Here is a 112,998-nt window from a genome sequence, read left to right as displayed (position 1 = left end):
TTATCATCCTTGAATTGTAGTTTGTGGACTGTTTCAATTCTGAAGTCCAGAAATTTTGTAAAGACAATGGCATTCCTTTCAAGATCCTACTTATTTTGGAGAATGCCCCATCTGGATGACTTTAATGAAAATGCAGAAGTGGTCTACCTTCCCGCTGACACTACTTCATTACGACAACCTGTGCATCAGAGAGTGATTGTGAATTCATTGTTTACTGTACTTCATTTACCCAGGCAACAGCAGCTTGGAATGCAGATGAAGACTTAACATTGAGAGACCTTTGAAAGTCCTATAATGTTACCGTGCAGTCCAAATATTGCTGAGGATGGGAAGGTGTAACAGAAATGTGTGTGCATGAAGTTGGGATGAAAGCGTGCCCTCAGTTCATTCTGAACTTTGTAGATTTGATAAAGATGAAACATTAGAAGAAGTAACAAGATTCTAAACTGAGCACAAGAATTAGAGCTATAAGTGATAAGGATGAGGTTGAACAGGTGAGTCCCATGGAGAAAAACTGTCAAAGGAAGATCTGATTGAGTTCCTGGCTACAAAGTTTGCAGAAGAAAAGGAACCTTCAGAATCTGAGCTCAAACTAAAAAGGTTCACAACAGAAGAGTTGGCAGAAACTGTTTATCATATGAGTGAATTTTTTTCTTGTATTGAAAAAATGAATCCAAATACTTCAAGATTTTTGAAAGTTCAAAGACTAGTTGTGGATAATTTTGCTTGCTATTGTCAGACATATGAAGAAAAAAGGAGAGCCACTGTCCAAACATCACTTGATAGCTTCATTAAAAAAAAAGTTGTGTAGCGAACCACCAGTGATAAAGGCTAGGTAGAGTGGGTGGGACAGGGGAAGCATACTGCACACCTCTGGTAATTTTTTTGTTATAAATTTATGTATTTTAAGTTTTCAACATTCATTTCCACAAAATTTTGAGTTCCAAATTTTCTCCCCACCTCTCCCCTCCTCCCACTCCAAAATGCTGAGCATTCTAATTACCCCTACCACTAATCTACCCTCCCTTCTAACATCCCTCCCTTCCCTTATCCCCATCTTCTCTTTTGTCCTATAAGGCAAGATAAAGTTCTATACCCCATTACTTGTATTTCTTATTTCCCTGTTGTATACAAGAACAATACTCAACAGTTTTTCCTAAAACTTTGAGTTCTAAAGTCTCTTCCTTCCTCCCTCCCCACGCATCCCCATTGGGAAGGCAAACAATTCAATATAGGCTATATATGTGTAGTTTTTCAAATGACTTCCATAATAGTCATGTTGTGTAAGACTAACTATATTTCCCTGCATTCTATCCTGCCCCCCACTTCTGCTCTCTCTTTTGATCTTGTCCCTCCCCAAGAGTGTTGACTTCTAATTCCTCCCTCCTCCCATTGCCTTCCCTTCCATCATCCCCCTCCCACCCTGCTTATCCCCTTCTCCCCCACTTTCCTGTATTGTAAGATAGGTTTTCTTACCAAAATGAGTGTGCATTTTGTTCCTTCCTTTAGTCAAATGTGATGAGAGTAAGCTTCATGTTTTCCCTCTCACCTCCCCCCTTTTCCCCTCCATTGAAAAGTCTTTTTCTTGCCTCTTTTGTGAGATAATTTGCCCCATTCCATTTCTCCCTTTCTCTTCCCAATATATTCCTCTCTCACCCTTTAATTTCATTTTTTTAGATATGATCCCTTCCTATTCAACTCACCCTTATATATGTATGTGTGTGTGTGTGTGTGTGTGTGTGTGTGTGTGTGTGTGTGTGTAATCCCACCCACTACCCAGATACTGAAAAGTTTCAAGAGTTACAAATATTGTCTTTCCATGTAGGAATGTAAACAGTTCAACTTTAGTAAGTCCCTTATGACTTCTCTTTGCTGTTTATCTTTTCATGCTTTTCTTCATTCTTGTGTTTGAAAGTCAAATTTTCTTTTCAGCTCTGGTCTTTTCATCAAGAATGCTTGAAAGTCCTCTATTTCATTGAAAGACCACTTTTTCCCCTGAAATATTATACTCAGTTTTGCTGGGTAGGTGATTCTTGGTTTTAATCCTAGTTCCTCTGACTTCTGGAATATCATATTTCATACCCTTCAATCTCTTAATGAAGAAGCCACTAGATCTTGTGTTGTCCTGATTGTGTTTCCACAATACTTGAAGTGTTTCTTTCTAGCTGCTTGCAATATTTTATCCTTGACCTGGGAACTCTGGAATTTGGCCACAATGTTCCTAGGAGTTTCTCTTTTTGGATCTCTTTCAGGTGGTGTTCTGTGGATTCCTTGAATACTTATTTTGCCCTCTGGTTCTAGAATCTCAGGGCAGTTTTCCTTGATAATTTCATGAAAGATGATGTCTAAGCTCTTTTTTTGATCATGGCTTTCAGGTAGTCCCATAATTTTTAAATTGTCTCTCCTGGATCTATTTTCCAGGTCTGTTGTTTTTCCAATGAGATATTTCACATTATCTTCCATTTTTTCATTCTTTTGGTTTTGTTTTGTGATTTCTTGGTTTCTCATAAAGTTATTAGCTTCTATCTGTTCCATTCTGATTTTTAAAGAACTATTTTCTTCAGTGAGCTTTTGAATCTCCTTTTCCATTTGGCTAATTCTGCTTTTGAAAGCATTCTTCTCCTCATTGGCTTTTTGAATCTCTTTTGCCAATGGAGTTAGCCTATTTTTCAAGGTGATACTTTCTTCGGCATTTTTTTGGGTCTCCTTTAGCAAGGTGTTGACCTGCTTTTCATGCTTTTCTTGAATCTCTCTAATTTCTCTTCCCAATTTTTCCCCCACCTTTCTTACTTGATTTTCAAAATCCTTTTTGAGCTCTTCCATGGCTTGAGCCCATTGATTATTTATTTTGGATGTTTGGGATATAGAAGCCTTGACTTTTATGTCTTTCCCTGATGGTAAGTGTTGTTCTTCCTCATCCAAAAGGATGGGAGAAGATATCTGTTCACCAAGAAAGTAACCTTCTCTAGTCTTATTTTTTTTCCCCTTTTTGGGGCATTTTCCCCAACCAGTTACTTGATTTTTGGGTCTTTTGTCAAGAGTAGGATATACTCTGGGAATCTGTGAGATCTCAGTTCCTCCAAGGTGGCTCGATCAAGCGTGTACTGGTCTGGATACAGGAAGGGATTTTTGTGCCTAGAATCTTAGCAGTTACCTCTCCACAGCCTCCTGGCCTCCAGTTTCTCCAAGTCAGCCCTGGAGGCTAATTTTCAGATAAGCTGGATGGGCAGGGTCACCATTTAGTGTGAGACAAAGACCAGCTGGGCCAGGGCCTCCACACAGGGCTGAGGTAAGACTCAGCTCTTCAGTGCCCCCAGGGGTTTTTATGCTCCAACAATGGAGAGGTCAGTACAAGCTGCTGTGCAGCCTTTGTGGCCGCTGCTTGCTGCCAGAGTTATGGGAAGGCCCTTCTCCCTTTCCAGCCAGTTGAAAATACCCCGTTACTGACCTTTGGTGCCTGTGGGTTTAGGGATCTGGGAACCTGTTGCTGTTGGGGCTGGGGATTCCGCGACTGGAGATTCCGCCCCCAAGGGCTGTTTGTGAGCTGCGCCACAGGGCCAAGGCTGGGCTGGGCTCTGTGCTCTGTCTCCGCCTCCGCCTCTGGTGCAACTGACAACATTTCCCATGTGTCTTTCAGGTCACCCTGGGCTGGAAATCTCCTCACTCTGTTGTTCTCCACTTCTGCTGCTCCAGAATTTGTTGAGAGTCCCTCTCTACAGGTATTTTATGGGCTGTGTGGGGAGACCCTGCATATGTGTGTCTTTCTACTCCGCCATCTTGGCTCTGCCCCCGTAAAAAAATTTTTAAAAAGGAAAATTCATGGTAAATGAGGAGGAAATGAAAACCATCAGAAACAGATTCTCTTAAGTGACATCATGAACAAATTGGAGAAGTGAGGAATTATCTTTTGGATCCATGCATAAGTTCATGACCAAAAAAGGAATTGAAATGATCACAGAAAAGAAAATGGACAATTTTGATTGCATAAATTTTAAAATTTTTTGCATAAACAAAACTAATATAGTTAAAATGAGAAGGGAAATGTATAAATTAGGAAAAAATCTTTGAAGCAAGCTTAAGTTTTCACATTGTATGGGTATGCATGTGTGTGTGTGTGTGTGTGTGTGTGTGTGTGTGTGTGTGTGTGTGTAAAGAAACTGATTCAAATTTATAAAAACAACAGCCATTCATTGATAGACAAATGGTCAAAGGCTATAAACAGTTTTCAAAGAAATATATAAGATATTAACAAACTTGTGAAAAAATGCTCCAGATAATTCATAATTAGATATATGCAAATTAAAGCAACTCTGACATTCTACTTCGCAACCATCAGATTGGTAAAGATGTCAAAAAAGGAAAATGACAAAAGTTGGAGGAGCTATGGGAAAATAAGCACGCACTCTTGGTAGAGCTGCAAATTGGTCTAACCACTGTGGAAAGCATTTTGGAACTATATACAAAAAGAACTCATTAAGCTAGACATACTTTTTTTACTTAGTGATATCTACTAGACCTATCCCGCAAAGAGATCAAAGAAAGAGGGCAAAGGACACATATGTACAAAAATATTTATAGCAGCTCTTTTGCTGTAGTAGGAAACAACTGAAAACTAAGAAGGTGCCAATATACTGTGGAATGGCATTTTTTTTTTATCCACGTTCATAGAACACCTAAAATCCACCTATAGACACTTTTATGGGGCTTCTGAGGGTCTGGGGCCCCCAGATTAAGAACCTCTAGTTTAGAGAGACAAAGGGAACCTGAGAGCAGGACAGAAGGAGACAAAAGAGGACAATTGACAGTGCAGAGCTGGGACTCAAAGTCTGAGGGGAGTCTCCCTAGATCCTTATTATTCCCTGAAGGCTTCAAGAAACCTGATGGAAGTTAGAGCACCATGGTGATTGACTACTGGGGCTTGGAAAATGTTCAGGCATTGCTGAGGGGCAGTGTGTTTCAGGGGAGCCGGGAGAAAACCTTCCCTTCAGGCCTGAAAGATTCTCAGTGAGGCCTCACTCCTTCATGAAGAAGGTCTGGCATGACAGCTCTGGCATCCTCTCCTTGCCATTGGGAACTCTGCAAAGCCCAGTCCTCTTTCTGAGTCAGGAATTACAGGGACCAAAACCTGGGAGAGGGACAAGCTTTATCTATACAACTTCTCTTCAACATCCCTAACCCCTGGGGACGCCACCCAGCCACAGGGCCTCCCTGTTTGGCAGGCTGCAGGAGGAAAGACCAGATAGACAGAGACTCTGCCTGCTCTTCCTGGGAATGGCAGCCTCTAAAACCATCTGAGATCCCCACAGGCTATGGAGAGAAAGAGTGGGGACCTTCCTGATTCTCAATCTGATCCCTTATGCCAAGAATCATAGACTGCAAGCAAGGGCAAAGGGAAGGCAGGGGGCAGGGAATGGAAAACTCAGCTCATGAACTAGGCACTAGTGAGTCCTGCTTTGGGAAAACCTAGACTCTTATTAACTCTTGAGAGTCAAAGGATACCAGAGCTCACCTATTCATCTATTTCTAGATTTAGAAACAGAAGGGACCTTAGAGGCCATTAAATTCAAATCCCTCATTTTTTCAAATGGTGAAACTGAGACCGAAAAGGGGTAATGACTTGCCTACATGCATCACACAGCCTACCCCGTATATTGGGGAAGGGCAGTAAAAGAGAGAAATACACACAGGACTTGTCCCTAGGAAAAAGGGACAAGGAGGGGAAAGTGAGGGGGGGGGTGCTATAGGCCCCAGTTCTTAGGGTCAGGTGGTTGTGCCAGGAAGAGGGAGAGAATCACTGAGAGGATGAAGAGGAAGCCAGAAAGTCTTGGGCCTGAATTCCCTGCCTGGTTGATCTCACACTGACAGTTGGAGGGAGACTTGGAAGGTCTTGGGGCCCGAGGACCAGGGGCAGAAGGAGAACAGTCCAACCAGTCAGGCCCCACAGGGTGGGGAGAGCCAGACTCTGCTACCACACTGCCTGGAGCAAATCGCCAGTACTCAGTACCCTTGAAGAAGTAGGTGTCTCCTGTCCAATGAGAATGAGGGGAAAGGTCAGGGTACTTCTTAGAAGACCATTCTACTCTCAGCTCATTCCTCCCCAGACCCAGGCATCCTGAGGCTCAGTTCCACTTTTTCCACCAAGTCAACCCACATCCTAGCCCCCTGCCCCCCACACACCTTTGTTGCCAACAGTTACATCATCAGGTGCTGAAGGTGCTCCCTCCCACAGGATCAGATTTTTGGGGTAGCCTGGGTCAACGCTGTGGACAGCCTCATCAAAACGCCAGTATTGTTCACCTCGAATCAGGTATGTCTTTCCATTCTGGGGCCAAGAGAAGACAGCATCCACAGCCTCCCCAGGAGGAAGCCCCAGTTCAGTAAGCAACTTTGGGGAACCAGCCTCCAACTGCCGGTCCTGAAACACCCAGAACTGGTGTCCTGAGGATGGGAGAATACAGTCAGTCAAATACAAAGGCCCTTCAGTGTTGTCTCCTTCCTCCACAGCAGCAAGATCTCCATCTTGTTCTTGTCTATGCCTAACTCCTCCTCTGAAGCCTCCTAGTCTATCTCTCCCACTGTCTCTTCTTTCTTGTCTCCTTCCCCTACCCAGTTCTCTTTCCACATCTGCCTCTCCCTATCAACAATGTTCTGCCCCCTGCAATTCTCTTTTCTCTACATCTCTTCCCAGTCTCCCCTGGGTTCTCTTCCCCGACTCCCACTGTCTTCACTCTGTCCCCCATTCCATTCACCACTGAAAAGCAGGATGCGTCCATCTGAGGGCCGAGAATAGGCTGCATCCACAGCCACCACATGCTCAGGCAGACCCTCCCAGAATCGGTGCAGCTTGGCAGGTCGAGGGGACACCAGCTGGCCTGAGGGCTGAAGACGCCAGAACCAGGGTCCTAGAGTATAGGGGCATCATCAACATATCAGCCCTAAAGTCACTCACCCCCAAATCCTAGGGTAGAGTGGACCAGGCTGTAGGTGTTAGAGTATTAGATTAATTCTCTACCCCACTTTGGCCATACTCCTGGCACACATGATGTGACTGGGCTCTTGGCCTTGAACAGGACATCAGAATATAAGAGGTTAAAAGAGTTGCAAGTTATTACTATGGGAGGGTCAGAAGCAAAGGAAAATAGCAACTTCAGGTCCTAGGGGATATGGTAAGGGCGTCAACATTTCAGAGTAACATTAATAGGAGTCAAAGGTCACTCACCTTTAAAGAAGAAGACCTCACCACGGATATTGGCGATAGCATCAAAGTTACCTGAACATCGGTCAGGAACTGGAGCTGAAGGACTGAAAGAAGGTGTAGGAGTAGGAAGGCAAAGATAGATGGGAGTGAGGTGGAGAACTGGAGGGGTCATTATGGACAGAGGGGAATGGTAGGGAGGGGAGAGGGAGGCCAAAGAGGGGAGGACTAGGGAGGAATTGGGGATTTATCAGGAAAGAAATGGAATACTTACCTGTCTGGGGGCTGCCCAGGGGGCTGGGGTGGAGGAAGCAGAGGTTTCTGAGTTGACTCTGGGTGGGGATTATTTGGACCTTTTCCTGGAGGGAGGTAGAGGTAGAAGTGGGGTGAAATAGAGAGGCTGAAAGGAGACAGCTCTAGGGAGGGTTCTCTTCCCCATTAACAAGATGGAGAATGATGGAAAAGACAAAAAGGAGTTAGAGGTCCTGGGTTGCAGTCTTGGGTTTGCCACTTATTAGCTGTGTGACCTTTGATAAAACATCTCTGAGCTTTAGTTTTCTCATCTGTAAAATGGGGATAATAACACCTGCTCTTCTAGGATAAAATGTTTAGAACCAATGTTGCAGGGGTGAACAGAAGGAGGGAGAGAGAACAGAGAAGGAATTTTGATGTTTGGTTTTGTTCCCATAACCCTTAGCCTAGATCTGGGAAAGGGAAAAATAGAGGGTCCCAGGGCTCACCATAAAGTTGCTGGATGCCTTCTCGGTCATCAGGTGAGAGCCGGTACTTCAAAGGGTCCCCAGCTGGACCCTGGTAGAAAGGTCGCATGATGGAGTTGGGGGCTGAAGAGTGGGCCAGGCCCAAAGCGTGGCCAAACTCATGGACAGCCACAGCAAACAGGTCTGTCCCACCGCTATCTATGTGTTGGGAAGAGGCAGAATTCAAATGGTGAGAAAAGGGACCTTGGTCCAATCCGTTCTTTACATAGTTGCTAAAAATGCTTTTCCTACAAAGCAGATCTAACATGTCTCCCTCCTACTCTATAAAGTTCTGTGACTCCCTATGGCCTCCAAGACAAAATACCAACTCTTCTCTTTGGCTTTTAAAACTGTTCACAACTTGTCACCAACCTACCTTTCCAACTTTGTTGTACATTATTCCCCTTCCCAGTCTAGCCAAGTTCCTTACTCATAGTATTGTACTCCTCTTGTGTCCAGAAGTAGTGATCTATCCCACATGCCTAGAATGCTTTTCTTGATCTCTTTCCCCACCAAAGTGTCTTCTATCTTTTCTACATATATTTCTATGGTATCTCTTATAAAATGTAATCTACTTGAGACTAGTGATAATAACTTGTTTTGTATTTATATCTCCATAGCCCAAGACAGTACCTGACAGTAGCAGGCACTTCATAAATGCTTCCTGATCAATTGATTGGTGTATCCCTCTCCCTATCTCATGATGGTCCTAAACTACAGCCCTCTAAGCAAAGAAGGACTCATGTTAGCACTTGGCTGGCTCTAGAAAGGAGAAGCCCTACACCAAAAAAAGCACAATTTGCACAAAAGAGTAGCCCTGGCCAAGATGAATCTTCTTGCAACATTGCTTGGCTTGCCTGTTCCAAAATTCACAATGGCTCCATATTTCCTCTGATCTCAAATCTAAATTCACCAGAGCCTCCCCAGTATCTGCCCTACCCAACTGCAACTTGCTTTATTTTCTCTAGCCAACCTGGCCCCCTTATCTTTGCCTTGCCTAGAACACCCTCCTCCTTCCTCTCATCTTCTCCATATCCCACTCATCTTTCAAGGTCCAACTCAGGTCCCACGTTTCTGGAAAGCCTTTGGGATCCTCATCCCAGCCTAGGGAGGTGCGTCAGAGAAACAATCTTTAGGATTTATATCCATAGTTTATATCCATATTTATTCAATAGTCACAAACGCAGTCTTTTCCTATTCTCTTATTGTTTCTTGTGCATTTCCTCTGTTTCTCCCCAACCTGGCTGAACTCCTCCTGAAACCAGAGGCCTGGCCTTCTGCTTCTTCTGAATCAGCCTCCTTCCTCTCTTTCCCTCTCAGCTTTCACCCAGGTGGCCCATGCAGAATTGTATGAGGAGCAGGAACTCAGTAAACCCTTGTTTAATGTAATAGAGAATGAGGTGCTCAGGGAAGGGAAATATCTCTGTGGAGGGGATTGGTCTCTAAGGAATAGGGTTTGTCTGAGGAATAAAGAGGGGGAATCCAGGGAGACCATACCGCTTTCCCCAAAGGTCCAGATTTCTTCATCATCAAAGTGGGTATCCCCAGAGATAGGGTGGTCCCCAGGGAAGAAGGCATGGGCTAACGTGCCCCCAGGCCCATCAAAGGGGTAGCTGTCCTTGTGATAGGCCCGAGCAAAGTCGATGAGGATCTCCGGCTCTATTCCTACCATGGACTCAGCCTCCTGGAATGTCATCCCCACCTCAGTTCCCCAGGCAGTCAGGGCATAGTACATCAAGTTCCGAACAGTGTCCTGGCTGAGGGCAGAGCCCTGTGGGAAGGAACGGACCCTGGTGTCCAGAGAAGAGAGTTCAGTGTTAAGGGGAGGAGTATATGGCAGTCAATGAAAACAGAGACTTGCAGGTGACTTGGAGGAGTAATGAAGGAGGAGCCCAATCAGTTGGCTACTCAAAAAACATTTCTTAAGCACCTACTATGGGCCAGGCACTGTGCTAATCACAGGAGATATGTAAAAAGTAAAATACAGTTCCTGACCTTAAGAATCTCAGAGGAGACATCACACAAATAATTATACACAAATAAGCTCTGTCCAGGACAAGTAGGAAATCATCTGCAGTAGGAGGGCACTAGAATTAAGAGAGTTTGGGAAAGGTTTCCTGTAGAAGGTGGGATTTCAGCTGGAACTTGAAGGTAGCCAGGAATGTAAGAGGCAGATATGGGGAGGAACAAAATTCCATGCATGGGGACAGCCAGTGAAAATGCTCAGAGTGGGGAGACAGAAGGTCTTGTTTGAGGAACACACTGAATTGAAGAGTATGTGGTTGGACATAAGGTGTAAGAAGGTGGGGCAGAAGGAGGAAGGTAATGAAGGTCTTTGCATACCAACCAGAGAGGAGACAGAGAACCACTGGAGTGGAGTGGAGAGTGACATGGTCAAACCTAGGCTTTAGGAAGATCACTTTGAGAACAGAGTGGATGATGGACTGGAGTAGGGAAAGACTTATACCCTCAACAGTCATAGAGAAGTATAGAAGGGGAGAGGGTTTGGGGTGAAAGATAAAGAATTCAACTTTGGATATGTTAAATTTAAGATGTCTTCCAGTTGGGACTTGAAGATTCAAAACTAGTGGTTAACCTTGGGACCTGAGCAGATCACCAAGGGAAACAGTAAAGAGGATAAAGATAACGGGGCCCAGGACAGAGTCATCTGGGACACCCAAAGTTAGCAGGTATGATCTGGATGATGTTCCAGCAAAGTAACCTGAGGAGTGGTCAGATAATCAGGAGAGAGTGTAGTGTCCTGAAAACCTAGAGAGAAGGGAGTATCAAAGAGAAGAGGGTGATCAACAGTGTCCAAAGTGTCAAGGGGTCATGAAGGAGGAGGATTGAGAAAAAGTTATTGAACTTGGCAATTCAGAGATCATTAGCAACTTTGGAAAGAGTGGTTTCAGTTGAATGATGAGGTTGGAGGCAGACCACAGAGAGTTAGAAAGAGAATAAGGGAGAAGAAGTGGAAGTATCTGTAGTAAACAACCTTCACAAGGAGTTAAGCCACAGAAGGCAGGAGGGATGTGGAACAATAGTTAGCAGGGATGGATAGATCAAATAAGAGGTTTTTTGAAGACGGTGGAAACAAAAATATGAAGCATCCAGTAGACAAGCAGGAATTGAAGACAAGAGAGGAAGTGAGGGTGATAAATGAAGCAATCTCTTGGAAAAGACAGGATGAAAGGGAAGCACTTGTGTATAGAGGGGGTTTAGCTTTGGCAAACTTCACATGAGATGGGGGTATAGGAGGAGGAGATAGTGATACTGTGAGATGAGAAAGAAGGAAGGAAAGCGATGTCTCTGGCAACAAGTTCTCAGCTGAATAAGGAGGGGAAGAAGGAGTCATGGGAGTTTTGAAAAGGAATAAAAAAGTTTGGAAAAGGGGTGGTAGATGGGATAATGAGGAGTTAATTAGGGATTACCTTGCAGCAATGAGGACCCAACTGAGGTTATCTAACAAACAGGCAGTGGATTTTGTGAGCAAGGTTTTGTGACCTTAGTTCAGCACCATTGTGCTTGGGAACAAAAGGTGGTGAAATACAAGGCTGAAGTTTGGTGGGAAAGATAATGATATAATGAAGGTAAGGGAATTAATAGGAGATGACAATGTAGTACTGAACTAGATCACCAAGGGGGAAAGACAGGGAAAGGATTAGAGTGTAACTGGTGCAGGGGTGATGCCTGAGAAAGGGATTGGAGGTCATGATATTGACAAACAGGGCTTGGTTTTGGAAGGCACAGAGATAGGCAGAATACCAAAGATTTGCATCAAATAAGAGAATTTCAGTGTTCACAAACATGGAATTGATGTGTTTGTGGCTAATGGCAAGATCTTTGACTATCTTTGTACGTGAGGTGGGGTAGAGGAATAATTTGTGGGAAATAAGTCAATTGAGGAATGGTAGGGAATTTGATAGAAAATCACTATGTATGCTGAACTGCCCTAGTATGAGGACAGGAATTAAGAAGGAGAAAAACATTTTGAGCCAAGCACTGAACTCATTGAATCTAATAGTAAGGCTTTGGGGAGGAAGACAGGTGAATTAAATGCCAACTCACAGGCATTACAGAACCTTTCAGGGGACATATGACAGATCAAACAGCCTAGTTAGCTTCTGAGAAATCAAGGAATAGATTCTAGAACCCACCTCCAGAACAGCTGCTTCTTCTTCCAGAAACTGCCTGTAAGGGCATACCGCCTCCTTCTTACCAACCCAGCCACTCCCAGGACATCAGGCAGAGAACATCGTGGCTTCTTCATGGTGGCCAAAGTGGCCTCATCTGGAAAGGAGATGGGACATGAAAAGTCAAAGGGATGGGTGGGTGCCTAGCCCTACCCCTAGGAGTTGGTAAAAGGAGAGTATAAAGAGGAAAAGCAGCCCCTGGGATTGGGAGCTCTGTTATCAGTACTGACAACTGTCTGGGAACAGAAGGGCAGAGTAGGAGAGAATGGTAGGTGATATTGGGGCAAGACTGGCAGGATTGGTGTTGTCCTTCTCCTCCATTCCATTCTAGGGACCTCTCAACAACCAATAACTCCAGTCACCTAGTAAGAGCTACCTCTAATTTGGATTCTTCAGTCCTATCCCTGAGTCCCTGAAGGCCTAGGAACTTTGTAGCAGCCCTGAAATTTGGGGCCCAGAAGGAACAAAGGGACTAGGAGCTTGATAGACCTTCTTTCTGCTCCTTCTCCTTTCCCTTATATCTAGGCACCAAATCTGAAGATGGCTGGAAGGGCTGGATCTAGAGGGAGGTAAGAGATCACAGCCTGTTTTGAGAAGGGAGAATAGGATCTGTTGAATATTACTTGAACAAGGCCTCTAGTTTTAGGGGAGGGGCATTCTGGGACACTTACTAGTTGTGTGACCAAAATCAAATCACTTAACCTCTCCCTGTCTGCCTCAGTTTCCTCAATCATAAAATAATTAATTATACTACCTACCACGCAGAGTTGTGAGATTTAAGTGAGACATTATATGGAAAGCACTTAGCCCAGGGCCTGGTACAGACTAGCACTTAATAAATGCTTGTTCCCCTTCCCCTTGGATAGTGTATTTCCTTCCCATGGTATAGGGAGCTGGGGAAGGAGTGGGGCAAGGAGTGTTTGGGAGGAAGGGATTGGCCATTCATTACCCATGAGGCCGGTCTCCTTCAACCCAGCAAACCTCTGCATGACTTTAATTGCGTTCCGGAGCTGTTCTGGGCTCTGTAGCTGAGCCTGAGCAGGGTGGGGCGGGGGCAGGTAGCCATAGCGAGTGAGCCAGTCCTGGACCACAAAAAAGAAAGGGTTAACCCGGAAGGGAGGGTCGGGGTGCGGCAAGAAGAGCCGGTAGGTAGAGAAGTCTGAGCGTCTAGAGTCTTGCACTAGCAAGCCAATAGTCGGGAGACTGTTGATCACCGTCTTGGGGGATCCCAGCAAGTATAGAATTGACCGCAACCCCCACTTGTCTCACCTACTAAAGCAAGGATCAGAGACCCTGAGGATCCTGACGTGGCATGTGTTTGTTTCACGCGTGTCTGCTGATTGTAGCCCTCACTTTCCTGACCGTGATCGCCCTATCCCTTCTTAACCCCGCTCATCTCCTGGAATACTGTGCCAACCTCAGATGCTCCCAGACTCCAGGAATCTCAGTTCACCTCTCTTCACCTGGCCCCTCAAACTTCGCTCTTTCCCTTCCATGGCCCTGGTGTCCCTCTCCTCCTTCCTGAATCTAGACGTCCAGCCCCGCCAACACCCCACTTCCCTCTCTCCCCTCCAGGTCCTAACTTTTATCTCTCCGCTCGCCGGGGTCCTAGACCTTAGCTCACTTTTAATATCCTCTTCAACACCGGGTCCCAGAACTCTCTCTCCCCTCCCTGACCCTGGCCTCCAGAATCTCAGCTTCTCTCTCTCCCCTTCTTCCTGCCCCAGATGTCCGAGGCCCCTGCTCCTCTCTGCCTTTCCACACCTCAAGGTTCCAGCTTCCAGCCCACTACTGCACACTTCAGGACCTCGGCCACCCTCCGGACTCCCCCTAAGATCTACAGAAAGCACCCGTGCTTTCCTCTGCGCATCCTACACGACCACTCCGCTGCCTCCTAGCCCCTCACGTCTGAGGACCTCAGTTTCCGTTTGTCCTCACTCCGGACCTCGATGAACCAGGCCCCCGTCTTCCTCTTCCCAGACCCCCGGACCTGGTGTCTTGTCCTCTGGTCGGTCGGCACTCACCACGCCCAGACTGACATCCTGGGCGGAGGGCTCCGGGGGTCGGGCTGGGGCTGGGTCCGGCAGCAGCAGGAGCAGGGTAAGGACTGAACACTCTCGCAGCCACATGATTCCGGCTCAGGCCAGGCTCTTGGAGTTAGAAGAAGGGAAGGAGTGATGGAGGAGAGGGGGGCAGCCTAGAAGCAGAAGAGGGGTTTTCAGAGAGGGAGCCACCCCGACCAGCCAAGCCCTGCCCTGCCCTTTTGGGGAGGCAACCCGGGTTGATTCTTGGGTACCAGCTTGATGATGTTTCTGGGGCACCAAAGGATCAAGGCTGATGAGTCTGAAAAGCCTTGGACACCCAAGGGGTCCACGGACTGGCACTGGCGTGCGGAGGGGCGGAGCGAGGCAAGGCATTGAAGTGTGGGGGAAATGGCCCGATTTCCCCTGCTTGTGTAAGCGGTGATTTGGAAACTTCAAAGGTGAGGCTGAGGATGAATCTGGCTGGGGGTTGGCGGGGGAGAGATTGGGAATGGGGAGCGATAGACTGAGACCTTGGAGGGAGAGGCATGGCTGAAGAGGGAACAGGGACTGGGGCCAGGGCTGGGAAAGGGAATTGGGGGAATAGGGCTCGGAATACCCGAGAAATACACCTCAGGTGAGGGAGAAAAGGCACTAGGAATCAGGAGGGCCAGGTCACAGAATCTGGGATTTGAAAGGGACCTTGGCATGCTGGTACTCTTGGAGAGAAGGGGGAGGAGATGAGGGCATCCTGGGCAGGAAAAGGTAGGCTCCTGGAGGGAGGAGGGGAGGCCATTAGCAGGGGAGGAGAGTGTCTGAAGATGTCAGTTACTAGGAGAGGGAGACACCAGGGAGGAGGAGGTAGAGACCAAGTCTAAGGAAAGGACACTAAGAGAGGAAGTGGTCCTAAGAGGGGAGCAGTATTCCCTAGTGCCTGCACGGCTCCTCATACACCCCACTCACCCTCCCCTGGAAATGGGGCATCTAGGAAAACATGGAAAAGAACCATTCATCTCTTTCCCCGCTTTGGTTTCCTATCTTAGAACTGCCTTAAAAGGTACCTCCTTTGAGTGTTCATTCTCCAGACCACATGCTGAGCTTAGCCCTGCAGCCCCTTCATGTCCTGTGTCTGTGGTCCATTCTCCAGCTGTGATCTGGCAGCATCAGTTTGCACTTTCCATACAAATGGTTCAAATGCGACAAGCAGAGTGGCAGTGGAGCACCAAAAGAAAGAGGGAGAAAATGCACTTCCTCCTAGGATCCAGCTGTTGAAATCCTTCCCTAGCTTCCTTCTAGACCTCCCCCAAGTGCTGCCCCCAGCGGTCTCTGCCACTCCCCCAGCCTCCAGCCTCACATTTATCTGAAAGTGCTCTCTTCCTCTTCCAGTATCTCATAGCTCTTCTATCTCCTTGCCTGGCCCTCATTACATTCTATCTCATATCATAATTAGTCATGTCAAGATGGTTCTTGGGGTTGTTGGGTAGAATTGAGGAAGGGGTGAAGTGGAAACAACAGAGTTGGAGAAACTGAAATTGAATACAGAGACAATGAGACAGACAGAGAGAGAAGCAGGACCTAGACATAGTGGAGAGGAGGAGGAGGGCAGAGACAGAGGGACAGGGACAGAAAGAAACTGAATGAAGGGACCACAGACATAGTCAACGTGACAGAAATGACAGGCATATGTATACAAGAGCCAGGGAAGGCCCAGGGCTGGGCTGAGGGGAGATTTCTGTTCTCTCTCACCAAGGCAGACCCCTCACAGTTTCTCCCCTAGACATACTCAATAAACAAATTAAGAGGAATTCTCTCTTCCAAGGCTCTGAGAAGTATCCTTCCCCACCCTGCTGAGGGGTAGTTGTTATTTGTGGCTACCTCCCCATTTGAGCATCCTACATTGTCTTACCTGCAACCCTTGTCCCAAGGTACAGGGAAGAGACCTGTACCAATGGAGGTTGGGACAGGGGTGGCATAATTCCACAGGTATATGTCCCAACCCCTTTCCCCCAACCTGGCTGTGAGCTTGCTTTAGAAAGAGGCCAAGTTGCAGTGGGTTCTGGCTGCCTCTCAGCACCCACCACAGGACCTCATGTGCACAGAAACACATGCAGCCCCACTTAAGGAATTTTGAGAGGTAGGTGGCCTTTTAAAAAAAATCATCTGATCCATGGCTCATTTCCCTATTTTACAGAAGAAAACAGAAACAGAAGTAGTGGCAGAGACAGGACTAATAACTCATCTTTAATTGAATCTGCCCATCTGGATAACTGTCTCATTCACTATTAGAACCTACCACATATAAACCATAGGAGTCTTGCAGCTTTTGTCTCATAACAGTCCTATGAGGCAGGTAGGCAGGACAAAGCTTATCCTCATTTTTGCAGAGATGAAAACTGAGGCCCAGAAAGAGAAAGTGACTTGCTCAGGGCTGATCGTACTCATCCAGTAGCTGCATAGGCTGGACTGCAAATATATTTTCTGATGGCTAAACCAGAGTTGCTAGGCTAACCAGATACTAGGCTGCTACTGTCCTCCAACCAGTACGAAGCCCAGTCCTGTTACAGAGAAGTAGTAAGGTTTTTTTCTGAGAGCTATTTACCTCCGTGACAACTCTGGGTATGGCTCTGCTCATCCTTCTGGGGATATCTCTGCCTTCAATCTCTTCTCTGGCCTGGGTCCCCCAATAGGTACACCCCTCTCTCTCCCACCAACCTCTCCCTATCCCTGATGACCCAGATTTCTTGAGTCCTCTTAGTTTCCCTTCCTCAAGGGAAACTTTCAGTGGGAATCTCCATTCCAGGGCTTAGTTCTGCTTTACAAAAACAGAGAGGAGAGGGGGAAAATGAAATGGGACAGGAATGGAGAAGAAGAAAGGGGAAGAGAGAAAGAGAAGAGGAGACATTTTGTCCTTTGCACCATCCCTCTCTCTCAGGTAGCCAGTGTTGAATAGGGCCACCAACTCCCAGTTTCCTCCAGGAAGCCAGGCATCACGGTTCCCTAAGCCCTCCTCAATAAATGGGGCCCCAGCTCTCCTGCCAGTTGGCTATTCCAGATCAATATTGACAAGCTGAGTGTTTCTGGGAAGGAGGTGGGAGGAAGGGCCAAACCATGACCACTAATGGGAATGAGGTTAGTCAGAGAAGAAGTTGAAAGAAGTGAAAGAGGAAAGTGCAGGGAGGATGAGACAGCCCTATTCCCCAGCTACCATCCTTCCCATTCTCTCTTCTCTTTTACTGACAAAATTCTGAAGACAGTCTACACTTGCTGCCTGTGCTTCTCCATTCATTAGACCTCAGCTCCTTAATAAAGTAAATACTCTGATCCTTAAATAGAAAAAGGAATTTAAAAAGCTTTCCATTCATTAGTACAGACACTGGGGTTGAGCTTTTTTCCCACTGAAAATGATTGCATACATAGGTCAGGGGTCAGGGACTCACAAACTGACCATATTTGCCATGTTTCAAAGCTCTAGAGTATGACTTCCTGTTAATCTTCCAAAGTATATTTACTAAGGCAGTTCACTGCATTGGGCAGAGTGTTGGAGATGGAATGGGTGACCTGGGTTGGGGTCTATCTCTGTCACAATGTGTCTGTGGCCAAATCACTTCCCCTCTAAAAGTTCTCAATGAACTCCTCTATAATAATCCCTGCCCTATTTCCATGAATTAATTAGGGATAATTAATCCTAGAATGGAAGATGCCTTTAAAATATCAGAGCTGAAAGGTGACTTAGATATAATCTAATCCAACCCACCATTTGACCCAGTAGGAAGCACACTCAGAAAAGAAGTGATCTGCCCAAGGCTGGTTACACTCTGACTCAGTGGCTGTGTTAAATCAGAACCAGTCTCCTTTCCCCAACAAAAAAGGCTGCTTCCTAGACAAAGGGAATAATGTAATTCTGAGGTGCTTTTCCCCCTCACAACTCCGGCAATATGGGGTTTGGTCAATTTTGTTTGTTTGGCTGATTTCCTAGGTACAAAACACACCTCACATTTAAATGGTTTGATTTGAAAATGTCTTCTCTTGATGGTGAGAAGATTCTAAGATGCCAAAATAGAAGCTAGAAAAGGCAAAATGGAGACAGAGACAAAAAGAGAAAGAGAAAAATAGGAGAGAAGAGAAGAGAGGGAAAAAGAGGGTAGAGAGACAGGAAGAGAGAGAGAAAGGAGGGTAAGGGCCATGGGGGCTCAGAAGAAAAAGACATCTGTGTGAGGGTCCTGAAGGTGTTTCTAGAAGAGATTAGTACTTGAGCAAGGCCAGGAATGACTACAGAATTGGAACTGGCCAAGAAGAGGAAATAAAAGGACTTCTAGGAAGGGAGTGGGGGTGGGGTTAGGTTTAGAGTGGCTGAAAATGAATGATGGTGCTCAGGTTGGGAGAGCCTTCTGCTTTGACAGATCTGGGCTCCCAGAGGTAGCCTGAAATGAGGCTGGAAAGGGAGATTGGAGCTAGACTCTGAATAGCCCTGAATGCCAGGACAGAAGAGTTTGGAATTTATTTGGGGAACTATCTTGAAGTATTTGAGCAGGGGAGTGGTCTGTTAAGATCTATGCATAAGGAAGGCAGAGAGAACAATTAGAAGGCTATCAGTGTGGTCCAGTAGACTGGTGATGAGGAGTTGACCTAAGATGATGGAATAAGCATTATTGTGTAAGGATCATAGATGAACTGGAAGTAACTTCCAGAGATACCCAGTACAACTACCTTGTTTTATAGACAAGGAAATCGAGGTTCAGTTAAGTTGTGACTTGTCCGAGATCACTGAGGTAGGGTTTGAACTCAGGTCCTCTGACTCCAGAATCTGTGTTCTTTCAACTGTAACTACATTGATTGAATTTGAGATTTTCTGTGGGGCGGGGGAAGACGAAAAGGAGTGGAGCAAAAAACAAAGAGTAAAAGATGATTCTGAGGTTTGAGGCTTGGATGACTAGGAGGATGGTGATATCATAGGATAGAAACAGAAGAATCAGGGGGAAGGACAGGTTTGGGGTCAGGGGTTAAGATGATCAGGTCAGTTTTGGAGATAGTGTTGATGTGAATTCTAGGAGGTTGGTTGTTTTCCTTCATTCTCAAAGAGGACCAAAATGACATCACCACAACAAAGTAAAATTTTAGTGTGTCCAACTGTGGCTGATCAGACCAATATGAGCTTGGAATGCTCTACCACAGGTTGGGCACAGATAGTCCATGTGAATTTTTGGGTTGGATACTCCAAATTTGCGCATCCTACATTTTACTTTGTGCTGTCTCAATTCTCCTTTGCTCATAGAGCACAGCACCCTTTCTGATGTGGGCACACCATGCTGAGCAGTCCTGTGCCAGTGTCTCCCATGTTGCACAGTCAAATCCAAAGATCTTGAGAGAAACCTTGAGAGTGTCCTTGTATCACTTCTTATGACCACCATGTGATCGCCTGCCCCATGTGAGTTCTCCATAAAATAGTCTTTTTGGCAAGTGTACATTTTGCATTCGAACAATGAGGCCAGCCCATCGGAGTTGTGCTCTCTGAAGCATAGTTTGAATACTTGGCAGTTCAGCTCAAGCAAGGACTTCAGTAATGTGAATTCCAGGTGTAGACATCCAGTAAACATATAGGTCTGTATTTAGGGAAAGATGAGGGTTAGAGGCTTAAATCTGGGAATTATCTGCAGAGACTACTCAAAGTAGATAGACTTTGGAAATCATTTTTATGGTCACTTGGTACCTAATCATTGAACTCTATTGATATTTAATTATTTGAAAGAAGATGAGCACCTTCTCCCCCAAGAGCAGGGATGCGCTTCTGACTTGCTTCGGGCTGAGCACGTAGGGGCATTAATGATTAAATGGGAATTGTCTGCCAAAGCCTCCCCACAGCCTGAGACCATGGTTATGTCCAGACGCTTTGGGGTCTGTGGGACTGACTTTAAGTCTGAAGATGTTTGCATTGAACTGAACCACAAGAGGGCCACCCAGCTCCTCCCAAGGCCACCACCCCTCTCACCTGTGTTCCAGTATACCTGGCCCCACCCCCCGGAAGAGAAGTGACGGAGGCCAGGAGAGAGACCGAGAGAGATCTGAGAATGGGAAGCCAGGTCCAATAGGGGGCCTCACCCCCCACCCTCCCAGCGATACAGGTGGGACTATGGATGGGACTATGGAACTGACTACATGGGTCATGTCTGTAGAGGGAGGCTGAGGCTAGGAACCCAGACACCTGTGTTAATGGAAGAGAATTAGCTCTGGGAGAAAGAGACTGAAAGGGCCAGGTATCCTGGTTCCAGAAGGCAGACTAAGCCTAACAGCCAAGGTTTCAAGGTCTGGGAAAGTCAGAGAACAAGGGCAAGGAGCCTTGAATTCGGGGGAGAAGATTGATCCTGAAGGCTTAGACTCCCATGTTCTCGGAGGGTAGGGGAGCCTGCTGGAAAGGATGCTTCAGGAGAACCTGGTCAGTGGTAGCAGGAGCAGGGACTGAGACCACAATATCTTTTCTGGGGAACTCTGGGGCAGGGTGAGCACTTTGGAAGCAGGGTTTATGGTTCTAGGACCTGAGAGGTAGGAAAGGCAGAATAAACTGGGCTGACAGGTCCAAGATTAAGGAAGAGGAGAGGTCAAGAGATATATCTTGGGAGGGAAGGAGGGAAGGGGTCTCATAGAGGGTGCTATCCCTTCCTATCCCCTCTATTCCTTACCAAAGGGGAAACTGGGAGCAAGGGCATAAAGAATAAGGGAAGAAGGTGAAAGGTGGGGGAGGTAGGATCTGGGAACTGGAAGCCAAGAACAGGTTCAAGATATGGTCTCCAGGGGTGGGGCCCAGGAAGTAAACAGAAACCGAGAGCCATAGCCCAACACAACCAGTTAGCCTGCTTAGGAGTTAAGTAAAGGGAGAAAACAGGTCTAGGAGTCCAGATGCCTAGATCCTGGGAGATAGAAAAGGGAAGGAAAACTAGGGGTGAAGACAATTGAATGCTGGAATGGGAAAGCAGTCTAAGGTGGCTAGGATATCTGGGTCCTAGAAGAGGGCTAGAGAGCAGAATGCTTGTTCCTGGGAGAGAATGGGCTTGGGGAGTGTGTGGAACAGAGTACTTGAATCTTGGGATCAAGCAGAGCTGAAGGGATCAGGACATGTAGGTCCAAGAGGTAAGAGAGGGCTGGGGGACGTATGCAGCCTCAAACAAAGCAGGGCTGGAACAATGAGGACAGTTAAGTCCACAGAAGGAAGATCCTAAAAACTGGGATTGACTCAATGCTTGGGCACTAGGAAGCTTTCACAGTGATAGATGTTATTTGGTTCCCTCCATGCCTCAGTTACCCTTTGGGTCAGTAACGGGAACTAGGCAAACATACATATCATTAACCTTTTATAGCACAAGGATTATTTGACTACAGAATTAGAAAGGAAGGAAGTCTGGGATGGAAAGTTTCCACTATGTTGAGGGTGGTTCTGGGGTTTGACCTTGGGATAACTTGAGGGTTCAGAGAAAGGAGTGAGGGAAGGAATGCTAGGAATCAGGAAGCAGGTGGGTCAGGAGCTGAGAAGCCAGAATGCCTGAATGGAAAGAGTTGGGGACCAGGATGTCTGGGACCAAGGAGAGGGAAGAGTTGAAAACTGGGAGCTAGGACACTGGTTCTAGAGTTGAGCTAGACATTACTGGGAGTGGAGGAAATTGGGGATGAGCATGCCCATGTCTTAAGTAGGACAGTAATCTGGGGACCAGGATACCTAGGTTCTGAGGTAGTCACCTAGAGGCTGGGAGAGCTCTCATTAGCCTCTTTCTCTAGCTGGCCTCTCCCTTCCTCCCTGTAGATGCTTGGGGAAGCATGAACTCCCCCAGTAGTCCCCAGTTCCCTTCGGGGCTGCTCTCAGGAAGTACCTCCCCAAGTGGGGATGATGGCTTCTTCCCCTTTGTGCTGGAGAGGCGAGATTCCTTCTTGGGGGGGCCAGGGCCTGGGGATGAAAAGCCAGAGGATGAGCCTGAGGACCTGGCTGTGCTGCTTCAGCGAAAGGAGAAGGACTTACTACTGGCAGCTGAGCTGGGCAAGATGCTTTTAGAACGGAATGAGGAGCTAAGCAGAAGCTTGGAAGTTCTCAAGGCTCAACATGCTGAACGGGAGGAAGTAAGTATGATTGATGCCCATCCCTCCCCCCGCCCCAGCAAAGAGCCCATCCAGGTACGTAGGGATCCTTTGCTAGGAAGCAGATGACTTGCCCCTAGGCCTGGCCCTGCCTCATATGACCCTGGTAGTCACTGTCCTTCACTGAAGATCCGGTCACCCATCTGTAAAATGGAGAAAGGGATTGGACTAATGTTTTCTAAGATCACTCCTTGCTATAAACTTCAGTATTCCATAATTCTAAACTCTCTCCAATATGTGGTAAGTTTCTCACTCCTCCACAGACACACACATACCTCCCTTTCTACCTCTAGATTGGCCATCTGGAATGCCCTTAATTTCTGCCTCCTGGCTTCCTCCAAGTCCCAATTAAAATCTCACCTTCTACAGGAACCTTTCCGCAGTCCCTCCTAAGTCCTTCCACTGCGCCTTCCCTCTGTTGAGCATTTCCAGTTTCTCCTGCGTGCATCTTGTTTGCATGTAATCGCTGGTATGCTGTTTTTCTTTTTAGATTGTAAGTTCCTTGATTTCAGGGACTGTGTTTTTTACCTTTCTCTGTATCACCAGCATTTAGCCTAGTGCCTGGCTCATAGGAGTCACTCCATAAATGCTTATTTACCAATTGTCCCTGCCCCCTAACCCCTCCAAAACCAGAATGGTGTAGTAGAACATTGAACAGATTCTAAGAAGCAGCTCTGGCCCTAACTGGCTGCGTGACTGTTCTCCTTTTGTCTGCATCTAGAAAATGAGGGAGGCATGACAGAACCACACATATGGTCCTTAAGGTCCCTTCTAGGCAGAGGTGTGCTATAAAGTCTGCTCCTAGGACCTGACTGTTAAATTTTCATTGTAAGCATTTATACCTTGGATATTTACAAAAGCTACTCATCAGGGCTTAGTTTATTTTATTGATTGTCTAGATTTGTGATGGTGAAAATGTTAATAATTCAAGGTAAGCTGAAAAGTGTGTGGTGCATACATATTAATTTTCCCCCAGAGAGCCAGTTGTTAAATACTTAACAGTACACTCCTGCATCTAATTCTAAGATTTTAGACAATATAAATCCCATAGGGATCATTTCTCCACAACTCATACCTGAGCTCTGCCTAGACAGAATTTGTTTAGTTAGACTAGATGTGAGCTTAGCCCTGTGTTGCCCTCTAATTTGAGGGGTGAAAGGGAAGGGGTGGTAAGGAGCCTAGGTTTCAAGAAACAAGATTGCTTGCCATCTTGGATAGGAGAAGGATAGAAAGAATTTGGAACTCCAAACTTTAAAAATATATGTTAAAAAAAAAAGTAAGAAGCAAGATTACTAGCCTGGTGTGGTGGGAACTGATCAAGTCTGAGGGCAAGAGATCTGGTTCTAGCTCTAGCTTGCTACTAACTTGCTGTTACTGTGGGTGAGTCATTTCCTCTCTAAGCCTCAGTTTCCCCCTCTGTAAAATGGGGAGTTGGACCTGGTCTTCAAGGTCCTATCCACTTTTGATGATGATGATTTGTGACTCCTTGAAGAAGATCAGACTAGTAGTGCCCTGGGAGTTCACAGGCAGATGGGAGCAGACCAAGCAGCCCCAGGCTCCACCTTTCCCCCTTCAAACAGCACAAAGGTATACAGGTTCCCTTCTTCCTTTCCCAGATCAACCCACAAGGAGTCTGGGTGGGGCAGAGAGCGTCCCCCCACCAGTCAGACAGGTTTGGAGGAGAGACTGAGGCGTGGGGTATAGGGTGGGGCGGGGGCAAAGGAGTAATTAGAAGGAGCCAAAGAAGCTGGGAGAGGGGAACCAAAGACCAAGGGAGACTAGAAGGACAGGGGTTAGATGCAATGGGCAGGGGTATGAGCTCAGGGGGATTGAGGCGGCGCAGGAGGAGGCTCCGAACCAAGAGTAAAAAGCCCAAGCAGAAGCAGCAGGTGAAGGCCACTGCCTCCTTTCCCCTTTCCCAGCCCCCCACAAAGTCCCAGGATCCTGAGTCTTAGCTAAGCCATCTATCTGTCTCTGTCTCCCCATTTTCACTTTTTCTCTCTCTGCTTTGGTGTCTCAGCGGCTACAACAGCAGAACCATGAGCTTCGCCAGGGGCTGGCTGCCCGTGGAGCCGAGTGGGAGGCTCGGGCAGGGGAGCTGGAGGTCGATGTGGCTGCACTTCGAGCTGAACTTGGGGAACGCCGTTCAGAGCAGCAGAGCAGTGGGCGCCAACGAGTCCAAGCACTTACAGAACTCAGTGAGCAGAACCTCAGGCTCAGTGAGCAGCTGGCACAGGTTAATCTAAGGGGATGGGGCTAGCAGGCTGGACATTTGGATCCTGGGAGGGGAACAGGAACCAGAACTGTGGGGTGCCAGATTCCTGGGTTACCAGAGAGGAGGCTGGGGGCCTAGATGCTTGGGTCTCTGAAGGAGAGAAGCTGGATGACTGGGTCCTGGGAAAAATGCATGAAGAGTTGAATGAATTCACCTCCTTCCTCTCCCTGCCTTCTCCCCCAATCCTAACCACATATGTATCAGGCCTCCCACACAGAGCAAGAACTGCAAAAGGAACTGAGTGCCCTTCGAGGAGAGTACCAGGCCCAGCTGCTGGTGGGGACCGAAATGAGGGCCAGACTGGAAAGCATTCAGGGAGAGGTAAGGAGCTAGGCCTGACCATGCAGCTGGGGGAGAGGGAGTCCTGAAGCCCTTCCATCTCCACACCAGCTCTCTGGCTCCTCCCCAGAACCAGATGCTCCAGAGTCGGAGACAGGACCTGGAAGGGCAGATCAAGAGCCTGCAGGAGGAGGCAGACCAGGGTCAGCACCGAGTCCAAGCCCTGCATGAAGAGCTGTTGCTGCTCAGAAGGGAGAGAAGGGAACACAGCCTAGAGGTGATGGGTCAGAGCTGGCATGGGGAGGGGGGGCAGGGCAGGACACCCAGGGCCTGGGACGAGAACAAAGTCTGCAGTGATGGAGTGGGGTGAGTGGCATGCCAGCCCCTCTGTGCAGTGCACTGCCAGCCCCTGATGTTGTTTACTACTGCCAATGAGAAGACAAGGCATTGGGTCACTGATGGATATAACATATAAGGAAATTGAGGCCCAGAGATTTCCCAAGGCACATCCAGCCTAAGAACCAGGGCAAGAAACCTAACTTCACATCCTTTGTACCTGCCCTCCTCCAAAGGAAGGGAGTCTTGATGAGAACAGGAATCTGAGAGCAGAATCCCAACGCGCCACAATATCAGCCTACATCGTGAGCCCAGGATCCTGCAGTCATTCACTTTCTTTGCGCATCTGTCCATGGTGCTTTTGGTGCCACCTGGTGGACTAACATCCCCACTTCTGGGCCAATGAGAAGGAAGAGGCTGAATGTACTTTAGTCATTCAACCACCTATTATGTGTAGTCCACAAGGATTCATTAAGGCCTGATTTGTGCCAGGCATTATGCTAAGTGCTGGGGTTGCACAGAAAGGCAAAAACAGTGTTTGCCCTCATGGAGCTAACAGGCTAAGGTGGGAAACAATATGCAAACAACTGTGGACAAACAAGAAATATACAGGATCAGAAATAACCTAGGGAAGGTACCAGTGTTAAGGAGTATTGGGAAAGGCTTCTTGTAGAAGGGTGGGGGAAGGAGGGAGGAAGTCAGGAAAGCTGGGAGGCATAAAGACAATTCCAGGCATAGCAAATACCCAGTGAATGAAGTCTCCTGTGAAAAGCAGCAAGGAGGCCAGCCTCACCAGATCGGAGAGTCCATGAAGCGTAATGAGGTTCAAGAATCCTGGAAATGTAGCAAAGGGCCAGGCTATAAAAGGTTCTGAAAGCTAAAAAGAGAATTTGTATTTGATCCCGCAAGTGATAGGGAGTCACTGGAGTTTACTGGTGAAGCGTGTCATAACCTGCATGGTCAGACCTATGCTTCAGAAAGATTACTTTGATACCAAAGTGAAGCATGGACTGGAGTGGAGAAAAAAGCTTGAGGGAGGAAGCCTAAGCAGCAAAGGTCCAGACATCAGAAATGGGTATATGAGAGAGATTTTGACTTGGCAATAGAGTGAATATGGGGTCTGAGAAAGGGAGACAAGTCCAAGATGACACCTGCATTGGGAGCTTGCCTCACTGGGAGGATTATGGTGCCCTCAGCAGTAAAAAGATGTTCAGAAGCAGGAAGAGTTGGGGAGAGGGGAAGATTATGACTTCAGTTTTCGACATGGTGAATCTAGCATGGCTTTGGGACATCCAGTTTGATATCCAATAAGACAGTTGGAGATGCAAGACTGGAGCTCAGGAGAGAAGTGAGGGATGCATGGATAACTAGATCTGAGAATGATCTGAGGAAAGACAATAATCCACAGAAGCCAAGATCATCAAACAAACAAGTATAGGGGGAAAAGAAAAGAGGACCTAGGGCAGAGCCTTGGGGAATGCCCACAGTTTGTAGGCAACTGTATTAAGATCCAGCAAAGGAGACAGAGATGGAACAAATAGGTAGGAGGAGAACCAGGAGATAATAGTGTCACCTAGAGAGTAAATAATACCAAAGACAAGATAGTGGTCATGAATGTCAAAGGCTGCAGAAGTTAAGAAGAATGTGGACAGAAAAAAGGGCCATTAGACACAGTAACTGTGATCAGGTATAACCTTAGAGAGGTGATGTGCTCAAGGTCACACAGCTAGTGTCTGAGGTAGGAAACATGATGTAAGATTCTCAGCTGGGGGAGGGAGGGGGAAGGAAGTACTTTCAAAAGGTTTGGAAAAGCTACTAGAATGAGTGATCTAGTGAAACAATTGGGCAAGTGTAAAAGGACTGGGTAGGACCCTATGCTAGATTTTGGGGAAAGATGCTAAAACAATTAAGACTTGGTTGCTGAAGGGCTGAATAGTCCCTTTGCTCTGTCATCAGCTAGAACGAGCCCGCTCAGAAGCCAGGGAAGCACTTGCATCACTCAGACGTCTCCAGCACCAGGTCTCTGAACTTGAGGAGGAATCCCGGCTCCAGGATTCGGAAGTCTCTGGGGCTTCCCTGCAATCTGAGATTGCCCACAGCCTAGATGAGGAAGTAGACCCCCAACTTCCAGTGGCACCCCAGGTAAGCTCTGATCAGGACTTACCCCTTGTAACAATTCCCCAGACCACAAGGTAGGAACAATTAATACTGAAGAGAAACCAGTACCACTGAACTGGTTTGGGGTAGGATCTTACTGAATTAGGTATTGAGGACTCACTTTATCTATGCCTAGCCCTCTGAAACTGCAGGCTACATTCACTGTTATTCAGTCACTTCAGTTGTGTCTGACTCCTCATGACCCTTTTTGGGGTTTCCTGGCAAAGATAATGGAGTGGTTTGCCATTTCCTTCTCCAGTTCATTTTAAAGATGAGGAAACTGAGGCAAACAGGGTTAAATGACTTGCCTAGGGTCACACAGCTAGTAAGTATTTGAGGTAAGATTTCAACTCAGGAGGATGAGTCTGACTCCAGGCCTGACACTCTACTCACTGAGCCACTTAGTTGCCCTAGGTGCCCACCCAGCTGCCCCATTCAGTTAATGCTCATATTTCTCTTCTAGAATCAGTCGCCTCTTTGAGGAGGGGCATACTACTAGAAGTGGTTCTTTCAAGATTTTTGGCAATAATCCAGATCTCACTTTAGTCAAGGACCCTACCCCGATAAAGAAAATTAATCTTCTCTTTCTTACTAGAGGTTCTGGTAGACTAATGAAAAATCAGCTAGCCTAAAAGAAGAAAAGCTCATGGGCCCAGAGAGGCTGAGCTAGCTGCCTTTCTTAGGCCCAGGGCCATTCTTTTTTCTTGGTTCTTAGGGGATCCACAACCCCAATCTCCTCCACAATTCATCAGAAACCCAGTCTCCTCTAGAAGAGGGCTTGGAGCCACCTAGGAAGAGGGCCTCCATGAGTCCTAGAGAAATGCTGGAAGAGAAGGAGGTGGAAATGGAACGGCTACAAAATGAGGTGAGCTGAATTAGGCTCAGGGCTCAGAATGCTGGGGAATACGAGGAAGTGAGAAGACCAGACAATCTTTGAGGATCAGAATGAGAACCACCTAGATCTCAGCATACAATCAGCTGTGGGTTCTGGAACATTATCTCTCCTGCCCTCTCCCCCAGTTGTCTTTGCGAGTGGAAGAGTTGCAGTCCCTCCGAGAAGAACTGCAGAGACAAAAGGAGCTGAGGGAAGACAAAGACCCCGAGTCAGCACTGAATAAGGCATTCTCTGACCGGGATGAAGCTGTGAACAAGTAAGTCCACCCGTCCTTTTGCCTCTGCTCTCATGATAGCTTGGTGTCAGAAAGACCCCAAACTCGGTCAGAAACCCTAGGTTCTAGTCCTACATGTCAATAAACTGACTGTAGAATTTTGCTCCCCAAACCTTCACTTTGTTCCCATAGCTGCCACACCCTTTTCTGTCTGTTTTTATCCAGAACCAAATAGGGAGAGCTCTGTGTGATTCCCCATCTATTTCCCACCTAGGTCTTTGGCCCTCTCCTTGGAACTGACCCGGGTCTCCCTGGAAAGGGACTCTCTTTCACGGGAACTGCTCCGAACCATCCACCAGAAGGTGGCATTGTCTCAGGAATTGGAGGCCTGGCAGGTAAGAGGGACAGAGCCCTGCTGGGGGATGGGGGGTGGTAAATCTGTTAGTCCTCCCCCATCTGACCCCTTTCCTACTCTTCTTCATCCAGGATGATATGCAGGTAGTAATTGGACAGCAGCTTCATTCTCAGCGACTAAAGGAGCTTAATTCCCAGCCAGCAGTCCCCCACAATGATGCTACAAAATTCTCCTTGGGAAGAGGGACAGGGGCTGGTAGCTTCTTCACCAACCTTTTCAAAAGGACCTGAGGGGGTGCTTGGACTGCATATGCGATTGGTGGCCTGGAGGTGACTTTTCTGGAAAAGGTTCAGGGTGCTAGGGCTAAAGGGAGCCAATGATATGGGGATATGGGTTGGCAAAAGGTAGTTAAGACTCTAAATCCTGAAGCAGCAGAAGTGGGGACAGAAAAGGCTTCCAAATCAAGGCAGGACTTGGAAGGCCAAACCTCCCTCCCTCCAAAAGAGCTTTCAGAAATGTCTATTTTGCATATTCATAGGCTTATCTTTTCTAAACCACAATAAACTTGCCCTAGTCAGGGCTGGGGGGAGTCTACAGAGGGTATTTATGTAACAAGATCTAACAGAGTAATATATAAATGGATATGAAATCTTGGGCTTTAGATTCTGAGAGACTGTGTGGATGGAAAAGTTCACCAAACTGGACTAAATGGCTTCCTTTTTTTTTTTTTATTAACAAAGTAGATTCTAACAAGTGGGAAGGGGAAGACTGGAGAGGAGGGTCAGGAGAAAGAAAGGGAGAAAGCTCGGTATCCAAGGTTAGTGAAGACATCAACCCTACAGCTATTTCCTGCAGCTGTCAGAACCTGGGGGAGAGGAAGGCATATAATAAGGACCAGATACCTGAAGTTCCCCCATGGCCTCCCAGATCCCTCCTCCTCCGAGACTTATGGGATCTTACCTTGCATTCTGGTGCAGCAGGCTGCTGGTTGAGGCTGAGACTAAGCAGGCTGGGAGAGGAGCCAGGTACCTGTGCCTTCAGCTCTCCACTCAGCTGCCACTGATTCACACAGGGTCCTTGCCCTGCTGAGAGGATCTGAGGAGAAGAAATGATGGGAAACCTAAACTTAGCAAACAAAAGCCTGAAGACAAAGGGATCAAGTGCCAGCTGGGCAAGAACAAAGGAAGAAAGCTCACCAGGTCTTGGTAGAAGGTGACATGCTTCTGTGGGGCCCTAAGTGGAAACACTGTGGTGGGCGTGGCAGATCGAAGGTGCCAAAGAGTAAGAGCAGGGCCACCTCCACATACCTGGAGAGAATGGTGTCCATCATCACCCATCTCTAATTGTAGTTCCCCTGCTTACTTCCAACCCTGCAGAGTATTTAACTTGAGCACAAATTCTTTTTCCCAAAGCGCCTAGCTGCTCACCATCCAATCTGAGTCAGTTGCTAAACATCCAATCCACTTCCCATTCTGGGGTCGAGCACACTCCTGGAAAGGAAGAACAGGGAAAGGGAGGTGAGAGAGGAGGGAAGAAGTATTTATTAAGTGCTTACTATATGCCAGGCACTGTACTAAGCAATTTGCAAATATTATCTCATTTGATCCTTGCAACCACCCTGGGAGGTAGGTGCTACTATCGTCACCTCCATTTCACAGTTGAGGACACGAGGGAAACAAAGACTAGGTGACTTGCTCAGGGTTATAAAGCTAATACGTGTCTGAGGCCAAATTTGAACTCAAATCTTCCTGATTCCAGCATTCCATCTACTTTATCACTTAGCTAATCTAGCTAACCCCCTTTTTAAGGAAAGGGGGGAGGGACAGACAGAACAGTGAAAGCCTCACCTCATGCTTGTAAACTTCAATGATCTGAACCTCCTCACCTGTACGAAGATCTGAGAAGAGACACAGTGAGAACCTTAGGATATGTCTTATTTCTTTCTTATACTTTTTGTTCCTCCTGACCCCAGCCCTCCATATCCCTCCCTGCCAAATTCTTCTATCTGTAGTCCCAACCCTCCAGACAACCGTTCCCTTACCCCAGAGACGAACAGTGCCATCCTCACTCCCAGAAAGCACTTCAGGACTCCTTTCCCGAAGAGCCAAGCAATGAATGTAATCAGTGTGACCTCGAAGTGCACGCTAGGCAAAGATAGTAAAGATGAGTCAGCTCAGACTTATCCTAAAAGCTGTCTCCTTCCACCTCAGAGGGCAAGGGTATATGCCTCAAAATGTCTGACAAACATGGGTGGCAATGGAGAAGGGAGAAGTGGTAAAAAGGCAAGACAGAGTAGCATTACAACAGCATGGACTTGGTTTCCTAGGAATTTGCCCAGGCAGATATACAGAAATTATCCACCTATTTTCCATGTCCACAACTTTGGTCCTTCTCCATACCTGACCAGGCACCCTAGCCCCAACTCACTGTGAATGTCCCTGTCTCTAGATCCATAGTATGAAGCTGGCAGTCACCTCCTGCCAAGAGGAGAGAATTTTCCTGTAGGGGAACGAAAACAAGGAAGATGTCAGACAGTACAGGGAGACAGAAGGGACTGAAATCAAGTCAGGAGCACGGTTTGGACAAAGGGACACAGGTCAGAAAAGAGCCCAGAGCAGGCTAGGTTGAAAGCTGGCTGAAAGAGAATCCTACCTTAGGGTTAAGCAGCAAAGCATTGATTTCAGGAACTTCCAAGCTGCTCCTGTTTAGAAGGGCAAATGGGGTCAGCCTGAGAGGAGGAAACAGTACTAGCAGGGCCCCAACCCAACGAGCCTGCTCACCTGTATGGGGGGTGACGGCTCCACACTTCCTTACAGCCCTTTGGAGGAGAGAGCACAAAGAGATATCCAGACTCCCTGCCTGGCACGAAGCATCCTGCTCCTCAGCCCTCCCAGGAGGCACTCTTTCCCTCTCCATAGTCCCCACTCACCTTCTTTACGATCTCCCCCCAAAGCCAGGCTTTCACCTCACCATCCCCTGCGCTGAGCAGGTGTCGGTCTGTGGAGACCAGGCTGTACACGGGGCCATCGTGGGCTGAAAGAAAACGTGCGGCCCCAGACGAATGCTGATTCCCGCATTCTGCCCCTCCCCCACTCCCCACGGCCCCCTAACTCCTGCTCCCCAATCCAGGCGGCCCCATGACCTCACCCACCTGCAAAGGTCACCACCGGCTTCTTACTCTCCTCTTTGGCCTCCGAGCTCAAGGCGGCTGACAAACTGAAGGGGGAGAGAAGACTCAGCATCGCAGAACGGAAGCCCCTGAGGGGCGGCGGTGAGGTCCAGGCCGGGGCCGCCCCACTTTACTCGGGTGGGGGTCCCCCCGTACCTGAAGACGGCAATCTGCCCGTAGTTGTTCCCGGCCGCCAAGAACTTGCCACAGGGGGAAACGCTCTGGGAGAAGATGGTCATGTGCAGCCGCTCCAAGGCCCGCTGGACCTCCATCTGCGGAGCAGCAGACACTGACGTCACCCCAGAACCTGAGCCCCCCGGAGCCGGGCCAACCGCTACCCCCCCCAGGGACCCCTGCCCAGTGACCCCACCCCCACCCCCACCCCAGGAGGGCAGTTAGGGACGCAGGAAGCGGCATTCCCAGGGAGGCAGGTTTTTGATTTACACCACAACTCATATCCCTCCGAGTCAGGAAGTTTTTCCTGACATCTAATCTCCTTCCCTCTGGCTGCCATTTTTGTTTGGCCTGTTTCCGCGGCCTGGACGCCGGCCCGCACCCCACCATGCCGGCGAGACCCCTCCCACGGGAAGACGTTGGAGCGAATGGTGCCCCACCCCCTCGGGGTGGGACTACAGCTCCCAGAAGGGCCTTCGACGCCGACGAGTGACGTAATCCGAAGGCGCGAGGCGCAGCTCCGCCCTCACGCCCTCCCCTCCCCCCCACGACGGGCGTGGATGGAGCCCCCGGCTTCCGTAAGACCTCGCGAGCCCCGGGCCCACTGCGGTGAGTGCTCCCCAGGCCCGCAGCGGGCCCCGCAATGCCCCACGCCCAACTCCTCGCCGTGCGCGCGCACGACTGGCCCCTCTCGCCCGCCGGGCTCGGACCCACCGTCCCGACGCACGCCGCTCTCCGCGCCTGCGCGAAGCCTCCGCCCTCGCGCGCTTGGCCCGGCAGCACTGCGCGCTTGCGTAGTAGCGACCGCCTAACCACCGGTATCCCGTGGGGCCCGCCTTCCTCTGCACTGTGTCCCCGCCCCGCGGAGGTGCAGACCCGCCCGCCGGGGGCCCAGCCGTGGGAGTCTGGAGGCTCCCTATGCCCCCGCTCCGGGGCAGCGGGATCTGAGCCTCTCTTACCCGCAGGTCCCCGGAGCTCTCTGATCCTTCAGCCGCCCATGGAGCTGGGCCGTCCAGCTGGGGCCCAGAAAGACCCCAGGGAAGCACAGGGGCCAGACCGGACCCTGGATGTCTGGTGTGTGGCCCTGGGGGCAGGCGGGATCCCGGACACCCCGGATGCCTGGGTTAGGGGGGCAGAGGTGGGGGCCCAGGGGCAGCAGGGCACAGAGCTGTCCACGGGGGACCAGGGCCGCCTGCAGCGTGTATAGCTCAGCAGGAGATTGGCACTGCAGAGGGGGAGAGTGCTCGACGTCCTGGGCACAGATGCCAGTTATGAACCATAGAGCAGAGAAATTAGGGGCCAAGATAGCAGCTCACAGGACAGAGAGCTGGGCCCTGGAGGCCAGTACACAGGAGATGGTGTAATCCTGATTAAAGGGCACCCTGGGGAGGACTGAGAGCCCGGCCCCTATTGCTGGCACTGTGTATCCCCGAGTATCAGGAGAGAGTGGGCATCAGGATCCTGGTGTTATAAAAATAATCTCTAAGGCTGAGGATCGGTACCTCCAATGTCCGGCTCCCGTCCCAAGCTCGAACAGAGGGCCACTTGCTGGTTTTAAAATGTAATATCATCTATGGCCTATTGTATTTTTATGTTGTTAAATATTTCTCAATTACATTTGAAGGTGATTCAGGCAGCACAGGTTTGATACCTCCGAATTGGAGAACTCAGAACTAGAGCCCCGAGTTACATGGCAAAATTTGGGGATGAAAGATCTGTATGCCTGGGTTGTATATTGGAATAAAGAGTAGGATACCTGGATTTTACAGACCCATGAGCACACATATGTATAGGATACAGAACTGGAGATTGGAGGGGCTTAACCCCCAGGGTTAGATGATACAGAGTTGAGGACGGATCATCAGCATCCCTGTGATACAGAATGCAGGATATGCTTGCATGACTAGCATGCCTGGGTTATAGGGCATAGGGTTGGAGGCAAGGGCCAGGGTACCTGGATTATGTGATACAGGTCTAGGAAAGAGGCATGTGATACAGTTAATGAAGGGAAGAGAGGGAGGGGTGTAGCCTGGATTGGAGAGCCAGACCTAAAGTTTAGATATCTGTATTAAAGGGCAAAGGTCTTAGGCCCAGGAACCCTAATATGTTTGTTCCAGGGAAGAAGAAAAAAGGATTTAGGCTTTAACTTTTTCTCTTCCACAGCTCCCTTCCCGGAGGAATTCAGCCCCAGAGCACCAGTCAATTGCTGGAGGAGGATCAGTGAGTTTAGGGGAAAAGAAGTGGTACCCCATACTCCCCCCCCTTCACCAGAACTCCCATCCTTAGGAACCTACTAATACCATCTCTCCCCAGGCCCAGAATTTTCCTCCCCAGGTTCTACCCCCCACCTCCTAGTACTCCCCTCCACCTCCCCCTAGGCCTAAGAGACAGCATGGTACAATGAGAGGTGCTAGATTTGGAATCAAAGAACCTAAGTCCCTTAACCTCTGTAGAACTCTTGTTTCCTCTTTTGCAAAATTAACTAGATGACATCTGCAGGGCCTTCTAGCTTTTAATCTGTGATCCTTCCTGAAAGCCTTCTCTTCCAGTCCATTTCCTTGACTTCTTTTTCCAGGGATTCTCTCCAGAAGCATTTCCTGTCTGAGGAGAACATGGTTTCCCATTTTTCCCACCTCAGCCTGGAAAATGATTACCCCTACTGTGGTCCTTCAGTAGCTTTCTCCACGGGCACTCCAGCCCCACTTGTGACCAGGTAATGTCATTATGCATTACATCTCTTCAGTGTCACTCATATATTCAGCTGCTAACTTTGAACAAGCTCTCGTCTTCATCTCTTTCCTCCCCCTCAGGCCTCACTCAACTGAGGATCTTGGGGTCCTCTTCCCCAGCCTCCTGCTGGCCCTGTAAGTATTGGAGAAGGGGAAAGGGAAAGTACCAAGACTTGTAACAGGACTGAGTCCCTCTGACTGCAATTTTTGCTTCTAGGAATCCCCACTCAGAGCTACTCCTCTGGCAATATCCAGGAAATCAAATCCCAGAAACCCTTCGGCTGCTGAGACTGGGGGGCTCCCAGGTATACCAGAACCCCCATAGTGGAGAGGCAATGGAGCTCTGAACTTCAAGCAACTGCCCCTGTCCCTCAGGAACTCAAGCCTCTCAGTGCCCCCAACCTCAACTCCATGAGTAGAAAATGGGCAGAATCTGGTCTTCTCTGGAAACCATAGACTCAAAAGACCAAAGAGGGTCTAGAAACCCGTATGTTGTACACAGAAAGAGAAGAGCACCCTCAGGTTTGAGATAGGTCTGTTACACATACACACACACATTCAAGAGGTGGTGGAGGAAACAAGCACAGACTGTCCACTGTGAGAAACAGAGGGTAAGAAACATCTTAGGGAATGGGGTGGTGGCCCTAACAGGGGGTCTTTGTGAAAGCAAAATAAAGATTGGTGGGCAATAAAAAGCAAGTAGCTTTATTGGAGGAGGGGGCTGTCTGGGGAGTTGGGGCCCGAGGGGAGAGATGCCAGGGTTCCTTTCAGTCTTCCCTGGAAAGCGAGTCAGGGCTAGACCCGCCCAGACATTGAGAATGTGTGAGTCAGGGCCCCGCCCCCACCCCCGGCTGACTCACACAAACTCTTCCCTGCTCCAGCTAGAGAAACAGTTGGGGAGCAGGCCAAAAAGGGGGATGGAGATGCCCAGCTCTGTTAGAGGCAGACTGAGTTCAGACTCATGTCCTCAGGAGGAGATGGGAGTCTTACCTCTCCATTCAAATTAAGTTAAGGATCAAACTTGAAATCAAAATAACTTTTATTTATATATGTTCTATTCCCTCCCTCCCTCCCTGCTCCCCCAAATAAATATCTCCCCTACCTTGTGGGCTGGCCAAAGGGAGAAGAACCCAGGCCAGCTCCCCTAGAGGACCAGCCCCTACTCTAGGGGGATACAGCACTGTACCTGCCCCCCAACAAGATACAGCTGCCTTGTCCCAGCACATTTCAGAGGACTGGAAGTCAAGGTCCTGAGTGTTCTATCTGTCCTCCTGTACTTAAGGCATATTTCCTTGGCTCAGAGCCCCTCCTGCTGCCAGGGGAGGGAGGTGGCAGTGTAATTGTTGGGGGAGGGGAAACACCCTCCCCACCCCTCAGTTGTGCAAATATTGCATTCTTCAGCCAGTGAGCAGTCCTAGGATAAGACCCCAGGTTTGAGTCCCTACTTCTCTCCTGAGTATATGAAGAGAAATGTAGAGTCCGAGAAGAATGTATGTGTGAGAGGGGAGTCTCATTGGAGAACAGGAACGCCAAGGTCAGATCCCCTCAATATTAAACAAAGTTGGAAACAGGCCAAATCTGTCAGAAAGAAAGTAAGATTATAAGCTTTTTGAGGGCAGGGACATTTCTGTGCAAATATACCTTATGCTTCCCCTCCCACCCCTGTCCCCAAGTGAATTAGAAAATGTAGGTGCTAAATCATGGTAGAGAGAGATCCTATTCCCATTTATCCTTTCCCTCCACCCAAGGCCCAGGAAAGGAAATGAGCTTTATGTAGCAGTGTTAGTCTAGGCTAAGGTAGAGTTAAGTGTGCTGGACTTTGGGTCAATGCCAAGGCTGGTAAAGATAAAAGAGCTCACCGTTACTGGATCAAAGCTGTGCCTGGGCACCCTTCTCCTCCTGTCTCTTCAATGGGAGCTATAGGTCAAGTAGATGGGAATATTAGGACCCTTTCAGGTAACAATATTTATAAAGCTGAAGGGGACAAGGGAGGTTGTATACTTACTGGTGAACTTCTCTTTCCGCCGGCACTGTCTCCAGACCAGAAGGCCAGAAAGGACCCCTAAAATAAGCATCAGTCCTAGTGTACCCCCCAAGACTGGCCACAGCAGAGGAAAAGGGGGTGGAGGTGCTGTGGTGCCTGGGGGAAAGGAAGAAGAAAGTCACTGAAGGTCCCAAGCCCACAATTCTGCTAGTAGCTTCCAAAATATCCACCTTCCCCCCACCAAAAAATAATAGCTACCCTAGTTCCCCAGCCTACTTGTGCCCAAAATCTGGTCTACACACCCTAAATGTTATTACCCTTCTCCCAAACCTTGTCCTGCTCCCCTCCCTCAAAAAATTGATCTGTCTCCAGCCTCTTTTCACTTACAACCAGGGCAAAAGTCACTGTAGGGTCGAGCTGGACAGGAGGAACAGTCCATGCACTTGTCCAGGTCTGGGCTCCAAGAACTTCCCTGGGGACAGGGTGAGGGTGCTGGGATGAAAAAGAAGGGGAGAAAGTTGAGGGAAGGAACCTCCTACGCTCTCTTCCACAGGATGGTTGTGGGGGGGGACGGTAAGGAGAGAGAGGTCAGGGCTATTCCGGGGGTTGAGGTCAGGGCTAGAGCTCTAGTTTCTGGTGAGTCAGACCAGCCAGACATCAGAGCCCCCAACCCCCCCCCCCCCTCCCAGACATTCCAGACAGGTGACCGCAGGCCTAGGGGGCAGGACTCTCGGGTTCTGAAAGAGCTAGATTTGGAAGGGCTGAGGAAGCAGGATGCCTGGGTCCTTAAAGCCCGGTGGAAAGGCTTCTGCGGAGACACCACAGTTTGGGGAGAGGTGGACAGCACGGGAAAGGGAAAGGAGACTGGGTCGGGGGGGGGGGGGGGGGGCGGGCCGGCGGTGTTAAAGGAGATGTCCAACTCTTCTTTCCCCCACCCTCCTTCCAGCAGCCTGTGACTCAGTCCCGGGAGCGGGGCCGACAAACCCCCCCTTTCACCCCTCCCCCTCACATTACTGGGACGTGAAGTCATTGTGAGGCGGGGTGTTCACCGGTCCGGGTCTGAGATGCCCACGTGGAGTGGCCCCCTCCATCCCACGCTCAGTCAAGTAGGGCAGAGTCCGGGGGTCTCCTTTCACCTCCAGCACCCCAGCTTCGTAAGTGCGCTGGGGGAGGCGTGCCCCAGAGTCATCCTCATCCACCCTGACTTTCCCCCTTCACCCAAAGCGGACAGCCTGGGGTACCCTCCCACCCCTGGACACTTCCTGGACAGGTGTCAGTGTCCCCTGGCCAGGAGACCCCATTACCTGAGGCTGGCTCCCCCCAAGTCAATCTCAGCACCGTCAGCGCCAGTAGTACTACTAGCGGTCCGAGAGCCATGGTGTACCTCCCGAGGCCGGTCCCGTTCTGAGCCGGGACGCGGATTCAGGGAGGCACGCCCGCCGCCCACCCTATCCGGGGCGGTCCTAGTCCGGACCCCGCCTCCAGAAGTGGCGACCAGTTCCCCAACTGCCTGTCCACCGTGCTCCAGCTCTCGACCCCCAAACTGAACCCAGGTATCTTGGGTGCCCAGTGTCATTCAGGAGTCTCTTCTCAGACTCTTACGCCTGCAGCTCAGCCATTCTAGCTGCCCGGTGCCCCTTCCCCCAAAGCTTCGACTCCCCTGCCAAACCCCTTCGTCTCCCAGAACCCAGGCATCCTGGTCCACCCAATTACTGGTTGCATCTTTTTCCAAACCCCAGTTCATACATAGCCTGAAGCTAAGTGGTTCCTCAACTCAGGGAAGGGCGAAGTTCTAGTTTCCCATCTCCAGGATCTCTCAGGAAGCCCAGCTGCTTGAGTACTGGGCAGGGGTCTCTGCCCCTCCCTGGGGAGGCGGGTCTCCAGTGACGTCACGGGAGCATTCTCGGCCTCTTTAAGACCCCCGCCTCCGCCCCCTTTCCCAATACTCTACCTGATCTCTGACTGCACTCGTTCTTTTCCTAGGCAGGTGAGTTTTGGGACGCTGGCTCTTTTCCCACCAGAAAGGGGGCTTCTCCCCCCGCCCTGGCTAGGAACTGGACACTGAGGGTTAAGCATTAGAGGAGTTACTTTATTTGAGTCCAATGGAGGAGCCCCCGGGTCTGGAGTCCAAGACTTGATCCTAGGTTGGAATATAGCCAAATGTTTGGGGTTGGGTCCTAGTGAAGTCATTATGGATCTTTAAGGGCAGGAGAATATTAGTTGCCTATCCATTGAAGAAGAGCTAGACGGTTCGGACCCGGGTCTCGAAGGGACAGAAGCAAGACCGGACTTCCCCAGTTCCTTCTGGTTCCTAGAATGGGAGTGGAGGTGTTCATCTTTGCTCTAAATTTCCAGAAAATCAACCTTCCCCTCCCCCTCTCGGGACAAAAGGCCCAAACCCATCCCCACCCCCACCCCCACCCCCTACCCTTCGGACTGGTCACTTCCACTGCAGAAGATCCTTGGGCTCTGACCTGGGGCCCGCCCCTTCCGACCCCTGTAAAGTGGGAGGACCCAAGAGCTCCCCTTCCCCTTACTTGTCCCCCCCTGCACACCTGACCCCGTAAAACCACCTGATGATTGAACCCCGTGTTAATCTCTTTCTGTCGGGGGATGTGGGGGGGGAAGAGAAATTTCCTGGAAATGAGGCTCAGGTCTCCAAAGTCTACCCCAAGACCAGGACCAAACCAGGAATGTCTATAGAGCCGGACCCTTACTATCCTGGAATTAGAATTTGTTGAATTGAACTGGTGATCAGTTCAATTGCCTAGCACAATTGCCTCGTTTTACAGATAAGGAAACTGAGGCCCAAATGGAACAAGTAACTTGTTCAAGGCCCGGCATCTAGGGAGTCTTCTGGGTAAAAAATAACTCAAAAAGAATTGATTAAGTTTATCAAATGTGCCAGGCATTGCGGGTGCAAAGACAAAAAAGGAAACAGTTCCTCCCCTCTGGGAGCTTTTTAGTTCTATCAGACAGATGGTGCAGGTATGCAGTAAATTCCCGTTAGCTTTAGAGAGGCGATAGCAGCTGGGATAATCACCAAAAATACCTTTTACAGTTCATTTAAAGAACCTAGGAGCTTCACAGGAGACCCACAGCTGGAGCTATGGGGCTGAATCTTTTCGTTTTTAAGTAGTGTACAGTGGAAAGAACCCTGGTCCTGGGATCAAGAAGACCTAGACTCCAATTCTGACTCTAATGGGTTTTCTTCATTATAAAAGTGGGAAGATTTGTGCAACTCGCCTTGGGATCAATTAAGCTGATGTCTAAATGTGCCTTCCATGCTATAACTCCAGGTCTGGGGAAACTGGGAGAAAAGGAAGATTGTTGAGTTTCTATTCAACAAGCGTAACGATCCCTACCACGTGTAAGGGCTATGGTAGGTGCTGGGGATACTTTAAAAAGGGAAGGATCAGTAATTTCAACTAATCTTTGAATTGTTTCTGTCCCTTTCTCTTCATCTGAGTCCCTGCTCTTAAGGTCTGGATATTCTTTACAAGGAATTCAACTGTTTTCTAAGTAAAGCCTAGAAAATTTGAGCCTAGACAATTGCTAGACAATTAGCAGAACTAATAATTAAGAAGAACCAGAAAAACGTTTCCTCTAAGAGGTCCCCTCCTCCCAAGCATTTTACTGTTATTGAAAGAAACTAAGGATTCTGAGAGTTGGAAGAAAGTGCATTCCAGGCATGGGAGCTAGTCAGTCAGTGGAAAGTGGAAACTTGTTTAGTGGGGAAATACTTTTAATGGCAGACTTGTTTGACAATGTAAGAAGCCATGGTGAGCCATTGAAGATTTTTGAAGGAAGTGGTATTATCAAATATTAGTTTGGCAGGAAGGGTTGGAGAAGGAAGAGATCAGATAAAAAAGACCCAAATCATTGTTACAAGATAGCATGAAGTGATATAACTGGGAATGAAGTTTCAGGAGAAAAGGGAAGGCTCACTTTTGGGGATCAAAGATGACTTCTTGGCAGAGGAGTTAGCACCTGAAGTTGCCTGAAAGAGATCTCATATAATATCCTGAGATTTCAAGCTGAAAGGGGATCATACAATTCAACTAGGTATCCTACTGCCCCTATTTTACAAGAAACTGAAGGGATCAAGAGAGAAAAAAATGTCTAAGGAACTTGTTGAGATCATTTGACTACAAATCCATGGGGTTTTTTTCCTACTACCTTATTACTGTGTCTCTGCAGGTAGAATTGGGGGAGGGGAGTGACACATTCCTGGCCCTGGGAATCTTAGGGAAATAAGAACAGATTTAAAACTCCCTGGAGGGCTGAAACCAAGTATTTAATCTCTGTATCCCCTGCCTTTCGAGGGAGATTTGGCACATAGTAGGGACTTAGTAAATAGATGAACAAATAGGGCTGGTAGGGGAGGAGCTAGTGTTGATGTGGTAGCCCTTGAATATGGGAATCTAAGACTAAGGCATTTGAGCTTTATCCTGGAGGCTGTAGGGAGCCTTTGAAGTTATTGAGTAGAGAAGTGATTTGATCCGAAACTTCTTTAGGATTGGGGTGGGGGAGGAGGTACTTGTGTGAAAGGAGAAACTTGATGGGGGGGAGGGGGACTTTGAGGGAGGTCTTTCTGAGTAGATAAAGTCAATTAAGCTGCCGACCTGGGAGTGTCCAAGTCCTGCCCTGGGGTGAGTGCAGTGGGAGATTCCGTGTACGTATGTTTTTTAACTTAACTCAAAGTAAAAGAAAAAAAATCCATTCTCTGTGTAAGAGGGATTGAAACGCTTAGGATCAATGAGAAACCTGCTGGGGAAATGCCAACTACAGCCTAGGTCCAAAACTAAAATAATGAATATTTACAAAGATAACTGTTAAGTCCTGCACTTAAATAACAACAATAGCAGAATGGGGGAAATTGAACCAGACTGTAATTCATGTGGAAAATTGCCTGAGCCTGGGGTATTAGTGGACTCCAAACTCAATATATATCATAATCTATGACTCTGGTAGATAGAATTAGGACAGATGGGTAGAAATTACAATGAGGCAAATAAATCTCAAACATTTAGATTGAGGAAGAGTCTGGGAAGCAGCAGCAGCCTTGTGATTTAGCAATACTGGAGATACCCACAAAGAAGCTGGCTGACTGTCAGGACAATTGTGGAGGGGATTCCTGCATGGGGCGGGAGTTGAACAAGATGACCTCTGAGGTCCTTTCCAACTGTGAGAATCTATTTTAGGAAGGGATATAGAGGACAATAGGTAGAATTTGATTTTTCCTTCTCTACCAGCCATCCCTATTCTAGATCTATTTTGGCTCAGAAAAATCTTGGTGCAACACTTATTGTTGGATGTGTAAGGCAAATTAATTAATTCTGAGTCTCTTGTCAGGGAAGGGAATAGTAGTGACCAAATCTGAGAGTGAGGGAGGTACAAGTAAAATAAAATTTGAGCATAGCACTTCAAAAGAAGAAGAGATTTGGGACATTCTTCAAAGGAGAAGACTCAGTCCCAGAAAGTGACTAGCCCAAGGGTAAAATTGGAACTAGAACCCAGATTTCACTGGCTCTTTCCACAATGGAGACTAGGAAAATAACTAGTTGATTTGATGAGCACAGTTTTGGGATTATGCAATGGAAATGCAGATTGTACATAGATATATTTCTTCATTGTTTGGAGTCAAATTTGAGGTGAGACACTTGAGGCTGAAATGAGGGGTTTCTCAAAGAGCAAAATTCATTGATGTGGTGAGGCTAATTTGATTTGTTTAAAAGAAATTCAGAGATGGACCTGCCTTGGTTGTCCTCCGATCTTCGTGCTTAAATTTCCAAGGTTTTAAGCTTCAAACTTTGAAAGTTGCAAGTAATTCTCTGCTATTCTCTCCTCCCCCCTCCCTCAGTTTTCAAATGTCTAAAAGAGGTATACTTTGAAGATCTTACAACCCACCTAAAAATCAGAGATTCAAAATGCTTATTTGCCTAAGGTCACATAGCTAGTTAATTCATGGTAGGTGGAGGACTAAAATCCAAGCATCCTAACATCTAATCCTATGTTCTTTCCATCATTCTTATAGCTTTTTGCTGTTGAACTGTATAATAGAAAGCTATATCCAATAGATGGGATTACCTATTAAGGACTCCTTATTTAATGGACTGAGTGGTAGTGAGGTAGATTAGCTTAATCCAATCTTATGCTCTTTCCACCATATTCTTACAGCTTTTTGCTACTACTCTGTATAATAGGAGGTAATATCCAATAGATGGGATTATTTATTAAGGGCTCCTTATTTAATGGACTGAATAGGAGAGGTAGGTTAGCCTAAATGTGAACTATTTAGGACTGGTTCAGAATTAGGCCAATGAGGATGAAGCTGCTAGTCCAAAATCTGTTTCTTCACTCTTGCAGGTTTTCTCTAAGCCTCCAACCATGGCTTCTGCTGGTCTCCAGATCCTGGGCATCATCCTTTCAGTACTGGGGTGGATATCAGGCCTAGTATCCTGTGCCATGCCTATGTGGAAAGTCACAGCCTTCATTGGCAATAACATTGTAGTGGCCCAGGTGGTGTGGGAAGGCCTCTGGATGGCTTGTGTGGTCCAGAGCACTGGCCAGATGCAGTGCAAGGTACATGATTCTATGCTGGCTCTGCCTCATGACGTCCAAGCATCTAGAGCCCTCATGGTCATTGCTCTGCTTCTGGGCCTGGTGGGCCTGCTGATCTACCTTGCTGGAGCCAAGTGTACCACGTGTGTAGAAGATGAGGAACCAAAAGCTCGACTAGTACTGACTTCAGGGGTCATTTTCCTCATCTCAGCAGTCTTGGTCCTGATCCCTGTGTGCTGGACGGCCAACGTCATCATCAGGAATTTCTACAACCCCCTGGTGGCTGATGCTCAGAAAAGGGAGTTGGGGCATAGCCTCTATGTTGGCTGGGCATCTGCGAGCCTTTTTATACTAGGTGGGGCATTACTGTGCTGTACTTGCCCCTCAGGTAGCTCAAGGGGCACCAGCCATTACGTAGCCCGATACTCTGCTTCTGCCCCTCCCCCAGGGGGCTCCCGAGGTCCTTCTGAATACCCAACCAAGAATTATGTGTGAATCCAGAAAGCAGGGAGGGAAGCATCAAATGACTCCTTAAAGTGAGGGAGGGCCTCTTTTCCCTCCTCTGTCAAGGTGAAGTTACAGGTCAGTCTTGAGAGTTTTGGTTTCCTTTTTTTTTTTAAACCCCTTGGATGACTGAGCCAAGATGACCCCACATCCCTTCCGGTCTTTACTGCTGCTACTGATGCAAAGTCTTCCAGACATCTTGGATAAGGAGCTACAGAAGTGCTGCCCAAGAGCTCCAGCATCTTTTCCTGGATACCTCAAAGATCTATGTTATTTCTCTGGAAATGCTAGAATCCTTGGTTGTGGGACTGAATTTTAACCCTGCCAAGTGCAAAATTCTTCAATGAGCTCTATCCTTGCCATCCCCAACTCCCAGGAAAAGAGGACCACCAAGATTCCACTAGCCTTTCTTGGTTTCCATGGGAACTGTGATAGCTACTATGATTTTCCTGGACTCCCAGAAGGCAGGAAGTGATCTCCCTGCTGGCTCTTGTATGCTGCTTTCAACATACTCTTTCTAATCTGGAATTCAGCAAACACCTCCCCCACCCTCCCACCATGCCTTCCCTCCCTGTCTCTTTTTGTGGAGTTTCCATGGTTGGAGATTTTTAGAAAATAAAATGTGTCTTGCTAAATGATGATGGGTCTCTATTTGTGGGAGACTGCTTGAGTATGGGGTTGCTAAAGTGGGCATGGAGGCCTCAGACTGTGGAGGAACATTCCACAGGAATGTAGTCCAAAGGCCAATGTCCTGACATTAGAAATAAAACAGATTACCCTCAGGTAGTATTCTGGGGTTAGAGTATCAGATCTGTCTGCCTGTGCAAACAGTATGTTGTGTCCCCTACCCTCCCACCAAAACCCCACATATAGATCAGATGGAGGCCAGTTACAAAAGACTTCCTTTATTCCTGTTTGTAGGTAGAGTTGGAAGCTGATGCTGCTGGGTTCAAAGAACTAGGTGGCTGAATAGCTGGGCTCCTAGCCATGGAGGTGAAATTGAAGTCTTTGGGCAAGGTACCAAAGCTGATAGCTGGTGGTGGATCTGGGAGTGTATCCTGGGCAGAAGTGAGAACCAGGGCATACTTTTGATATCCAAGACTTTGTTCTAAGGAGAGGTTAGGTGCTTTTTCTACTTTCCATGGGGACTGTGGCTAGAAGTTCTGGATCCACTGTCAGAACCTGACATAGGAGAGTGGAATGGGAATATACTATTAGCGGATAAGCAGAAGACTTGAAAATTTCAGCTCTTCCCCTTGGGCTTAGGAAGTGTCTGGTAAGTCACTTAACCTTTCTGGGTTACTTGCCCTACCTACCTCATGATCTTACATGAGATCATGTGAGTTCACTTTGCTTTGAGAGAAGTCTAAAGGATCATAAAGGGAAGAGTGGAACAGGTGACTGAAATCAAGTAAAACCAAGCCCAGTTAGGGGATGTGGATTTTAGAATGTCTGGTGGAGTTTGGAGTGAGGGGGCAACGGCTTAGGGACATTTTGGTGATGGAGATTTAATTTGTTCCCGTTGGATTCTGGGAGGGAAAACAGTTTTGGAGGTGGAGGGTAGATCTGAACTTAATCGACTGATAAAGAGGTTTTTGTTAGGACCCATTCCCAGTTAGATCTCACTTAAACTTTTGAGATAGGGTTGGTCTTTACGCAGATGAGAAGTCAATATTGGAAGAAAGGAGGATACAAAGAAGCAGGGGTTTCTATCCAGATTAGGATGTAGTTACAAATATGGTATACAAAGCTAAGATTTCCTTTTACAATTAATGAAACGAGGAAAAGTTCTTAAGATTGAAATAGTCAATTGGCTTAGGGTTTAGAAGGTAAAATTAGGGTAAGCCAAGTCCAACACTGGAGTCAGGATTACTTCTGGTCACCCCTTGAGTGACTTTCAGAGTCCTAGTTGGGTCTGGAATCAGGACTGCTGGTTTGTCAGTCTGTCTCACACATAATCCCGTTTATCCAGACCGGAGGCCCCTGATCGGGAGGCAGCAGAGTATCCCAGATGGGGTCCCCTATGCCGGTCAGGCTGAGGTGGGGGACAGGTGCAGCATAACAGTCCTCCTCCTAGCATCAGTAGGGCAGCAGCTGCCCAGCCCAGGTAAAGTGAAGCCCCCAACTCCCTCTTCAGAGCTTCAGCCACCAGGGGGTTGTAGAAGTCCTGGATGATGGCATGGGCTGTCCAGCACACAGGGATCAGGACCAAGATCCCCGATATGAGGAAGATGATCCCTGAGGTCAACACAATCCTTGCTTTAGCCACCTCATCTTCCACACATGTGGTACACTGGGCTCCAGTGATAGCCACCAACAGACCCAGCAAAGCAAGCATCAGAGCAATGACAGAGAGGGCCCGAGCTGCCTGTAGGTCCTGGGGTAGGGCTAGAAGGGAGTCATATACCTTGCATTGCATCTGGCCCGTGCTCTGGACCACACAGGACATCCACAGGCCTTCCCACACCACCTGGGCCACCACGATGCTGTTGCCAATGAAGGCTGTGACCTTCCACAGGGGCAGGGCACAGGATACTAGGGTCCCCAGCCAGCCCAACACCACTAGAGTCAGGCCCAGGAGTTCTAGCCCAGCTGAAGCCATGTTCCCTCAGGTCTTCTCAATCTTTATGGCCCTTGGTTGAACTTGAGAGAAAGGGATCTGAGAGCTTCCAGCGAAATCTTAGGCTCTTAGTACCCAATGGAAAAGGAATAGAGGATTCACTTACATCAATGATCCCCTTGTCCAAGACGGGGCTACTTCCTTCCCCAATGACAGACCTTGGTCCGATAGATACCTTCTCAGTCTGTTGCTCCTTTTTTTCTAGAGTACAAGAAACACCTCCATTTGGACTGGATCCTTCACAGTTGATTCCTGATCCCTGTATCTGGCCAACCACCTTTTCCCCTACCTGAGAGGTCCTGGTCACCCCCCCTAAAAAGATCCAATATAATAAGGTCTTTTGTAATTGCCGCCGTTCCTGGTGGCTTTCCAGGAAGCTGTCCAATGTCCGATTTTTGTTTCTGAGGTTGGTCTCAGCTCCCCTGTTTGTCTGTTTCTGCTCTGGTTGAGTCTGAGGAGGTTTCTGACACCTGTCCTCTGTAGCCTGCTCGGGAGTGGGATTGGGGATCAGATAGCTCTCCCCTTGGGTCTGCTCCCAAGCCAGAGTGCTCCCCAGGATTTTACTTCGTCTGGAGCTGGAAGGGCAAGGGCAGGAGTGGTTATAGGACTGGAGCTAGGGGAGGAGTGAAAATGGGAGTCTGGGAGCTGGTGATTGGGGGAACCACAGCAACAAGGAGGGGGAGGTGGGGGGGCGGGGTGGAGCTGGGGGTGCCCAGAGGATGGTTGTGTGGGTTCTAGGGTCATTTGTGGAGGTGGGGGGTGGTGTGGAGGGGGGAGATGCAGTGGCACAGGACAGAAAAGGGGAAGTAAGCAGAGAACCACCAAAGCTATGTAGAAAAAGATAGTGAAGAACGAATGATCAGGGATGGTGATGTTATCCTGGGTTCCCTTGAATTGGGGAAGGGGGACACATTGGAATAGGTCAAACAACTTGAATCCCCAATTTTAAACTCTGACCCCTAAATTTCCCTTCATTGTAATCCTTTGACAACTTGCCCAGGGACTCAGGAAAGTCCTCTTAGCTGCTGACCCCCTCCTACCTTCTGTAATGGCCCCTCCATCTCACAGCAGCTCTGCTCCACTAGCCCCTGGATCTGTCTCTTCTGCCCTGACACCTTTCCCCCCACTCCTAGTTTCTGTTTCCCTCCACCCCCAGGACCGAGGGAATCTGATCTGTCTCCGGCTCTTGCATCTCCCCGGGGAGGGGCCCTGCCTGCCCTGTTCCCCAGGCAACAGGTGTGTGGCGCCAGGCTCAGGTGGCATTACCAGGGCAACGGCCTAGAAAACCTGACTCCCCCCCCCCACCTGCAGCTCAGGTGTGCCTTCCCCTCCCCCCCTCTAGTTGAAACTGGGGAAGTGAATTGTGGGAAGCTACTCATCTAGGGTCTCGGGCACCCCAACCCCCTCCCTCCCCAGGGAGACAAAGAGTCTGTTGTAGAGATAGGGAAAGGAGGGGACTAGGACAAAGGAGCCTGTGAAGAAGCCCATGAGGGGGTGGGGCAGTTCTGTGGTGGGGAAAGGGATGTCATGGGGGAGGGTCTCCCATCTCTGTGTGATCCAACCCACCATGGGGTCCCAAGAAGCAGCACTCCCCGAAGACAGTGTGTGTCTTGGTCCCCTAAGGGAAGTAAGCTCCTCCTCCTCCTCCTCCTCCTCCTCCGCTTTCCCCAGGTGGCCTCAAGTAAACTTGTTTTGTTGCAAAGACCTTTGGAAGTGTCAGACAGAGAAAGGAGCCCAATGAGAGAAGGAAACTGAGGCAGAGGAGGATAGAGGAATGTCTCAGAGACTCAGTGGAAGTTCTAGGACAGACTATAAAGACCTAAGTTCCTATTACACCATTCTCAACCAAGTCTTTGGAGAGACATCAAGATCTGAGTTCAAATCCTGCCTCTGACACTTAATAGTTGTATGAAAACAGACAAATCACTTAATCTCTGAGCCTTAGTTAACTTGTCTATAAAATGATGATGGTACTTGTAATAATACCATATAGAGTTTTTTTAGGTCAAGAAATGCAACACAGTGGAATATCGTGTATGTGCCTGGGTTTCATGTTTAAGTAGAACACTGACAATCCATCAGTGAACAAATGTTAAATGCCACGCCCCCCAAACAAAAAAGAGAAAGAGAGAGAGAAACTTCAAAGTGTTATGTATTAGGTAATTAATTCTCTTTTCCTTGGCCCTAATTTATCCTTTCATTCTTCCTCCAGGGTCCTCACTTCCCTGTGTCACCTTCTCCCTCCATCTTTCAGATCCCTCCTTGATATCTAGTACCTCATAGTCCCTTTTCCTCTAAGATTTCTGGAGAGTACCTCTATGGAAGATGACCCATAATTCTCATGGGATTTGGAACTGGAAGGGAAACTCCTCATTTAATAGATGAGGAGAAAGATTTTTATTCTATAGGTTGGCTGAAATAGCCTCTGTGGGCCCTTCCTTTTCAGAGTTTGTGATGCTGAGGACACCCAGAAAGTCATCAACGTGACCTAAGATAACAAAGGTAGTGAGTAGCAGAGATGGAATTTCTAGACAAGTTCTTTGGCTCAAAGATTCAGCCTTCTCTATTATACCGTGATGCCTCCTCCCAAGAGCCAGCCAGCCATCTGTGACCTGGCTGAAAGGGCCTTCTGATAAAAGTGACAAAGGGGGTGGAAGAAAGGTCTTAGAAAAAAAAAAGATCACCAGGAGTGGTGAAGCTGAAGAAGACAGAAAACAGTTTTGGAAAGCTCAGGGGTCAGGACAGTTTGCCAGAGAAAGCTGACTAAGAGTCAGGAGACCTGGGTTCTAGTCCCAACTTTGCCATAAACTAGTCATGTGATGGTTGAGAAGTTCTGGGATTGCTCTTAAATTTTCTCATCTACAAAACAGTAAGTAGAATATAGAGCTCAGAGGGAACTTAAAATATAGACCCCTGTAACTACAAGGGACTCTAGGACATAGTCCCATTAAGTCTGGAGCTATAAGGGACCTCGAGACCCTCTAGTTTAACCTTATTTTATAGATAAGGAAACTGAGGCCAGGGAAAAAGTGACTTGCCTGGAGTCTGTGAGTTCAGGGCTTTTTCCATTACACCACATTGCCTCTGTCATACATGTCAGAGTTGGAAGAGGGCACATACATAAAACAAAGCATGTCAGATCATCTCCATAATTCCTTTCTTTAATGCCTGATAGAGGATAAAATAAGTTACCTATAATACCATTCTGAGGCAGTATTATAGATACGGATCTCCTGCTCTGTCTTCACTGATAGGCCAATGGGATAGAGGGTTCCATTCCAACAAAAATGAATCAAAGTAGATCTAGGGCATCACAGAGTGTCACACAATATCAGAGGGAATAAGAATAATCTTTGGGATCTTTGGGATGTCTCTTGAGATAGATACTACCTCTGGGATGAACAGGGCCCCCATCTAACTGTTCTGAGTGAAAAGCTTGGAGACCAGATAGTGATGATGACCTTTTGAGAGGCTGACAATGGCATTTTCTTGTTTCTCCAAGGGGAATCAGGAATCTTGTCCCACTGGTTTGTGCAACTCCAGGTAAAGGGTTTCAGTGCCTGGTTGCTCCCGGAGACAGCCTAGTGACCCTTGTAAATAGTCTACTCCCCTTCCCCCACCCTGCTCAAGTGCTGAAACCTTCAGGAAGGAAGCTGCATGCTGACAATTGGACTCAACCAATTTTTTTTCTCTCTCCCATTAGGTGTTTGAAGGGATGAGAAATTGCCATGGCAACTGGTCAGGGTGAATCTTCTATTTCTTCTTTTCCTAAATTGTCCCATCTGCTCAATTGTAATATCAAAATGTTTTACTAACTAACTTTCTGGGAAGGAAGCTCTATGTCTGGAGAGAATTGAGATGGGATTGAAATTGCCCAGTGGCAACTGGGGACTAAGTTGGGGACTCAGTGCTGCTGTGGCCATCTAGTAAGTAACCTTGACATAACACCTATAGGATTCTTTCTTCTCCAGGGGCTAGTCTGTATGGGTCTGGGGCACCATATAGTCCAACCCCTTCATCTACAATTGAGGAAACTAAGTCCCAGAAAGATTAAGTGATTTTTCCAAGGTCATAGAATTAGCAAGCAGCCCAACAGAATTTGAACTCAGCTCTTCTACCTCCTAAAATAGCTCACTTCTCTAAATTCTATGATTCTAAAAAATGGTCCATGATGTCAAAGAATATAATGGGGGCAAAAGAAGGTTTGGACATAGATAAACTTATTACAAATTAAAAATGTGATATTCCACTAAAGCTTATTCACTGAGGGTCCTATTGTGGAGGTAATGATGAAATTTTTCACTTCTATGCAATATGACTAAGGTAAAAATGTATTTAATAGGAATGTATGTGTAGAACCTATATAAAACTGTATGCTTTCTCAGGAAGGGAGTGGGGACGCAGGGAGGAAGGAGGGGGAGGGAGAGAAAACATCTAAGATATATGGAAGTGATTGTAGAACACTGAAAACAAATAAAATAATAAAAAAAAGTTAAAAAAGAAATTTTTCAAAGACTGTAACAACACAGCAGAAACTAGCAGATCTTGCTAAGGTAGTTAGGCTTTCAGAGAGAATTCTTGCTAAAGAAATCACTTCTCTTTTAAAGTATTAAAGTGCAGACCACAATAAATACGCTATACTATGAGGACAAGGGATCTTTTATTTTCCTTCAAGATGGTCTTTTCTTGAAAGTGAAGTTACCCTCCAATGTATTTCAGTTTTCTTCTTTCTTCTCCCTTTGGTAAGACGCCCCCCTCCCTCCAGCCCAAACCCCCTAGAGAGGGAGAAAGGAGAAATGGAGGTGACCAGAGGCACATAAGAGCTGACACTTAGAGAGGACTTTATAGTTACAGAGCACTCTGAACACATGAACACATTACCTCATTGGATTCTCACTACAACCCAAAGAGTTGGGGAGTACAAGTGTTATTCCCTCCCATTTTCTAGCAGGTGGGGAAACTCAAGCTAAATTTGGGAAGGAATAAGGGTTTGTATAGTATTAAGTGCCAAGCACTGTGCTAAACTCTTTTAACAAAAAGATGTATCTTATTTGATTTTCACAACAATCCAGAGAGGAAAGTACTGTTACTATTCTCTTACAGGCAAACATATCTGAAGTGATTTACTTAGGGTCACAGAACTAGTCATTCTAAGTGTCTGAGCCTGGATTTGAATTTTGATCTTAACCAGTACAGACTTATTCACTGTGACTCAGAAAATGGACCCTAGATCCCCACTCAGTACTCTTCTCACAAAACCTTAAGGCTCTTGGAGAGAGAGAGGTGCTAACTAAGAAGATGGAAATCTGGAGATTAGACGTCTGGATTGGTAGGGTAGGAAATAAGGTTGGCAGCCCATATTTAGTGGTTGGTGCAACGGGAAGGACAGGAATGGTGCAATAAGGCAATCCAGAACTGGCTGGTCTAGGCTTTTTCTATCCCACCCCATTTGCCTTATTATACTTCATATGGAAGGTGCTTGGGGGTGGGATATTTCAGTATTTCCTTCCCATAAGGGCAAATCACCCGGAAGGGTTCTGGGTGTGAAAGGGTTAAACCAGAAACTGGAGTATGGGGACGGAGGAATGGGACTGAGACAAAGGAGAAAGCTTGGGGATGGAATGCAATTGATATGGTGGGGGTGGGAGCCACCCTCGGACCAGTTACCATTTCAATGGCTCATTAACACTTATGCAAAGGACTTCGGCAGTCCCCAACCCCCTATCCGGTCTCTGACTCACCAAAGAGAAGAATTGGGTGAGGGGACCCTTTTGTTTAGTAAGTTTTCCTAGGGGAGGAAACTGAGGCACCAGCAGGGGGTGAGGTGTGGGGGTTACTGGGCCTTACTCTGCCTTTAGGTTTTGAGGCGTAGTTTCATTCCACTGGGCTTGCTCCTATCTGGAGTACTACAAGAAGTCTGAGTCCAGCTAAAGAGATGAGAAATCTGCTTGGGGGTGGGTTCTTCTTTTTGCTGAGGGAGAAAGAAGATGGAAAAGAGCCATAGGAAGTTGTTGCCAAATGGATTCCCAGGTCCCAAAGTGGAAATGAAACCACTAGGTCTCAACCGCAGTCATTACTTTCACATGAGACTTGTAGGAAAGAGCTGATGGGACGGACCTTCCAGGAAAACAGGGCTCCTTCATAATCAGGCCACCCAACATGCCATTCCCACCTGCCCCAGCTCAGGGCTTTAGAGAAAACTTTCTCTAAGTGATTCTCTCTGACTCAAAGTATTGCATACACCCATCTCCAAAATGCCTCATCTCCTGTTGTGGCAGCTCCCTGACACCTAACTTACTAAGCCTAGAGTAAATAATATTATTAAGCATAGCTAGGACTAGAGGAAGACTAGTTGGACCTGGGGGCAACTTGCTATGTAGGGGATGGGGAACAAAGACATTTTATTATGACACGTGTTTTTCAGTGACATGCTTGCCATGAACTGAATCTCTCTCTTGTGATTTACCAAGTTGTATCAACAAATTACATTCAAATATGTACTAAGTGCTTATTTTGTGGTGTTCCCAATTGGACAATATAGCACTCTTCAGACCTTACCTCAGGCACAAACAAGCCTGGTTCCCAAGTCTGCCCTTAGTATTATTTTCACTTCTAAACAATCAAAAGGAAAGGCTGTCCATGGAGAAAAACAACAAATACTTTATTCAGTTGTAAATTTCCAGCATTAAAACCAGAAATTTTATAATTTGGGTTGCTTCTGGGTACAAAAGGAAATAGATGTGACCAGGTTTAGGGGGACACATTTGCTGAGCCTGTCTTGATTATAAACCCCTCACAGGCAAAACTGCGCCATGTAATACTAGGGACCTTAATACTCTGGACTTTAATAAACACTGTTTAACCTTTAACTCTAAACCTGAATGGAACACTGAGATTCTTAGGCAAGATGTCAGTTTTATCAGTTTCAGCCCGATCAATTTTTAAAGGGCTTAAGGAATCTGTGATCTAATTATCAAGTTTATGAGTTAGCTAAGACACCATATTTTCCTTCTTCCATTCAGCTGATTTCATTAACGCTGCCTTGCCTAAGGGGGCTCAGAAAAGGAGTAGGCTGATTCCCTCAAATTCTTCACTGAGCAGGCTTTTCTTTTCCTAAAGAGTTTCAGTCAGTCTGACCTTTGACCTCAGTCCTTCCCTCCCCAGTCCCACCTCTTCACCTGGGTTAACTAGTAAACTCCCCCAGTGGATTATGCAAACTCGACCAACTTTCCCATTTTGTTTCAAGAGTCAGGAACTATGAGGCTGGTTGGACATAAGTTTGAATTTCTGTTCTGTGCCACTCGGAGGAAGAAATCAGACTCAGCTCCTGCAGGTGGGTTAGACAGAGAAAAGGAATCAATAAGACAGTCCCAATTTTCTGGGTCTGTGCAGCTGCTGCTCAGAATTTCTGGCTCAAGGTGGGGTATAAAGCTTCACTAAGACCAGGGATCTGGGGGAAAGAACCCATGGGCAGCATCTGCTTAGGAAGGAGAGGACTTGGAATGGAATAAATAACTCAGGACCACCAGGCAGAGGGTTAGCTGCCATCCCCATTTGGGGGATGGAAACCAGGGATTCCGGAACTTCTTTCGACTAGATCTTCTGGCTCAGTACACCAAAGGCAGGATCTTTTTCTTCCAGAGAAGCCAAACTCCTGAGTGAATCACTTGCTCTGGATTCATCTGAGGAGTAAGAAGAATGTGTTTATAATACTTTGGAAAGAAGCTATAAGGAAGAAAAGGAGAAGACTTTTAGACTCACCTTTTGAGACACTAAGTCCCTACCACACAACAGGAAGACCAGATTACCGTGCTTTTATGTCACTCCTGTAAATATAAACCGTATCATGCATCCTTTAACACTGCAATGTTGTTGGGTCTCTCCATGGGTCATTAGGCCTTCCAAATATTTTTCACCCAAGATCTAACATCAAGAATACTGTCACACAGATTATGAAGCTTAAAAAAAAAATCTTAGTGACATTAAAATGTCATTTGTAAATGATTTTATAGCTTTCTTACTCCTTCCTCAAAGTATAAGCTACTACAAGCCCTAAGACCTGGGCCCTATACATTAGCAAATCTGCCTCCATGTGGTAACAATGACATTTATTACATGATTTCATAATCCACCAAATGGTTTGTGACAAAAAAAAGGAAAAACACTATTATAGTTAAAATGTCTGTTTCAAATTACAACTCCCTTCTTCCATAATACATATACCCAGATATTCCCCAGACCCTGGCTAGTTTCACAACATCATGGAATTTCAAAGTTAGAAGGGATCTTACAGTAATCCAATTTGAATTAATCCTCTCCTAAACCAAAAATACTTAGCAACTTATCACTGGCCTTTGTTTGAGGAGAAATCTAATATTTGTTCTTCATAACAACCCTGGGAAGGAGGTACTATTATTATCCCCATTTTACAGATAAGGAAACCTAGGCAGAAGGGGATGAGGTGACTTGCTCAGGATTACACATTTAAGTAAATGTCTTGAGGCCACATTTGGACTAGGTCTTCTAGACTCCAGGTTCCACCACTTCAACACCTATCTGCCTCTCATCAGGTTGGGGTAGGGGTGGGGGGCAGGCTTGGGGTGGGGGGCAGGCTTGGGGAGGGGAGCAACGATTCTATTTTCAGATAGCTCTATTTGCTAGAAACCCCCCCTCAAATAAAGCCTAAACTGCCTCTCAATGATTTTATACCCACTGCTTACTAAGGTTCCAGAGCTACTGCTCTAAGACTGGGCCAAGTCGAAAAAGTCTAATTCTTCCTGCCAGGGAAAAGAAGTCCTTTAAATTCCTGAGAATTCCATAGCAGAATATTGATTTCTTGAGATAGTAGGCTACCAAAAACCTTAGAGCTTTTTCAGAGTAACTATCTCTTTTTAATTTTATGATTTTAGATTTGGTTCAATGTTGTTGCTTGTTGATAACTTTTAAATAGGGATTCAACAGTGTGCTAGCTTTGGGTCATCTACAGATTTCCTAAGCATGCCATCTATGCCTGTAACTTGTTTGTCAATAACTTCAACAGTGAAAGGGCCAAGCCTGCCATTAGAACTCTCCTTGCAAATTGATTCCTCTGGATTCTGTCTTTCAGCACTTCTGAATCCACCAAACTGATCTGTCTAGAGCAGTAGTGTCAAATTCAAATAGAAATGGATCCCTGGGGTCACATATTGACTTAGAAAACCATAAATTAACATTAGTATTTTTGTTTATTTTGTTATACATTTCCCAATTACATTTTAATCTGGTTCACTGAGAGTTTTTGCGGGGAGGGGGACAAGTTAGACTCCTCTAGTTTAGCTCATCTTGTGTCATTTATATCCAAGAGAATAAAGCATATCAGAGACTCTGTCATGTACTTCATTAACATCTGGGTAAACTATATCTAAGGTATTCTTTGATCTGTTACTAGTCTAGTAACACTACTGAGCAATGTTGGCTTTTTGTGATCAATTTGTGCTTTTCTAGACAATTCACTAGTTTTTATCAGGAACAAAGGTCAAATTCACCAATGTAGTTTTCAGCTTCCCTTCTCCATCCCCTTTTTTTCTTTAAATCAGCATGTTGGTCCTTTTACTCTGTGAATTTATAATTTGCTAGATTAGAAAGGGCCTTAGTCTAATACTCCTCCCAACACAGATGTTTTAGACAGAATCAAAGAATCTGAGTTGGGAGTTATATCTGAGATCACCTGGTTCAATTTACCTTTTTTGCCTAATTTTGTATTACTCCCTCCCCTAACATAGGTTCCTTGATGTCTGGAACTGTTTTGTCTTAACATGACCAGAGCCTAGCATAGGAGTGGGGAACCTTCAACCTTGAGGCCACATGTGGCCTTCTAGGTCCTCAAATGTAGCCCTTTGACTGACTCCAAACTTCACAGAATAATCTTAATAAAGGATTTGTTCTGTAAAACTTGGACTTGATCAAAAGTTTCACATCCAAGGACCTAGAAGATCACATGTAGCCTCAAGGCAGCAGGTTCCATACCTCTGGCCTAGCACATAGTAAGGGCTTGGTAAATAATGGGTGAATTGAATCAAGCCCCTACCTGAAGCATGGATTCCCTCTAGGAAACCCCCAAAGAACGGTCATCCAGCCTCTGCTTTAAAGCCAGCTTACTGCCCATTCCAGTTGTGGGCAGTCCTAATCCATTTCTGGGGCACTAGCACTAGCCCAAGTTCTGTGCTCAGGAGCTAAACAAAACAAATCTATTCCCTCTTCCACAAGAAAACCCTTCATATACTTGAAGACAGTGATCATCATCCCTATTACAAGTGTCTTCTCTTTAAGCTAGGCATTTGTTTCTTTAACCAATCCTTATATGGAATAGTTTGGAGTCTCATCATCCTGGATGCCCTCTTCTGGACACACTCCAGCTTGTCACCATTCCTCTTAAAAGATGTTACCCCACACTGAACACAGTACTCTAGGTGTAGGCTAATTAGGACAGAATACATCGAGCCAATCACAACACATAAGCATATAGCAGTTTAAGGGTTACAATGCACTTTCCTTAGGAAGATAAAGGAGAAAACTGAAGCCTGGAGAAGGTAAAGGGCCTAGAGGCCCCTGTTCAAGGCTATATTGAGCTAATCAAGATTTAAACCCAGGTCTCCTGAGTCCTAGTGAACAAATAATTCCTTTGGGTAACCTGTCTTTCAAGTTCACCTCAGTGATTTATTTCATTTTCTGGACACTGTGATTCTGTAACACAGCCTATGCTGCAATAGTTCCTCTAGGTGACAACTATGTTGTTGATTCACACTGAACTTGTGGTCTGCAAAAATTCTCACATATTTCTCACACAAATTGTCTAAACACCTCTCTCCCATCCTGTCCTGGAACAGATGAATTTCTTTTTGAACACAGCGTAATACTGGGCTTATTTATTTAAATTTATTCATTTAAAATTCCACTTTATTTTATTAGATTTGGCCTATCTATTTTAACATGGTTGGGTATTTGGGGATTGTAATTCTATGAGGGATGTGTTAAATACCCAAGTTTCTTCTCTTTGGGTCACTGATAAAAATATTCAAAAGAACAGGGTCTAAACCAGGACTCTGGGGTACTCCACTCTGATACCTCTCTCCAGGCTGATCTCAGATGCCACAGAATGGATTTGGAGTTGGAAGGATCTCAGAGGTCATCTGGATAAATACCTTCATTTATGGTGATATTTCGATCGCCTCTTTCAGGATACAGTTATTCACCTAATTGTATTCTATCCCGTCCCCAAAGAAACTGTAACTAAAGGTATGCTCTCTCTATTGTATCTCCCTATCAACCAATCTGGTAACTATCAAAAAGGGGATGCTAATCTAGCAAGATTATACTCCTGTACCTGCGCTGGATCACCGCTTTCCTAAATGCTCAGAAAAGCATCCCAGTCAATTAAGAGGTTCTGAAAAGTGAATGTTACACGAGGAGGGGTCTTAAAGCCCATCGAATCCCCTCACTCTACTTGCGGAGCATTAAGAGGAGGCCACAGCAGGAGAGCGGCAGGGGCCGGCACTAGAACCCAGGACCGGTGGTGGACAACTGTCATTCCAAACTTTCCTCACCCACAAGGGACACTCACCCGCCTGCTGGGTCTCTTCCCCAGGAGCGGGGGGCTACACCTTCGGGAGACACAGAGGTCATAGGCAGAGGCCAGCCAGGGCGGGCCGGGGGCGAAGAGGACCGAGGGGCCGATCGTTGGAAGCCCTCCGAGGGCTCCTTAGAGAGCACCACTCGTCCGGGGGTCTGCAAGACTCGGCCAGCGGGACCCTGGGCGCCGCTGGGCGGCGAGGGCAGGCGCTCTGGGCGCTCAGGGACTGTTTTTCTGCAGAGCGACCCTCTCGGGCCAGGAGCTGGGCGGGGACAGGAAGAAGTGGGGCGTCGGGAGGGACGGGCTGGGGGCGCTGGGGAAGGCGGGCAGCGGGTGGTGATCCGCGGGCTGAGCGGCCACAGGGAAGGGCTCCTGGGGCAGGCGCGGGAGCGCCGGGCAAGTGGCGGGCGGCGGGGCGAGGAGGCGCAGGAAGGTGGGGCGGGTGGGCAGCGGGGGCAGCAGCTGCGCGGGGGGCTCGGCCAGGGGCCCCGGCCGCGGGGGGCGCACAGCCAGCCGGGGCCCCTCGGAGGCCGGGGGCAGCGGCGGCAGCGGCAGGTGGGAGGGGGCGGCTAGGGGCCCGCGGGGCAGGCGAGGCAGGTCGGACAGCGCCGGGGGCGGGGGCAGGGGCAGCAGGGTCGCCTCCGCGGGCAGCGGGGGCAGCGCCACGTAGGCGCCGGGCGGGCCGCGGGGGGACAGCGGCGACGGCCGCACCGGCAGCTCGGGCAGCAGCGGCCGCTCGGCCAGTGATGGGGCCGGCGGCGGCCCGGGGGACAAACCCGGCGGCAGGCCCGGCAGCGGCAGGTGTGGAAGCGGCAGCGGCGGCGGCTGGGGCGGCTCGGGAAGGGGCAGGGAGAGCCGGGGCCGGGACAGTCGCGGGTGGGGGTGGGAGCGGGAGCGGGAGCGGGAGCGGGGAAGCAGAGCCGCCAGGGTCTCCGAGCCCGACGCCGGGCGAGGAGGGGCGCAGACCCCAGGCTTGGGGAGGCCGAGCGTGCGCGCCCTCGCAGAAGCCACGCGCGCGCCCGCTGCCCGCCCCCCTCCCAGTCTCGGCCAATCGGGATGCAAATCTCCCCAAGCCACGTGTCCAGGGGCCAATGACGGACGGGCTGCCAAGGACGCCCAGCCTCTATGCGATCGAAGCCATGGCAACTCCCCAAGCCAGCCCAAACCGCAGCAGCCAGTAAAAAGTAGGACGTGCATGTAGCTCCTCCTACTTTTCATCCTGCCCCGCCCCCTTAATAATTTATAGAGTCCTCTGCTTTCGAGCTCGAAGGGTCCTTAGACGTGAACCAGAGAGGTTAAGTGATGGTAGGTTTTCTTCCCGGCTGCCCACCCGACCCTTCTTGGTCTTTTTTGCAGGATCAGCATTCAGGTCCTGCCCATTTATTCGAGAGTGGGGCTCTATCCTGCAGCCAGTCCCTTGTCAAGTGGAAGAATCCACCTCCTCTCTGCACACCACCACCATCACCATCTTGTCCAGACCATCATCACGTCTCACCTGGGCTAGGGAAGTCCTAGAAATGCCTCTCTACATGTCTGTTGAGTGGTTGCCGGGGGTTACACAGGAATCGATCATAGCAAGGTCTAAACCAAGTCTGATTCAAAGCCAACATTCTTTCCCCTTTGTTATTGTCATCTGTTATTCAGTTCAATAAGCTATACCCAAGGCCTTGTGTTGTTGGGCACTGAAAAGAAGGGGTGGATACAAGGAAGAAATAAAGCACAGTTATAGTTCATAGAATTTAGCAAGGTGGCCCAGTGGATAGAGCACTGGTCCTGAAGTCAGCAAACAATGAATTCAGGTGTAGCCTCAGACAATTTACTGTCTGTGTGATCCTGGGCAAGTCACTTAACCTCTATTTGCCTTAAGCCATTGGAGAAGGAGATGGCAAACTACTCCCGTATCTTTGCCAAGAAAACCCTGACGACAGTATTGTCGTGCTGTGGTCCACAGGGTCACAAGGAATTGGACAATACTCAACAATAAAAAAACAGACCAACTTCCTCATTGTACAAATGAGGAAACAGTCCTAAAGAGGAACAAATGTGTCTTCCCAGAAGTATGTGAACTCCTTGAGTACTGTTTGGGTGAATGTTTTTCATTTTGTCTTTGGATGCTCTGGGCCTAGCACAGGCCAAGCACCTAACTAGGTGTTTGAAGTTAAATGAAGTAATTTCCTTATTCTTAAGGCATTTGCCATCTGTTAATGGGGATAAAACTGATTGTGGGATTAAGTTCCTCATAGATATGGAACAAGAGGAAGTATAAGGTTAAATGAGACCAGTAGCAAAGGCAATGAAGTATTATTATAAGGAGAGTGATCACTCACATTGGGAGTATCAAGGAAGGCTTCATGAAGGAAGAGACCTTGAGCCGTAATTATGTCATCAAAAAGGGCTCCAGATTTGCAGTTAGAAGACCAAATTCTGCCTTTGCCATTTACTGCTTGTGTGACCTTTGGGAAGTTACCAAACCTCTATGAGTTTCTGTTTCTTCATGATCCCTAAGGCTGCTTCCAGAGGTATATCTTAAGAGCTATTTAGGTTCAAAAGAAGGAGAGGCTAATTCTCACTGTTGGGAGCTGAAGCCCAAAGAGGAGGGAATGACTTGGTAAAGTCAATATTATAATTCATTTACTGGAACACCAGAAATAGAATTTAGTTCTTTGGTTCTCATGCTTTCTAGTAGAGCTGTCCCAATCACCTGCTGCCATTCAGTCCCCAGATCAACACACTAGACACCAGAGTCAAAGAACTGAAACCTTTTATTAGCAGGCTCAAGATCTCCTGCTCCTCTCTGCCATGAGGGGCCCCTTATAAGACTGGGTCAAAGGACCAAAGAAGGACCCTCCTGGAGTAGAGGAGAGACTCCCCTCCCAAGGAGCCTGGTTTTTGTTTTGTTTTCTTTTCCAAAAAGCCTGACAGTAGTAAGGCAGCCAGGTTTTAGGCTCCAAGCTCCCCTGGAAAAGTTTCACATTGGGGATCTTGGAGGATCCCTTTAGGTTCAACATTTCCCTGGAGGGCAGCGACCTGCAAAGGTGGAGAAGTGGAGAAGGGTTAGGGCAGTGTTAGACCTTAACCTATCAATGCATACCTCACAGGATGAATGGGAGAATTCCAGGTAGGCTATGTGAGCTTTTTGGGATGGAGGGCACTTGCCACCACTCATATATATAACCATTGGCCTGGCCCTGGTCAGTGGTGCTAAAGGTCAGGGAAGGGAACTATTTATCCCTGAAATAGTCTCACCTCCATAGCCATTTCCCAGGAAGCCATTGATGTTGTGTTTCACATTGGGCCCACCTAAATTGGAGACAAACAACCTCTAATTGGTAGAGAATCCCCACTGATTTCTTCCTCTTATCCAGATATTCTTTCTTCTTATTTTCCAGATTCTTAACCCAATTTCAAGATCCCAAAATAGGATATGGACCCTGAGAACTGTCCTCACAAGGGGTCAGCAGGCAGTCATTGAATGAGCAGTTAGGTGACCCTTGGCCTTTCTGGATGGCATGGAGAGGAGCACCCAAAGAACCTCCTCCACACATCACAATACAGTTTTCATCAACAGCTTCATAGAATACTGAACTTAGGAAACCTTAGTGTCCAACCCCTTCTTTATATAGAGGGAGAAACTGAGACTCATAAATGGGAAGGAACTTGTGCAGGGTTACACATCCTGATAATTAGTGGAAGAGCTAAGTATCTTTTTTTCTGATGCCCAGTTCAGTGTTCTCTCCAATACAAGATCCCTTCACTTACCATAAGTCCCAGGGACTGGCTCTGCTCTTAACTGACCATAGAGACCTGAAAGTTAGCAAGAGACAGAAAGAGGGAGGAAAATAGTGAGGGGAATATGCTATATGAAGAAGAAGGGTGCCTTTTCCCTGGTGTATTCAGACTGGAATTCAGCTACACTATGGCAGGGACAGAAAGAGAAGCTAGTGTGCTTCCTGCTGTCAGGAATTTACTGCCTAGTTGGGAAGACGAGATGAGCACACACCCAACACACACACACACAAGACAGTATGTGCAAGTGTTAAGTAATGTGGAACAAATAGTAAGTGCCCTGGGAGGCAGCTAGGTGGTATAGTGGCTAGCGTACTGACCTTGGAATTGGGGAGTCCAGACTACAAATTCCACCTCAGCTACTTACTCTCTCAGCCTTAGTTTCCTCGTCTAGAAAATGAAGATAATAGTAAAACCTACCTCCTAGGGTTGTTGTGAGGATCAAATGGTATATGTAAAGTGCTTTGCAAATGTTAAAGCAGTGACAGTATTATTAGTGCAGAGTAGGGGGTGATTAATGTGGGCTGGGGTGGGATTGGAGAAAGCATAACTTGAGCTGAGACTTGAAGGATGGATAGATTTTAGAGAGGAAATCAGGGAGTAAATTCCAAGGTGGGGGAATGGGTGGTAGTGGTGGTAGCTTAGCACAGTGCTTGGCACTTAATAAAGGCTTGTTAACTGACAAAAGCAGTAAGTTTGATATGTGTGGGGGCTATGAGAACATCACCAACCAACTCAGAGGTCACCCAGTAAAGCAATCCTCTTATCTTGTATTTGGAGAACCCAAGACCCAGACCTAAAGAGGAATGGATTTGCTGAAGGAGAGTCAGTAGTAGGAAGCAATGAGTAGAACCCAAATCTCCTGTCATATACAGTGGTAGGGTCACAGAGCTTGAAGGAACCAGATTCTCTCATCCAAATAACCTTATTTAACTGGAATAAAGAGGCCCACAGAAGCAATGTAACTGGGTAGAAAGTGACAGAGCTGACACGAATTCAGAACCTCTGTCTTCCGTTTCAGAGGATTCCAAAGTCCAGGGGTACTAGCCCAACACTCATCTGCTCCACATCATTGTCTCCCTCTAGTGGGAGATAAGTTTAAAGAGGTAGACCACAGCAACTTGGGTTTAGATTGGAAGTTTTGGATCTGGATCGTTTCATCAAATAGGGAACCCCAACGCTATAGAATGTTCCTTCCTAAGAGAACCTTGGAAAGAGGTTGGAAAGAAAAACAGCTGGAAAGAGAAGATGAGTTGGGTTGTAGGAAGTTGAGGCTGGTAGCCTGTACAGGATTGATTGAAGGGTACTGAGACTGAACCCTATCTGTGTTCCCCATGACTAGACACCAAGGGTCTGGCTAGCCTCATCATTATAGGAGACAGAGACAGAAAAAGAAAGGGGTAGCAGGTTGTCACCCCCAATGGAGGGAACTTTTGTCTTTTGATTTCCTTTTTGTTTTCAGGGGGTGGGGAGTGAGTCCAGCCCTGAGCCAGCAGAACCACTCGACTGAGCATTGAATGAGATCTGTGGAGAACTAGAAGGACAGAATTCAGGGGGTAACCTCCATGGGAATCCTGTTTTCTAGCCTTTGCTCCTCTCCAGGACTTAGGTATTTAGGTTCTCACACTAAACAATCAACAAGCATAGTGCAATGAAAAGTGTCACTGGATTGTAAGCTCCTTGAGGATAGGAACTTTCATTTGCCTCTTTTAGCACAGTACCTGACACATAGCTGATACTTCATGTTTATTGAATGTCTGGATTTGGACTCAGAGGACCTGAGATAGAATTCTGGTTCTGCCACCTACTACCTATGTGGTCTAGAGTAAGTCCCTTAAACATTCTGTGCCTCAGTTTTCCTATTTGTATAATGAGAGGGTTGGACTAGATGGTATCTGAGGTCCTTTACAGTCCTAAATCTATAATCCTGTGAAACACATACACACGGCCACACAATAAATCTGCAAACTTTCCCAGAATCCAGCCAAACATGTATATTACCTGGCGGGCTTCCATCTGCAGGGTAGGAGCCTGTGCCTACCCCATTTCCATTGTCATACTTAGCTGTCTTGGCCCCAGAGTCTGAACCTCCAGGGAGAAAGGGGACTCCCTGAGTACCAAAGGAGCTGGCCCCACCTGTGAGAGAAGAGAACTGGTTGAACATCCCAAAGATCCCTGCTACTGCTACGGCCAGGATTCCCTGCTGTATTGTCATGGAAATAGCACTGAGAATTAGTCAGGAGACCTGGACTCTTTGCCTAAATTTCTGTGTGACTGAGAGTTGTTCTCTCTGTCTGCATCTCCCTTTCCTCATACCTATAGGGCTGTTTCCAGACCTAGATCCAGCGAGAGAATGGATCTGAAAGAGCTTTGTAAAAACACTATACAAGTGCTTGTATCTCTCAGGCACCACCACCTTCTTCACCTTGTCTTGTTAGGAGCTGCCTCCTGGGGCCCTTGTTTCTTACCATTTTCATATAGGGAAGATTTAGGGTATCCAGGCCCCTCAGCTCCATATCCTGCAAGAGACTGGTGTTAACTTCTCCCACCTCATTAATCTTCCCATCTGGCACTACCAGCCCATTCCTTCAAAGAATGTTTTCTCCCCTCTCGTTCTCCTCTCAAGCTCCCCTAGGACATTTTCATTCTTATTCCAGAATTACCATCACTGTAGCCATTGGCTGGATAACTTCCAGCCCCAAGGAAACCTAGGGAGGAACAAGGAAGGTCAGTCAAGCAGGCTGGAGAGAAATTAGGGGTAGTGTTCTAGAGTTCAACACCCAACCTACCACCCCCTCCAACTCCTCTCCCCTTTGCCTCACCTGCTTGCTGGGCCCTGACCTCAGGAAAGGTTCCAGCTCCCAGTCCATTGCTATAAACTGTGGGAAGAAAGGAGATAGAGCTGTAACTTATCCCTGTATAATTCATCCCTTGTTGGGGACAGAGAGATAGGACGATATGGTAGGAATAAAGAAGATGATCGAGAGAGATTGAGACAACAATAGAGAGAAACCAGCAGACAGGGACAGATCCCAGAAAGACCCGAAGAGAAGTTTACCTGCTTTTTGAGCTTTCACACCACCTAGGCCTGAGGAAGAGACGGAATAACTCAGGACTCAGAATTTTAAACTCTTCCATCCCTCTGGGAGTCCAATCTCCCAACCCTTGTCCCTAATCCCTCCTCACCTACTCCAAAACCATTTGGGATCCCAAACCCTGCAGGCAGAGAACAAGTTAGGTAATGAACTAACAGTATTTATTAAGCACCTACTATGTACTAGGCACTGGAGATATAAACACAAAGAATGAGATAATCCCTATTCTCAAGTATCTTACATTCTATTAGAAGAGACATATACATGTATAGATATATTCAGAATAAATATAAGGGAGTTAGGAAGGGAAAGCATTAGCAGTTACTGGGGAGAAGAGGGGGAGTATCAGAGGCTATTAGAGAAATTAGTGTCTTTGAGAAGGGAATCTGGGCAAAGGGTTAAGGGGAATGAGATTAGGTTTGCTTGGATGAGATTGGGTGTGACTGGAGATGAGGGGATAGATGAGCCTGGGAGAATATATAGTGAGGCCTGTAATATATCCCTTATCCACCCCCTCTCCTGTCTTTCTCATACAAAGAAAGAGATCCATGGATCTTTTTAATTTTACAAGGGAACTTAGAGATCATTTAATCTCCCCCTCCCTGCCCCACCACCATTTTACAATGAAAGAAGTAAAAAGAACTTGCCCATAGTTATACAACTAGCTAGTGGCAGAGCTAGTTCTAGAACCCAAGTTCCCTGTATTTCTGGTCTAGGCCCTTTCTCGTGTGCTATAACTTTTTCAAGGTGAAGAAGGATTGGGATCCCTACTCTGAACTTCAAGTTCTATTGGACTCCATCACCTCTCAGAACTCTGCAGCTCCACCTAGTCCTATCCCCACCCCAGGGCTGTTCTCTAGGTGGATTCACTTATCTGGAATCTGGCCCTACCCTTGCCTACCGATCTCCTCTCACCTGGCTGCAGCCCAGTCTCTGGGAAAGCACCTGCTCCCAATCCATTTCCATAGCCTGAGAAGACAGATTTGTTGATGGGATGGTGGGAAAGCCCTGGGAATCCAGCTTCTCCATTCTACACCATCCCCTTCCCTGAAGGCAATGAGACCCATGAACGGAGGAGTGGGAAGAACACCTGGAGAGTCAATGGGAGAGGTCTCACCTGTTTTCTGTGGTTTGGCTCCTCCTCTAAGACCTAAGAGATGAGAGAAAAGAGATTGGGAAGAAAATGAATGGGACTTGGACCAGGGGTAGGGAACCTGTGGCCCCAAGGCCACATGTGGTCCTCTCGGTCCTCAAGTACAACCGTTTGACTGAATCCAAACTTCTTTGGAAGGGTTGCACTTAAGGATCGAGAGGGCCACATGTATCCTTGGGGCCATGGGTTCCCCACACTTGATTGGTTCCTCTGGTCCCTCCTAGAAGTTAGGCCTCCCTCCCTCCAATCCCCTTACCTGCTCCATAGCCATTCATGGCACCATAGCCTGCAATAGAAAGAATAAGGGAGTCAAGGACGGGTGAAGTTGTGCCCTAGGAAAGGGGTGAATGGCACTACTGGGGCTATGTGTGATTGAGGACAAAGGAACATTGTTGCTGTGGTTTGAGTGGGTAGTCTATGCTACTGGGGTGAATGGATTCTTGTTTTCATCTTTGCTGTAGTTTCTAGGCCCAATCCCTGCCCAAGCATTCAAACAGCCTTCACCTAAAGACGTCTGAGTGGAAACTCAGATCGCTTTGAGATCGCTCTGACTTAGAAAGGTTCTCCTTACAGGTGGTAGCTACCTCTCTGCCCCTTCTCCGCTCTGGTATGAAGCGAACAGGCCAGATCCCACTCCTATCCTAGGGAAGGCAGCACAGTACATGGGAAGAGCACCAACATTGGGGCTGGAGGAACTGAGATCAAATCCCATATCTGACACATACTAGCTGGCCCTAGGCAAGTTCCTTCACCTCAGTTTCCTCCTCTGTAAAAGGAAGAGGTTTAGCTAGCTATACTTTGAGATCTCTTTTAGATTTAAGTCATTAAGGGAAATTCGCACTATGTGACCTGAAGTAAATCACTTCCCATCTCTGGGTCTCAGTTTCCTCCCCTGTAAAAAGCAGGGGTTGAACCAGATGATGTCTTCAAGTCTGACTGGCCCTAATATTATATATTATAACATGCTGTATTTTCAGATTTTCTTTGGGCTCTGGCATTATGTGTTCCAATGTCTCTTTCAGCTCTAACATTCTATAGTCTAAGGTCGTTTTCATGAGGCTAAAAGAGGAAGATAAGAAAGAACCAACTCAGATCAGTTTTCTTTCCTCCCAGTCCCAGCCCAACTTCTCTTCTAGATTTCGGGAATCTCACTTTCAAGATTGCAGTTTTCCCCGTGAAAGTTTGTTTTTTCTCAAACCCAAGTTTGTGCTTCCCTTCTCCCTAATCTGGGGGCCCTGCTAGCCTTCCCTTTGTCAACATTAACAAAAAAAAGAGAAATGCTGTCACACAGGAAGAAAATTAGTTAAGTTAAAGCACCGACTCCTTTCTTCCTCCACCCAAGATCCACAGTCTGTCCCCAGCATCTTTCCTCAGTCCAGGCCTTTGGTCCCCAGTTCCCCTCACCTGGTTGAATCCTGGCTCCTGGAAAGGGTCCAGCTCCAAGCCCATTTCTGAGTCCTGAGGAGAGATAGTTTGGTGAGGTTAGGGCATGTGAAGGATGGGGAATTCCAGGAGAGAAAAGAGGAGGGAAGAAGGAAGGAGGGAGAGGCAATTTGGGAGAAACAGAGAAAAGACTCGCTACCTGTTTTTTGAGTCTTCAATCCATCTTCAAGGCCTAGGGGAGAAACTAGAAAGGAAGAAAAGGGACTCTGAGTGAAGTCCAACTGCCCATCTTAAGCGTGTATGAGAATAGAGTTTAGGGCATGTTTGCCATAAGAAGCTGCCTCTGGACCTCAACTATATCTCAGTCATAGTGTCCCTCCTTCACTTAAGCAATTTCTAACCTTCCCCTCCCAGGAAGATAGCTGACTTCCTCTAACTCCCAATATCCTCCTTACCCCCTTTCCTCTATACCCTTACCTGGTCCATAGCCATTCTGAGCCCTCAGACCTATAGGGAGAAAATAAATTAAAACATAATGTGATAAGAAGAGAAGAGGACCCAAAGAGAAAAACAGACAGAAGACAGAGACGGGATCATAGCTCATGAGAGAGGGGAAATAGGACACAGGAAAAGGAAAGTGGAATCAGAGAATCCAAAATAGATGTTACATGGCTAGTACGGAAATATGTTTTGCATGACTTCACATGTATAATCAATAACCTTAAGGGATGAAAGGGAGAGAATTTGGAACTCGAAATTTAAAAAAATGTTAAAATTTTTTACATGTAATTGGGCAATATTTAATTAAATAAACAAAAATATATTAATAATTTTAAAAAATAGAATGTCAGAGCAAGAAATGTTCTTAGAACATAGAATGTTAGATCTGAAAGTGACCTTAGACCAAATAATTCAGCATGTCAGAGCTAGAAAGCACCTTAGAATATAGAACATAGACTACTGATCATAGAACATAGCATGTCAGAGTTGCAAGGGGCCATAGAACTTATTAGATGTGAAAGGTGCTTAAGAATCATCTAGTCTAGCCCCCTTATTTTATAGAGGAGAAAATAAGCCCAGAGAAGGGAACTGTCTTGTCCAAAGCCATGTAATAAGTTAGGGGTAGGATTAGAATTTCAGTCTCCTGGCTTCTAGCCTAGCCATCTGGGGAGTGTGCCTGGGGGAATAAGAGACATGAAGGTATGTGGCACTAAGGATAGATATAGAGATTGATATAGATGATGATGTAAAGCTGATGGGAGGGAGAGAATATGATTCCTCCTCAGTCCCCCACTCCCAGATTCCACACCCACCTCCTTTTTCTGAGGGACTCCCTGTTGCAGGCCCTACTCCATTGGGAGGCCTAGGAGGAAGAGCTGAAGTGGAGCCCCCATTACAGGGACCTGGAGGGGGGAGGAAAAACAAACAGGAGCCAAACTAACTTCTGTCCCATAGCTCCCTAAATACCTTAGTTTCAGCTCCTTGCTGGAACTTGCTGGAAACAAGGAACCTCACTTCCTAGATCCAACTTCTCTTACCCTATCCTGTCCTATCCTGACCAAAATCAGGTGGCATGTTCCTTAATAACCTGTTCTCTCTCAAAGCAAGATATCTTTGTTCATGAGTTTTGGATTCTTACTATCTTCTTCATGGATATTGATAAGGTCAAGGGTGAATAAGTGATATTCTGTCTAATAGAAATATGACTGAGATCTGAACTGGGATTAAGATCAAGATCAGGTTTGGGACCAAGATGGAGATCGGTATCAGAAATAGGGCTAAGTCTGGGATCAATATTGGGATAGAGGTGGAGATTTAAGTTTGGATTGAGATCGGTTACAATCAGGGCTGATATCCAGTTGGATCACCATTGAGCACGGAGCCCACAATAAATGGGGAGCAGGGCTGGAGTTGAGATTGGTTAGGTTGCTGGAGGCCTCCAGGGTTAGACAAGGGAGCCACATGGTGCTGGGTCACAGTAGGGGTTGGGGTCAGAGCTGTAAGCTATCATTATGTCCCCTCCTCACTTGTCTTACAGGGTTCAGGACTTGTTCCTATGGTGGTCCCTGAAGTGCATTTAGGAGAATGTGTCTGGTGGAGCCCAGGGAAGGCATCAGCTCTCTCATGCCTACGTCTTACCATCATCTTGGTCCAGGTTTCTAAGTCCCAGACCTCTACTCTCTTCTGTTGTATTCAGGGCATGATATTTGAGGGTCCTAGCCTCATTATTCCCCTTCCCAGAATCCAAATGTCTGGAACTCAGATCCCCTTACCTGGCTGAGCTCTGGCTCCTGGGAAGGCCCCAGGTTCTAGACCATTCCCATTTCCTGAAGAGACAGATTTTGGCAGTTAAATTGAGGAGGAGGCACCAGGGGTAGAGGGTGGGGAGAGATGCAGATAAGGATAAAGGCACACACAGAGACCTGCCAAAACTGGGAAGTCTCACTTGCTCTCCGAATTTCAGTCCCTGCTCCAAAGACTGGTGGAAATATATACAGAGGAGAGGTAAGGGAAGTCCTCTATGTGGTAGATAACTCACTCATCTTTTCTTCTTCCTCAGTTCAACACCTGCATCCTAGACAAGGGTGGGGAACCTGCAGCCTGGAGATCACATATGGCCCTCTAGGTCCTTAAGTGCGGCCCTTTGACTGAATCCAAACTTCACAGAGCAAATCCTTTCATTAAGGGGCCACATTTTACCCTTCCTCATAAGCTTTCCCTCCTTCTCTGGGCCTTAGCTAGTGCAAGGCCTATAACACAGAAGGCAGAAGGAGGGAAAGAGGTGGAGAGAAGCGCTCTAGAGCAAAGAGATTGTGGAGAAGTGCTCTGGGGCAAGAAGAATTTGGGGAGTGGGTTATGAGGTAAGGTGTTTAGAGGGATTCTAAAAGACTTAGCTAGCTTTCTGAGCTGGGCTCCAAGAATCTTTATTCTGTCTAAACTTGAGCTCTCCCCAAACCTAGGACAGCGCTCCACATAGAGTAGGGGCATATTAATAAATATTTGTTGAATGAGTAAACAAACAAATAATGAACTAGGAGATCTAAGATGCAAAGAGTTGTGGAAAACAGCTTTGGAGAAAAGAGGGATTTGAGGAAATCAACTTTGGGAGAAGTTTGGGAAGGAAAAAGAAATCAGATAGGTAAAGATAGCAGGAGACAGAGGAAAGACTGCAGAAGGCAAAGAGGTAGAGAGAGCCTGGGACAGAGAGAAACAGAACAGGGAGCCTCCCAAATAGGCTTTCACTTTCTTTCCATTCACAGGGCCATCCTCTTGGACTATTGCAATGGCCACCCAATTCACCTGCCCAATTCACCTCCAATCAAAGCACAGGCCTGACCATGACACTTACCTGCTCCACAAACTCTAGGAACTCCTTATTACTTTTATCTTCAAATACAAGCTCTTGTTTGACATTTAAATTCCTTTAGAACCTGAATCCAAACTACCTTTTTAGGCTTGCTATACATTACTTCCTTTCACAAACTCTTTAGTCCACTCAAACTGACCTTCTTGCTGTGACCCACAAATGACAATCCATCTTGCTTCTCCCCTCATGCCTGGAGTGCCCTCCCTCCTGATCTCTGCTTCTCAGAATCCCTAGTGTCCTACAAAGCTCCACTAAAGCACCACCTCCTACATGAGACCTTCCTGATCCCCTCAACAGGGAATGTACCTCCTTCCCCAAATTACCTCACCCTCTATGTATGGTGTTCTCTCTCTCTCTCTCTCTCTCTCTCTCTCTCTCTCTCTTTCTCTCTCTCTCTCCCTCTCTTTCTCTCTCTCTCTCCCATCTCTTATTCTATCTCTTCTCCCTCTCATTCCTCTTGTCGTCTCTCCTCTCATCCTTTTCTCTCTTCTCATCTCTTTTTCTCTCTTCTCTCTTTTTCTATCTCTTCTCGATTTCACTTTTCTTACTATTTCTCATATCTCCTCTCTCTTTCATTTCTCATATTGTCTCTCTCCTCTCTCATCTTTCCTCTATCTCATTGTCTCTCTCATCTCTTTTTCTTTCTTCTCTCTCTTTCTCTCTCTGCAATGTTGTTCCGCTGAGAGAATAAAAGCTCCTCTTGGGAAGGGACTTTCACTTCTGTGTTTTCATCCCTAGAATTTGGTCCAGTGCCAGGCACAAAGTAGGCAATTAATAAATGCTTGATTGAGTAATAGAAAAGACAGAGATAGAAGCATCAGGAGACACAAAGAGAGATTATAGGAGGCAGAGAGGAAAAAAAAAAAAGAGACATACAAAGGGAGATACCCAGAGACAGAGAGAGAGGTCTTACCAGCTTTCTGAGGCTTGGTGCCTGCTCCAAATCCTGGGGACAGACCAAGAAGAGAATGAGTGGGAGTAAACCTCAGTTCTTGACTCCTCAAACCCTTCCTTCACTCCCACCAACAGCATTCCCCCTTAGTTCTTCCTCTAGGGGCCCCCTGTCCTTTCCAAACACAAAGTCTCAGACCTTTTTATCTCATTTCAATTCTTACTCTCCTTTCATTCTGACAGCCCAACTCCATAAAAACCAGTTATTACAACCCTCAGTTCCCCTCACCTGTCTGAACGCCCACTCCAGGAAAGGCCCCATTTCCATATCCTGGAGAGACAAGTTGGTGGGGAAGAAAGTATTGGAATTTAGGGAAAGAGATGCTAAAAAGAAGAGATAAAGACAGGGAGAGACAAAGGGACCATCCTGGTCTCTGACCTATTTGATTCCTAGCCATTCTGAGCCCTGAGTCCTTCAGTGAGGAATGGGGTAAGGCCAAGTTGCAGCAGAGGTAGGCTGAGAGGGATCTGGTTGTGGGACTAAAGGTCTGATGGTTAGTGTTTCAACTGGGTCTGGTGACCTAGCTTGGAGTGGGGGAAGGGAATTGGGAAAAGGATAGAGTTTGGGGCTAGAACTGAGAAACAGGCCTCTGTTCCTTGGTTCTGGATGAGATTAAGAGATAATACCCCAATGACTTGTTCACCAGTAGAACAAAAATTTCTTTATGCAAGGGTTTTTTCATTTTGTCTTTGTATCCCCAAAACCCAGAATATTGAGGTGCTTAATAAATGCTTGCAGACAGAAAAGCAAACACACAGAAGATGCTCATTTTTAGGGGGTTGCCTTTCCTTCTTTTGGTCTTTTTTTTTTTTTAAAGGCAATCAGGGTCACTCAGCTAGAAAGTGTCTGAGGTCATACTTGAACTCAAGTCCTTCTGACTCTAGGACCAGTACTCTGTTCACTGTTCCACCTAGCTGCCCCTGTCCTTTTCTTCGTAAGCTCAAATTTCCTATCATCCAGTTCTGCTCCTGGTACTTCCCACCCCCTATTCAACCTCCACTCTGACTACAAGCAACTTGTCTACCAATCATCACAGCTTCCTTGCCCCTCCTTCTATCCTATTGAGAAACCAGGAATCCCTCCCCTAGTTCATATCACCTGGCTGGGCTTCAGCCCCTGGAAAGCCCCCAGCTCTCAGCCCGTTCCCATATCCTAGAGAGACAGAGACAGAGAGAGAGAGAGAGAGAGAGAGAGAGAGAGAGAGAGTAAAATGATTGCTCTTGAGAACAGAGTGATGGGGTTTAGAATTGCTGGAGTGAGAACTAGACCTTTTGGGGGAGTTGTCAGGGACAGCGATGGGGAAGGAGCTATATGACCTGTGCCCCAGCCCTACCTCTACCTCCTGAAATAGCCCAGGTCTTATCATCATAGGAGATCTGTACAGCCAACTTTTCAAGTGTATTCCAAAAGAAGTGAGTGGGAAAAAATTTCAGACTACAGTCTAGGGGTTGAGGAGAAGGAGGAAAACCATGGTGATGGGGCAGGAAAGAGATAACAACAGCCACAGAAATAGGGAGAGTCCAAGTTAGGAAGGCAGACAGACATGAAAGACAGAGAGGTCTTACCTGCTTTCTGAGGCTTCATTCCCCCTCCTAGCCCTGAAGGGGAGGGTTGGGGAGAAGACAAGGACATTGAGAAAGGACTGACATTGCCCCTTCTCCCCTCTTGGGATCCAGGATGGATCCTTCCCCAACCCTTGCTCCTCTCCACCAGAACCTACCATCTCGTTCTCCAACTCCTAGATCTCTCCCACCAATTCCTACTACCCTCTGATGACTCAGTTATTACAACCCTCAGTTCCCCTCACCTGTCTGGACTCCCATTTCAGGGAAGGCCCCATTGCCATATCCTGGAGAGACAAGTTTGTGGGGAAGAAAGTACTGGAATTTAGGGAAAGAGATGTTAAAAGGAAGAGATAAAGACAGGGAGAGCCAAAGGGAAAAAGAAAAGAAAGAGAAAGAGACAAGGGCAAAGAGATGCAATGAGAATCAGGGATAGAGAAGGACAGATACAAAAGAGACTATATAGGTCAGGGATTTGCTGAGACGGAGGATACAGAGGGAGATAGCTGAAGGGGACAGAGATAAAGAGATCATAGGAGAAATCTGACCTGGTTTCTGAGGCTTGGTTCCAGCTCCAAGGCCTGGGGAAAGAGGATGGTAAAGCTGAGAGAAATCTGCCCTGCCTATAGTCTTTAAGCTTCCTCCAGCAACCCAAACAACTGTCCCTCAGGTTCATTCTGATCCTCCCTATCTGTTTCATAGTCATTCTTAATTTCATACCCTATGGAAAGGGGAAAAAGTAGGAAGTTGGAAGATAGTAGGGGTTCAAGTGCTACTGATCTGAATCCAGAGCCTGCCTATCCCAAGGGGTTTCTGAAGCTTCAGCCCAAATGAGAACCCCCGGGAGAAGAGATAGAGAAGGCCAAACTATCCATGGTGGGGGGATCCACATAAATCCATTCTCCATCCTCTCTGTCTTCCTAACCCACACCTCCTAGAGACCCTACCAAACCCATTCATGCAACATTCCTGTCTGGGAAGAGTCCTGATCTGGGAGCTGTGAGACCTAGCTCTAATCCTGAATCTTGACTTGACTACTTTCCAGTTGTGTGGCCTCAGGCAGACCCTTTTTGGGCCTTAACATCCCCAAAGGTTCAATGGGTGTGAATCACATGTGTACTGTGGGATTCCTAAATTCAGACCCTGCTCCAGAGAGAATCCTAAGGATAGTGTTAAGGGAGGAAGGAGGAAGGGAGGGGAGTATAGAGTTCAGGCCTAATGAAGAATGAACATTCCTTCTTAAATACCAGTTTTTATGCCCTGCCCCCTTCTAGCTCTCTGCTCCCTAGATTCTCCACAACAATGCCTAACACAAGTAACCTGACTGAGCCCTAAATCTTATCAGTGCTTCCTAATATCCTTCAGAAAACTCAGGCAATCCCAGGCCCCAGATCCATGTTTCCTCACCTGACTGGGCTCCAGCTCCTGGGAAAGCCCCATTACCCATTCCATTTCTATATGCTGAGACATAGAGGGAAGAGTGTGTTATGGGACTTTCAGGGAGCAGAGAGGTTTTAGGCCAGAGGAAGAAACCCTGGGAGAGAAAGTACCAAGAACTTCCACCCAGAGCCCAGGAGAATAGGGATCTGCTTGGCTAAGCCCAGCATGGGGAGGTTAGGGAAAGGGGTAGGAGTGGGCAGATACTGGGGTCATGGGATTACCCTGTGGAAAAAAGAGACAGAAAGGGAGAGACAGAACAGACAAGAAGGATAAAACAAGGAGGGAGACAGAAAAAGGATACAGAAAGACCTCACCTGCTTTCTGAGGTTTCCCCCCACCAAGGCCTGGGGAGAGACAATGGAGAGGTTGAGAAGTAGATTATGGTTCTCTCCCATCTTGCTCTCCAAGAATTCAGGATCCAGCCCCAAACCCCTGGTCTTTCCCACTGGAACCCAGCAGACATCCTCCATTTCTCATCTCTAACCACTCTCCTCTTGCTCTCTGAAAGCCTAGACATGCCAGCCCTTAACTCCCCACACCTGGCTGGGCTGCAGCTCCAGCTCCAGGGAAGATTCCTGCTCCCAGTCCATTCCTGTATCCTAGAAAAACAAAACTGTTTAATAACTGCATTATTGAGGAGAGAGGAAATACTGAGATACAGGGGAGCCACTGAAGTGATGGAAGCAGGGAGAGACAGAAGAAGAAATAGAGAATAAAAAGGTTTTCTCATTTTCTTTCCTAGTTTCCATTCTCATCCTCCTCCCCCCACCTCCACCCTGGACCCTCAGGAAAGACAGGAGAGACTGAGAGGAATGTAGGCCTTTCATCCCCTACTCCAACACCCCTGGAATGCAAGTATCTGTCCCCTTCCTACACCAGCACCCTCCAGGCATCCATTCGGCCCTCTCTCTACACCATGCTGCCCCTTCTTACCTGCTCCATAGCCATTGTGAGCCCCAGGTCCTGCAGGGGGAGGAGGGACAAGTGAGGCCAGGCTGGGAATGGGGCCATGGGGCAGAATTTAAGGAAGGGTGAGATCAGTAAGGGGTAAGAAGGAATTCTAGAAGCTGGGCTAGTGATGGAGTGATGCACAGAGAATTTGGATCTACACTAAGATACCACCCTAATTCTTGCGGAGGCAAAACTGAGAATGTTGGCTATTTCACCTGACCTTAGACTCCCCCACAAGACAGACAAATACAAACATACAACTGTACAAACATACAGAGGCACACAGAAACTTACAAATATAGAAACAGACACACACTCACTATCTTTAGCTGTAGGGCCTTGGGGTCCAGCCCCTGCTCCATTGGGAGCCCCTGAGCAAGAGATGAGCCAGATGGGGGGCTTGGGAGAAGAACTACCCTAAGGGCTCTCCTCTCTCCAAGAAACCACCAGATATTCCATGTCCCGCCCCCTTTCAATCCTCTCCCCGCCCTCCACCGTTTCCCTACTGAAAGCAGTGTCCTTTCATTTTTCTTTTTCTGGGCTGGAAGCACACAAAGTCTCTCAGAAGGGGGTAAGTTTGGTGGGGAAGGCTAGGGATGGGTTGTGGGCCTTGGGTCCTGGAAACAATTAGCAAATACCTACTGTGTGCAAGTCCTTGTAATAGGTAATGGGGGATACAAATAAAAAAGGAAAATAATAGTAAGAGCTGACACTTTCCACTTTGCAAGCCGCTTTGCTTCCTGTCTCATTGATCCTCACCACAGCCATAGGTGTGATTATTCCATTTACAGAAAAGTCAATTGAGGTTTAGAGGGATTCAGTGACTTATCCATGGCCACACAGCAACTGTTCAAAGCTGAAAAGTTTTGAGTAGAGAAATGATATGAACAGAACTGTGTAGGAGAATTACACCTGAGCCTCCAGGTTAGGAGTAAACAGATTGATGAGTGGTGGGGAGGTATCACATCAACAATAACAAGGTTGTGGAATTGGAGATTCAAAGAATGTCAGAACTGAAAGATAGCTTAGGCATCACTTCTACTGCAGAGAGGAAGTGACTTGCCCAAGGTCACATAGTTAGTAAATGGCAGAGTCGGGACTAGAACCTGAATCTCCTGACTCCCTGCTCAGGACTATTTCTCCTATACCACAGCTGGATCCATTGGGGATGGAAGGAAGGGAAAGGTTTGTCTGTATGTGTGTGTGTATAACTTGTGCATTCTCAACTCTAAACTTCTGATCATGTATGTCATCTCCCACTTCCTCATCCTAATCCTTTTTCTCTTTCAAGGTCCATCTCGAACCCCACCTTTTATTCATTCATTCATTCACTCACTATTGAGTGCCTATTATAGGTGAGATACTTTTTCCAGGAAGCTTTCCCCTTTCCTTCTCCTCTCCCCTCCCTATTATTGTCTAGACAAGTTCTCTGGTACCAACTACACACTGCCTAGAGTCCTATCTTTTCAAATGGAGCTGTCTCCCCAATCCAGAAGGAAGGGCCCCTTTGTCCTCCTTAGCGCATTCAACATCCAGGAGTAGGGCCAAACAGAGAAGAGCTACGGAGTATAACCTGGATTGGATATGCTTTGAGTATACATAATTTGTCTAACATGGATCCTGCTGCTACCCCCACCTCTGTGGTAGGGGATGCAGTGGATCGCATTCTAGACAAACTGGGCATGCTTAAAACATGCCCAGCCAGAGTTGCACAAGTAAAAGCTTCTTTTGATCGGCTGAGTTTATTAGAATGAGGAAATGATGGGGGGAAGGGGTTTCTTTGTAAAGGAGATGTTACATACTGAATTCGAGGGATTCCACTGGGACTTTTTCACAACCCAGCTCCAACACCTAACTTCGCCCTGTTCCTGACCTCCTCCACCAGGACTTTACCCTTCTCTCTGAACCCAGGCACCCAACATTCCTTCCCTCTGAAATGATTTCCCTCCCTCCTTTTTAGAACTAGAGCTTTCCTCTTCATTTCCTTCCCACACATTGCCTTACCTGCTCCATAGCCATTTGGCAGTATGCCGTAGCCTGTGGAAAGAGAGGACCAAGATAAGATTAGTCTGGCCAGAAAAAATTCTGGGAGTGAAGCACACAGGAATTAGGATTCCCTTGGGTTGGCAGGGAGGGAGGCTGATTAGAGGGACGACTAGGGTTGCTGGGGCTTGAGCTATGGACCAGTAGGAACAGGGTTAGCATTCAGACTCTGCTCCTAGATGGCTATTGGAATTGGGTGAATATGAAATTCTTGTGCATTTTGTGGGAGAGGATGGGGGGGCAATCCAGGCCTTGAGTCACATGGGAAACCTAGGGGCCATCCATTCCCATGGATGGAAGGGGAAATGACCTTGGGCTCAGAGTCTAAGTGTCTTTCCAGGTCCCTTCCCCTTTACTCTTCTTACCTGCTTTTCCTGGGGGGATCCCAGCTCCAGGTCCAGCCCCTGCACTTGGGGGAACCCCTAAGAACAAAGATGTCAGTGTTGGAGTGAGAAAGTATTCCCTGTTCCCCTTGTTAGCATCTCCAGGACCTATATACTATTGCCTTCCAGAGTCTTGCCCTCCTTTGGGGGAATCTTCCTCTGCTCTTCTAGTCAGTGACCTTTCAAGTCTTTTCTGTAGCCTTCCAAGGAGAGGAGAGATGTTAGGGTAACTGGGCTGAGAGCTAAATCTATCCCTAAAAGCTTGATCCTTGGTGATCCTTGGCCCTCTATGGATCTCAGTTTCTTCATCTGTTAAATGGGGATAATAATCAGCATATGGTACAATAGAAAGAGCACTGGCTCTGGACCTGGGTTCACACCTTGTCTCTGACAATTTCTTCTTGGATGACCTTGGGCAAGTTCCTTTCCTCATCCTGGAGTGGGACAGAGGGTGGCCTAAGTAGCCTCTGAGGTCCTTTCCAATTCTATGACCCTAAGAATCCTTGTCCTACCTTTTCTCTCTCACAGGAGTATTATGAGGATCAGGTAAAATAATGGATGGAAAAACAAATGATGTGCAAAATTTTCCTCCACACCTTCCATATATTCTCTGATTTTCCCAGACTTCTCCCCAACATGGCCCTACTCTCCTCACTAGCCTTCCTCTGCCTCCTTGCCTTTGCTCATAACATTTGCCTTGCCTGGAAGATGCTCCTTCAATCTCTCAGTGTAGTCCTCCCCTCCCCATCTTTGGAGGCCCCAGCTCAGGTTCCCACCTCATCCAGGAAGCTTATCACACACAAGAAGCAAATGATGCTAGGTCTGGGGATGCCCTACAGTAGTTTGTTTTCTGTCTTAGCCCACACTAAGCTCCTTATCAACCCTCCTAAGTAGCTGCAATCTGTAGCATGCTGTAATTATGATCTGTCTGTTATTATGTTTGATTTACTTAGCATGTGAATCTCATCTCCCCAAGGAGACTGCAGACTTCCTTAGAGGAGTGAGCTCCCCTCTTCTAATTTCTTACCTCCTCCCCAAGTGACCATACAAAAGCTGGCAGTGAGGGCCCACAGACCCCAAGGAGTCGGGATGAATTCCAAAGGAACTGGGACTTTTGATAACTTTGTTTCAATAAAATAGCTTTCCTTTGTAATTCTATGTATTTTATTTTCGGCATTTAAAAATATCCTGAGGTATCCATAGGTTCCATATGATTACCAAAGAAGTCCAGGGCAAAAAAAAAAGTTGAGAACCCCCAACCCCCCTAGACTCGGTGAAAGCTAGGGTTGATCTTCCCTCTAAGGCCTATCCATTCCATCTCTAATTCTAACCAATTAAATGCACATTTGTTAAGAGCTTAATATATGTAAGACACTGCTAATATTCTATGTTTTAAGATTCCCTGCGTTCTGATTCCATAGGTCATCAATGTTTAATGGACAGAAGAGCACCAGGGAAAGAAAAAGAGAAGAATACAAGTCTTCTGCTCCCTACTCATCTTTTGGAAAGTCCCTCTAACTAGTTAGTTCTTCATGGTTGCTTTCCCTGAGCCCCACTTCTAGAGGCATTGCTAGGACATGAGAGATATCTGCATGGGTAGTGAAAGGCAGTATGGTATGGTGAGCAGGGACTTGGAATCAGAAGAGATCTGAGTTCAAATCCCACCTCTGACATTTACTTGCCTGTGTGACCTAATCTCTCGGAGGCTCAGTTTCCTCATCATAAAGTGAGGATAATAACTCCTGTAGTACTTACCTATTGGGTTATTGGAAAAATCAAATAAGCTAGCAGCAGGAAAACCTTAAAATACTATACAGGGTGTTCAAAAAATCTGCACTAAGACTTTTGGGATACCCTGTATAAATGTTGGCTTTCTCATTAGTTAAGGGCAATTCTGCTTTTACTCCCACATAGTTAGGGACTGGATTCTTCTTTCTCTACTGAGGGGAAGAAGTGTTCTACCCTAAGAAACAAAGGGCATGGCCCCCCCAGTGTCCCCAAATCACAGCATCTAGTCCCCTGCAACTGGGTGCTGGGAGGGTCACTCACCTTTCATATGGGTTGAGGAAAAGAACCACCCCAGGATGCCATTCCCCTGAGGGGTCAACCCTGGAGGAGAGAGGAATCTGATGATTCAGGGGAAAAGGGGAGCAGAGGCTGCCCCGACAGAAGACTCTAGCTTGTGCAATCTCCTGCCTCCTAGGCCAGGACCTAGGCAGCTGACCTCTCAGCTTAAGCCTTCCTCTCTGGGATCCCCATTACCCTCCCAAGACCCAGGTAACCTTCTGCCCAGTCCCATTCCCTCACCGCCTTGCAGGCTTCCCTGGATCAGACAGAGCAGGAGCATCGAGGTGGGGAAGACCCAGGAGCCCATGATGCTGACAGGAGATTGAAAGGGGCACGGAGTATCTTGGCTCTTTAAATACCCTTTGTGGGCTGTGTCTGCACAAAGTCACATCCTCAGGTCCCTCGACCTCCTTCTAGCTCAGATCACCTCCCCCTCCCTTTTCCCTTTGGCTGTGAGTTTCACTAAACATGGAAGCCACCACAGCCTCCCCCTTCTCTCCACACAATCTTCCAGCACAGTTCCACTCCTGAACTAAGGCATACTGGCTGCAGGCCCTGGCCTGCCCCTAATCCATCAAGGATGTTGACAGCTGGGACAGCCCCTCCCTCCCCCAGGCTTCATTACCCCCTGTCAGTCCTGGCCTTGGGCTCTGGTTCTAACTGGCTAGGACCCAGAGGGCTCAAATGTCCATTCCTCCCACCCTAGGAAAAGGAGCTGCAGGGGAGCCCCAGAGTTGAGTGCAGACTCAGCTGGGACTTGGCTCTGGCCTAGAGACAGATACTAGAGGACGAGTGGAGGGTAGTGTAGGAGGTGCTAGAGAGCCCTACAGAAAGACAGACAAACAAAAGAGCTTCAGATTGAGACAGTGACAGAATGAGACAAAAAGTTACAAGGAGACAAAAAAAGGAAGACTGAGGTAGACAGACAGTAAGATGGACCGTAGAGACGGAAGACGGGAACTACATTCAGAAAGATAGGAACAAGATACAGACAGACGTACTGACAACAAGCTCGAGGCAGTGTCACAGAGGGGGGACATTCGTACAAAGACAAAAAGTGTTAGAAGAGACAGAAAGAGGGATGGAGATGGAGAGAGAGCACAAAAGAGAGGGGGAGAGAGAAAAAGAGGCAGAGATGGGGAGATGGAGGAAAGAGGCAGAGGTGGGGAGAGAGGAAGCAGATGAGAGCATCCAAACAGACACACCAGAGAAAAACCAAGACAAAAAAGCAGTGATAGAAATAGAAAACACCACGTGGCTAAAAAATAGAGATAGAGGTGAAGAGACAGTGAGGGCCATGTGAAGACTGATTCTCATCCTCACTCCATCCCCATACACATGGATGAATAAACAAGGACAGAGGCTGCAAAATTGGAGGTGACAGCTGGGTAGGAGAGCTTACATTTAATACCTACTTGGAGTCCCTCCTACATGGTATAATAGAAAAAGTCCTTGACTGAGTCAAGTCAGGAAGCCTAAATCCTAGTTCTGACTGCCATTCATAAGTTAATTGTGTAACTTTGGGAAAAGTCATTTTTCCCTTTTGGATCTGGGAGATGAAGGGATTGGATTACATGCTCTCTGAGGTACCTTGTTCAGTCTTTTCAGCTGTGTTCAACTCTTCTGACCCCATTTGGGGTTTTCTTGAAAGAGATACTAGAGTGGTTTGCCATTTCCTTCTCTAGCTCATTTTACAGATGAGGAAACTGAGGCAAATAAGGTTAAGTGACTTGGCCAAGGTCACACGGCAATATGTCTGAGGCTAGATTAGAACTCATGAAGATGAGTCTTCCTGATTCCAGGCCCAACAGTCTCCACTATACCACCTACCTGGCCTATCAGTTCTAATATTTTATATTTTAAGCTCCCTTCCAGTTCTAATACCCTATGTTCCCTCACTACATTCTATTAATTGATCATCATGCATTTACTTAGTGCCTGCTGTGTTTTGTGTTCCTACACAAAATGTCTATATCCTCAAGTCTTTAATATCTATAATTCAAGACATTTATGAGTTTTGTAAGGGAGAATTGAAGTTTTTGGCAAAATATGTGAGCCATGTTGAACAGAGAAAGTCCAAAAAAATTATTCCAAAGTTTTGTATGGGAACAGAAGGTCAGGAGTTCAGTTGAGAAGGTTTAGGAAAGAAAACGATGAATTAAATTTGAAGTTGAGGTGTCAGTGAGACATTCTTGGGAATATGTGTCTGAAGCAAGAATGAAGCTTGAGAAACTGGTTTTACTGTCCCTTGACAGATTCTAACTCCCTGCCTTTATCTACACTATTCTCCTGTTTGGAATGCCTTCTTCCCTCCTCTCTGCTTATCAAAACTCTAACTCTCTTTGAGTTAGCCTAGTTTGAGTCCAAAAGGCCATGTCCAGTTTTCCTGATCTATATTTTGCCACTGGATTCAGATGGCTCTGGAGGACAAAAGTGAGGCTGGTGACTTGGCCCAGCCCTGCCTCACTTAAATCCAATTCCCTTGCCTATCATGACATCGCCTCCCTGATTGTCATGGTCCTCTGTGAGAAGAACAAGCATCAACAATAACTCTTGGGTTCTACTTAATGTATGAAGCTTTATCTATTTACCTTAGCCTTGAGGAGCTTCCTATCTGCTGAACTCAACTGAGTTTAATTCCATAAGACACAGTGCAATGCAATGAACATCTTGTTAAACACCACCTTACAAAAGGTACTGTGCTGTGCTAGGACCTGGGGACAGAGAAATGAAAAAGACATAGATCCTGCTCACTTTAATCTTTCCTTCTATTAAGAGATAAGACCAACTGACAACTAACTATACTTCAATCTTCAAATCTCAGCACTTAGCACAGTACCTAGTACACAAATGGGTGCTTACTAAATGCTGAAGGACTGACCAAATGAATATGTGATCTCATTGATGAGACTATTCCCTCTCATGATATTAATAGCAATTAATTTGTACTGCATTCTCTGAGTCTTGTTTATATTCTCCTGTAAATCCTCCCTGGGAGCCTAACCAGTCATAGGATCGTAGAGTGAGACCTGGAAAGTATCTCAATCTCTCATCTATTCCAACACCCCACATTCTGCAGATGAGAAAACAAGCCCAGGGACATTGCCCACAGACACATGAATGGTAAGCAATAATGGCAGGATCTGAATCCAGGTTCTCTGATTCCAAAGTCAGTTCTCTTCATACTATATTATGCTGTTTCTCCCATTCAGTCAAGACATATTTAAGTACTGTCTCTGTGCCAGGCACAGTACTAGAAACTGGGGGTAGGAAAATGAAATAGTCTTTGCCCTTAAGGAGTTTACATTCTATTGAGAGAGAATATGTTCAAAGATGGGTATTTGTGGGGTACATACAAAAGAGTTAGTTTGGGAAGGAAGAACCTTAGGAATTAGGGGTGGGGGACACAAGAAAGGTTTCACATAGAAGACAACACTTGAGTTCTGATGAAAACAAGGGATTCCAGAGTTAGAGGTGAGGAGGGAGGGCATTTCAGACATGGGGCACAGTCCAAGCAAAGACACAGAGATAGGACATGGCATGCTATGTATGAATAAGAGCAAGAAGGCAAATATGGAAGGTCAGAGCCCCAAGGGGATTAATGTATAACAAGGTTAACAAGGGAGGTTGGAGCCCTATTGTGAAAGGCTTTAAATGTCAAATAGAGGAGCTTATTTTTTCAATCCCAGGGTCAATAAGGAACACTGGAATTTATTGGGTAAGAGAGTGACATGATCAGACCTGTGCATAAGGAAAACCACTTTGGCAGTTATGTGAAGGAGGGAGGAGAGGCTGGAGGCAGGAGGGTCATTTAGGACATTGTACTGTCTAGACAAGACATGATGGTGTCTGTGTACTTCATGAAAGAAAGTCAGATCTGAGAGATATTGTTGAGGGAGAAATAAGATTTGGCAATGGATTGTATCCATGGAGTTAAAGTGAGAAGCTGAAGATAATCACAACATTGAAAACCTAGGAGATTGGAAAGATAATGGTACCCTTGACAGGAAGAGGAAAGGTTGGAAGAAGGCTGAGTTCAAGGGGAAAGATAGCAAGTTCTGTCTTGGACATGTTGAATTTGAGATGTCTTTGGGATATCCAGTTTGAAGTGTTTAATAGGCAGTTGATGGTCCAGGATAGAACTCATGAGAAAGACTTGGGCTGGGTATAGAAATCTAGAGGTCATCTGCATAGATATAATAATTAAACCCAAGGGAGATGATGAAGTCACCAAGGGAGAGAAGGGAAGCAAGGCTAGGATAAAACCTTGGGGTATATCCACAGTTAAGAGGTAAAATATGAATGATGAACTGATAAATGAGTCTAAGTAGGAGTGATTCATCAAACAAATAGCTACCACAAGTTACAATGAGATAGAAGCATACAGGAGACGAAGCAATTAAAACACAGTGGTATTAGAAATTTGAGAAAGGAAGCAATTTCAACTGGGGGTGGAGGGGAAAGGATAAGAGAAGACTTTATGAAGGAGGTAGCACCTAAAGTGGACCTTGGAGGAAGGGAAGAATTTCAACACTCTTCTTTCTCTTGGTATTTCTCCTCCCTTGAGTTCAATGACATTGCACTCTCTACTCTGATCAATACAATGGCCAATCGCAGTTCCAGAAGACTGGCGAGGGAGCATGCTAGCCACCTCCTAAAAGAGAGGTGAAAGACTCAAGATGCAGAATAAGATATACATTTTTAGATGCAGATTAAGACATACATTTTTTTTTTTTGCATTAGCCTTTGTGGGAATTTATTCTTCTGACTATACAAATTTATTACAAGGCTTTGTTTCTCTCTTCCTTTTAGGCAGTTTACAGTAAAGTAGACAGAGTACTGGTCTTTGAATTTAAATTCAGCCTCAGACAGTAGCTGTGTGACTCTGGGTAAGCCATTAAACCTCTTTTTGCCTTGGTTTCCTCAGCTGTAAATTGGGGATAATAATAGCAACTGACCCTGCAAGGTTATTGTGAGGATCCAATGAGTTGTTTGTAAAGTGCTTAGCACACTGCCTGGCACATAGCTAAGTGTTACATAACTATGCATCACTACATTATAACCAGCTATTATTATTGTTGTTTTCATTTGGGGGTGAGGCAAGGAGTGGGGTAACCTAGAAAAAGAAAGAAAAGAGAATCCCTGAAACATTTCCTTAAAAATGCATACAAGAGAGCAGAAGGAAGGCCAGAAAGAATCAGACAGGGAGAGAGGATTTGAAAGTTATATGTTGAATTTATTTGTAACAATATCTATTATATTTTTAAAATTAGGCCTTTGAAAAGTAAGCTGCATGTAACAGACAGTTTCATGTATAGTTTTCTGTTCTATGTATATGGAAATCTTTATTTAACTTGGTGTTTGTTACATTCTGAATTTTTAAAAATATTCTTTAAAAAAAATATTTCAATTCTACTCTCCTTTTCCTTCTACTACTGAGAGGTGTTTTCTGCCTCCTTCACCAGCATCTGTTTCTCCTGCCCCAAAGCTTTGTCCGCAGCCTTCTTGTCTTGTTCAAGGAACTGACTGGTTTCAGTCAGTGCCTGACTCACAAGAGGAGCTTAATAAATGTTTATTGATTGGTTGATTTCTATTGTTGACTTCCGTTCAATTAGCTCTTTTATACAGATGGCTCCCAAATTTATATTTCCAGTCCTATCTCTCCCCCTGATGTCCCCATTTCCAACTGCTTCTTGGACTTTTCTCCCTGGACATCTTGCTAGAACCTCCAAATCAGCACATCTGAAACTAAACTCATCATTTTCCCTAACTCTTCCCGTCTCCTAAATTCTGTTTCTGTTGGTGGCACCCCCATCCAATCACCAGGCTTGAAATCTGAGTAATTATCAAGTCTTTCTTCTTCACCAATTAGTTATCTAATCCTATTACAAGGAGTTGTTAACCTAAGGTCCATGGATTTAAAAAAAAAAGATACGTTAATAACTGTTTCAGAATAACTGATTGCTTTTTGTAATCTGAATTTTATTTTATGTATTTAAAAACATTATTCTGAAAAAGGGTCCATAGGTTTTATCCAACTGACAAAAGGGTCCTGATCCAAAAAAGGTGAAGAACCCTTGTTTTATAGCTTCCACCTCCAGCACATTTCTAGCATCCATCCATCCCTTCTTTTCCCTTCCCACAGTTACCTCCATGGTTTGAGGGCCTCCTTGATTATCTTCTGGACTATTATAATATTCTCTTGGTTGATCTTTCTTTTGTCTCTCACATTCTAATCTCTCCTTCACAGGAGTAATCATTCTGGTCTGATCACTGCTCTGCTCAAAAACCTCCTTTGGCTCCCTATTGTTTCCAGAATAAATCTCCTTAACTTGGAATTGCAAGACTTGCCACAGTCTGATTCCAAATCAGCTTCCCAAATTTAATTCACTCCATTCCCCTCCATACACTATATATCCTAGCCAAACCAGGCTACTTACTTGCATTAGTCGCTTGTCAGCATCTTCTTTCCCATTCCCAAACACCCTTCCCTATCTGTTGAAAACCCCTTCTTCCTTCAAGGTCCAATTCAGGGACTCCTTAACTTGGCCCCTTCTCTCTCAGCTAGTAGTGACATTGTCCTTTCTGTGTTTCCCAGCTACTTTGACCTTTCCTTTCTATGAATCACATTTTATGTACTGGGGGTTTGCTTTAGTCTCTCTACCAAACTGTAAGCCCCTTGAGGACAGGGGATATGCTTCATTTTATCTTTGTGTCCCCAGTACCTAGTATAGAACATTACACGTAGGTGGTTCTTAGTAAATGTTGGTTGAATTGGATTGAATCAGTTGGAAATATAAAAGGAAGTTCTTGCAATATGCATTGTCTGAATTCATTATTCTATTCAAGAATCATTGATGAAATGCCTGCTACCTACCTAATGGTGTTGCTTGGTGCTAGACAACCCAGTGCATAGAATTTTGGATCTGGACTTTAGAAGACCTGAGTTCAAATCTAACCTCAAACACTAGCTGTGTGACTTGGGGTATGCCACTTAACCTCTGCCTCAGTTTCCTCATCTGTAAAATGGGGATAATAGCATCTACCTCCCAGGATTGTTGTGCGGATTCACATGAGATGTTTGTAAAGCATTTTGCAAACCTTAAAATACTATATAATCTGCTAGATACAGAGGAGCTGACGTTTCAGATAAGACTCGGATCCTCACTTTCATGACGTTTACCGTCTAGCAGGTCCTTACTACATCATGCCTTGGGCTGTCTGTTTTTATTAGTTTTATATGTATCTTGTCTCCTGCACCAGACTATTTGAGGAGAGCCGGAAACCAGACATCTCCTCCTCCTGTCTCTCTTCAATGTCTATCATGGAGCTGGGCATGCAAGGACAATAAACCATGTTAGGGTATCCGTTGATTGAGGAAAGGGAGGCATGGGTATTGGGCTAGGAGCAGGATGCCTGGGTTTTGAGAGAGATTTAGTGATAAATAAGTTGAAGGTCTTGGAAGGAAAGGAGACAGGAAAGGAAAGTGGGGCTGCACATTGGCATTTCTCCCCCTTCTCCGGTCCATCAGACATGATCACCCCACTGAGCTGGCTCCCTACAACCCCATAGGGGAGGCAGTGACTCAGCTCTCCCAGCTCTTGGCTCTCAGCCTGGGATACCCCACCCCCTGTTTGTAATTCCCACCCTCTACCCCCCACTACTCTCTCTCTCTCTCAGGCTCCTCTTGTTACCACTGGATAGAGAATCCAGACAGGTCGGCCCCTGGCCAGCCTTGGGAGGGGAGACACCTGGATTCTCACAGGCAAGAAGAGCTAGAAGAGAGGACACTTTGGTTCTAAGGAGGGAGTGGGAATCCGAGAAAAGAACCTGGATTCTGAGAAGGGATAAAACACCTCGGAAGGGAGAAAGAATTAGGAAATGGACAGTCTATGTGAAGGTAAAGGACACCCTTTGGTTCTCACAAAGAGAATGAAAGGAGGGGTTGAAACAGAGCAGAGATTCTTTTTTTTAAATTAATTTGTTTATTTTTGGTTTTCAACATTCACTTCCATAAGATTTGAAATTTCATATTTTCTCCTCATCTCTTTCCTCCCCCCACTTCAAGGCGGCATGTAATTTGATATAGGCTCTACATATACATTCACATTGAACCTATTTTCACATTTGTCATGTTGTAAAGAAGAATTTGAACCAATGGGAGAAACCATGACGAAGAAGCAAACAGAAAAAGAGAGAGACAGAAGGCAAATAATATGCTCCAATCTGCATTCAGACTCCATAGTTCCTTTTCTAGGTGTGGACAACATTTTCCATCATGAGTCCTTTGGGGTTGTCTTGGATCCATGCATTGCTAAGAAGAGATCACCATGGTGGCTGCTACCATGTACAGTGTTCTCCTGGTTCTGATCACTTCACTCAGCATCAGTGCATTCGAATCTTTCCAGGTTTTTCTGAAATCTGCCTGCTCATCATTTCTTATAACATAATGGTATTCTATTACATTCATATACTGCAACTTGTTCAGCCATTCCCCAATTGATGGACATCCCCTCAATTTCCAATTCTTTATTGCCACAAAAAGAGCTGCTATAAAAATTTTTGTACATGTGGGTCCTTTTCCCATTTGTATGTTCTCTTTGGGATACAGACCTAGAAGTGGTATTACTGGGTCAAAGGGTATGCACAGTTTTATAGCCCTTTGGGAATCGTTCCAAATTGTAGAGCAAGGATTCTTAACATTTTTGGGTCCTGGACCCCTTTGTCAATTTGGTGAATCCTATAGACACTTTCTCAGAATAATGTTTTTAAATACACAAAATAAAACAGGATTACAAAGGAAGCCAATTATTTTGAAGTACGTATTAATAGCGTTTGGTGCCATTGATGAGTCCCTCTGATGTCATCTGCATTTATCAAAATATTTTTCAGAAAAGGCTTACAGATCCCATGATAAAAACCCCAGGATGATTCTTGACTTTTGAAAAGGGAGAGGAGGATGAAGAAAAACACACCCAAGTTCCCAGGATGCACGATTCTAAATAAAGATACTCTAGCACACTCCATGGGAATTATCTGGAGTAGCAGGGCCCTGATCCTCAGGTCAGCCTTCCAAGGAGAAAAGAGGCCACTGGCAAGAAAAAATAGCTTAAGCTAGAAAAGGAATGTGACCAGCATTAGTGAGGGGCCTTTAAAAGACAGTGTCTAATCTGGAGCCATGTCTCCTTTAGAGATCAAACTGTCCTGAGCTCTAGGCTCTAGTGCCCCAACCCCTTCTCAGAACCCAGCTCTGATTACTTTTCTCAAATCCTCTCTCCCCTTCTAGAACCTAAACAATGAAGCATCCAGACTTCAGACTCTCCAGCCTGTCCTCATTCCTTCATACCATAGGTGAACAGGCAAATAGATGGACCATTTGGATGTTGACCGTTTGGATTCTGCAGACTGCATAGATAATCACCAAACTTCAGTTCACTCTGTACCCAGGGCCTGCTGATGTGATTCTAGGAATTCTAGGAATTCTGTGCTCAAATATTTACTAGTTATGTAACCATGGGCAAGTCATTATACCATTCAGAGACTCAGTTTCCCCATCTTTAAAATGAAATCAATAGTTCTTGCAGGAGGGTTTTAAGAAAGAAGCTTTGATACCCTTAAAGGACTATATGAATGTGACCAGCCATGGAACAAGCCTTCTGTCCTCAAAGTAAGGAGGCTACATTGAGAACTCCCCCTCAGAGCCCAGATGTTCTTTGTTATTAATATTATACGTGAATATGGATCTTTGTTTTCATTCATGAAATTCAAATAATTGGTTATAATTGAAAAAAATTCATCACTTGGCTACCAACCTTCTGGTAATGAACCTCTCTGAATTTACCTAATTTGGATTCTCTGAACCTCAACTTCCTCCTTTGTAAATTCTGGTTGAACCAGATTATCCTTAAGGTTCCCTTTAAGCTCTAACACCCTTATGCTCTATGTTCTAAGGTCCCTTGTCTAACCTTGACGTTCTATGGTTCTTTTCTATTTTTACTCATTAAAACATTATCTATCTCAATGGATATCATTTCATATGCCACCTTCTCTTTGAAGTCTTCTCTAACCTTCCTCATATCCTGCCTGAAGCAATCCCTTCTTTCTCTAAATTCTTAAAGTACTTTGTTTCTACCTTTTACATGCATAGTTACAGTTATTTCTCTGTGCATCTGGGCAGCTAGGTTGCTCATTGAATAGGGAGCACTAGCCTTGGAGTCAGGAGGATCTGAGTTCAAATCTAGCCTCATACACTTGACACTTACTAGCTGTGTGACCTTGGTCAAGTCACTTAACCCCAGCTACCTTGCCTCCCTTCTCCTCCTCAACAAAAAAAAATTTTCTATGTATATCTGCCTTGTCTCAATGCAATGTGTGGCAAAAAGGAGTCAGAAGACTTGAGTTTAGACCCTGTCTTCCTATTATTAGCTCTGTGACTTTAGGTAAGCTATTTACCCCTATAAGCCTCAGTTTTCTCATCTGTAAGGGAAGATTAATATGTAACACACAGTTACCTAAGAGCATACTTGTAATCTCACAGCTGGAGAAATGCTGCGGTAGAGTGGTGTAAGCTCTACTATCTAGGTTTTATCTTTATATACATATATATGTACTGAGCTCCTGAAGGGTGAGGATATGTTTCCATCTGTCAGCTCAAAGCTGCACACACACCGTAGGTGTTCAAAAAATGATGAATGACTAATAATAACTTTCATTTATGTGCCATCTTCAAGTGGTTTTTTTAAGTGCTTCAAGAATTATCTTTATCATTAGAACAACTCAGTGAGAAAAATAATGCAAATGTTATTCCATTCTATAGATAAGGAACCTAAGGTTCAATTTACTTAATGATTAGATATTCCTTTCACGAACAGAGATGATGTGGAAAGGCTCAAGGAGACATTTGCCTGTAGGTCAAGGTGTTTCTAGGTTTTTCTCTACTATTCTGTGTGCTGGTGCTCAGGAAGAAATTTAAGTGCTGAGGCTGTCACAAAACCTTTAGCCACCAGGTGGCAGTGACATGACCCTTATTCCTGATGTGAAAAACCAAAGGAAGGCTCATACGATTTAGAACTTGAAAGAATCTTAAGGGTCCTCTAATATAATCTCTTCATTTTTCAGATGAGGAAAGATCATCTGGGTTTGAAATATAATAGATGCTGAAGAAATGCTTGTTGATAGATCAAAAGTAGCAGAACTACAGATATACCCATAGGTACTCTGATTCCAAATCCAAGGTTCTTTTAGAATCAGTTTCCCTGGGAAATGAGTAGAGTCCTTAGAATAGACCCCAGGACAGAGGGGAACTTCCAAGGACCTAGGTCTCAGTGGTATGTGGAAAGGTCAACGATCACAGAGACTCCATGTCAAATGAAACAGTGGTCTCCAAAGTAGGATGTAGGCACGGACCCAAGGGTGGTTTGACTCTAAGAAGTGTATGATCAGCCCACTGGACATTGGGGAGATGGGTCAAATTCTATCCTCCTGGAGATATACAATCATGGAGCTTTTATCCAACACAATCACACCCACAACCATGCCTATCCTTTTCAGTTGAATATCACCCTCCTCCATCCTCTCCTTCAGATTCACAAGCTCTTAATCTTTTCTCTCTGAACTAGGCATCAACCACTCAGAAAAGGTAAAATTCAGTAGCTTCCATGGTAGTTGCACGGGTGCCATTTGGAAATCAACTTTGCCTTCCCCAACACAACCACCACTAGGATTTCATTTTTACTGATAGAGGTGTGTGATCAAAAAAGTTTGGAAACAATTGATACAGGTAGTCCTTCTATTCTCAATTGGCCTCCCCAACATCTTTAAACCCCAGGCTCACACGAGCCCTAGACTGCCCCAACCCCACTTTCCCCAATACATATCCAGGAAGCATCTAGTATAATGAAAAGATCACTTAGGAAACAGAGGACCCTGGATTCTAGTCTCTCCTTTGCCACTTATTCGTTGTGTGATTTTAGGTAGTTACTTTCCTCTCTGGGCCTCAGTTTCTCCATCTGTAAAGTTAATGAGTTGGATTAGATCAGGAGTTCTTAATGTTTTTTGTGTCATGGATTCCTAGTCTGGTGAAGCCCTTCTCAAAATAATGTTTTTAAATGCCTAAAATACATAGGATTCCAAAGGAAACCAATTATATGGAAATTTACTTATCAAAATGTATAGTTTTTTAAATCAAACTTGTGGACTCCCAGCTAAGAATTGCTGAACTAGAATTCTTCCAATTCTGATAATTCTATGAATTATCATCAGATGTAGCCTGTTCTTACTCATTCTATACAACTTCCTAACAGTGCCTTGGTCTGTACTTTCCACCATCCTCCACCCCAAACACACATACACATTTAATCCTCCACATATATACATATACATATTTAGATGAACATATGTATACAGTTATATATGTATATGTACATATAAACACATATACATACGCACAAATTCATACACGTATACATACATGCATACAAAAGCACACACACAAAGAGATATAGTCAGGAACATAGTCAAATCTTCCAACCACAAATCAATGTCTGCCCCTCTGTCTCAGGCAGCCAGACAGGAGGGGAGCTTGGAATGGGTGAGAGAAATAGAGTATATACAGAGGTCAGGGTGGGTCTCTCCTCAGGGCTTTGCCCTGGGTGGTGCCAGAGCAAAGAGTAGGCCAGATTGGCCAGTATCCTTGTCAGACTTCCAGGATTGACTAGACAGAGCTAGGATAGACTGATGGAAAATTCCAGTGAGTTGGCTGACCAGGGGGCCTCCTCTCTTTTCTCTAGGCTGGGCCAACCAGCCTGCTCCAATGTCAGGACTGAATGTCACCACTTTCCAAGGTGGAGGGCTTTGAGGGGGTCAGTTGAGGCTTGTACTCCCCAGCCATGCTATGCCAGCCTAACTTCAGAGGAGTTTGGTGGCAGGCCTGTTATTGTTTTCTTCTGTCCTAGTGTTCCCATTAAGCCCATCTTTCTCTATGGGCCAGCCCCAGAAATGAGTCTGGTGTTCCATACATGATTCCTATTTGCACAAAGGTAAATTTACCCAGGACCCCAGAGATGATGGATCAGAATGAAGTGAATTGGATGTGATTAAGGTACCATAGCCTGATGAACTCCACTCCAAGGACATTTCCTTTAAAAAAAATAAAAGACACTTCATTGTGAATATTAGTCTAATTTGCCTAGGAGCAGATTGGAGAGATATTTCCAAAGTCTCCTTCTCTCATTGTCCTTAATTCCAGACTCCCCAGCATACCTCCTGATGCCATCAGTCACTCACATGCCTGCAGAATTCATCTCACATGGGTTACCATCTGAAGGCATCTTCTTCCTGCTGAGGTATAGGGAAGTACCTCATTCTCATAAATAACCTATCTCTGGATCTCACTGGAGGACACGTTGCCTGTTGAATCTTGTAAGTTGCCTATCCGTATGCCTACATTGGATTTTGCCTCTGATACTACTTGTATAGGCCTCAATTGAATGAGTCCTTTAGCCTCCCTGGGCCTCAGTTTTCTCATCTGTAAAGTGAAAGGGTTAGACGAGCTGGACTCAGGTCTCTTCCAGCTCTAGACCTCTGACTCTATGCCTAGATTTGAGGGCAAATGATTCTTCATCATGCCAGAGCGGAATGTACTGGGAGTCGGGAGATGTGGATTTGAGTCCCTATCATTCACTGACCCTATGACTTCTACAAGCCAAAAGTATCTTCTCTAAACTTCAGCTTTCTCATCTGCAAAATGGGTTTGATTTAGCTTCAAGGATTCTCTTAGTGCAACACCGAGTCTGTGGTCTAATAACTAACCTAGTTTAGTACAGAAAGAATTACTAATCAGTGGCCACAGAGGTATGAATCCTTTGAACAATCAGCCCCTGAAACAAAGAAAAAATGTAAAAATAGTCATCAGTTCTTGGTGGTCACCTTATGTTTCCACAATAACAGTGGTAGAATGATGGAAAGTGAGGGGAGGGGAACAGAGGGGAAAGGGGAAATGAGGAGATTGGGCAGGAGAATGGGATCAGGGGTATTGGCTTTCCTGGGCAAAGCTGCAGGGAAAGAGTGAGGAAGCAAGGAGGTCTATACACTGGCTCTGGGGCATCACAAAGTCTCATGTTCTAGCCTGTTCTACTTTCTGTTCCTCTAGCCAGTCCCAGGCCCTCTGCAACAGTTTTGTTCTGGTTCCAGTCTCATGTCTCCACTACTCTTTGTCTATGGTTGTCAGGAAAGGGATGGCCACCGCCCATTGCTCTGATTCCTACTCTCTTGGTCATCACTGAATCCAGAACAGTGTTCCCATTTGCCCCCAGAGCTACTTGACTTCTTTTCCTATATATCTTTCAAGGCCAATGCTAACCAGAAGGACCTATAGCTTTTCTGGTAAAACCTAAGGACCTCTAGCCTCTGGTCCTTCTAAATCTTGACAACATTTGTGGAGGAGGGGTACAATGGTACCCTGGGGCAGACTTTGAAAGCTGATCGTTAAATTTTCAGTGTGAGCATTTTCACCTCAGAAATTGGCAGATGCTGTAAATCAGGCATGATTTTTTGCTTTGGTGGTTTTCCAGAGTTAAGAAAATGAGGGAGCAAATGCCATTCATTTAGATTGAATTTAAAAGTATATCATGCATACATTTTTTTAAACCTGGAGAGCTAGTGGTTAAACATTTACCAGCACCCCTGAAAACATGATTATTGTGTTCAAAATGCAGTTCTGTGACAAGGAGAGGGGGAAAAAGAGGTTATTGTGCCACCCAGGTGGGAGAGGGAGGAGAGATTAGGAGATTATGAAAGCAGGGTCAGAACAGCTAGGATCTCACTTTGGGGCTCTAGGGGAGAAAAGAGCTCTGGGTAGTAATATTGGTTAGGGTGGAGGCATCAGGTTGGAAAGGGGGTCCCATTATTCTCTTTCCCTGGGTGAAAGAGGGTTATCAGGAAGAAAAGACAGAAATCAAATGAGGCTCAAATGGAGAGGCCAAAGTCCAGCAGATGGGCTTAGATCTATGTTTGTTTTTGGAGGAGGTAACATAGGGAGTAGGAGGTGGCTGTAGGACTAGTCAGAGAATGAATAGTAACCAAAAAAAATCTTATTTAATAAATTTTTTTTGGTCTTAGGCTATGGTTTAATCAGTGTATGGGAGTTTCCCTTTGAGAATATTCCTGCTCCCTATGCAAGTCTACAATTGCTCTTTCTGTAGCTTGATACTATCAGATAATTTGCTTTGGGAACAGATTATTAATAATAATATTTGGTTTTTTAAACATGCAAATAATTTTTTATTATTTTTAAATTTTTATTTAATAAATTTAATAAAAGATTATCATTACATTTTTAACATTCTTTTTTTTAAATGTAGAGTTCCAAATTTTTTACCTCCCTCTAGTCCTTTCCCCACCCACTGCGAAGGCAGGTGATATGACACTCATTATACATGTAAAATCAGGTAAAACATATTTCTAGATTAGTCATGTTGCAAAAAAAAAAAAGCAAGTTGAGGGAGGAAAAAAATATTCTTTGATCTTCATTCAGAGTTCATCAGTTCTCTCTATGGAGGTAGACAGTATTTTTCATCATGCGTCCTTTAGAATTGTCTTGGATCATTGTATTGATCAGAGGAACCAAGTGTTTCACAGTTCCTCATCTTTGCAATATTGTAGTGTATACCATGATGCCTCGGTTTTTCTCATCTTCACTTTGCATCAATTCATATAGGTCTTCCCAGGTTTTTCTGAAACCATCCCTGTTGTCATTTCTTAAACTGAAATAGTATTCCATCACAAGGGCAGCTAGTTGTTAGAGCACTGGGTTTGAAAATAGGAAGACTTCTTCATGAGTTCAAAAATGACCTCAGATATTTACTAGCTATGTGACCCTGGGCAAATCACTTAACTCTGTTTGCTTCATTTCCTCATCTGTAAAATGATCTGGAGAAGGATAATGGCAAACCATTCCAAATGGAGTCATGGAGAATTGGACATGACTGAAAAACGACTGAACTGATTCAGTCACAATCATATACCACAGCTTGTTCAGACATTCCCCAGTTGATAGGCATCCTCTCAATTTCCAATTCTTTGCCATTAATCATAAAGATATTTGAAAAGACTTTACAAATATTATCTCATTTTACAACAATTCTAGGAGGAAAGCATTATTTTTATTTATTTTTTGGAGGGGAAAAGGCAAGGCAATTGGGGTTAAGTGACTTACCCAAGGTCACACAGCTAATAAATATCAAGTGTCTGAGGCTGGATTTGAATTCAAGTCCTCCTGATTCCAGGGGTGGTGCTCTAGTTACTATACCACCTAGCTGTCCCCAGAAAGCCCTATTTTTATTCCCATTTCACAGAAGAGGAAACTGAGGCCCAGAGAGGTTAAATGATTTGCCCACAGTAACACAATGAGGTCTTTCTGTCTCCAACTCCAGCACTCTATCCACTGAGCCACCCAGCTGCCCAGTTTAAATGACCTGCCCAGACCTATCCAGCTTCACATAAAACATTTGAAACCAGGTTGTTGCTGAGGCCTATCTCTTCTCCAAGCTGACTCATCAGAAATAGACTTCCTGACCTGAGGGTGGGAAAGTTAATTATTTCTGCTACTTCTGGATTGTCAGACACCAGCCTTATTAGGTTCTTGTTAGAATAGGAGAGAAACATGAGGTCTGGGGATGGGGTGGGTGATGATGACCAGCCCCGAGTACGACACAAGTGAAATAGGACAGGGGCAGTCTATGACCTCATTCTTCCATCAACACATTTGAATACCTGACAGCCTGCTGGGTCTTTTACTGCCACCATCCCCTCCCCTCCCCTCCCTAGAGCTCATCACTTTGCTTTTAGGAAACCCAGAGCCCTGTTGCTTCCCTCTCTTCCTCAGTGATGCTGACTGTAGGTGTTTGAGGTAGGAGGGTCAGGGAACTGCTGTTCTCCTTGTAGAGAAACTGAGGAAAGGGTTTCCAGGACTGGACAGTTAAATGAATGGAGACCCAAATCCCAAACCCTGCCAGAAGCTTAGAGTTCCTCTTTACATTCAATATCATTGACCTCTTCTCACCAGCTAGCTCCTTCCCTGCTCCTGTCACTGGCCCCAGCTTTTTGACAGAGCAGACTCTGTGAGAGACAGCACAGACTCTGTGAGAGACAGCACATGGGTTTTATGTATCATAGCAGAAGGATTTGGAGTCAGAACACCTGGGTTGAAAGCTGGACCCTGCCACTGACTAGTTGTGTCATCTTGGGCAAGCCACTTCCATTTTCTTATCCTTGGTTTCCTTCTTTGCAAAATAGGCCCACTGATATCTGCACTTCCTACCTTGAAGGGTTGTCATAGGTGTGCACAGAACATTTCATTAGGGTGTGTCTCTGGGGAGTTTTATCTATTTACTTTTAAAGATGAGGATCAGTCATAAAGGAAGTTTTTATTCAAATAAAACTTTTGAATATATTTTATTTTCCCCTAATTACATGTTAAAATCAATTTTTTTTAACATTTAAAACATTTTTTTGAGTTCCAAATTCTGTTCCTCCCTCCCTTCTTCCCTTCCCCCCTCCCTGAGATGGTATGCAATGAGATATAGTTTATACACGTGCAAGCATGCAAAATATTTCCATATTAGTCATTTCATGTAAGAGGACTCAAATAAATAATAAGAAAGGAAAGAAGGAAGAAGGAAAGAAAGAAAAAGAAAAGAAAGGAAGGAAGGAAAAAAGAAAGAGGAAAAGTAGCATGCTTCAGTCTGCTTTCAGACAGTATCTTTGTTTCTCTGGAGGTGAATAGCATACTTCATTGGGAGTCCTTGGGGATTGTCTCAGACCATTGTACTGCTGAGAAGGGCCAAGTCATTCACAGGTTTTCATCTTACAATATTGCTGTTACCACATCCAGTGTTCTCCTGATTCTGCTCACTTTACTTTGCATCAGTTTCTGTAAGTCTTTCCAGGTTTTTCAGAAACCATCCTGCTTGTCATTTCTTACAGCACAATAACATTCCATCATAATCACATACCGCAGTTTGCTTAGCCATTCCCCAATTGATGGGCATCCTCTTGAAGTCCATTTCTTAACCACCATATAAAGGGCTGCTATAAATATTTTTCTACAAATAGATCCTTTTCCCCTTTTTAACTAAAACTTTTTAAAAAGCCTCTGGACTCAACAAACACTAAACAAGATGAGCAAAGCAGAGTAAAACAGATGGAATGTGATGTCATGAATCAGCTTCTTTCTCCCTTCAGGCACATTGAATACAAACTAAACTAAAACATAGCTAAGCTCAACTTTAAAAAAATTAACAATTAAACTTTAAACAAAAAATGAGATAAAATACAAAATGATCTTTGACTCATTAGGATGTACATGGGCACACCCAACACACTTGAATACACACTTATGGTTGTTAGGAATATTCTGGAACTTATTAAACATGATAACATTTTGAATTATTATAATTAAATTGATGTCCATGGCTGCTAACCCTTTCAGCTCAACAACGGACTGCCCAGTCATTATCTAATTCTGATCACATTCTTTCTTTCCTCACGTGGGCTGTCTAGGGGGGTCTGTACCAGACTTAAATCCAGAGCCACTGAATCTTTTCCTTGTTACACGCTAGAACTGGTTCACAGAACTATATTTATAGTTCAGTTTCTCAACACCTAAAGAAGTTTCTAGCTCCTGGATTGGTCAGTATAAGCCATTACTTTTCCCCTAACTCTGACTTGCATATACAAGGAGGGATTATTGAGAACATTCATAAATGTTTGCTGTACATTACTACCCTCAGCATATCGACCTGCTGGAAGTGCCTCACCCTGGTTAGCTATTTGTTACCTCAGATCTAGAATGCTCTGCCTTCTCACATTTGCCTCTTAGAATGCCTTCAAGGCAGTTCAAACACAGAAGGCTTTACATAAACACCCTCCACCTCCATCCTCCATCCCCCTATCCCTTTTGCTAGTGCCTTCTCCTTTAAAGCTACTTCCGTTAATTGTTTCTATCTTATATCTATCTATTTATATACCTTTGGTCTACCTCATCAGCGTGTAAAGTCCTTGAAAACAGGGACTATTTTTGGTTTTCTTTGTATCAACCAGTGCTTAGCATAGTGCCTGGCACACAGTAAGCACTCAGTAAGTGCTTGTTGATTGATAACTAATTTGAAGCGCTCACTAAGAATTTTAGAGTTTATTTAAAACTTTCCTCTTCCAATAGGAGACATGCCCAATGGCATCTTATAAAGCACAAAAGACAGCTGTGGATTCAGTTCCAGTCACTGGGACTGTCCCAAGATCAATTAGTTGGTTTGGAACTGCCTCTTGGTGCCTCCTAGGGGATGGTGCCTTCAGTGTACTCAGGGCTGCCCCCAAGATGAATTGGTTGTTTAGGACTCTTGGGTATATGACTCCTCAGATGGTTTTCCCTCCTCTCCATGTTGGTCTGAGACTCCAGACTTCCATTTCCTGATTCTCTTACTGCTCTCCCAATAGATTAAGGTGGTTCTGATAAAAAGAGTTACCTAATCAACCTCTTTACATTTATTTATTTTTATTTTAAAGTTTTATTGAGTACTTTTGAAATTCTATCACATTTATTTCTGAATAGAGCTCCACTTCCCCTTATTTCATCCCTACAGTAAATTTTTCTTTTGATATCAGAAGGTGAACTCCTTGAGCATAGGGTACTGATGCTTTAGCTTTTCTTTTTGGTCCTTGGCATTTAGCCTGGTGCCTGACACAATAAACACTTCATAAATGCATGTTGACTTCCATCTCCTACATATCAAATTGGCAAAGCTGACAAAAAATTGAATGATAAATGTTATATAGGAGGAAAATACCTACATTGATACACTGTTGATGGAGCTGTGAACTGATCCAATCATTCTGGAAAGCAATTTGGAATTCCATCCAAAAGTTACCAAACTGTGTATACCCAATTGACCCACTCATACACAGCTCTTTTTATTGTGGCAAAAAACTAAGAGAGTATCCTTCTATTGCAGAATGACTAAAGAAATTATGGTTTATAAATGTAATGGATGCTATTGTGTTGTAAGAAGCGATAGGGACAGTTTTGAGGAGATCTGGAAAAACTTCTACAAACTGATACAGAGAGAAGCAAGAAGAACCTGGAGAATGAGTTATACAATATCAACATTGTAAAGACAATAAGCTTTTTAAACCCCAAATTAAATCTCTCTCCCTCCCCCCCCCATATGTTTACGTGTCAGGCCTAGAGGCCTAAGGGCTACCCGAGTCTTTCCTTACCTGTCGCAGGTCTTCGGCTGGCCAAACTGGATAAACGTATGAGAGAAGAGACTTTCCAGAGTTGAACAAGGGTTAGGCTTTATTCAGGGTCTTGGTTACATGTGCAGGGGGAATTCTTCCTCAGGAGGGAGGAGTCCTCCTCCCAAGGAGGCAAAGATCTTACAGTAAGAGAATGGAAGTGGGAGTGGGAGAGGGGAGAGGGGCCTTCTGTCCTCTAAGGGCCCCTCAGCGCTAAGAGCGCCTTCAGGCTTTCCTGACCCTACTTAAGTTCTCCCGCCATATAGTTTGCACGTGAATACCAGGCATGCTCTCAGCCTTTAGCTAGTAAACAACAGATGAGCTCAGACCCCGGGCCAATCTCAAGGGTGGGATGCTCTCCCCAGCACGTATCCCATGGAGAAGAGGCAGAGATGCACGAGATAGCTCCTATTTCACGCCTCAATTCCCAGCTGTTCCCTGGGGGGCCTCATGAGAACTCTGAGGATTAGAAGTCCTCACTTTACCTGCCTGAGACTGTCCACATGGAACTGAGCTTACATCCCCAACATTTACGCATACTTTTTTTCTTTTAAAGAGATTTCTTTCGAGTGGATGACCTACAGTTAGACCATTATGTCATTTCTACATCTACTGAATTTTCTGAACCACCATCTCTGCAAAACACCAGGTCTTAATGAAACCAAATCTTTCAAATCTGACTATCTCATAGGTACTTTTTAATGCATGATTGGAGAACCACATTTTCCCCCCCTAACTTATTTTCTGTAGATCATTAGCCTTCAATCAATGACTACAACAGAAAATTAATTTCATTTGCCTCTGTATGTGTGTGTGTGCAACAAAGAAATCTCTCAATACTATTAATATTTTCCAAAATACTTATCGTTTGCAATGTGCTATCACATTATGACACCTAGAAGAAGTTGTCCCATTAGCGTGAATAATGAACTCCCAGATTTGAAGTGGTGACATTATTCAAACTGCATATTTCCTTTGGGCTAGAATCAATTACCATATTTTACAAAATTATAACTTCAAATAGTGAGAATTCAAATACATGCAACCACTTCAGGGGATTTAATATTCATACCCATTGATCAGGACCTGGCAGTGCTATTTTCCCCATTTGACAGAAAAGGAAACTGAGGCCTTGAAGATGTGATGTTTAGAGAGTTCACATATCTTAGAGCCAGGAGGACTTCAGAGGTCATTTAGTTCAACCTGCTTATTTTACAGATAAGGAAACTGAGACCAAAAGAGGATAAGTAACTCTTTTTAAGGTCACACAGTTAGGAACAGAAAAAGCCAGGACCTGAACTCTGTCCTTGAAGCCAGAACATCACAATTATGTCCATGATAAATAAAACTGACTGTTTTTTAAAAACAGATTAATAAAAATGAAACCACAGCTAGTTTTTTTTTAAAGTGAGAAAACTCAAGTTACCAAAAATTAGAAAGGATAAAGAAGAGATGAAAAATATTAAAAAGTATTTTAATCATTGGGGAATACATACTAATAGAGAGCCTAAATGAAATGGATGGTTATTTATAAAATTGTATACATAAAAGGTTAACCTAAGAGGAAACAGAAAATTTGAAAAAATCCGTTTTGGAAGAAGAAATAGAGAAATTCATTAAAACTCTTTCTTTGTTTCTTTTTCCCTTTTTTTCACTTCCCCATCTCTACCCATGCAAATAGGGTCCCTGAGAAGACATTTCCATAAACCTTGGAACTGGAAGGACCCTCAAAGGTAACTAGATCAATCATCACCTGAAACTTTATAATTTTATACCTTTTCACAATATATACAACAAATGATCGTTCAGCCTCTGCTTGGTGTCCTCTAGTGATAGAGAACTTATTATCTCAGTAAAGCCGTGCACTCCATAACTGGACTTTATTTTTCCTCAAACTACAGCCAAAATCTGCCTCTCTATAGCTTCCACCCACTGGGCCTAGTTCTGCTTACAGGGGATAATTTTTTCCCAGAAAAACAAATAATCCCTATGTTACACAAATTGTTTCTAAACAAGGAAAAATTGGAATGCTGCCTGATTTTTTTTAAGAGGAAAACGTGGTCTTGATTCCAAAACCTGACAAAGACACCACTGAAAAAGAAGATTAGAGGCCAGTCTCTCTCAGAAATATAGATGCAAAAATGGTAAATAAAATTACAGCAAATAGAGTACAGGGTTGTCTCAGAAGACTTATTCATCATGATCAAGTAAGGTTTTGTCCCAGGGATACAAGAATGGTTCAACATAAGGAAAAATCAACAAAATTAAATAATAATCATAGCATTTTCAATAAGAAAAAAAGTTTAAACGCAAGATCCTATGAGTCATAAATCAAGAGTTTCAGAGTCGGTAGGACCCCAGAGTTTAACGTCTAACTCCTACTGAATAGTATTTCTCTCTACAATATCAGACAAGTGTTCATCCAAACTCTGCTTGAAGATCTGCAGTAACAAGGAGGTCACTATCTCACAAGGTAACCCATTCCATTTTTGGATTGCTTTCATCATTAAGATTTTCTAAATACTGAGGCCAAATGTAACTCTTCTTCAAAATGTTTTCATTATTCCTACCCTTGATCTCTGGAGTCAGTTATATCAATATCAAAAGGTAAGTGTGTATCATTTACTAAAATTAAAAATTTATTCATAAGTTTAAAAAAACCCTGAACTAGGGTTTAGAACACGAAGGGATCACAGAGATTATCTAGTTTCACTCTCTTATTTAACAGTTGGGGAAACTGAGGAATTCTTCCTTAACATGGTAAGATATATTCACTCAAAATGAAGCTTCAATATCATCTACACAGGAATAATGCTAGAGATGTTCCTAAATAGACCATGGATGACTTAGTTCCTGGATGAGGTGTGTTAGTCTATTCTACAATGGTCACACCCAGCTTCCCAGTAACCTTCTACATCAAGGTTCTTTGCCACTGCTACCCTAATTTTGTTGTCTTTCCCATTTGAATGTGAATCTCCTTGAAAGCAGTGCTTGCTCTGCTTTTGTCTGCAGTCTTAGTACACTGCTTGGCACATGGCAAGGTTAATGTATGCTTTTTCATTCATTTATGATTGATGGATGGATGGATTGATACTTTCACTCCTTTCTATTCTCCTGAGTATTTTTTTGCTCTTATTATTTTGTTTTCAGTGTTTTACAATTACTTCCATATAACTTAGATTTTTCCCCCTCCCTCCTCCTCCTTCCCCTTCCTTCCCCCCATCTCCCACCTCCCTCCTTGAAATGGCATATAATTTTATATAGGTTCTACACATACATTCCTATTAAATACATTTTCACATTGGTCATGTTGCATGGAAGAATTAAAATGAATGGGAGAAATCATAAAACAAATCAAAATGTAATACAAAAGGAAATGATCTGCTACATTCTGTGATCAAATTCCATAGCTCTTTCTCTGGATGTGGAAGGCATTTTGCCTTAAGAGACCATCGGGAATTTTTTAAGTCCTTGCATTGCAGTGAAGTTCTAAGTCTACCAGAAAAAATTCTCACACACTGTGAGAGTTGCTATGTACAAAATTCTCCTGGTTCTGCTCCTTTCACTCAGCATCAGTTCATATAATTCTTTCCAGGCCTCTCTGAAGTCTTCCTGTTCATCATTTCTTATAGTACAATAGTATCCCATTACATTAATATACCACAATTTATTCAGCCATTCCCCAATTGATGGGCATCCCCTTGATTTCCAGTTTTTGGCCACTGCAAAGAGTGCTGCTATAAATATTTTTGTACATGTGGGACCCTTTCCCATTTTTATGATCTCTTGGGGATTCGGTCCTAGAAGCAGTACTGCTGGGTCAAAGGGTATGCACATTTTTGTAGCCCTTTGGGCATAGTTCCAAATTGCTCTCCAGAATGGTTGGATCAGCTCACAGCTCCACCAACAATGAATTAGTGTTCCGACTCTCCCACGCCTTCTATTCTCCTGAGTATTAAAATGCCATTAATTGCAATTATTTTAAAAATAAGAATTATAGTTATTCCTTCCATATCATGACTTTCCTCATCATGGTTTCGATATTTCATAAGTAGGTATAAGAAATTAAATGGGAATTTTTTAGTAGTTTTGCAGAAGTCACAGACAGCATGCAAAGGCTAGCAAATGACACAAAGTTTAAAAACTCAAAAATGCATAAAATATATGTATAGTATTATATAACATTAACATATTTTATCTTTTAATACCATAATGATTCAGACTTCTTCTCTGGTAAAAAGGGAGGGCCAAAAATTTTACATGGATTTGTACCCCTCCTTTGTAAGAAAGAAAAGAATTAAACAAAAACAGAGATTGTGACTTTGTCTAATAATGTATATAATATTATACTGCTATTGTACCTTGCCTCTGTGGAGAGAAGATCTGTATTCTTCATTACCTATTCTATGGGATTGATTGGTTATTAAAGTTACTCAGAATTTAGCTTTATTTTGGCGTTCTTTTCATTTAATTTGCAACCACAATTACACATTACTAAAGTCAAAATACAAGCACACATATATATGTACATATATATATATATAGGTGATATGGATATATGTGGGTATGTTTGTGTATGTATATTGTATATGTGTGTATATCTCTTTCTTTTGGTTTACCTCTCTCTGCCTCAAGTCATACAAATATTCCCATATTTCTCTGAAATGTTTGCCGTTTCTTGCTATCATTTGCAATTATGCAATTGCATTAGAAAATATTAAAATATTACTGTCTGCAGGCTACATGATGCCATACCTAGAAAAGTCCAGGATATGATTCAATGGAAAAACTTGTTAATCACATTCCTGCATACCACCCAACTTCATTTATTGGTTCCAGAGAAGCAAGATGTTAAGCAAAGCAACACATTGCAAGTAAAGGGAGTTTAAGGGACTTTCCTTGATGAGTTCAATCTGATGACTGATGCGGAGCAGTAGGTCTCTGAGATTTTAGAAGTCACCTCTTTTTTGGACTGTATGGACACACACACTGTGTGAGGGGAAAAGGTCTATATTTAAGTGTCAGTTACTCAGAATGCCCCAAGATGACTTGATTGGCTCATATTCTTAGAGGATGGAATCGTTTTGGAAAAGCAACTCCTTTGTGGTAGTCTGTGAAAGGGAGCTGACAAATTCTGTCAGTATTTTGTGTGTGTGTAGTGCACACATGCTAAGAGGGTTATTTTCATAGCCATGCTTATAGTATAGTATTATAGTATATAGTGGTGAAGCATCGTGGAAACTAGACAATCTTGGGATCAGGAAAGTTGCATCCAAATCCTAGCTATGTAACTGAGAACATGTTATTTAGCCTTTCTATCTATAAATGGGGATGATAATATGTATACATTGTAAGTTGTTATTACTTATGTGTGACGTCTGTGCAAGCAGGCCCTGCCATATTAATACATAATGGCAATACCCAGTCCTCGTTGGAATGACCAAAAGATCTTGACCAACAATTCTCAAAAGAAGAAATACCTGAAAAGTATTCATCTTGACTAATAAGTAAAGAAATATTAATTAAAACAACTGTGATTCTCACTCTTACTTTCCTTTAGGCAAAAATGGATTAAAAAAAAAAAGCAAAACCAGAGTATGGTTGGCACTGTGGAGAAACAAATGTATTCATTGCTGTTGGTAAATTGCAGATGAGAGAGTCTTTGACTTGAGTAGGGTGTAGTAGAAAGAAAATTGGCCTGCATATTAGGAAAACTATTCATAAGCTAGATCTGTCACTGATACACAGAGTAAATTTTGGCAAGTCATTTTGTCTTGTCAAACCTTAATTTCCCCATGTGTAAGATGGGAGGGTTTAACTAGATGCCCTTTAAAGTACCTTCTAGACATTCTCTGATTCTATCTAAAGAAAACATTTTTTTAAAAAACACTACTTGTATAGGTATTTATTAGATGAGTATGTGCCTTCTTTCCATTGAATGAGATCAAAATGGCCTCCAACTTTGGGTAGCTGATCTTCAATTGTCCCTGTGTCAAAAGAAATTAATCACCAGCCTTTGGTGAAGAGCCCCTCCCTACTTAGCTAGACTGTTCTTCCTTGGATGACAGTTGCTGAGCCCCGACCCTTCTTTTGAGCCCTTTCCAGCTTGGGAGTACCTGCCCCAACTTGCTCTCTGCTTGTAAAGTCTTTGAAAATCCAGTGCCACTTCTATACCATGATGAGACATCAGGGAAGGATGTCAGTACAAATAGCTGTGCTATATATAATACCTAAAAATAGAAACAACCCAAGGGTCCTGGGGTTGAGGAATGTCTAAGTGAGACTGTTGTACTTTAGAAATTCTATCACCATTCCAAGAAAGATAAATATACTAGATCACAAATGAGATCATAGATTTACAGCTGGAAACTATGTAGCTCAAGCTTTTCATTATACAGATGAGGGGACTAAATCCTAAAGAGGCTAAGAGACTTGCTCAGGGTCACAAAATTAGGATATGAATTAGGTCTGCTGATTCTCTCAGATTTCTAATCCAGTTCAGAAGGCATAGACTCATACAACTGTAAAGCTGGAAGAAACAGACTACAGAACTCATAATGTCAAAGTTAGAAGGGTCCTCAGAACATAGAATCACAGACTCTCCGGGCTGAAAAGGGACCTTAGAGATGCAGGGTCCCACCCCTGCTAGTCCAACTGCCTCATTTTATAGGTGACACCTCAGCTCTCTGCTCCTCTGGTGAGATGGCAGTAGAGACAAGGACAGTACAGCAAGACAGGGAGAGAGTCAGAGGTTTTGAATCCTGGCACTGTTTCATATTCTCTGTATGACCTTCAATGAGTCGCTCACATCATCTTTGGGCCACAGATTCCTCATCTGTTAATTAAGGGGATTGGGCCAGGTCACTGGTTCTTAAAATGTGCTCTAAGGATCCCTGAGGGGCCAGACTCAGAGGGGTCTCTATAAAGGTTAAAACTGTTTTCATAAGAATATTAAGATTCTTTAATGTAGAATACTGTAAATATCTATAGGTATAACCCACAGTAACAAAAGCCCTTTAGAGGATCTTTAATTATTTTAAGACCATAAAAGAGACCAAGAAGTTGGAGAATTATAGGACTAAATGACTCTCCTGATCTCTTTCAGTTCTAGACCTCGTCATCACTTAGCTCATATGTAAAACCGGGATAACAATGTTTGCAAACTACCTATCTCTTAGGACAATTGTGAGAAAAGTGTTTTGTGAGTCACAAATAATTCTAAGAAATTTGAGCTAATAGTATTCTTTTTTGATTCTGTTTCCTCTTCATGTGCCATCTCTCACTACATCCAAATAAACTGGACCCCAGTTACCTAGACCATCTTCTCCTGAACTTATCAAAGCCCTCTGAATGTTCTATTTATCCTTTTGGGGATCCAGCCTCTCTCCTTGAACCCTACCCATCAAACTTCCCACTAGATCCTTTTCTGAAATCTTCTAAACTACGGATGACCAGCAATGACCTTAGACTTGTGTACAACTAGCTCTCTAGAATTTCACTATGACCTTTAAAGCAATTGTGGGGGGAAAACTCAAAAACTTGTTCTGGATTATTTAAATTTTAAGATTAAAAGTTATATCATGTATTTATATGTTTCCTAGAGATGAGAAAGCATGGGATATATTCAACGAAGGGCAAATCATCTAGTCTGGTTGGAACATAATGAGTGGGATAGACTTAGTGAAGACTCCTCAGATTGTAATTTTTCTCCCAGGGGTGAGGTAAGGCCTAAAGGCTCAAAGTTACAATATTTTTAGAATAGAATAGTTCCATATAAGGATATAAAACTGTGTAGTGTATTAGGGTCTCAATGATTGGACAAAACTTACATAATTCCTCGATGTCTTCATTTCAAAAGGGATTGGTTAGATTTCATGTCTAGAATGTAAGACCATATTCTCAGCTAATGAGGATAATGGTCAGTGGGAGGAGGAGGGACTTGCGTTAGGGTCTATATAAATCACTGTCCTTTTCTTTGTCTTTGGCTTTCCTACTCCTACAGGTAAGCCCCGCTTCTCGAGAATCGAATAAATCTCTTTTCTGTCATCACTTTGAGAGGCCTCTGAGTAATTGATTTATGTAGGGACCTGAGCCATCCCACATAATAACATGCATGAGGGTTGGTGGTATGAGATATAGGGCTAAAAGGGTAAGTTGGTGGAGGCTTGGGAAGAGCTACCCAAGGCCCTCAGTTCATGTTCATATTCTTCCACCTTTCCTGGATGTTTGACAAAGCTCTGCTAATCCTCTCTGATTAAAGTTGTAAGATGAACAATATTTGGCTCTCTGGCCTCTCGAATGTTTCCTGGCTTGTCTGAGGGCTTTGACATCCACGTTCTCTAAACTTGTTCTCTCAGGCATCTCATCCCAGCTTTTGCTGTCTCCAATTTGCTCCCACGAGGCTTGAAGTACCCTCCCCAATCTCACCTCTACCTGCTGGTCATACTCATTTTCAAAGGTTACCTCCCCCTTGGAGCCTTCCATGATCTGATTTTCTCCTCCACATCTTCCCACATCCTGCTAGCACTTTGCTTAAACCTCTCCTATGGCCCTGATTTGTCCAGTCTTCTCTTCTCTGATAGACTGTGAGCCCTGTGAGCCACCTGTCTTATCTCTGTATCTCAAAAGACCCTAGTGCAGAACCATGAACATAAGAGGTACATAAAAATAGGAACAGAAAAGGTTTATAGGACTGAATAGTTTCTTTTCAATCATCATTATCTGGATATTTTTATTGCAGACTTAAGCAGCTACCTATATATACCTCGCGTAAAACCGTAATTAAATTAGCATGATTTCTGTACTGTGCACTTTGCAATTAAAAGAAGAACACTGATACAAAGAAACAGAAGGCTCCCACACACACTGGAGCTGAACCAAGAGGAAACTCAACAATCCCTTACTGTATAAATGAAATAAAAGGGCCCTGTCCAGCAAGAGGGATGAAGGGAAGAGAGTATGCTGTTTGGGCAGGGTGGACACCAAGAGAATTTCTCCACTCTGTTAGGGAGGGCTTCCCGGAGGAAACAGGATGGGATTTCTATTAACCCCTGCAAAACCAGAATGACTTCTAGATCTCCTTTTCTTTCTACCCTGATTTGTCTAAGCACACCCTCTCCCATTCTTTTTTTGTTATTTTCCCATTCCTTTTGTCATCCAGAATAGGACTTCCTAACCAGGTTCCATGGACCCCCAAAGGGCCTGTGAAATTAGATGGGAAAAAATTGTATCCTTATTTTCACTTATCTCTAACTGAAATCTAGCATTTCTTTCAGTTATGAATATAGGCAACAAACACCCTGAGAAAGGTGTCATAGGTTTCACCAGAATGACAAAGGGCTCTATAACACAAAAAAGGGGAAGAAGAGCCTCTGATCTAGAACATAGAACAAAGGATGCCAGAGACAAAAGATAACTTAGCACACAGAGCATAAGATATTAGAGCTGCAATGGATTATACAATCAGTTCATCCTTCCTATGTTGTAGATACAGAAACAGGTTATACAGCTAATGAGCAGCAGAACAAGGAAATTAGGACCTGAGTCTCTTTAGGGCTCTTTACTGACAACTAGGTAATGCTGGGGCCAGAGCACTGGACCGGGAGTCAGGAAGACCTGAGTTCACATCTCATCTCAGACACTTATGAGTTGTGTGACTTTGGGCGAATCATTTAACTTCTGTCTGCCTCAGTTTCCTTAACTATAAAAGGGGGATCAATAGTTCCTACCTCACAGGGTTGTTGTGAGGATCAGTTGAGATAATCTTTGTAAAGTGCTTTGCACATGCCCAGCCTGTAGAAGGCACTTGATAAATGCCTATTCCTTTACCCTTTCCAAGCCCTGGCATCCCATCCCACTACTTTCCCCACAACCCACCCTCTAAATTCATGATTTCTGTTATTCCTGTTGCCGACTTTGACATTAAATGACCAGTACACGTTGCTTTTTGACCAGTTTCCCCCACAAAGGAGAGGTGCTAGTGAGAGGCAGGAGAAGCTATCCCTGGAACACTGGATTACTGTAAAAGGGGATCAGGCTCTAGCCTAGGCAATACTATAAGTTCTGTGCAAGGAGCAGAGAGTGATTGGCCAGCTGATAAAACAAACCACAGACCTGTCACTAACATACATGTAATCAGCATCCCCCCAAAAGATGACCTTTTCCTTTAAAGGCAGCCCCCCCTTTCCTTTAACGTTCCCCACCCTCTCAATCCAGATTGCCTTTGCAGTGACTTCACTCACCAAAAAAGCCCTGGTGTGCTGTTGGACCTGATTGACCAGGTCAGGGTGTTCTGGTGTGGGGTATACACTGAGCAGGCAGAACTTTCACACTATAGGCGTGTGTGCTTGACTGATTCCTGGAAGAATTCTAAAATATTGTTTGTGAACAGTTAGGCAGGTAGTAATCACTAAGAACCAACACATCTTCATCAAGATGAGGAGATGCCAAACTTGATTTTATTTCCTTTTTTTAAAATGAGATTCCTAAGAGATTTTCAATACATCAAAAAATCTGGGATCTGATAGATGGGTATTCTGGCTAGATCAAGTTCTATTCATGGTTTCTTATCTTTGAATACCCATGTCTTCCCTATAAATCCTTAGAAGTACCTGCTCTAATTCCTCATGGTAGTATGGAGGTGACTCTGAGTTTTTAAAGGCAATGCCAGTGAAGATTAAGCTAGGGAAATATCTTGCCTGCTAAAAAAGCTTCAGGAATGTCCTAGAAATAGATTGTCATCCAAAAGACCAACCTAGATAACTACAGAAAGGTTCATCACCAAAAGGCTGGCCAGTAGGTAATGAATTCTTTGGCCATGTAAACTCATGAAACCTTACTCCCTGCTAGGTACTCTTTGATCCAGTGACACTGACCTCCTTGCTGTTCCACGAATAAAACCCTCCATCTCTTGGCCCTGGGCATTTTCTCTAGCTGTCCCTCATGTCTCCTAATCTATACCTTCTGGTTTCCCCAATTTCCTTTAAGTCTCAACTATAATTCCATCTTCTATATTAAACTTTTCCCAGTCCCTCTTAATTCTAGTGCTTCCTTCTGTTGATATTTACATATTAATCCTGTTTGTAACGTTTGTAATATATTTGTTTGTTTTCTGTCTCTCCTGTTAGATTGTGAGCTGCTGGAGGACAGGGTTTGTCTTTTGCCTCTTTATATCCCCATTTCTTAGCACCATGCCTGGCACATACCAGGTACTCAATAAATATATATTGACTGATCAGATGGAATATATTTAGATTTCAGTAAAACATTTGACAAAGTCTCTCTCATGTTATCTTTGTGGAAAACTAAATATTATGAGGTGTGGTCTTAGAAGATAGTAAGTAAGGTGAATACAGAACTAATTGGACCTTAAGAATAGTTATTAGTGAATCTTTGTCAATTTGGAGGGGAGCCCTCTAGTGGATTGTCCCTAAAATCAGCCCTTGGCCCTGTGCAGTCTTAACAGTTTGTTTCAACAAATAACTCAGATGAAGGAAAAAATTGAATGCTTATTAAATTTGCAAATGACATGAAACTGACAAGAACTGCTAACATACTAGATAAGTATCAGTATTCACAAAGATTTCAACAGGCTAAAATGTTGGACTGATGACATTTAGAACGGGTAACATAAGGTTTGCACTTTACTTCTAAAAGGTTCACAAGGACAGGATGGAAGAGATATGGATAGAAACAAGTCTGTGCTCTGAAAGTTGTTGTGAACTGCAAGCTCAATGTTATGATGATGAAAATGACTTTTTCCTGTTGTTCAGTCATGTATGCCATTTGGATTTTCTTGGCAAAGATATCAGAATGGTTTTCTATTTCCTTCTCTGGCTCATTTTACAGATGAGCAAACTGAAGCAAACAGGATTATGTGATTTGCCCAGGGTCACATAGCTAGTGAGTGTCTGAAGCCAGATTTCAACTGACTCCAGGCCTGATGCTCTGTCCACTGTGCCACCTAACTACCCCAAGAAGAACACCTGGCATTTATATGTTGTTTTAAAAGTTTGTAAAGCCCTTTACACTCATTATCTTATTTGATCCTCACAACAACCCTTAGAGGTAGGTGCTTTTATAATAATCATTTTACAGATGAGAAAACTGAGACAAGAGAGGTTGAGTGACATGTCACACACCTAGTAAGTTTCTGAGGCAAGTCTCAAAGTGGGGTCTATCAAAGATCTGATGCAATCCTAGACTTATTTAGAATTGTAGTGTTCAGAGGTAGGGAGACAATAATCTCTTTGTATTCTATCTTGATCAAACTGTAAAATGTTGTGTTCAGTTCCAGGCATCACAATTTAGAGAAATGAGGGTTTTGATACAGATGTGTAAAGGTAGGTAGGGTAGAGAGTACTCCACCTATAAAGGGGGT

The 112,998-nt window shown here is 45.2% G+C and overlaps 9 protein-coding genes and 2 long non-coding RNA genes across 48 annotated transcripts; 4 read left to right on the top strand and 7 right to left on the bottom strand.

Annotated features, from left to right (window-relative positions):
- Window positions 1–4,479: 4,479 nt before the first annotated feature.
- Window positions 4,480–19,173, bottom strand: MMP25 (matrix metallopeptidase 25). Its single transcript, XM_072602910.1, has 11 exons — window positions 15,229–19,173; window positions 14,171–14,343; window positions 13,096–13,228; window positions 12,111–12,243; window positions 9,451–9,743; window positions 7,936–8,112; window positions 7,470–7,554; window positions 7,220–7,302; window positions 6,750–6,902; window positions 6,178–6,438; window positions 4,480–6,025 (listed from the first exon to the last, which is right to left on the bottom strand). Exons 2-11 carry the CDS (start codon window positions 14,273–14,275, stop codon window positions 5,739–5,741), a joined length of 1,710 nt encoding a protein of 569 aa, XP_072459011.1. The 5' UTR covers window positions 14,276–14,343; window positions 15,229–19,173; the 3' UTR covers window positions 4,480–5,738.
- An 87-nt stretch (window positions 19,174–19,260) lies between these two features.
- THOC6 (THO complex subunit 6) lies at window positions 19,261–32,936 on the bottom strand. Of its 11 annotated transcripts, none has more exons than XM_072602964.1 (13): window positions 32,854–32,936; window positions 32,122–32,237; window positions 31,948–32,012; window positions 31,726–31,829; window positions 31,577–31,614; window positions 31,449–31,524; window positions 31,224–31,295; window positions 30,838–30,940; window positions 30,644–30,693; window positions 30,224–30,286; window positions 29,993–30,103; window positions 29,757–29,891; window positions 19,261–19,767 (listed from the first exon to the last, which is right to left on the bottom strand). In XM_072602964.1, the coding sequence occupies exons 2-13, from the start codon at window positions 32,235–32,237 to the stop codon at window positions 19,282–19,284; spliced, it is 1,419 nt and encodes a 472-aa protein (XP_072459065.1). In that variant the 5' UTR covers window positions 32,854–32,936; the 3' UTR covers window positions 19,261–19,281. The 11 variants fall into 11 exon arrangements, with proteins under 11 accessions (XP_072459065.1, XP_072459083.1, XP_072459076.1 ...); XM_072602982.1 differs by having other exon boundaries at window positions 31,449–31,497; window positions 32,854–32,935; XM_072602975.1 differs by lacking the exon at window positions 32,854–32,936 and adding an exon at window positions 32,522–32,604.
- On the top strand, window positions 20,179–29,457 carry BICDL2 (BICD family like cargo adaptor 2). 2 transcript variants are annotated; one of them, XM_072602933.1, is made up of 10 exons: window positions 20,179–20,286; window positions 21,957–22,267; window positions 24,306–24,521; window positions 24,765–24,881; window positions 24,970–25,116; window positions 27,132–27,317; window positions 28,048–28,197; window positions 28,353–28,483; window positions 28,716–28,836; window positions 28,928–29,457. In XM_072602933.1, the coding sequence occupies exons 2-10, from the start codon at window positions 21,971–21,973 to the stop codon at window positions 29,084–29,086; spliced, it is 1,524 nt and encodes a 507-aa protein (XP_072459034.1). In that variant the 5' UTR covers window positions 20,179–20,286; window positions 21,957–21,970; the 3' UTR covers window positions 29,087–29,457. The 2 variants fall into 2 exon arrangements, with proteins under 2 accessions (XP_072459034.1, XP_072459023.1); XM_072602922.1 differs by lacking the exon at window positions 20,179–20,286 and adding an exon at window positions 20,312–21,289.
- HCFC1R1 (host cell factor C1 regulator 1) lies at window positions 32,568–35,563 on the top strand. Of its 2 annotated transcripts, XM_072603042.1 has the most exons (6): window positions 32,568–32,748; window positions 33,105–33,213; window positions 34,303–34,359; window positions 34,715–34,852; window positions 34,950–35,003; window positions 35,086–35,563. In XM_072603042.1, exons 1-6 carry the CDS (start codon window positions 32,568–32,570, stop codon window positions 35,213–35,215), a joined length of 669 nt encoding a protein of 222 aa, XP_072459143.1. In that variant the 3' UTR covers window positions 35,216–35,563. The 2 variants fall into 2 exon arrangements, with proteins under 2 accessions (XP_072459143.1, XP_072459133.1); XM_072603032.1 differs by lacking the exon at window positions 32,568–32,748 and having other exon boundaries at window positions 32,755–33,213.
- TNFRSF12A (TNF receptor superfamily member 12A) lies at window positions 35,551–38,286 on the bottom strand. The gene is made up of 5 exons (XM_072603052.1): window positions 38,157–38,286; window positions 37,240–37,344; window positions 36,874–37,008; window positions 36,728–36,785; window positions 35,551–36,446 (listed from the first exon to the last, which is right to left on the bottom strand). The coding sequence occupies exons 1-4, from the start codon at window positions 38,227–38,229 to the stop codon at window positions 36,730–36,732; spliced, it is 369 nt and encodes a 122-aa protein (XP_072459153.1). The 5' UTR covers window positions 38,230–38,286; the 3' UTR covers window positions 35,551–36,446; window positions 36,728–36,729.
- Window positions 38,287–38,326: 40 nt separating this feature from the next.
- Window positions 38,327–44,558, top strand: CLDN6 (claudin 6). 3 transcript variants are annotated; one of them, XM_072603046.1, is made up of 3 exons: window positions 38,327–38,405; window positions 40,152–40,234; window positions 43,222–44,558. In XM_072603046.1, exons 2-3 carry the CDS (start codon window positions 40,232–40,234, stop codon window positions 43,909–43,911), a joined length of 693 nt encoding a protein of 230 aa, XP_072459147.1. In that variant the 5' UTR covers window positions 38,327–38,405; window positions 40,152–40,231; the 3' UTR covers window positions 43,912–44,558. The 3 variants fall into 3 exon arrangements, with proteins under 3 accessions (XP_072459147.1, XP_072459148.1, XP_072459149.1); XM_072603047.1 differs by lacking the exon at window positions 40,152–40,234; XM_072603048.1 differs by lacking the exon at window positions 40,152–40,234 and having other exon boundaries at window positions 38,327–38,839.
- A 251-nt stretch (window positions 44,559–44,809) lies between these two features.
- CLDN9 (claudin 9) lies at window positions 44,810–46,640 on the bottom strand. Its single transcript, XM_072603051.1, has one exon. It carries the CDS (start codon window positions 46,520–46,522, stop codon window positions 45,869–45,871), a length of 654 nt encoding a protein of 217 aa, XP_072459152.1. The 5' UTR covers window positions 46,523–46,640; the 3' UTR covers window positions 44,810–45,868.
- On the bottom strand, window positions 44,810–47,769 carry LOC140500491 (uncharacterized). The gene is made up of 3 exons (XR_011965761.1): window positions 47,581–47,769; window positions 46,647–47,115; window positions 44,810–45,102 (listed from the first exon to the last, which is right to left on the bottom strand). It is a non-coding gene; the product is annotated as an uncharacterized lncRNA (long non-coding RNA).
- A 5,411-nt stretch (window positions 47,770–53,180) lies between these two features.
- LOC140501663 (uncharacterized) lies at window positions 53,181–59,345 on the bottom strand. The gene is made up of 2 exons (XM_072605518.1): window positions 58,140–59,345; window positions 53,181–54,222 (listed from the first exon to the last, which is right to left on the bottom strand). Exon 1 carries the CDS (start codon window positions 59,343–59,345, stop codon window positions 58,368–58,370), a length of 978 nt encoding a protein of 325 aa, XP_072461619.1. The 3' UTR covers window positions 53,181–54,222; window positions 58,140–58,367.
- A 1,547-nt stretch (window positions 59,346–60,892) lies between these two features.
- On the bottom strand, window positions 60,893–80,773 carry GREP1 (glycine rich extracellular protein 1). 24 transcript variants are annotated; one of them, XM_072602711.1, is made up of 31 exons: window positions 80,571–80,769; window positions 80,313–80,372; window positions 78,246–78,302; window positions 77,842–77,874; window positions 75,820–75,849; window positions 75,426–75,485; window positions 75,201–75,230; window positions 74,854–74,907; window positions 73,995–74,027; window positions 73,692–73,733; window positions 73,450–73,482; window positions 72,983–73,036; window positions 72,113–72,154; window positions 71,846–71,878; window positions 69,839–69,892; window positions 68,879–68,968; window positions 68,043–68,072; window positions 67,765–67,809; window positions 67,587–67,640; window positions 66,439–66,468; window positions 66,147–66,179; window positions 65,945–65,998; window positions 65,121–65,150; window positions 64,993–65,022; window positions 64,757–64,813; window positions 64,598–64,642; window positions 64,403–64,453; window positions 63,936–64,070; window positions 61,908–61,952; window positions 61,395–61,448; window positions 60,893–61,175 (listed from the first exon to the last, which is right to left on the bottom strand). In XM_072602711.1, exons 1-31 carry the CDS (start codon window positions 80,635–80,637, stop codon window positions 61,150–61,152), a joined length of 1,491 nt encoding a protein of 496 aa, XP_072458812.1. In that variant the 5' UTR covers window positions 80,638–80,769; the 3' UTR covers window positions 60,893–61,149. The 24 variants fall into 24 exon arrangements, with proteins under 24 accessions (XP_072458812.1, XP_072458856.1, XP_072458822.1 ...); XM_072602755.1 differs by lacking the exon at window positions 65,945–65,998 and having other exon boundaries at window positions 80,571–80,773; XM_072602721.1 differs by lacking the exon at window positions 65,121–65,150 and having other exon boundaries at window positions 80,571–80,772.
- Window positions 80,774–80,896: 123 nt separating this feature from the next.
- On the top strand, window positions 80,897–90,810 carry LOC140500379 (uncharacterized). Its single transcript, XR_011965714.1, has 4 exons — window positions 80,897–83,453; window positions 85,143–85,219; window positions 88,011–88,230; window positions 88,399–90,810. It is a non-coding gene; the product is annotated as an uncharacterized lncRNA (long non-coding RNA).
- Window positions 90,811–112,998: the final 22,188 nt, after the last annotated feature.

Source organism: Notamacropus eugenii, chromosome 1 (assembly GCF_028372415.1).
Source record: "Notamacropus eugenii isolate mMacEug1 chromosome 1, mMacEug1.pri_v2, whole genome shotgun sequence".
NCBI lineage: Eukaryota > Metazoa > Chordata > Mammalia > Diprotodontia > Macropodidae > Notamacropus > Notamacropus eugenii.
The sequence above is the reverse complement of the archived record's forward strand: the minus strand, read 5'-3'. Positions and strand labels throughout refer to the sequence as shown.

Coding starts and splice junctions, on each gene's coding strand:
- MMP25 (XM_072602910.1), bottom strand. CDS start 14,275: ATGTGGCTGCGAGAGTGTTCAGTCCTTACCCTGCTCCTGCTGCTGCCG. Junction 9,744..12,110: donor AAGAAGCAGCTGTTCTGGAG/GTGGGTTCTAGA, acceptor TCTGGACACCAG/GGTCCGTTCCTTCCCACAGG. Junction 6,903..7,219: donor TGAGGTCTTCTTCTTTAAAG/GTGAGTGACCTT, acceptor CCTATACTCTAG/GACCCTGGTTCTGGCGTCTT.
- BICDL2 (XM_072602922.1), top strand. CDS start 21,205: ATGGGCTTGGGGAGTGTGTGGAACAGAGTACTTGAATCTTGGGATCAA. Junction 28,198..28,352: donor TGGAACGGCTACAAAATGAG/GTGAGCTGAATT, acceptor CCTCTCCCCCAG/TTGTCTTTGCGAGTGGAAGA. Junction 28,837..28,927: donor AGGAATTGGAGGCCTGGCAG/GTAAGAGGGACA, acceptor TTCTTCATCCAG/GATGATATGCAGGTAGTAAT.
- THOC6 (XM_072602945.1), bottom strand. CDS start 32,529: ATGGTGGGGTGCGGGCCGGCGTCCAGGCCGCGGAAACAGGCCAAACAA. Junction 31,296..31,448: donor CTTTGCTGCTTAACCCTAAG/GTAGGATTCTCT, acceptor GTTCCCCTACAG/GAAAATTCTCTCCTCTTGGC. Junction 19,768..29,756: donor CTGCTGCACCAGAATGCAAG/GTAAGATCCCAT, acceptor CCCTAAATACAG/ACCTATATGTTTACTGGATG.
- HCFC1R1 (XM_072603032.1), top strand. CDS start 32,783: ATGCCCCACGCCCAACTCCTCGCCGTGCGCGCGCACGACTGGCCCCTC. Junction 34,853..34,949: donor CCAGCCCCACTTGTGACCAG/GTAATGTCATTA, acceptor CCTCCCCCTCAG/GCCTCACTCAACTGAGGATC. Junction 35,004..35,085: donor CCCAGCCTCCTGCTGGCCCT/GTAAGTATTGGA, acceptor TTTTGCTTCTAG/GAATCCCCACTCAGAGCTAC.
- TNFRSF12A (XM_072603052.1), bottom strand. CDS start 38,229: ATGGCTCTCGGACCGCTAGTAGTACTACTGGCGCTGACGGTGCTGAGA. Junction 37,009..37,239: donor CAGTGACTTTTGCCCTGGTT/GTAAGTGAAAAG, acceptor CCTTTCCCCCAG/GCACCACAGCACCTCCACCC. Junction 36,786..36,873: donor GCGGAAAGAGAAGTTCACCA/GTAAGTATACAA, acceptor CTTGACCTATAG/CTCCCATTGAAGAGACAGGA.
- CLDN9 (XM_072603051.1), bottom strand. CDS start 46,522: ATGGCTTCAGCTGGGCTAGAACTCCTGGGCCTGACTCTAGTGGTGTTG.
- LOC140501663 (XM_072605518.1), bottom strand. CDS start 59,345: ATGCACGTCCTACTTTTTACTGGCTGCTGCGGTTTGGGCTGGCTTGGG.
- GREP1 (XM_072602711.1), bottom strand. CDS start 80,637: ATGGGCTCCTGGGTCTTCCCCACCTCGATGCTCCTGCTCTGTCTGATC. Junction 69,893..71,845: donor CACCAAGCCTCAGAAAGCTG/GTAAGACCTCTC, acceptor CTGTCTCTTCAG/GAAATGGGAATGGTCTAGAA. Junction 64,643..64,756: donor GGTCAGGGCCCAGCAAGCAG/GTGAGGCAAAGG, acceptor GTTCCTCCCTAG/GTTTCCTTGGGGCTGGAAGT.